The 118,447-nt window shown below is 53.4% G+C and overlaps 3 protein-coding genes across 4 annotated transcripts; 2 read left to right on the top strand and 1 right to left on the bottom strand.

The window, feature by feature from the left end:
* Positions 1–5,166: 5,166 nt before the first annotated feature.
* Positions 5,167–31,550, bottom strand: LOC122390433 (carbohydrate sulfotransferase 11-like). The gene is made up of 5 exons (XM_043383378.1): positions 31,117–31,550; positions 10,881–11,275; positions 7,117–7,238; positions 6,695–6,839; positions 5,167–6,416 (listed from the first exon to the last, which is right to left on the bottom strand). Coding segments are annotated over exons 1-5 (1,302 nt in total). The 5' UTR covers positions 31,118–31,550; the 3' UTR covers positions 5,167–5,777.
* A 7,695-nt stretch (positions 31,551–39,245) lies between these two features.
* Positions 39,246–107,741, top strand: LOC122390427 (ETS domain-containing protein Elk-4-like). Of its 2 annotated transcripts, none has more exons than XM_043383369.1 (6): positions 39,246–39,408; positions 44,089–44,300; positions 69,498–69,587; positions 102,394–102,646; positions 104,021–104,271; positions 105,288–107,741. In XM_043383369.1, exons 2-6 carry the CDS (start codon positions 44,294–44,296, stop codon positions 106,412–106,414), a joined length of 1,728 nt encoding a protein of 575 aa, XP_043239304.1. In that variant the 5' UTR covers positions 39,246–39,408; positions 44,089–44,293; the 3' UTR covers positions 106,415–107,741. The 2 variants fall into 2 exon arrangements, with proteins under 2 accessions (XP_043239304.1, XP_043239305.1); XM_043383370.1 differs by having other exon boundaries at positions 39,249–39,404.
* Positions 107,742–108,522: 781 nt separating this feature from the next.
* On the top strand, positions 108,523–115,486 carry LOC122390409. Its single transcript, XM_043383316.1, has 6 exons — positions 108,523–108,571; positions 108,866–108,953; positions 111,456–111,609; positions 112,155–112,299; positions 112,602–112,726; positions 114,173–115,486. Exons 1-6 carry the CDS (start codon positions 108,523–108,525, stop codon positions 114,275–114,277), a joined length of 666 nt encoding a protein of 221 aa, XP_043239251.1. The 3' UTR covers positions 114,278–115,486.
* The last annotated feature ends 2,961 nt before the right edge of the window (positions 115,487–118,447 follow it).

Below are 118,447 nucleotides of genomic sequence, written 5' to 3'. Positions count from 1 at the left end.
GGATCTATGATCTCACTGAATCTCAAGCAAAAAATGAGACTCGGATCTGTGATCCCTTCGGATCTCTCGATAAATTACAGAGCTGGATCTATGATCCCGTCGGATCCGAGATTAGGATCCGTGGGATCAGATCTCAGATCCATTTTCTCGGATCTATGCACATGTCTGATGCAAAGCATTGTGCCAAGCAATGCGCCAAGCATTGTGCCTAGCCAATCTTGATTAGACCATCTCTCCTCCCGCCGGTAGCTAAGATAAATCTCGTCCAGTGTCAGTCTCATCCAAGGCCTTTCGTTTAATTCATAACCGACAATTCAATCACGTCTGTGAAGACAGTAGCAAGGCCCTGTATACCGGCAGTAGTAGTGCGCGATTGTTACCGCTGTCTGACTAATGTCTCGCATCCTCTCAGCTGTTACACTTATGGCTGGCCTAACAGCATCACTCGGGTCTCGTGTGACCGATGATACCTAGAAGGCTAGAACTTCGTTAGGCTTACATAGCCACTCGATGCCATACAATCTAACTGCTAAGGAGTTCCGCGTAGTCGGCAGCCTCCTTTCCGGTTATTATGAGGCTGTTATTGTTCGCCCAAGATAAGTTTTGGTAGTTTCTCACTTTGTTCACCATATTTTGGTAGTTTTTCACTTAAAGCTGTAGGCTCATGGGACTTCATCATATGTGCTGTACTTTATAGGTTTCGAGGCATTCCTATTCGCACCATTTTCGTGTTGAATATGTTTTTATCCAATATGGCACGACTACCCGCACCATGGGTGTAGTTTTCCAAAAATCATTGGGGGTGCTCAATAGCTTTCAGAAAGGCATTCCATAGTTTTGTAGTTTTTTTTTAGCTGTTCTTTTTTACTGTAGCCATCAGGCATCATGCAAGAAATGATGTTAAATCGGTTCGAGAGCTTGTTTTAATAGCGCCACTGTAAAACAATTTTGGCTCACCCAATGCATTAACCCGCGCGGGGCTGGGGTCTCCACTCTCCAGCCGAACGCGCGGGGCTGGGGGGGATAAATTTTACCCCCCTGTTATCTCCCGAACTATTGGTCCGATTTGGAAAATTCAAACGCCAATCGAAAGATCTCATCACGAATAACTAAAAACATGCACTTAATTTAAAGTTTGAGGTCAAGGTCAAGGTCAGGTCAAGGGTACAAATTGCAAGTTTCTACAGTATCGGCCTTGCACCGTAGTTGCCGAAGAATGGAGTCATGGACTGAGACTGATTGCCCAAAACGTGTTTGGGCCTGACCTTGGCGATAAGTTTGGCACGCCAGATTTTGTACTGGACCATTTTGAGTCAACTTTGAGAAATACATAACGTACAACGGTGGTAAAATCGTTGCTATAGGTACGAGGTGCTATCAAAAAGTTCCGGGACTCTGCTGTTTTCGTTCGAACGGGGTGACGGGTGGCTACCTGCACATAGGGATATGGACTAGCATTCATTGGGACGTATTGGTGCAAGTTTCGAAGCGCTACGATGATTCAGTCCTGTGCAACGCGTGTTTGAGTGACACCCTCCGGACGTCGTCCTGCGATGGAGACGATGGACCTGAAAATCGAGCAGAGATCGAACATCAAATTTTGTGTGAAGCTTGGAAAAAACAGCGGCTGAGACACTTATTTTGTGAAGACAGATGTACGGTGACGATGCCCTAAGCAAAACAAGGTGCTATGAGTGGCATGCAAGGTTTAGAAATGGAAGAACCTCACTGGAGGACGATGACAGACAAGGACGACCCTCAACATCTGTAACGTCTGAAAATGTTGAAGAAATCGGACGAATTGTGCGCCAGAATCGTCGGATACCTATCGAAGAAGTGGCTGACATCGCCAAAATCTTATTTGGATCCGCTCAGATCATCTTGACCTCTTATCTGAACATGCGATGCATCGCCGCCAAATTCGTCCGAAGGCTTTTGACTGCGGATCAGAGGCAGGAACGTGTTGAGGTTTGTGAAGATCTGCTTCAACGTGTTCAGGAAGATCCACATGATGTCAAGGCTAATCACAGGTGACGAAAGTTGGATTTTTGTCTCAGCCGCTGTTTTTCCAAGCTTCATACAAAATTTGATGTTCGATCTCTGCTCGATTTTCAGGTCCATCGTCTCCATCGCAGGACGGCGTCCGGAGGGTGTCACTCAAACACGCGTTGCACAGGACTGAATAATCGTAGCGTTTCGAAAGTTGCACCGACACGTCCCAATGAATGCTAGTCCATATCCCTATGTGCAGGTAGCCACCCGTCACCCCGTTCGAACGAAAACAGCAGAGTCCCGGAACTTTTTGATAGCACCTCGTATAACACAGTTTACCCGCTCCGGGTGTGAGGGAGGGGTGTGGGGCAATGAGTGCACTGACGTGGCGCCCTCGGAGGGCCGGTATGGGATTAAAGCTCAGCTACACTAAGGGCTTGTGTGGTGCCTTCAGTTATCGGTGGCACCCTCAGAATCACCGGCGTAGGGCCCTCAGAGCCGCCGGTAAGGGAGGCACCGGTGTGGGGCCGCCATGCAGGTGCCGGTGTGGGCGATCAGAGGTGCTAGTGTGATTCTCTCAGAGGCGCCGATGAGGGTCCTTACAGGCGTTGCTCCGGGCCCTCATAGACGCTGGTGTATAGCCGTTACAGACGGGTGTGGGGCCTTTAGAGCTGCTGACGCGAACTCTCTACAAGCCGGCAGGGGGTCTCAGTGACCGGCAAGGGGTCCTTATTAGGCCGGCAGAAGAAGTCCTGCGGGGTCCTAAGAGACCGGCATGGTACTGTCAGACGCCGGTGGGGCCCTCAGGGTCACCGTTGTGGGGCCCTCAAGTCAGTCCCAAGCCTTTAGATGCGCAGGTGTTGGGTGGGTCCTCAGAGCCGCCGATATAGGGCTTTAATAGGCACTGGTGTAGGCACTCGGAGTTGGGGGTGTGAAACCCTCAGAGACACCGGTGTGGGCCCTCATAGGCGCCGACGAGGGCTCCACAGTTGCCGTTATGGGGCCCTCAGAAAAATAAGTGTGGGACCATCACAGGTGGGAAATGCCCCTAGAACTTTCCCTCATTGGCCGGTAAGACCTCTCAGAGGCCAGTAAAGGCTGAAGCAGTCTCTTTCCGCGTTCAGGAAATCGCATGCGAGAGCCTATTCAAAAACATCGTAATTCCTCTCGCATCAATCGCTCGCGGGAGGTGCGTGCGATTGATGCGAGCGTGCTTCCATGTATTTGAATAGGCTCTCGCATGCGATTTCCTGACTGCGGAAAGAGTCTGTTTCAGGCTTAACCCGCGCCCTGATGGGGGGGGGGCATTTTGCCCCCCCCCCCCCCTGTGGTTTTTCTTAAATAGCGAGAAAACGGCGGCGCGCAGCGCCGCCAAATTTTGGGTACCTTACCGGACATCAATTTGACACCTTCACACAAAATTTCAAGTCACAGGTCACCTCAGGTCAGGAGTTATTGAGGTCAAACTGAGGTCATGTTCGAGTAAAAATGAGCAAAAAACATGACATCTTGAAACGCTCACCAATTCTACAGTTAACTAGCAATTTTAAAGTTCTTTATGTGGTTGTGTAGAGAAAAGACGGTGCTACAAAACTGCTATCTCGGATTTTCGAAATTTTGGGATTTTGACCCCCAAAAATTAAAAAAATTGATTTTTTTAGAAAAACTCAAAAAATTTCCTATTTTTTTCGAATTTCGAAAAAACCGGAATATATGTGATAGTCCCTGCGCTCTTCGATATACATACCAAATTTTAGATCGATACCTCTTTTTTTGGCCAAGTTATAGCGAAAAAACTGTTAAAAATTGATGACTTCAAATTTTTGAACTCAATTTTTAGCAATTCTAGACCTTGTAGCGCAAAACGGAGACCACCATTGAACTCCCCGTGACGAGCTGCATCGAATCGATACCCATTTTATGCAAAAATATCAACTTTGAAATTTGACCTAATTTGACCTGACCTTGACCTGACCTTGACCTGACCTTGACCAAAACGTGACCTAAGCTGGCCCTTAAGTCTGTCTGACCCACATAATCGCATTTGTCATGTAAAATGGACCATAAAACATGTATCACACGACACTTTTATAGTGTGACCCCCCAGTGACCTGACCTCTGTGACCTGACCTGGTATCAGTGACCTCAAATAGCAAAATATGTGTTTGAAGAACATTTCCCCATCGATGATTTTCAATGAAATGCATTTTACACGATTTTACAACGCTTTTCTTGAAATGCCTGTAAACGGTGAAAATTCGACCTTTGACCTGACCTGTGACGTCATCGGTTTGACCGAGGTCAATGAAATTGGGTCACAAGGTAGTTCCCCGTTGGGGCTATCCAACACCGTTTACCGCTTGTCGCTATGTTGCGTGGTTCTCGAGATCTGAGGGGGGGGGGCAAAATGGCCCCCCCCCCCCATCAGACCGCGTTGCTCGGCAGACCCCATCTGGGCGCGGGTTAAAGGGCCTTTGGAGACCACCGAGGTGTCCTTAAAAGCCGCAAGAGGCCCTCAGAAGTCGGCGTGGGGCCCTTATGGAGACCTTAGTGTAGCTATTTAGGGCCCATGAGGTGCTCTAAAGAGCCCCACGGGGCCCTTCTGAGTAGAAATATGGCCATCGTTAACCCTCAGCGGTCAAATGGCGCCGCAGGGCCTCTCGGACCCAAGGGTCCCTTTGAACCCGATGGGGGGAGGGGAAACGTGTCCCCTTACACCCCTAGCTATGCCACTGTTTTATATGCATCATGTCAGGTATTTTAGGCTCGCCCCCCCCCCCCCCAACTTGAAAATCGTTCCCGGGCCCCTGATAATATCAGATGTAATGTTAACACAAATATCATGCATCTTAATTTGTGGTGATTTATTCAATATATATTCTCTTAGTCACTGAATTCAGTAAGCATAGTATTTGCATGATTCACTGGGCCCATTACAGTACTAGGAGATGGACATTCTGATTATTGAGGGCCTTGAGTCAGCTGGGAATGTTTTGAGGAGGCTGGGGGTGCTTTAAGAAGGCAGGGGGTGCTGAGCTCAGGATTGGGGGTGCTTGAGCACCCACAAAGAGATATAAAGTTACGCTTATGACCCGCACCTTGGACTGCGGGGTGCTGAACGTAGGTCAGTCATACTTGTTTTAGTCTATCTTTTGTAAAGTACACCGGCATATGATATCATTCATGCACATGTATTTTCACTGTGATGTTACATGGCGATTCACAAGGTGAAAGGGTTTTTGACAAAGGTAAATTGCTGCTGCAACACCCAGTGATGGTTTGCAAACCACATTGCAAAAAGCAAGGACAGCTGTAATGAATTCATCATGAATCAACGCTTGATAACATTCATCGGCTGCAATACCAATGTTAGAAAAATATTTGCATTGCTAAAATGACCACTGTAACGACCCCTTGTTGCGGTCTTGTCATAGGCATACCTATGTAGTATAAGCCGTCTTGCATCTCTCAGCTCACCAACATATCTTTTTAACCTTTGAAACTCATCACTTGACTATTCGGACTCGGCGACAGTGCCACGTCTGTAATCAATCATCATCCATATTAACATATTATACCTAAATGGTCAAAAACAAATGAAATTTGATGGGTTCAATGCATATTCAAGACCAACGAAAACACACCAAAATGTGTGCAAAATATTAAAATGCTTGTTCAAATGCAACAAAAACACGACAATATGTGCACGTGCCCCGTGTTGCTCACGCTAGCATGATTGCAGCGTGATGCACAATCACAAGTCTCGCGCTTCTTGAACACCATAATCACAGCATGTTTTCCGCCACAGCTTTGTTCTCGCTTTCGTCATCATCTGGCCTCACGTACTCCAAGTACTGATCCACCGTATAGTTAAACATGAGGAAGTCCATGTAGAACATTTTATAGACCTTCATCAGTTCGCTCCGGGTCACCTGCGAAAAGTACTCCCTGGTTGTGTTGCTGGTGGGGCCGCGTTTATTCCTGTTTCCCAACTGCGGTAGCAGCAGCTCTGTGTAATCTTTAATCCCAATCTGGTCGGCGATGTAGCGATTATCCTCCTCCAGGGTCTCAAACTTACCGATCAGGTCGTAGTCGACGTTGCAGGGTGTGCAGTGGGCGAAGTAGGGTTTCCAGTGTTCGTCTCCGACGTCCTGCGCGGCCACGCTGCGCATGAACTCCGGGAAGGTCAGCGGTGCCGGCTGACGCGGCGGGGGCGGTGGCGGAGGTCCGTTGAGCTCGGCCGCCGACACCGGCTGGGGTACCACGTCCTTCCGCCGGTGTAGCCGGACCATCTTCACCGCCTTGACCCAGTACGCCTGGCCCTGCCGGCGACCGTTGTTCTCGATCTTGTCACGGAAGGCGCTGAGCAGACGCTCGAACGGGTGGCGTACGACCAGGAAACGGTGTCGCACCGTCTTCGGCATCTGAAACACAAGCACAGACATTTGAGCAGGCTGCTGGACAAGCGCTAGGAATTTGCACACCATGACTGATGTCGAATCCAGACGTGCACTTTCGGGGGATAGGGTACAATTGAATGATCTTGTTTTTGTTTGTTTGTTTGTTTGTTTGTTTGTTTGTTTGTTTGTTTGTTTGTTTGTTTGTTTGTTTGTTTTTGGGCAGAGCGTCAGTCGAGTCCTTTATATTTGGGGAAAGCATTGTCCTAATACCCACCTCCCCTGAATTTCACAGCGTAACTTACGGTCCAGAAGCGAGGTATGTTACCCAGATGTCGGCGCAAAACCTCGATGGGACATTTCTTCTTGAGCTTGTGTACGGCGCATAGCAGGTGCAGCCAGTTGCTGCTACCGGCTTTAAATACTGGACACCAGACCACTGCATTAGCACTGTGGGCATAGGATGCGTCAGGCCATTCTGCCTATATTCTGCCTATCATTGCTCATGACTGCCTATCACTCAGCAGTCTGAGGCAGCCTAGAAGGGTTCTGGAGCTAATAGCAGTGTCTGTTTATCGAAACATTCAATTTATCATTCGATTTCTGCTTGGCTGTTCCTCGTGAAAGGATTCCTGACTCTAAATGAAAATATCTAAAAGCAAAACTTAAATTGATTATCATTTTGTATGTAAGATATGACGCTAAAGAAAGAAAAACGTTGGCTTACTTGTCGTGGAAGACGTTGGTGGTAATGGCTGGTGCCAGATATTTGGGATTTTGTTTGCAGACCTGTTGTATCCTCTCTCTCCTACGCTGCATTCGCTTTGCCATCCGCTCTGCCACGTCGTTCTGAAAAGAGAGACAAAGCGGCTGTTCAAATGTTGTTCTATATACCCTGGTCCCTGGTTCTAATGGAAGATAGAGCATAAGTCGTTTTGTTATCGTCCTGTTTTTTTTTTTCGCTTATCGGTCCTTTTCTGCGCTTGTTTGGTCATTAGATAGAAAGCTTGACACTCGTCTATCGTCTTTGAACTTTCGGGAACTGGGGCTTATAATGTTACCCACATATTAATATAAGTTATCGTACATATTTCTAAAAGATGAAAGCAATCGGAAGTTGGATGATTTGCCTGCAGATGCGCTCAATGCCCTTCGCATGGTCGTGCTCTGCTTTGCGCTTGTCAGGATAACATGTGCTATGCTCCAAAGGTCGTCTATTTCGGCCATTCCCAAATTACTCTGTCTTTAGATCAAAGTTCATCATCAAAGAACATGTCACGGGTCAGTCGATCCATTCTGAACATACAAGGCTAGCTAATCAGACCGCCACATCACCAATCACCATAGATCAGCTTAGAGGGACTCTAATCATCCAAAACCAATGTCCCCAGTGGCGCTCATGTCCTGAGCGTCAGAAAAACAAAAACAAAAAATAACACTCCCGGTGTTTATGTCTGCTGAAAAAAGGTCCGGGATAATCTGGCATTTCATAGCCGGGTAATGCGATATGGAAGACTCATTGAACAAGCTGTTTGTAGGCATAAAAATACCGCTTATATTAAACAAAAAAAAAAAGGTGGCAGGAAAATTATCGAAGGTTGTAGGAGACATGCAAAATTAAACTAACCTTTCTTGTTTCTGGGCAAGTAATCAACCTTGTCGCTCCTATCTTATATTTTTTTTTTCTTCAGAAAATAGAGCTCGAAATCATGCTTGGACTGCCGAGGTCCGTGGAAGCTGCAACAGTTGCAACTTGAAATTGATACTGTTGTAGCTGCAACTGCAAGAGCTGCTACTGCAGCGTTTGATTTCATCTGTCTCAGTCACATGTGTTGCATCGTCGGTAAGTCATTGGCGTCTCTCGCTAACTTGGTTACCGTGCTGGCGAAAGCCTAATTTAAACATATTGCGCCGCGTGGCGTGATGGGGACTGGGCTGGCGGGGACTGGGAATGATTTATACAGCACAGATGTTGCATTGATACAAATAAGGATACATGGCTTATGGCAATGATTGGTCTTTTGTCGGCGAATCTTGCTTTGCACCTGAGCTCAAGGCATCGGGGGCCGTTAACGGCTCAACTCATCATCGTCCGTTGCAAAACCTGCATTGTGACTCAGTTCAGGCTGACATACAGACACCCATTTCCATATAAGGACGGATACCATTGTTTGGGTCCGCTGACTCCTTTTTTGGAAGGTTCGCAGTACTCATTGAGTAAACCTTCAGTTCCAATTATGTAGTCACGGCTACTGGTACATACTAAGAACTGCAACACTAAATACCAAGCTGCTCGTGCCGCTTGTACCCCGTACCGAACCCTTCACCACGTACCAGTTTGGTAACGCGGTCTGCACCCCGAGCCTTTACCGCGTTCTCAGCTGCTCGCGCGATCGGCACGCGGGTGCTCGGCGCCTCGGGGGTAGTTGGCCAAGCGACCATCATCTCCGGTCCGTGCAGAGAACCGGGTGCACAGAGGGCGCTGGGACGGGTCCGGTCCGTTGCCGCACGGAGACTGCGAGTCCCGGGATCTCCGCTTAGATATTCGCCCGGCAACATGGAGATGGGGCCAACAGGTGGTCACGGAACCACCCGGCGACTACGAGGATGCATTGCTAATCACACATTTGTTAACCGCCCTGAAAAACGGCGTCTAGTTTTTAGAGCGGCCGAGGCGAGCGGTTTTGTGATCGTGCTGTCAGTTGTGGGCAAAGTTTTCACCTCTGGCCATTTCGCAGCCATTGACCCGGGCAGGGGCGCAACGGTCAGCTGTGGTATGCAAGAACTCTGGGCGCGTGATGCGGCGGCAGGACGTGTGTGAAGGTATACCCGTATATTCCGAGACACCTACTGAGCTGGCGGTGGTGGGTCATGGGATGATCTCAGATCTGGCTGGATGGAGGGGGCGGCGTGATTTATCTTACCGGAGGTTTGCCTTTCACAACAGTGCCTTATTAACGTTTCGTTTCGGCCAATTTTTTCCATGCTATTTTTATTATGACAAATACTGCGGTATTTAGTGGACACATTGCCATAGTGATTAGTGCTTTATATTACTTCATTTATAAATACATGATAAATTTACTTATGTTCAATGTAATGACCTGTGATAGTGCTTTCCTTATGATGGACTCTCTGTGATTGTTCCAATGTACTTAATGAATTGATGTGTTTTAACACTATGAAACGCACCGTGAATATGGTTAATTGCACGAAGATTGATTTACCTTCCGCATGTACCGCCAAGGAAATTACACTGTGGAAGTTGGCGCATTATGCATAACGCATTCGAGTATAATTTGCCAGGGCGTTTTATTGCATGAAGATTGAAGTCAAGCATAGTTATTGCATGAGTGTCGATTGTGATGCTGTGACATTATTGTTGTCATTACACACTGAGCCACTGAACACATAAAACCTGCAATGAAGGCTGATGCATGAATGTGACACTTGCCGCTGGCCACTTACTTGGGTGATGCGTGTTACCCTTCCCCGTCGTCCAACAGGATATTTGTGATTGGCAATTATGGCCGTATGTCCATAAGGTAATTATTTACATGGAGGTTGCTACATATGCAACCTCATATAGGTAGGTACATATACATATAGTGTACAACATATGTAGCTAAAATCGACAAATTACTGCTATTGCCAAGTTATAAATAAAGTCATTCTCATTCCTTGATTTTGTGATTACACATTTAAAATTCACCGACAAATGATACTGAATGGGGAGAAGACGGCGCTGGAATGTATGCAGCGTCAGGAATCATTGTTCTTCGTTTGTTTAGTTTGTTTATAGACGCGAAGAGTGGCTCGTTACTTCTAACATCATGGCACATTGCCGACACTCAGTGAACAATGCGCCCTCCTAAGTGCGTTTTTGACGTCTGAAGATGGCAAGTCACTGCTCTGCATGACATGATGCTATTGGCATGGTTCGTGACGACGCTGCGAAAGTGGGCTGACGTTCTACCACTGCTGATGTGTGTCTGGCCGATTACTCGAGGCAGAAGCGGAACCACGCGGTTAGCAAGGCGCCGTCTCAGCGCCGCCGCTGTCTCGCTCAACTGACCGAACCGCGTCGTGATGATTCGCTTTGTGCGTTGAAGCGGAATAACTGGAGAAAGTACGAACGGTCGGAAAGAACATGACTTGAAATTCGCGTTTTAATTAGTTTTATTTGTATAGTAAAAACTACCTAAGAGCTGGTAAATGAACTCGTATTGGCTTTTTATCTCCGGATTAGCTGCACGATAAAATCGAGCTCATTTCCCTCTGGATTGTCAAAATACGCTGATGAAGATGGTACCGGCTGAAAATACGAAGAGGTTACCACTTACCACTATTTTCTCCATCAAGATATTGACTCACTCCACTCAGCTATCGCCCACGTACCACCCATTCGGGAAAATACATGATCGATATCCTGCACTTTTGGGAGGCATAAAGCTCTGCCAGCGCAAAGAAAAGACATTCCTTGGCTCTCACCTGAGCCGATGACGCTCCTTCTGTCGTCGCTGACGTCTCCTTCAGCTCTTGTCGCTCTCCGTCAGCAGCGACGGAGCGAACCGTCGTCGCCGTTTTCGGCGGAGCTGGCGGCGGAGGTGGCGGCTCCTGGGTCGTCTGGTCTTCGACCCTCGCCCCCGGTCCAACGGGTACTTCCTGCTCCCGACCAGCGGTGCCGCTCTCTTCTACCGCAGAAGCCTGGTGAGCATACCTAGCGGTCACCGTAGCCGTCCACTGGGAGGCCTGCCACGAGCCCTGCAGGGCGGTGGTGAAGAGCGCCATGACGGCCAGCAACGTGAGCAGCATCAGCAGCTGCAGCTGCGGCTTCCGGAGAGAGCGACGCGCCACTGATGATAATGCCAGGGCATAGCACTTCACTGAGGGCGGAACGGGGAAGGAGCGGACTATCAGCACGCACCAGAACAGGGGCGGGGCGGAAATTAGTGAACGCCATGGCGAGGTATTGCACGCACTGCAGGGGTGGAAAGGGAGAGCGGACAGTCATCAGCTATGATAGGGGGGGGGGGCGCTGAAATTAGCGCACAATGGGCTGTGTGGCGGGTACAATAGTTCACTGAGGACGGAAAAGGACGGGCACTAACAGTTAGTGGAAGGCAGAACGCGGTATTTACGCACCTGATTGGTGGGAGCGGGACATAACGGGACAGTGCGTCATTGGGAGGGGATGGTCTGCCATCCCCTCCCTGCCATCCCATGGGAAGAGGCGGCGGACAATGGCGAAGGCAACAAGCGTGTCACATTGCAGCCAAGTTGCGTAATTCCAGCGTGATCCTGATGTTTTTTATCGTAAACTGTGAGTCAAGATAAAGAAACCACAAATTGCTCTACCACATTTGAATTACCGACAGCATTAGGTACAGGTCTCGCGGGTTTTAGCGGTAGGTCGCTCGGCGAGCGGGAGGGCAACCAGTTCCGCCTCTGTATCGGTGACCATTTGCTCCGCCCAGTTACTCGCGAGCGCGTACTACGGCACATAGTAAAGTGGGGAGGGAGGGGTTAGAGTGGCAGCCTGCGTAGAGGCTAAAACCGGTTTTTATCGTCTGGGCCGGCGACACGGCATGCGGTCAGGGGACGGGGAAAGGTCAGAGGTCACTCACATGTGCAGTACCGTGTCCCGTCCTCTCTGCGTGCTGAACAGCGCACGACCTCGGCCGTTGGCCAATCGGCATTGAACGGTCAAGGCCACCCGTAGCCAGCGGGCGGGGTGAGCCGGCAGCGCGGCGTGCCGATTCATAGGTAGTCGTCTTAAAGGTAGTGTGCCACCTTTGAAAGATTTCCCATTTTATTTTTCCTAGGATAAGAAGCTTCTGTTTTTACCTAATATCGCAACAAAAATCAAAAATGGGCCTGGAATAGTGCCTTTTTCGCCTAAAAGTTTTTCGGTTTTTAGATATGTATAACAACTGTAGTGGGCTCACCTGCAAACAGGCGTCGGGCAACAATCGCGAATGCGGCGCACTTGTGACAATAAGCAAAGGTCATTATAGTGTTACGACCATACGACGTACGGGAATGAGTTATCAGCTGTCTAATCGTAGACAACACAATGTCGAGCCTTAAACTGTAAGCCCGTATTGGTATTGTTTCTTTTATTTGGCTGTCGAACATTATTTATGGTTTGAAATATGATTTTATGTAAAATAATTGATATGAAAAAGCCGTCTTATAAGTTATGACCCCATTTCACCACACGCAAGTGGCAGAAATGACAATGATCAGCTGACGCATTTTTCTTGGCCGAAGTCAGAGCGCGCGGCCCGACGCACCACGCGTATTTGGAAATTCCGACCTCGACGAGCATCAGAAGCCACCTAACAGGCGTGTTCGAAACCGCAGGAGATGATGATGAACGGGTTTATCGAAACTTGATTGGATGAGCATATCGGTAATAGCGATTTCAGTGTGTGCATTTATTGTTCATAGTGGTGTGAAATGTGGTTGGGGTACGACCGACAACCCGTCGGGGCGAATTTCGCACTGGGGTACTCAAAATTTGAAGAATTTAAGACGTTTCCATGAGTTTTGAAGGTATGGATAAGTTCTAAAAATCCGGTTCTCCTTATCTGGGCCATTAACTCCATACGGTCCAAGAAAGCTGGCACACTACCTTTAAGTTTTAGCCGAGGCCGGGAGACGGCTGTAATGTTATTTCTTGGGAACAGTTCTGTCATTTAACCCGCGCCTCGTTAGGGTCTCCCGAGCATCGGTCCCATGGGGGGAGCATTTTGCCCCCCCCCCATAATATCTCGAGATCACGCAAAATAACGACAAGCAGCAAACGGTGTTGGATGGCCCCAACTAGGAAATACCTTTTGGCTCAATTTCATTGACCTCGGTCAAACCGTTGACGTTACAGTTCAGGTTAAATGTCGAATGTTCACCGTTTACAGGCATTTCAAGAAATGTGTTGTAAAATCGAGTAAAATGCATGTCATTCATCGATAAGGAATCAATGAATGACAATTTTCGATGGGGAATTGTTCGTCAAACACATATTTTGCTATTTGGGGTCACTGATACCAGGTCAGGTAACAGAGGTCAGGTCACTGAGGGTCACAATATGAAGATAACTATTATGTGATGCATGTTTTATGGTCCATTTTACATGACAAATTCGATTATGTGGGTCAGGCAACCCTTGGGGCCAATTTGGGTTATGTTCTGGTGAAGGTCAGGAAAAGGTCAGGTCAAATTAGGTCAAATTTCTAAGTTGATTTTTTGCATAAAATGGGTATCGATTCGATGCAGCTCGTCACGGGGAGTCTAATGATGGTCTTTGTTTTGCGCTACATGGTCTAGAATTGTTAAAAATTAAGTTAAAAAATTGACGTCATCAGTTTTGAACAGCTTTTTTCGCTATAACTTGGCCAAAAAAAGGAGGCATCGATCTACAATTTGTTATATAGATCGCAGAGAGCAGGGACTATCATATATAGTCCGTTTTTTTTACTCGAAAAAGAACTTTTTTGTTATTTTATAACAGACCAATTTTTCAATTTGGGGGGTCAAAACCTCAAAATTTTGAAAATCCCGGATTGCAGTTTTGTAGCGCCGTCTTTTCTCTAGCGACGAGATAGAGAGATTTGAAATTGCTTGTTAACTGAAGCTTTTGGGGCATTCCACGATAGATCGACCAAAAAAAAATTAAATTGACACCCTCATATTTTATTTTTCGCTCAAAATTGGTGTATAGGGTAGAAATGGGCGGGAAAGCCAGCTGTGGCAAGGAAAATTTTTTTTGACCTACAGTTTTCGAGATATAGCCTCGGGCAATTCCTGGAGGTCACGCAGCAACCCTATGTTTGGCGGCTCATAACTCAGAAACTATTGATTTTTGTATAAGGATAACTTTATGTCTTCCAACTCAAAATTAACCAAGGAAACTTTTGGCTATCTCGGATTTTCGATTTTTGAAAATTTTGGTCACGTGACCTCTTGACCTATTTTTTGAAGAGTGACCTTGACACTTTCCCACCTGAAAATTAAAATTTGGTCTGATGACGATTCAAGCCTTATCAATGGTCGTTCATATGCGACAATAAAAAACATGGCTATCGGCCTGCATTGACCTCAGGTCAGGTCATCTTTGTGACCTGCCCATTATAAGTCAATGGCAAAAGTACCGGCTAGGCCACTAAAACGCATCGGACTGGTACAGTTACTTCATAATCATACCATATTAGGTTATTATTGATCACTCTGGTGCAATTTTGCATCAGTGACCCGCGGAAAGGTCATCCGAGGTCACATTATGACTCACGACATTCATATGCCTTTTATGTCTATATCTTTTGATAGAATAGGTATAGGGATTTGGGAAACACATCAATTAGTTCACTTTGGCCAGGCGCATCATGCCACACGCAGCCTTATATGTTAAGGTCATTTCGTGACCTTGACCTAGGGTCAAATTTTGGTCAAATTTCATATTTGACCTTTCGAAATAAAAACTTATACAATTCGATCCGACTGGAAAAAGCAAACACGATGGCGCTATTTTATACATCTGACTTCATAAACATAATAAGATATTGGCGAAAAACGTTTTTGTTCCGTGAAAAATGTTTATTTTCAGCCAGATTAAATAACAATATTTTGGCGTGGTAAAGGCATTCGAGGTGCATAGACACGTTGGCGTAAGTACTTGTCGATAGGCGTTATCACAAGTGTATTCGCGGCCATTGGGGCGACGTAAGAAAAGAAGAAACCAACTGGCTCCAAGAACTTTAAATTATCAGTTAGCATGCACCTTTTCCTTGATGTGTAGAGAATTTACCATTATTTGTTACAGAAAATTGCATTTAAAATCTTCCATTTATGCTTTTTTCATCTTTTGCACAATATGTTCTTTTACTAAGCTAGAAACACTAATTAGAAATAGTTCCCGCATCATCAAGAACAATAGGGAAGGCTTGAAGTGAATAAAATAATTTAAACGGTTTTGTAATCTATGTGAGGGCACTTCTAAAATTGCCTGTAGAAATATTGAAGGCAAAAGTTCAACTTTTTCACAAGACGGATGTCTATAAACCTATTTAACTTGTGACAACTCAGCCGGTATTTCGTCGCCTACAGCCCAGCTTTCCCTAGTGACCGATAGAGGCGCTGCTATCGATGTCCGCCCGTGCCGCCTAACGTACCTAAGCAATTCACGCTCATATGACTCGGTGTTGCGGTCATTTCTACAGGTACCAATCTAAAAAAAAAAATAGCATAGGTAGATATGTGATGATCAGCAGTTTCGTACATTTGGCATGAATAATAATCACTCACATAAATCACTCACAAGCTCGCTTCGCCAGGGCCAAAACTGTGAAGGGGACGAGACAGTACCACAGATTCTGTCCAGTTGACCTGACCACAGTCCGCGTCCACGAGCTTTCAGAAGATCGGGAGGGCAAGGAAGTCAAAGTGTCTTAGATAAGCACATACAAAGTAGACGAGCTTGGAAAGTTGCACTGTTGGATCGGACCAATGTTGTGTTGTGTTGTTGTGAATATGTTGTCGGTTTGCTGTGTGCCGTGCGTGCCGATTAGGGTGTACATAGGAAAATGTTTTATGTGAGTGATTATTATTCATGCCAAATGTACGAAACTGCTGATCATCACATATCTACCTATGCTATTTTTTTTTTTAGATTGGTACCTGTAGAAATGACCGCAACACCGAGTCATATGAGCGTGAATTGCTTAGGTACACTCGGGGGCAGATTGATGTTCCACAACTCTTTATCCACCGGGTTCCTATGGCTCAGCATTGGCAGCAGCCGCCTGGTACCGGTAGACTGTGCCGCTTCACTTACTTGTCAAGCGGCACAGCCTACCCACACCGTATGACACCGGTCTGGGTCGGTGGCTAGAAGGCGATGTGGGCCGCCTGTGACGTCAGCGCAGCGCGGCGGTGAGGGCCGAGCCCGGGGGCATGGCTCGGGTCGGCGCGGCGCGGCGGCCGGCGAGGGCTGGGGAGTGAGGCGGGGTGGGAGGGTGGGAGCATGGACCATCGCGCCGCGCGGCTGAGCGAGTGTAGTTGACTCTCGCGTCTCAAGGCGGCAATTATTCTACCTAAAAATTGCGCTAAAGCAGTTGTTGAAATATCCTATGCCCAAGACAGCGCCTATCATCATACTTGCCATGAGCATTACGGCATATTTTAACGTGGCATTGGGACAGCCGATAGAATTTATATCACACGTGCATCGAGTTGCGGAGCTACATTGTTTATAACAGACAAGTATTTATTAAAGCCTTGATTGAGCTCATTGGTGTCTATTATTTCGCACAGCAATCGTCCAGGGACGTGGGAACTGCGGTTTTTGGATAGCGCGGCAGCCAACGCCCCAACTTTAAGCAAATTTTACTGTTCCTCTAATGTGTGATCGCCGCGACCAATAGCAAACCGTTCCAACTAGGAGCAAATAAGTTGCGCACCTGGGACGGTTCGAACCGGGCTTCTCCAACCGGTCACCCTACGACGCTATAGCGTGCATCCACTGAGCTACCGAGACCACCGACTACCCGCCGCGGTCAAACGCGATAATATGTCACAAAACTGTCATTGGCGGTCAGCGGGTGAATGTCAATTTGTTTTGTGCTGACGGGGACCATTCCCGGTAGCTCAGTGGATGAACGCTCGTATCGTGAGCTGACCGGTGGGGGAAGCCCGGTTCGAAGTTCGAACCCTCCTGAGTGTCCGACTTTTTGGCTCCTGGTTGGAACGGTTTGCTATTGGTGGCTGCGACCTCATATTAGAGGAACAGTAATAATCGCTTTAAATTGGGGCGTTAGCTGCCGCACTATACCCATACCCCTAGTTCCCACGTCTCTAGACGATTGCCGTGCGAAACAATAGACACCAATCTGCTCAATCAAGGCCTCAATACTAACATGTTATGCAAAATATAGCTCCGCACCTCGATGCACGGGTGACAAGTTCTATCGGCTGTCCCATTGCCACGCTTAAGTGCTTCGTAATACGCATGGCAAGTAAATGATAGGCGCTGTCTTGGGCATAGGGCATTTTAACAAATGCTTTAGCGCAATTGATGGGTAGAATAATTGGCAAATGGAGACGCGAAAGTTAACTACGCTCGCCCAGCCGCGCGATGGTCCATGCTTCCACCCCGCCTCACTCCCCAGCCCTCGCCAGCCGCCGCGCCGCGCCGACCCGAGCCATGCCCCCGGGCTCGGCCCTCACCGCTGCGCTGACGTCACAGGCGGCCCACATCGCCTTCCAGCCACCGACCCAGACCGGTGTCATACGGTGTGGGTAGGCTGTGCCGCTTGACAAGTAAGTGAAGCGGCACAGTCTACCGTTACCAGGCGGCTGCTGCCAATGCTGAGCCATAGGAGCCCGGTGGATAAAGAGTTGTGGAACATCAATCTGCCCCCGAGTGTACAAGTACTTACGCCAACGTGTCTATGCACCTCGAATGCCTTTACCACGCCAAAATATTGTTATTTAATCTGGCTGAAAATAAACATTTTTCACGGAATAAAAACGTTTTTCGCCAATATCTTATTATGTTTATGAAGTCAGATGTATAAAATAGCGCCATCGTGTTTGCTTTTTTCCAGTCGGATCGAATTGTATAAGTTTTTATTTCGAAAGGTCAAATATGAAATTTGACCAAAATTTGACCCTAGGTCAAGGTCACGAAATGACCTTAACATATAAGGCTGCGTATGGCATGATGCGCCTGGCCAAAGTGAACTAATTGATGTGTTTCCCAAATCCCTATACCTATTCTATCAAAAGATATAGACATAAAAGGCATATGAATGTCGTGAGTCATAATGTGACCTCGGATGACCTTTCCGCGGGTCACTGATGCAAAATTGCACCAGAGTGATCAATAATAACCTAATATGGTATGTTTATGAAGTAACTGTACCAGTCCGATGCGTTTTAGTGGCCTAGCCGGTACTTTTGCCATTGACTTATAATGGGCAGGTCACAAAGATGACCTGACCTGAGGTCAATGCAGGCCGATAGCCATGTTTTTTATTGTCGCATATGAACGACCATTGATAAGGCTTGAATCGTCATCAGACCAAATTTTAACTTTCAGGTGGGAAAGTGTCAAGGTCACTCTTCAAAAAATAGGTCAAGAGGTCACGTGACCAAAATTTTCGAAAATCGAAAATCCGAGATAGCCAAAAGTTTCCTTGGTTGATTTAGAGTTGGAAGACATAAAGTTATCCTTATACAAAAGTCAATAGTTTTTGAGTTATGAGCCGCCAAACATAGGGTTGAAGCGTGACCTCCAGAAATTGCCCGAGGCTATATCTCGTTAACCGTTCGTCGAAAAAAAAAATCATCGCCACAGCTGGCTTTCCGGCCCAAAACAACCCCCTAGACGAATTTTGAGCGAAAAATAAAATATGAGGGTGCACAGCTTTGGTCGATCTATCGTGGAATGCCCCTTTTGTAAGCGTTTCAAGATTTATTTTGCTCATTTTTGCTCGAACATGACCTCAGTTTGACCTCAATAACTCCTGACATAAGTTAACCTAAGATTTGAAGTTTTGTGTGAAGGTGTCAAATTGGTGCCCGGGAAGCTATTGAAAATTTGGCGGGGCTGCGCGCTGCCGTTTTCTTGCTATTCAGGAAAATACTGAGGGGGCTATATTGCCCACCCCCAACGGGGCGAGGGTTAACCGTGACCTGCTGAGGCTGGAGGCCGTTTCACAACAATGTTTTGCTTTCTGCCGCACTATATTTCCAACAATTTGTCACAAAACTGACCAAGAAATATGTTGTATGAATGAAATTGCAGTATTATTAAAAAGGAAACTAAGCGTAAAAGTTTAAGTAACATCACTGTATGCTGATTTTTTGCGTTATTTTTAGAACAAAATCGATGTAAGCCACTAAAAAGCAAAACATAACATTGTTTATATAGGAATATGCCATAACTCGCAGTTACTCGCACTCATATCGGCGTTTTCGCAGGCGCTAACGTTTGGGCGGGGATGGATCAGGCCCCACAGTTGATCGGCTTTTGATCAAACTAGAGCTTCTTGAAAAGAAGGAGCATGTTGCACGTGACGAGAGGAAGCCGATGATACCCAATTCATAGAGCATAGGCCACTCGTTGATCATAGATCATATGTTGACCTTCCAAGTCAGTTTAATGACCCAATAGGCGGAAGGGTCTAGACCTGCCTAGAATGTTTATATGAATTGGACAAATTAATTCGTATATGATGTAAGATATAAACACCAAAACCACCGAACGTTTCGTGTTATTCAGTATTCACTTTTTCAAGGGTGATAAAGTGAATCATCATCATCATCATCATCACCCTTGAAAAAGTGAATAACACGAAACGTTGGGTGGTTTTGGTGTTTTTATCTTACATCATATACGAATTAACCTGCCTAGAAGTTTTGTCGTGAGCTTTTATGGAGCATTCGGTATGAGAGAGAGAGAGAGAGAGAGAGAGAGAGAGAGAGAGAGAGAGAGAGAGAGAGAGAGAGAGAGAGAGAGAGAGAGAGAGAGAGAGAGAGAGGGAGAGAGAGACAGAGAGACAGAGAGACAGACAGAGAGACAGACAGAGAGACAGACAGAGAGACAGAGAGACAGAGAGACAGAGAGACAGAGAGACAGAGAGACAGAGAGACAGAGAGACCGAGACCGAGAGACCGAGACTGAGAGACCGAGACCGAGAGACCGAGACCGAGAGACCGAGACCGAGAGACCGAGAGACCGAGAGACCGAGACCGAGACCGAGACCGAGACCGAGTCCGAGACAGAAACCGAGACAGAAATTAGCCTTTTTAGAAAACGGTCGGTATAGATATTAAGCGACAATGCACGGATTTAAAATGAACGTTAATCCTTCTCACAGCTAGCCTGTTCAGTGTTTCCATTTCCATCGCTGGGGCTGGTGACCTCGCCTTTAGGCCATGTGACCGGAAACCGGCAGCCTAACAGCACATATTCTAGGGGCGCAGAAACCTTGAAGATTGGCTGTGCCGCAATGTCATTCCTAGTGGTTTTGAACCTGGCTATAGATTGGCTCCATCCGCTCCGCAGATCGGCAAATTTGTAGTTAAGCAGCCCTGAAGGCACCAGCCAAGTTCCTCCGCTGGTCCCGGCCAAATAAGACACAAGGAACCAAACACAATTTCACTTGTTGGGACGTTTCTAATCTTAAGTCTAGAAACGAACGGTTAATGAGACCTGACACGCCGAATTCTGGCCTATAATGGGCTCTAGAAACTGGTCACAGATCAAAGGTCATTTTGGTCAGGGTCATGAAATTTTCAGGGTAGGTGTAAACTTTCAAGTGCAGATGGCCTGAACTTATCCTGATTCCTGGCTGCATAGGTATTTATTTACTTATGGTGAGAAAAATAACTTACGGTACTGAAAGCTTCGCTAATCGCTGCTATCCGCAACTATTTACGCGAGTTATTCAGGAAGAACCAAGGAGAGGGGTTCATTTTATCACCCCTAATAAGAAGTAGGGTTTCCATTAAAAGTAAACGGTAACATCGATAAATAACATCTCCTGTTTATTTCTCAATTTAATATGATGAGTTCTTTCGTAATGTTAATAAATGCTTATTAGGTAAACAACATTGTAAGTTGGCCATGGCACGACATTTCCATTCTATTTTATCCTGTTCGTTCTGGCCCCCCTCGCCTGCCGCCCCCTCCCCCTTCCCCCCACACCACCACCACTACCACCAAACCGGCTGAGTTGGCTGAGGCGAGGCTGGTTGAGGCGAGCGCCTCCCCTCCCTTCATGCCAAACAGCGCCTGGCTGTCGTGACCTCTAGCCTCACCGCCCGAAGGCTCGCCCACTGTCCAAGGACGCCCTGCGCGGGCCGCAGTGATAGCCTCTGCCGAGTCCCGCCTCTATCCATCGTTCACCACGCGCTGGATTCATTCATGCCTCTGTGTTTCAGCGCCCTACCCGTTGGGTGGCACCACTGTAGTCATAGGCGACTGCAGGGAAGCCGCGGTCAGAATGCCCCAAACAGCGAATTTTGAGGTTTTCTTTTAATTTCTCCGAAACTAGCCGGCATACGACCAAACCTTTTTCCATGATCATGAAAGAGAGCTATACGAATAAATCGGTCACATCTTCAAGCCTACAAAGCTGAAGACGAAAAAGATAGGTATAGCCGGAAAGGCAAAACCTACGCTTAAAACTCGCGGGACCTGTACATGGGGATGACGGTAGTCTGACGCGTGCCATATTGTTTCTCGTGACAGTCGGTCATCATCCAAACGGCAGACCTTGTAACCGAAGGACCCACTCAATCCCTGGCTGTTTTATTGCGCTGGGTGCGCTATTCACCCTCCACTGTCCCCTGCCGTGCGACCTGCCGGGCTGGCGGTTCAAGGGTTACGGCGCCGGGGCATCCGGCCGGCGCACAGTGTGGCCAAACGCCAGATTAGCGCGAATTTAATCAAAAAACGAATTTTGGAATTTTGACTTTTTATACCCATCAGTTGATAGGAAATTGCCCAAAGTATGTCAATATCACAATACTTTGGTTCAATGTCTTCCTTTCGGTGTCCAAAAAGCTAGCTAAAGTGGACATACGCAATGCCGGTCCCGGCTGTGCTGAAATCGTCGAAAATCCGCGTCACGTTTACAACACATTTTGGCGTAATTGTCGGAGAGGTTTGGAAATAAATGGAGTGGCATATGGCTACTGAGCCTATATTTGATAGTATACCCGAATTCTATAGGTATCCTTGGACTAACCGATGAGTTATGCTCATTTTAAAATTACCATTTTCAGACATCCCCTGAAAACACTGTCCATCGTAAAAACGTAGAGATATAAGAAAATGGCCAAAAAACTCCACGCCAAATCTACCACGAGAAGATTTGCCACACTTTTCTGGACATGATCCATTCAAGAAACCCTGCCCCAACCTGCCCCCCGGCCTTTGGCTCAGCTTTGAACGTATCGGGTTGGCCCGCCCGGGGAGGTCCGGCTACAGGGTGGGCGCGGCGGCGGCTCCGTAACGTTACGTGGATGGTTCAACCGCTGTATTTCTGACTTGTAATATTGCAGAATACGGTCGCCAATGAATAAATCTTGGCAATTTTTCAACCCTCGCCAATATAGAGGGTGAGGGTGGGGGTCGAACGGACCCCTCTCGGTTTTTCGCAAAAAGCTCGCGTAAAAAGCGGCCGATCGCGACGAAACTATCAGTATCCCCGAGTTTATCAACTTTACACCTACCCTTTCAATTTCACGACCCTGACCCCAATGACCTTTGACCTGTGACCTATTTCTCGAGACCATGTTTGGCCGGAATCCCGATTCGGCGTATGTTTGCTTGCATTAGCCGCGCGTTTGCAGTCTTTTCGTGGTTTAAAGCGTCTAAACATGTGATATTATGATGTTGGTCCCATGCATTATGGTCGGTGTCAAGATCACTTGAAGGTCAAGTCAGTTCAATGACCTTTGATGACCTCGGTTCACCTTTTTTAGTTTTACATGCTTCCAGACTAGTTTTTGGAGTTGATTTCGAATTTAGTAACCATTTGAACATTTAGGAAGAAGTTTTGGTGCCTTCGTAGCATGCAACGCAGCTGTCAGTGGCGGTTGACACTCCTATCAATTATGAATACCCGGCAGGACGCCTACTGGTTGGCCTGACCTGACCTGACCCACCTACGTTCGCGGCTAGCAAAACACGAATACGGGCGAGGGTTAATCACATGAAGGTCAGTTCTGACCCCAGTCAGAGTCGGAATCGGAATCGATTTTGGAATCCGGACCAAGACTCGTAGTCTAAGTCACCGAAAATCCATCGACTGCGTGGACTTGCCATGGCTGTGGAGTCAGAGTCCGAGGCGATCGTAGTCGACAGTTTTGCCCGGAGTCAGAGTTGAAATTGACTTTTGAAAGCCGTAGTCGGAGTCGGAGTAACTCCATCGACTTCACAGCCCTGGGAAGCACATCATCCGTCGTAAGCTAGTTCTCCTTACTTTTAGAGGCGAAACTATGCCATAATATGTGAGCAAGCATTTATAATGCATCGTAGAAGGTGTCACGTAGGTTTAAGTGTCAATTTTGAAACCAGGGAACCATTTTCGACGGATCCGAGCAGCGCTGGGATTAAATTCGCGCTAAACTGGTGTTTGGCCACACTGTGCGGCGGGCGGGTCCGTACCGTTCCACCGACCTCACGGCGTGCCGGCACGCTGCAGGATAGGTCACGGCAAACGGGTCCCCCTGCCGACAGTGTGGTGTTCTGTACTAGCCGACCCGCCCGCGCTGGGTTGCAACACGCAGATTGAGCTCTATCATCGTTCTCTACTGAACCTATATGCATTATTCACCCTGGAAATCGGTCCATCGCTCCCGCACACCCGCGGATGTGTACTGGATGTGCACTGTGCACTGTGCACACGTGCGCTCACTGCTCTTTGCACGCAGCGGTGCAGCGTCTCGGCTCGTCCGGTCGTCCGTCTTGGGTCGTCCACAGCCCGGGGGGATCATTCTGCGTCCGCCGGCCAGCTGAGCGGCCGGCCCGGGCGGCTGCCCGGCTGCCGGCCGCTCCCAGGCTGGCGCTCAAGCACCGCCGGCCTGCCTGGGACCTTGCCGCGGCGCCGGCCGGGCCAGCGCAGCCGGTACCGAGGCGCCGCACGGAGGTGTGATGACCGCTCTCCTTTCAAGCTTGGCACGAGTAACGGCGCGTCCAGCCGTCACCCGGGGAAGGTGTCCCAGAACTGAGGATGTGTCAGCACTTTTGGCAGAGTGGGCCAGTTGGTCCCAGTGCGTGTCCGAAGTGTGCTGATCAACGGAACGATAATACGTTTCTTAAATAAATACCTTTGCTAACATTTGCTCATGGGTGAGATTGACCGGGTGAGGTTCGCGTTTCAGCGCCCGTTTGCATTTTTCTGCAAATCCCTATCTAACAGCGTTATCAAACATTAACCCACGACCGCCTGGGGGGGGGGGGGGTCGGATCCGACCCCCCCCCTCCGTTCTTCTTGAGTAACTCATGAACCACTTTCGCTATCTACTTGAAACTTGGCATACCTTCTCCCCCATCAATTTGACGTCTCCTGTGCAATTTTTAAGAAAAAATTTCAAATTTTTTTTGAGATATGTCGATTTTAGTGATGTAACTACATGGCGTTTTTAGTCAAAAAGTGGTAAATGTTTAAAAAATCGCCAAAAATCAAGGTTTGAAGCAAATTGCAAATTAGGGACATCAAAAGACGCAGCTCAACGAGTTCTTTAAAATGGCTATCTCGGATTTTCCATAAAATGCGTTTTTCACCCCTAAAAATTCAAAAAACTATATTTTTTGGAAAACAGCTAATAAAATCCAAAATTTTGGGAATTTCCAAAAAACCGGAATATATGTTGTAGAGCTCTATTAGAACATTAGATGCCCCAAATTTCAACTTTCTATCTTGATTTTTGACCCCCAAATTGTAAAAAATAGCTCCAACATGCATAGGGTATGGTGACGTCATAAGCATTTTCGTGAATTAGAGGCACTTCTGAACATCGCATGTGAAAACAAATGGCACCACTAGATTCCTGGGACAAAGCTCGTCTAGAAAAGTGCATTTTTATGTCAAAAATAAAAAGTTGAAAAATTGATCTTTTTTTCTTAGCCCTCGTTTAGTTATGTATAGTAAAAACGTTTTTTATGCTTTCAATGCACACTTATCACCAGCACAGTGACTTGGGGTCACATATAACCATTACCATCGGATTCGGCGTGAAAAATAAGCCATAAAACATGTGTCGCACGCCCATGTAGCAGAAAGTGAAAACCGTGACCTTTCGTGACCTGATCTGACCTTGACCTGTACCTAGTATGACCCCTATACGTACATGGCACCTTCACTAGGCCTTTGAGGTCATTTTTGGTGAGTTTCGAGCAGCAGCTATCGATTCCGCTGTCCGTAAGCCGATTCATGCAAAACCCCTGAATTTGACCTTTGACCTGACCTTGACCCGAAAGTTGACCTCAATCTTAAAATCTTAAAAGTACTTTGGGAAGGTCTCGTAGAGAACTTTCGAACGCCGCCTCGCGGGGCTCGATACGACCATTGGTTCTCGAGATAACAGGGGGGGGGGGTCGGATCCGACCCCCCCCCCTCCCCCAGGCTGTCGTGGGTACGGAAATAGCCCAGGCGGTGCCGGGTTAAAATTCTAAATCTAGACCCGTCTTTCAAAGTCAGGTCACCTCGTCACGTCAAGTGACCTGATATCAGGACACTTGACGTGACGTGGTGACCGATCTTGAAAAAAGACAGGTCTAGAATTTTAATGTGTGATAGGTAATATGTATAAGGACAGGCTGCTCGCCATAGCAACAGCGACTGAACGATTGCTTTGAAACTTCAAGCGATTAATAAGGCTCACAGTACGTACAAAGCTTTTATCTCGGAATATCGATATACCTATATATATATGACTTAACCCGGCACCGCCTGGGCTATTTCCGTACCCACATCAGCCTGGGGGGGGGGGTCGGATCCGACCCCCTCTGTTATCTCGAGAACCAATGGTCGTATCGAGCCCCGCGAGGCGGCGTTCGAAAGGTCTCTACGAGAACTTCCCAAAGCACTCTTAAGATTTTAAGATTGAGGTCAACTTTCGGGTCAAGGTCAGGTCAAAGGTCAAATTCAGGGGTTTTGCATGATTAGGCTTACGGACAGCGGAATCGATAGCTGCTGCTCGAAACTCACCACAAATGACCTCAAAGACCTAGTGAAGGTACCATGTGCGTATAGGGGTCATACTAAGTACGGGTCAAGGTCAGGTCAGGTCACGAAAGGTCACGGTTTTCACTTTCTGCTATATGGGCGTGCGACACATGTTTTATGGCTTATTTTTCACGCCAAATCCGATGGTAATGGTTATATGTGACCCCAAGTCACTGTGCTGGTGATAAGTGTGCATTGAAAGCATAAAAAATCGTTTATACCATACATAACTAAACGAGGGCTAAGAAAAAAAGTCAATTTTTCAACTTTTTATTTTTGACATGAAAATGCACTTTTCTAGACGAGCTTTGTCCCAGGAATCTAGTGGTGCCATTTGTTTTCACATGCAATGTTCAGAAGTGCCTCTAATTCGCGAAAATGCTTATGACGTCACCATGCCCTATGCATGTTGGAGCTATTTTTTACAATTTGGGGGTCAAAAATCAAGATAGAAAGTTAAAATTTGGGACATCTAATGTTCTAATAGAGCTCTATAACATTTATTCCGGTTTTTTGGAAATTCTCAAAATTTTGGATTTTATTAGCTGTTTTCCAAAAAATATAGTTTTTTGAATGTTTAGGGGTAAAAAACGCATTTTATGGAAAATCCGAGATAGCCATTTTAAAGAACTCGTTGAGCTGCGTCTTTTCATGTTCTTAATTTGCAATTTGCTTAAAACCTCGATTTTTGGCGATTTTTTAAACATTTACCATTTTTTGACTGAAAACGCCATGTAGTTACATCACTAAAATCGATATATTTCAAAAAATTTTGAAATTTTTTTCTTAAAAATTGCACAGGAGACGTCAAATTGATGGGGGAGAAGGTATGCGAAGTTTCAAGTTGATAGCGCAAGCGGTTCATGAGTTATTCAAGAAAAACGGAGGGGGGGTCGGATCCGACCCCCCCCCAGGCGGTCGCGGGTTAAGGTCAGGTCAGTTTTTCAACCTCCCCATTTTAACCCCAGCGCTGCTGGTGGCAGGGGTATTTGAACTTCGGCAGGCTTTTTCTGCACATGTGAAATTTTCAGACCTGAGACCCAGAGGCCAGAACTTTAAAAGGTCACCACGACCCACGTCAACAGAGCTCACGTCAGGAAAAGTTGCAAATTGTAGGTACTGCTCGTCATTGATGCACCTACTGGATGATCGCTTTGAAAGTTTCAACGATTGACAAGGGTACCTATAAGTCATGTTTAAAACGTTTTTCTCTGAATTTCGACATTATTGGTGACCTAAAGGCAGGTCAAGTCGCGACCTTTCCATTATAATTTATTGGGGGACTTAAACTGCGCTTCTTTTGGACGAAGGTCATTATAATTCCTAACACTAACAAACATCGGTTTACAGATAAACGTAAATAACAAATTTAATAATTGCACCCGTGACCTCTCTTTATGGTTCTGAGGTTATTGCAGGCCGCAAGAGATTTCAAACAGTTGAGTTTTTCGACGATAGGTACATTTTGATAGACATGGTAGCGGTATGATACAAATAGCACATTGGATGTGATCACTGTTCACTGATCAGCCCCACGATACGGATCGACTGATATGCAACATGTCATTTTCCGGACAGGTCATGACCTTGACGTTAGGTCATGACCTTGACGTTAGGTCTTCGTAGGCTAAGTTACAGCTTATTTAACGCGTGTTGACGAGAGGTACAGAATGTTTGTAGCATAAATGCCGTGCTAGTTTTGAGTTAATAATTATTGCAGAAAAAGGTTTACTGGGAAAACGTTAATTTTGACAGTCTGTGCCCTCTGGAGACTTCACCGTTTACTTAATGTAAAAATGTGAGAAAAACATTATAAGCGTTTTAAGATCTACCGAATGTTTTCGTTTCCGAGATATGCACTGTTTGTTCAAAATAGTATATATAAGTGATGTTTTACCTTCGATGACCTCTAGCGGCCTGACCTTTGACTTGACCCAAAAATATCTGAAGCTATTTCTTCATGATTTTAACATTCTTTCGAACGTTGCTTAGCGCGTGCCGCTACGGTGACCAGGGCCTCGTTTCATAAAACTCTGCCGTAACTTACACCTTTCCGTATTTCACACCCTTTCAAACTACGGAGCGTAAATTAAAGGGACTCTCCCACCTTCAAAAAAGTTAATGAATTGGCATGAAAGTGATGTCGCTAGGTTCAGGAAGAGCGAAAACGAATATCTACCAAATTTCATCGAAAAATATTCACCGGTTTTCAAGATATTAGACTATTACTATTGTTTACTTTCTGGGATCTCCGCTGTTCCTAGCGACTTTATTTGAAAGTGCGGCATTTGTTGCGCGCAAAGCAGCATATACCACCGCGTGCTACCAAACGTTTTAGTAAAAGATTTAAAAATCGTTAGACCTCCGCTGACGTCACAAATTCTAAGGGGGCATACCAATGCATTAGCCCCTTAGAATCCGAAAACTGCAAGTTTGAAATTCCATATCTCCGAATTAAAGCATTTTTCGATGTTGTGAGTGCCCAAACCGGTATTTTCAGGCCATGGCCACCAATTTGGCTATCTCAACTCAAAACTAATGTTAAGGTGGGAGGGTCCCTTTAAGCCGTTTCACAAAGCCAAAACTGGAATTGTTTACACCTCCGTAACTAAGCACATTTGCGTAGTTACCGTAATTTATCAAGTGTCCTACAAATTACAATTTCATGTCAACACTTATTTTTTTAACGATAAATTATAAAACAATTATGTTGAATTTAAATCTTAAAAATTATTTATGAAAAAAACAAAATTTATATTGATGACCATCCTTTATTAATTCAATATATTGAAAACAGCAGAAAGCCAGCTAAGCAGAAGTGCCTAACTACGAAAGTGGCGCGGCGCGGCGAATAAACAAAATTCCGATAGTGGCCACAAAAAGCGACTGGTACAGAAGATTTGCAGTTTCTTTTTCTCATTTTGGCTGTTCTTTCTTCCTCACCGGGCTCAACATTATAAAATATATCAAAAATTAGCTTCGAATCTTCACATTAAATCAAATTCACGCAACATTTTTGTGCGTAGTTTACACCACTGATATCAAGAGCTTGATAAAATATTTGGCGTTAATTACGTCGTTTTATGAAACCCAAATGGCATCAATTGGTCCGGAATGGAGCATTTGCCGTAAATGAAGCTCCGTACTTTCGATGGCGTGAATTACTCCGGTCTCCGGCTTTATGAAACCGAATTGGCATCAAATACGCCAAATCTGGCATAATTGACGGAACGCCGTAAGTAATTCCTTTTATGAAACGAGGCCCAGGGCCTCGTTTCATAAAAGGAATTACTTACGGCGTTCCGTCAATTATGCCAGATTTGGCGTATTTGATGCCAATTCGGTTTCATAAAGCCGGAGACCGGAGTAATTCACGCCATCGAAAGTACGGAGCTTCATTTACGGCAAATGCTCGATTCCGGACCAATTGATGCCATTTGGGTTTCATAAAACGACGTAATTAACGCCAAATATTTTAACAAGCTCTTGATATCAGCGGTGTAAACTACGCACAAAAATGTTGCGTGATTTTGAATTAATGTGAAGATTCGAAGCTAATTTTTAATATATTTTATAATGTTGAGCCCGGTGAGGAAGAAAGAACAGCCAAAATGAGAAAAAGAAACTGCAAATCTTGGCCTCGTTTCATAAAACTCTGCCGTAACTTACACCTTTCCGTAATTCACACCCTTTCAAACTACGGAGCGCAAATAAATCCGTTTCACAAAGCCACAACTGGAATTGTTTACACCTCCGTAACTAAGCACATTTGCGTAGTTACCGTAATTTATCAAGCGTCCTACAAATTACAATTTCATGTCAACACTTATTTTTTTACAAAAATTTATAAAACAATTATGTTGAATTTAAATCTTAAAAACTATTTATGAAAAAACAAAATTGATATTGATGACCATCCTTTATTAAAACAATATATTAAAAAACAGCAGAAAGCTTGCTAAGCAGAAGTGCCTAACTACGAAAGTGGCGCGGCGCGGCGAATAAACAAAATTCCGATGATTCCGATAGTGGCCACAAAAAGCGACTGGTACAGAAGATTTGCAGTTTCTTTTTCTCATTTTGGCTGTTCTTTCTTCCTCACTGGGCTCAACATTATAAAATATATTAAAAATTAGCTTCGAATCTTCACATTAATTCAAAATCACGCAACATTTTTGTGCGTAGTTTACACCACTGATATCAAGAGCTTGATAAAATATTTGGCGTTAGTTACGTCGTTTTATGAAACCCAAATGGCATCAAGTGGTCCGGAATGGAGCATTTGCCGTAAATGAAGCTCCGTACTTTCGATGGCGTGAATTACTCCGGTCTCCGGCTTTATGAAACCGAATTGGCATCAAATACGCCAAATCTGGCATAATTGACGGAACGCCGTAAGTAATTCCTTTTATGAAACGAGGCCCTTCTGTACCAGTCGCTTTTTGTGGCCACTATCGGAATTTTGTTTATTCGCCGCGCCGCGCCACTTTCGTAGTTAGGCACTTTTGCTTAGCCGGCTTTCTGCTGTTTTTAATATTTTGTTTTAATAAAGGATGGTCATCAATATCAATTTTGTTTTTTCATACATAATTTTTAAGATTTAAATTCAATTTAATTGTTTTATAAATTCTCGTAAAAAAATAAGTGTTGACATGAAATTGTAATTTGTAGGACGCTTGATAAATTACGGTAACTTCGGAAATGTGCTTAGTTACGGAGGTGTAAACAATTCCAGTTGTGGCTTTGTGAAACGGATTTGTTTGCGCTCCGTAGTTTGAAAGGGTGTGAATTACGGAAAGGTGTAAGTTACGGCAGAGTTTTATGAAACGAGGCCCAGGAGCCGAATTAGAGGGGAGCGTTGTCGATGCCCCACCCTCACCAAGGCGTGGAATTCCAGGAGCCCCGGCGGCGCGACTCGGGTTTGGGGTGCGTTTTCCCGTGTTACCCTTGTCCATAGGTAAGTACGTGCGATGTGCGTAACTTACTTTTGATTGCGTTGCTTTGGCTGAGGTGCACGAGGAGAATCCAATGGTGAATGCTAACAAACGCTGCGATGGCTGAAAGAATCACTTCACGTTTATGTATGCTGTCACGGTCTGCAAGCTCGTGAGAAGTGATAACGAGCTTCAGCTCACACTGGACAATGAATGCCCCGTTCTCTGGATATCACTCTCTTGAACCTTGTTTTAACGAATACGCAGGCATATCAAAACACAAGTCTTTGGTTTCTGTTACATAGTTTTCTCATCATAGCCCAATGGATAACTTCTAAATTATTTCAGGCTATGAAGACTTCGCTTCCTCTCCACTCATAACACCACTATCGTCCCAAGTTTCCAGCACTTCTACCAGCCACCAAGCAGCGATGATGGTCTCAGCCTATATCACCGCACGGACGGACCCTCCCGTGCTTTCGAGCGCGCGTCTGCCGGCAAACTGACTACCCGTCTGCGTCCACCGGCCTAGTGCGGTGCTCCCACCGACACGCCCGCCTGAGTGCCCGACGCCCGCTGGGCGCCGACGCCCCGGCAGCTCGGCAGGTCACATAGTACCCCATTGCCGAGGTAGCTAGCAGGTAATGAGGCGGTAATGAATGCGCAAAGGCGTGAGCTAATCCCTGCTTGAGGAGACTTCAGCGTTGTACTGTAAGCAAAAGGTTGCGTCAAAGCTGACAGAAGCCAAAACTTCCAGTGTCAATAACCGTTTTCACGACGGCCATCTGGTTCTGGTACACATTGGTGCACTTTTGGTGCAGATTATGTGCAGATTTGGTCAAATTAGGTCCAGTGTAGGTATTTCGAAGCTATCAGCTAGGGTTGCACTAATTGCTTATATGCCACCTTTGTCATATTATCAGAGACTATCAAAACACTGAAATAAATTCTGAAGATATTTGTCTTAAAAGAGATTACCTATTTAGGTGCAGATTTGGTCAAATTAGGTGCATTCGCCGGATAGCCCGTCATGAAAACGGCTAATATCAATTACGTGTTTAGTTAGGTAGGTACTAGGTAGTGTACGAGCCGGCATTTTCTGAGTCATCACAAGCTCGTTTCTCTGTCTAAATTATTTGTCTCTAAATCATAGGTAAATAATTTTATGTTCACACAGAGGAATACAGTAGCGGTAGAATACGGTAGGTACTGGGAAGCAGGAAGCATTGAAGGGCAAGGACAAGCATTGGAATAAAAAGCGAACATCAATTTTGCAAAGCATGGAATACGAAATATTAAAACATACCTACCTGATTTAAGTGCCGATCTGACTTCTGAGATAAGTTCGACTGGTCTTTCTTTTTGGCAGCCAGTGACCTGTGTATCCGTCAGCTATTTCAAATATTTTTCATTTAGTCTTGCTTATTATAGGTATAAGAAGAAATAATTGTTCTTTGGCTCGTTGCTCGCTTGGTTTGCGGGCCTCTCGACTCTTACGTTGTTTGGCTCACTCAAATGATTTATCTGTCAAATAAGAAAAGACGTTTTTTTTTTTCGCAGACGACTCCGGACATACGAGTATTTATCGTCCTTCCAACATATCCCTTTACCAGGCAAATGCCCCAAAATGGCTAAAAGCACTGTAGTGCCGAAAACAGTACGTTCAACAGACATCAATGCCAACATTCAAGACAACGGAGACTTACGGTCGTCACGTCACAGGACATATATCTTACCATATTGCGACATTTTGTAAATTGTCATTAGTTATCGTGGGCTGAGGCTTCAAAAACGGCTTTTATCTTTTGTGGTCATATTACCAGTATAACGCCTTTTATGGCGACTAACGGAGCGAGCGAGAGGGTGGGCCTTGCACGTGCGAAATTGCGAGGGGGTACCTCCAACTGACTTGTGCACGGCACCTTACTAACCGGTCTCTAGCGATGTGCCAAATTTGAGCACAATCGGCCCAGCCGTTCTCGAGATCTGGAAGCGGCACCCTGCACGTGCGCACGTGCAAAATGGGTCCCAACTGACTTGTGCACGGCACCCTACTAACTGCTCCGTAACCGTGTACCAAATTTGAGCGCAATCGGTCCAGCCGTTCTCGAGATCTGGAAACGACCCCTGCACGTGCGCACGTGCAGCAGCACCCCAACTCTGGCACATGGATATGCATTGTCTGCCAACATTGTGGGTGCCTACCTACATGCCAACTCTCAGCGCAATCGGCCCAGTAGTTACAGAGATATTGTAACAATTACAAAAGTGACACCTCTTCGTTTTGCACGTGGCACGTGCATAAGGGGTCACCCACATGCATTGGGAATAGTGCAATACTTGGTAGAAGGAATGAAGCTACCCTACAAAAATTACCGCATGTAAATCGGTCAAGTGGTTGCTGAGATATAAGCCTCGCAAAAGCGTGACCACGGCCGGCCGGCCGGCCGGCCGGCCGCTCATACTCAGAAATTTCCGTTAATCTAAGGAAAGACTCCGCTCGCTTCGCTCGCTCCGTAATCACCAGTATAACGCCTTTTGGGGCGACTAACGGAGCGAGCGAGAGGGTGGGCCTTGCACGTGCGAAATTGCGAGGGGGTACCTCCAACTGACTTGTGCACGGCACCCTACTAACCGGTCTCTAGCGCAATGCCAAATTTGGGCACAATCGGCCCAGCCGTTCTCGAGATCTGGAAGCGGCACCCTGCACGTGCGCACGTGCAAAATGGGTCCCAACTGACTTGTGCACGGCACGCTACTAACCGGTCCCTAACTGTGTACCAAATTTGAGCGCAATCGGTCGAGCCGTTCTCGAGATCTGGAAACGACCCCTGCACGTGCGCACGTGCAGCAGCGCCCCAACTCTGACACATGGATATGCAGTGCCTAGTGGGTGCCTACCTACATGCCAACTTTCAGCGCAATCGGCCAAGTAGTTACCGAGATATTGCAACAATTACAAAACTGACACCTCTTCGTTTTGCACGTGGCACGTGCATAAGGGGTCACCCACATGCAGCGGGAATAGTCCAATACTTGGTAGAAGGAATGAAGCTACCCTACAAAAATTACCGCGTGTAAATCGGTCAAGTGGTTGCTGAGATATAAGCCTCGCAAAAGCGTGACCACGGCCGGCCGGCCGGCCGGCCGGCCGGCCGCTCATACTCAGAAATTTCCGTTAATCTAAGGAAAGACTACGCTCGCTTCGCTCGCTCCGTAACCAGTACGATTAATTCCTGCATTGGGCCAGTCTAACCAGCAACAATTTCATTACCAAGCGTTTACTAAGTGTAAAAAGTGTAAACGTAATATAATGCTTTCCGTCCTAGCGTTCGTTGTGAAGGCATAGATTCAGTCACCATTCGTGCATGAATTGTTGACTTTGAAATCCCAAATATGACTGAATGCCCCCTGGTGATCAGGGTGTCCAGGTTTGCACCCGCAGTGTCTCACCGGTTTCGTCTTGACTGGCCGAGCTTCGTCGTGACGCCTGTTCTGCTCTGGAGTGACGAACGACGGCTCAGTCGACTCTCGAGTGACCATCAACTGTTGTTATTTATGCCCGTCTTCGCGGTATGCACGCTAAAAGTGACGTATCGTATTAAACCAGTTTCATTTGTTATCGCTATGGAATGAAGATTAGAGATATGGGTATGCGCTACGCCTATAAGTGTATAACATACATAAGGTATACCCAAGGAATACCTACACCTATGTACATGTATAAATTTATGAAAATACACCTAGGCATGCCACCTACGTCTCCACCGTTGATGTTTGTTAGAAGGTGACTACTGACTAGCAGAGGTGACTGGTAAGCACCAAACTGGATCTTCTCCAGTTCTTTCGGTATATCATAGGACAGAGGGCCTTGGTTTCCGCGTGTTGGGTCTTCTTCAGTCAGGTGGTCCAGGTGGAAGGAATGTGCAGCAGCGACACCTATAGCAATATGTAAAAGGCCGCTCTCACCAGTGAACATGCTTTGGCTAGAGGGCGCTGTACTCTCCACTCGACGTTCTTCGAAGGAAACTCGTGCTAGTGGTGCTAGTAGTTTGTCGTCAGTGATCAGGGCATGATGCTGTTGTTCTTAGATTTGCATCTTTTTGGACAAATGATTAACATTTTAAGGATTTCACAGTCTCCCTAATGCAGTTTAGAAAGATACCATCTTGCTGCAAAGCCAGAGGTGATTGGTGTGTAACGGTGCTACGCTACAGCACTGGAAAATGCATGCGATCCTATAGAAGGTAAGGCACTTCAAACAAATCCCAGAAATTCGATCTGTTACTTTTCACCGTAAATAAAATACGTAATAGTAATAGCTTTCTCATGAATTAGGCCATAATCAAAAATAATTTTTAATTTAGTAGCAGCGTTCTTTTTATTCTAGGCAAATATGGCGCAGCAAAATATTTGAGTACATTTGAAGCGCATTGTTGCGTATTTGGGACATGCCTAAGAGCTGGACTTTTTGCACGCGTTCCCCGCCAGGGGGCGCCACTGAGGAAGCACCCTCTGACGTCACGATAAAACTGCGCGCACTGTGCGCACGGTTCTGTAAGCAAGTAATATAGTGGTGGTTTCATGGTGGAAATTGGAATAAGTATTTTGACGTTGTAAAATTTCAAGCCGTTTTTGTGAAATGAATTAGTAAATGCATTTTAAAAGTATTTATTAAAAGCGTGGAAGGAGAATAATTAGAAGAAGATGCATATTTTTGTTCCAATAGCTTATTATGTGAGACATGATCGGTAATAACGGGTACTTCTAAGAAATAGTGAACAAGTACCAAACAGCCTACTCGGCTACGATCGTCAGCTGTCCTTTGGAGCTGGACTTCAACGCTGTAAAAAAAATGTGTGCTGAATTAATTTTTAGTTTCACCAAAATATAAGCAATTTATCATCTCCTTTTCACTTTTGTAATTATTGTTGAGTGAAGAGACATGTTGCTAGTTCTGACAATACAAATTATTAAATAAATAAAAAAACGAAATGCGACGGTAAGTATCTGCTACTAAATTATCACTTAAACTAAATACATGGAGAATCTTGCTACCATTGCTTATAAAACGTGCTTATCAATACACAAATGTTTTATTTCAGACAAGAAGGATTTATTTGCCTGAAGTCTTGCGTCATGTGCTACTGCTTTGATTCCAAAGACGCTCTCCGGGTCGGGGTAATTTAGTTCTTCATCGATCGATAAGAGATTTTGATTCCATTGATATCCAAATTGATAAGCTCGGCACCATGGAGTAAGGGCGTCCCCACAGGGGTGACGCAGGAAATATGAATGGCGTTTACACCGACAGTAGTTTCCCACAGCCGGCAATGGGAATCTCCTGTCGGTGTAAACGCTACTAGGTATAGTCCCATCCAACTCAAACACTGGGGAATATCCCCGCACTTTTGAGGACGGAAATATATGGACCTGCTCGAAAAATAGTGGACAAAATACGGCGAGCTTTCAGTTTTATGGTTAGGTCTCCCTTCCGAGGCACATATTTACGAGGGTCATATTCCCCCGGCGTCCTGATGATCGGCGCCCAGCTCAACGTCGAAGGCGCCCTGATACGCGGCACTGCATCTGTGAAGGTGCCCAGGCTGCTGCTGGTCGAATTTTGGTCGCCTACTTAACAAAACCTCCGTTGGTGCCATCTCAGTTTCCTCGAGGTCAGGCAACCTTCCCACGCCGTTGGCTACCTTGGCTGGCCGGCGACTCGTTCCCCTCGTGGCGACGCTCTTGACATCCAGTCAAAAGTTGGAGTGGCTGGCGCCCCCAGTGGGGGCCGGGGAAGGGGCAGTGGGCCTCCACGTTGCTCTCTTCCCGAGCCTATGGTGACTTGGCTCAACTCTCCTCAATAGAATCTGGATTCTGCACGCTGTATGAACATGGGCGTATTGTATTTTATTGTATTGAACAATCATGAGCGATCCACATTCTGAAAGTGCGTGGCGATTACTGCTCAGACACCACTACGGACAATACGGACAGTGGCCGGGTGTGACAATCAGTAGTGCCATTCATATAGAGGGTGTCATATATGAGCGGAGAGGCAACAGCACAGCTGAGCGGAGAGACAACATTAAAACAACAGTACAGCTGGCGTTGCATGGAGCTGCAGGCAACCGGACAGCGGAAGCTTGCGAAAAATAAACAATTTGTCACTTCAACGTATAAACAATAGTAAAAGCAACATAAACACATATTCTCATGGTCGAACCCATGCACTAGCGGCTCACGGCGGGCACAGGCGCGCAGAGCGGTAGCGGCACCGGATCACACGTCATGGGCGTTGTCTCAGCATAGGTTGTTATGAGCGGAGAGGCAACAGCACAGCTGAGCGGAGAGACAACATTAAAACAACAGTACAGCTGGCGTTGCAATGGAGCTGCAGGCAACTGGACAGCGGAGGCTTGCGAAAAATAAACAATTCGTCACTTCAACGTATAAACAATAGTAAAAGCAACATAAACACATATTCTGATGGTCGAACCCATGCACTAGCGGCTCACGGCGGGCACAGGCACGCAGTGCGGTAGCGGTACCGGATCACACGTCATGGGCGTTGTCTCAGCATAGGTTGTTCGCAATCTAGTTGAAGCCTAAGAAGACGGCCAGTGGGGTCTCACTGCTGCTGAGGCGACCTCGGAGACGATGCGTCGCCCCTCCTGTCGGCGACCTGCGGTGAGCAGGACTCCAGATAGCTGTCTGGCACGTTGCCGACACTGCCAGACGCTGTCAGCAGGCCTCACTGCTGCAAGTGATGTGCAGATGGACGCCAGGTGACTTCGTCTGCAGGCGATTCCGGAGACCGCGGCCTCACCAGGCAGCGCCACCTGCATCGCCATGTCGGTGTTTCTAGAAATGGAAAAATAACAGTATCGGTGAAGGACAAGCAATACAATGTATTCTGTTTTCCTCTCTTGCAGGTATACGTAATCTACAATTATCATTGTTCCTATTTCATTCAACTGAACCTGAAAATTCCATATTGGCACATTGTTTGACTAAATTTGTGTAGTTGGGAACAGGGGCGACGCCACGGTGCGACGACTGGAGGGGACATTGACCATTTTGGAGGGGACGAGGACCATTTCAAGTCGATTCTTTCCATGCAACGCCATAGGCGAAATGTTAAAATTTTAAAAAGTGGAGGGGACGAGATCCCCTCCGTCCCCCCCCCCCTGTGGCGACGCCCTCGGTTGGGAAGCAGATTGTTTGAAATACATGTTTGGCTGAACAATGCGGAAAATATTTCATTGATCACTATAGCTGCAACAAAAATACTGAGACAGAAAACATTTGCGCTTACCTGGCTCCTTAGTCAGTCCCGCACAACGGAAGTGGTACCATTTATCGCAGCCGTCGCATCCGACCATCGGTGCTGCACTGATGCTGCTGCACTCCCCACATTCCCAGTACCTTAGGAGCGTCTTGGCTGTGAAAAGATTACATGAGTCATGGCGCATACATGAATAGTATGATGTTTTATATGTTTAACATCGCATAGCAAAGACACAACAGCTGGGAGTCAAGTGTAAGCCAAAGTGTAAGCCCTGCCATGTTTTGCAGACTGGATTTTAAGCAAGAAAAGCGTTGCTAAAAATGACGCTTGACGAAGCCTCATCCTACTGGGCTGTCTGACATGTCTCCCTGTAAAAAGCATGTGGCCCTTATATTGTATATATGATGAATATGTTAATAATGCAGAGAAAACACAGTATAAATTATACCCAACATTTCATCTTAATCGACTTTGTCAAGGGTGTTTGAACAGCTTGAGATGAGTGAAGTGTAAGGGTACCTAGGTACATCTGAAAATAAACTGAATCTGCGTTCAATAAACATTGATTTTGATAATACATTTCACAAAACAACTGCTAATAACAATCATACTAAAATAGCACGACAGATAACTAACAATCGCATGAAGAACTTCTTGATTCGCCTTGACATCAACATTTGTCGTCCGAACGAATGTTGTGAAGTTACACATTTGTCTTTTCTGCGCAGCATTTGTGTTTGCCATTTACCGCACCAATGTTCGCCAGCGGTGGTGACTTTTCCTTACCTGCTCACGAAACGTCACACACGACATGACGTCACCTGAAGACGTCATCAAAAAGTCCAGCTCTTAGGCGTGTCCCGTATTTGGCGCGCGTATCTCGTGGATTATTGTTTACAAAGTTCAAGAAGTTGTGACTATTTTTTAATATGAAGCATTTTCTGGGCTAAACTTTCATTGAAGCAATGATTCATTTGTTCAGATGAAGAGTTAAGAATATGTGTGCATACTTATTCTAAAACTGTGCCCACCGAAGTGCCTGAGGCTGGTAGGTAGGTACAAACAATTTTGATATTTATTTTCCATTTTCATTTCTGTTCATTTAATGAATTGAATATGTTGCTTCTTTGGTGTTTCTAGCATCTTATAATGGTTGACAACCAGTTAGAAGAGCTCAAAGAGCTACATTGACATGAATTTTGGGTCCATCAGTTAGTTAAAATACAGTGTTTTTGTTAAATTTAATAGCCTGGTTTATTCTATTCTTCAACTTATTGTTCTCAAATGGCTGCATTGATCTATTAAAGGAACGGTGACTGTCTCTCATTCCTCCAAGTTTTGTTATATTGAGTCCCGACACTTCCGTGATATTGGAATGTTGATTACGAGCGAGCGAGCGCAGCGAGCGAAGTGAGTCTTTTCAATATAACGGAAAAATCTCAGTATGAGCGGCCCGGCCCGGCCCGGCCCGGCCTGTAACGCTTTTGAGAGGCTTATATCTCAGCAACCGCTGGACCGATTGGCCTGCGGTCTTTTTTGTTGGGTAGCCCAATCCCTTCTACCCCGTAATTGACTACTTTTGATACATCTCAGTGACCGTCGTGGCACGTGCCACGTGAAAAGTCAAGGGTGTTCAAGCTGTTTTGCAAAAGTAGTGATTTTGAGAGGCTCATATCTCAGCAGCCGCTTGGGCGATTGACTTCCGGTAATTTTTGTAGGGTAGCAGCATCCCTTCTACCCAAAATAGGATACTCTCGAAGCATGTGGGTCACCCCCAGTGCACGTGCAAAATACAACAATAAGAGGTGCCAAAGTTGTTCCCATTTCAGTAACTCGAAAATTACTGGGGCGATTTCGCTGAAACTTGGCATACAGGTAGGCACCCACCAGGCAATGCATTCCCATGTGTTGCGGTTAGGGTGCTAGTGCACGTGCGCACGTGCAGGGGGCGTTTCCAGATCTCGAGAACGGCTGGGCCGATTGCGCTCAAATTTGGTACACGGTTGGGGGCCAGTTAGTAGGGTGCCGTGCAAAAGTCATTTTGGACCCCGTTTGCACGTGCGCACGTGCAGAATGCCGCTTCCAGATCTCAGGAACGGCTGGGCCGATTGCGTTCAAATTTGGCACACCGCTAGCGACCGGTTAGAAGGGTGCTTTGCGCAAGCCCGTTGGAAGCACCCTCTCGCCCTTCCGCACGTGCAGGGCCCACTATCTCGCTCGCTCGTTCTTCGCCCAAAAGGCGTTTTACTGGTTACGGAGCGAGCGAAGCGAGCGTAGTCTTTCCTTAGATTAACGGAAATTTCTGAGTATGAGCGGCCGGCCGGCCGGCCGTGGTCACGCTTTTGCGAGGCTTATATCTCAGCAACCACTTGACCGATTTACACGCGGTAATTTTTGTAGGGTAGCTTCATTCCTTCTACCAAGTATTGGACTATTCCCGATGCATGTGGGTGACCCCTTATGCACGTGCCACGTGCAAAACGAAGAGGTGTCACTTTTGTAATTGTTGCAATATCTCGGTAACTATTTGGCCGATTGCGCTGAAAGTTGGCATGTAGGTAGGCACCCACTAGGCACTGCATATACATGTGCCAGAGTTGGGGTGCTGCTGCACGTGCGCACGTGCAGGGGTCGATTCCAGATCTCGAGAACGGCTGGAGCGATGGCGCTCAAATTTGGTACATGGTTAGGGACCGGTTAGTAGGGTGCCGTGCACAAGTCAGTTGGGACCCATTTTGCACGTGCGCACGTGCAGGGTGCCGCTTCCAGATCTCGAGAACGGCTGGGCCGATTGTGCTCAAATTTGGCACATCGCTAGAGACCGGTTAGTAGGGTGCCGTGCACAAGTCAGTTGGAGGTACCCCCTCGCAATTTCGCACGTGCAAGGCCCACCCTCTCGCTCGCTCCGTTAGTCGCCCCAAAAGGCGCTATACTGGTAAGTATTACGGCTGTGGCTGCTGGAAGCCAGGCTTGGTCTGGACTGGAGAAGGAATGTTTGGGCATTTCCAGGAGCCTCTTTATCTGGTCTCACCTCTGTTGAACCAAACATAACTGGGTGAAGTCCTTCCATCAGTGAGCAGAAAGGCTAGGCGTCAATCCTGATACAGATCAGTTATCAATTATCATAGGTTTTTGAGTAGGTAGTAGCCTACTACCTGCTCAAAAACCTACCTACTACTAGTAGGTACCCACTACCCACGTAGGGTCCTACCTTAGGGCTTGACTGGAAAAGAGCTTAGAAGGAAAAGAAAAGAGCTTAGTGATATCTAAGTGTGGCTGACTTTCAGCAATTGGCTCTTCCACATTCCACATTATTTAAGATCATGTTTTGATATTACTGAAAACTGGTTATAAATGCATGTTAAATATGAGAAAAAAGATCAAAATGGATCTGATGGTTAGTGTGGTTGAAGAATTGCTTCTGAAATCAGGCATTAACAGTTCATATTGTTGTAGCAGTTTTCACTGGACTACATATGGTATTGATAGGGTGTTGTGATTTCATAGAATGTATCCTAGTGCTATATTTCATTTTAATGTTTAAACTCAGCTTTCATATGACAGAGCTACCCAATGCTGAAGTGTATGTCTGTTATTTCAAATTGATTGCATTTAATGAAAACAATTATGCTATCATCGATATACCAATTACTAGCAGCTCTGCTAGATTCACAATCACAACAGGTTTGCCAGTCAATACATAAGTGGTCCTAGTTGCATGACAGGAAGGTCAGCAAATTTTTGGATCAGCAGGATATGATAAATGCTATTCTTAGAGCTGAATATGTCCCATAACAATACCTACCTGTCTATCATATGTTGACATTTATTTGTATGATAGGTATTTCATTTGCTGCTAGTGGAGACCTTTCCAATGCATATCGCCGCAAAAATGTGTTCAGCTCACCTTAACAATCAAAGGAATTCTGGCTATCTCGCTGCATTGCTCTTTATTGGCGGTAGGAGGAATTATGGCGACACCACAGACATTTATTTCCCTTTGAATCGGACAGGGGCTCTCCGATGCGATGTTACAAACCCCAACCCCGCCGGATTTTATAGCATCCGGCTGACATCATTATTACTCGGCCATGGGGCGTTTTTGTTCTCCCGCTCGGGATCGCTGGGATTGCCGGCGCGTGTCTGGTCACTGGTTAGCACGCGGCCCGGCTCTCCCCATCGAGTATGCTATTCGCTCTGACCGTGTGATGGGTGTTTGCTCAGGCCGTCGTCTGACCCGCCGGGCCCGTCGTCTGACCCACCGGGACCGTCGTCTGACCCGCCGGGACCGTCGTCTTACCCGCCCGCCGGGACCGTCGTCTGACCCGCCGGGACCGTCGTCTGACCCGCCGGGACCGTCGTCTTACCCGCCCGCCGGGACCGTCGTCTGATCCTCTGGGTCCGTCGTCTGACCCGCCGGGACCGTCGTCTGACCCGCCGGGCCCGTCGTCTGACCCTCTGGGCCTGTCTGACCTCCCCGTCTACTGACCCGTCCGCCATCCTCCGGCGATCATACCTTCGACTGCCCACGGCGTCAGCGGCGTAATTAGGGGATGCCGGCCGACCAGCGCGCCCCAGAACCGGTTGGCAGGGCGGAGGGGCGGCACCGACTGGCGGCAGCACCCCCGGCGGCGGCCGCCCGGGCCTGGGACCCGCCCGAGAGGTATGGAGTCGCGCACGGCATCCGGCGCCCTGCATTCATGACACGGGTCGCCGATGATCGGACCGTTTTCGGCTTCAGTGAAGCGCTGATTGGAAGAATGGGCGGTGGTGGGCGGCTACAGAGAGGAAATTAGGATATCGTGGTTTGGTGGAGTTATATCACATGGGCGCGGAAAGGCTACTTTTGTGGTGTATCGATCTCTGGTATCGTAACATTTCAACATCGGAAGGAAATCCGGCGGCGAACGCTGAAAAGTTGTAACGACTCGGGCTCATTTTCTCAAATTCCGGTCGCTGATGGCCCATGGTCGCAGCCCGCGTTATTGCGCTGGTAGTTAACGGTCGCTGCAAAATACCATAAATCTTGCCCGAGAGGCCTGCGCTGGTGGGTTCCAAGAACTGGGTGTGCTGCGGTCGACTGATCCCGCGGGACGTGGCGTCTCTCGACCTCATCAGACCAGCGCGGCTCAGCCGCAGCCGGACACAATCTGACCAGATAACGCGGCGCAGCTGGAGATGATGCTGTCTCTCTACCTGCCTAGGGGTCTCAGCTGTTGCTTGTCGAGGTTTTAGTACCCAGGAATCCGCTGATCCTCTAGGTTCCTTTGATGAAGAGCATGTCCTGGGAAAACGCCTCCCAAAACCTTGGGTTGACCTATCGACACTCAATTGGCTTCCCGCAGGCGAAGGTGATTCTCAGGACTTTTCGAGCACTCGCGGCCAGCGCTCGATGGCAAAAACAATGGATGATAAATGGAGTGTTCGGCCTTCCGGCAATTTTGCCATTGGTGGTCGGAGTGAGCCCACAGTTTGGTCAGCTCTGTCGGAAACGGTGGCCTGCTCCCAGGCCCCCGTCCCACCGTTGATGTTCGTAATTAGCTGGCGTCAGCTGACCGCCGGCGAAGGTCACGGTCACCTGCGCTGGGCTGCGTCAGGTGCACTGCCCCCCCCCCCCCCCTCAGTCAGCCGCCGGGCAGGTGCCATCGAGCCGCCGCCGCTCGCTCGCCGCCCGGCGACGGCCGCTGTGACGTCACGGCTCATGGAGTGACGTTATTTCTCGTCTCGAACAGGTGGCGCCCCTGGCGGCGGACGGCGCAGTGAGCGGGGCCACCAGCGGCCGCCGCTCAGTCCGTGAGGGAGCGGGGCCGCGCGCGCGCGTCGATCGCTACGCTGTGCTGCAGTGGGTCGACAGAAGCGTCACGGAGCGCCAGGCGGACACCACGCCGATCTCAGCGGCCCAGGCAGCGCCGCCGACCACGCACCCGCCCATCACGGATGAGAGGTGAGTGCCGTACGGCTGGACTACGCCGCTGACGGCTAGGGTCATGAGTGGGCGCGGGTTGGACGCTGGGCAGCGCCGTACCGCGCTGTCATCGTCAGGGTCACATGTCTTCGCCAGATGTCGCTGTGAGGAGCGTTGAGACGGGGTTTGTGCGGCTACATCCCGATTTTTTTTAGCCTTGTATACCCGCCAGACTTATGACTGATGGGTCTGTCCGTGATGTGTGTGTCTTAGGAGCGTGACCGGCCGAGACGGGCTGTTTAGGTGACGTCAGTCGGTTTTTTTTTCGCCCCGCGCCTGGCGTCCGTCCATCCGTCCGTGGGTGGCGCCGCGCGGACGCAGCCGATAGCCAAACACACTCGAGTCCGAACCACGTCCGGCGGTGCGCAGACCTCTTCCGTCCGTCCGCGACTTCTGGCCGCGACCGAGCGCTATCCTGTGGACCCTGCCGCCACTGCCCAGCGGCCGGGCCGGCCGGCCGTGCTGCGCCATGAGAAACATGAGCTGGTGTTGAAACGTGCTGTGTATATCGGAGTGAACCCAACTGGTGAGGCGACTTCCTGGCCTGACGGGAGATTAACTTCCTGGCTTGGTAGCTATGGGGGATTCTAGCTCCCTAATCGATGACAGACTACACTGTCTGGGTAAGCGATGCAGCGTTGGTCGGGCGGCTCGGCCGTGCCGGGGTGCAGCCCGCTGACCGGTCACGTTTCATGCCCCCCGGTCCCCCAACCCCTCGATGTGGGGTAGTACTCTCAGCACGTGTACGACGTCGGTGCGAGCGACTTTAGCGAGTGTCATTTGAGCGAACGTCATTTGAGCGAACCATTTTCAGCGACTGGCGACTTAGCGAATATCAAATTGAGCGATTATCAAATATAGCGATTATCAATTTAAGCGAAAGCTATGTTTCAGCGACATCTTTTTCGTCGACTACAGTTTGAGCGACTGTCATTTCAGCGAAACACTTCATCGTCCCGTAACGGTGTATTTTTCTTTTTCTTTTTTTCTTTTGCGAGCGTACGTACAACGAATGTTTCCGTAACTTTTCATGGTTATCCGGAACTGGATGGCGGATGTCACGTTCAAAGTTCAGACATTAAGCTCCAAATTTAATGCCGCATTTCTCAAAAATTCCAGCGGTTCGATTTCACCCCCCCCCCCCTGCTGTTTGCCAATACTGATGACCAAGCGTTTGTTCAGAGATTCATATTGCTTGTGCTGTTTTTCGCGAAATTCCCCCGCTTGAATTTGGATCAGTCCACCATGTTGTAAAGTTTGTTCTTGCCCCAAGCAACGTACGAATTTCCAGATATTTGGGTGAGGTCCCTGAAACATAGACTGGATCCCCCTGTGCCATCCCTCAAGTTTATTATCGGTCCTTGGTATTCCTTCCATCGTCCTATATCTCATGTTCCACATTTCCAGATCAAGGTTGCAGAATGAGGCCAGATATTTTTGTGGTTTCCAAGCTTAAAAGCAAATTCTTAATTTGCCGCGCGCAGCTTGAAGCATGACACATACCAAGCGGGTATTCCAAGGGCAAGAATTCCCGAAAAGTAGCAAATGATTGACTTCCGTCGCGTTCGGTTTCGCTGTAACTGTGTTCGCTCAATTGGTCCCCCATTGACCTCCATATATTCGCTCAATCTGGTTTCGCTGATTCTGGTCCTCGCTTAAGTTGATAATCGCTGTGATTGAATTCGCCGACCTGACAATCGCTGAAAAAGTCAATCGCTTAAATTGATAATCGCTGAAAAGGCTTCGCTCAAATGTCGTTCGCTGAAATGACGCTCGCTCAGGTGTCGCAGAACCGTACGACGTGCCTGGATCGGACGGGAATGCCCCCTCCCCTCCTCCGCCGCCACTACTCTCCATCTGACAGCTGTCCTGGCAATGGAGTGGACCGTCCCTCCGAACAGTGTCAAGATCAGCTCTAAAATCTCAGGATGTATTTCGGGTAAAGTCTAAATACTTTTCCTTCCCGGGCCATGAGGCAAATCGTGTTTGCCAGCTCGACTCGGCCGCCGATTCCTGGTCCGCCAGGCAGGAGTTTAGCGAGTTTAACAAGAGTTGTTGACATTTCCCGTGTGTCGGACAAGTCACGGCCTCTGCGGGTGAGTTGTTCGGGCTGTCGCTGACCCCAACTGCCCTCGCCTGGCCTGAACAGCTCGCCAGCTTCCTTGTCGAGTGGCTGGGGGCTGCGGTGGCTGGGCCGTAACCCACAGCTATGTCCGGTGTACTCTCCTAGCCGTCAGGAGCGGACGGAGTTGAGAGCAGCGTGACCGACCCGGTGGTCGCTCGGGACGTGACATGGAGCCCATCACGGTGCGGCCCAGCGACTGGTATGTTTATGGGCGCGTCACCAGCGCGGGTGGCGGCGCGGACGAGTCATACGGGCCGCCACAAACATGGCTGGCTGGGGAGAGGGCGGAGACGGCGGCCGGAGAGCCGTGTTTATACAGAGTGGACACTGGAGGGTCGCCAGGGCTGACCGGTCGCAGACCGAGTGACTACACCTCTGTGGTATGGGGGAGGCAGACTGCACCGCGCCGTGACCATATCCTGCTGCTGAGGGGCTGGGCCGAACAGGACACTCGGCGACAGATAGCGGGCTGTTCAATAGAAGGGTCATCATATTTGATAGGTGCTCGGACCAGATCAGTACTGATGCAATTGAGCTCGTGTTGGGTCTGAAGGGTGCACTTTGTTTCAGTTGCTGGGTAGACGAGATACTGTCAGCGGTGTAGGATCGTTGGTGGTGTCAGTTCGCTGCGCGTTACCGATTAAAGGTTGCCAGCTCTGGGTTCATGCCATGTGGCTGCATCTCAGGACAGGCGTAGTATGCACCTCAGGACAGGCATCATCTGTCTTTAGGATGTCTGTTCTTACCTGATCCCAGTTTTTGCCCGGTGCATCTCCCCCGGATCCATCGTGGCCACCAACCCGTATCCGCCGCCATTGCCGTCCCATCATCGCCAACCGGTCGCCCGGGATCTCTTCGTATGTAACAGCACACCGTGCGACAATCCTTTCACTCGCGCCGGCCCATGGGAGCAAAGGATGCCGCCCGTGTGCGTGTTTTCACTGCATTAGCGGTCATTAAGGGATCAATTACCCCGGCTGGGTGGGTCCCCTTCCGGCGGCGGCGGCTGTGTTTCAGGGTCGCGCAGACCGGCTCTGTCACTCTCCAGTCGCCGCTGTGCCCCTCCGCCGGTGATCGCAGTTAAGCCGGGCCGCGTTACCCCCGATTCGGCGGCTTTACCCTCTCACGGCGTCCTGGGGTTGGGAGGATTAGGCGCTCCGTAAAGCTGGCGTTAAGTTTTCCTAGAGTGGAGTGTTTTGCATCGTGAGGCGCTGAATTCTAGGTATTTTAGTGGAAAAGGAAAGGCAGGATTATTGCAGAGTCACCTTTTAAGCACACATGGATAAGAGCTGCTTTGCATCAGTGTTTGTGGAATGCATTTTAAAGTTCAAAATTGTTAAACAGAGGCCCAGTCGTCAATTAGGCTGCAAAGCAATCGACAGTTCCCTTCTACGGTTTAATCAACAATTAGATCAGAATTCGACCTGTATGGCCATTGTGTTTTCCATAATTATAAACCGCAGGAAAGGCGACACTGTTGATCTTCATAGAACAATATGTCATTCTTTTGTATTTTTAGCAATTAACCCTCGCCCGTAAACGGCGATCTGCCACCTTCGCCCATGCAGGGGGGGGGTTGGTGCGACCCCCCCCTTGGCGTTTGAAAACGGAGCGTCGTAGAGCTTAGCGGAAAAGACCAACGGATTGCTCTCTCCGAGATCTCGCGATTGGTGGTATATTTTTTGGTCCTAGGTCAACATTTGACCTACTTTTGACCGGTCAAAGGTCAAATTTTCGGAAAAATAGACTTTTTTCAATTTTCGGCGGCGATTGCGGCAAAACGGTGGGAGATATCGACTTGAAACCTTCACTATCGTGTTCCTTGATCAATTCTCTATCGTTTGGTATGTATTTCGTTTCCCTAGCTCTACAAATGGCGCGTTGGGAGCGCCGGAAGTCGGCAAGGTCACAGTCGGCGGCAGAAATTCGAAAAATCAAAATTTAAATTTTTGAAATCTGATTGTATTTTTGGATTTGGGAGGTCCATTTGCTCCCTATAGAAGCTAATATTGCTGCATATTCCCATTGAGGTGACAAGAATTAGCAAAATAGTGGTTCGGGCACTTTTCAAAAATAGTACCGGACGCTGTTCCTCTTGTGACGTCATAGCTCCGTGACCTGACCTGACCCGGTCAAGTTTCTTATACCATATGATAGCCAATACTTGCCCCAACATGCATGGGAAGTTTCATCACGATCCATCAACCGATCTCCGTACCACCGGCAGGAAACCTCGGGCGTTGGCACTCAGTTTGTGAAAATCCGGCCGGAGGCTGTTCCCTTTGTGACGTCATAACTCCGTGACCTGACATGACCCGGTCAAATTTTTTTTTATCAAAAGATGCGCAAGGTTTGCCCCATAAGGTACCCAAAATTTGGCGGCGCTGCGCGCCGCCGTTTTTGCACTATTTCCGAAAAACCTCAGGGGGGGGGGGTTGCACCAACCCCCCCCTACATGGGCGAGGGTTAACCTACCCTACAGTCCAAGCAACGTGTTGCATGTCTCTGCACTCTGAAACTTGAAGCGATACCTCGAACCGTTGTTTTCATGCCACTGCAAGTTGAATACGGAACATGCAAAATTAACCGCACAAGAGTTATGTGATCTTCAGATAACGTGGTTACCAGCAGTTTAGGGAATAGTCGCCGCTCGCATAACTTTTACCATGCCGGAAGCGGCTCATGGTCTGTCAGGACTACCGACCAGCGTCGGTGCTCCCACTGGCCGCGCCCGTTCCTTACCGAGACAAACTCGGGGCCATGAGATCCGCCTCCACTCGGCATTTGTCTGGCCAAGATGAGTGTCCCTCAGTGTCCCTCCATCGCCGGACGTCGGGCAGTCCACGGCCGATTCACGATCCGCGGACTGCCGTCTCGTAACTCGGTCGGCACGGCGACGAATGGCGGGCGGGGTCCGACAGGAGCTACTGGAGTTGGTCCGCGCTGACTGGGTCCACCCTTCGCCGTGGATCACCGCCCCCGCCCCCGCCATCGCCCCGCCATCGCCCCCGCCATCGCCATCGCCGTCGCCGCCGCCGCCGCTGCGGCGGCGCTGCTGGCCACCTCTCGGAGGCGATCAGTCGGTGCTTAAAAGTTATTCGGCCATCCGTCTTTTAGCCACGGCCGGAGGCTATCTTAGGGGTCAGCCCGGCGACCTCCCACGGCGAAACGAGCGCCGCGCCGCACCCGGCGGCTATAGCCGTCCGCTGGGTAGTTCATTAGAAGCCGACATGCTCCGTGCCTCACCTGAGGTATAAGTGGTGTGTCAGAAATCAGTGGAATCACTCGAGCCTTCTCTGTGATGTCACTCATGACAGCGATCAAATACATAGACCAGCCCGCTATCTAATCTTCTCTAGCGTGTTTGCGTTTACCCAACAAGCGAACACAACCGATGCGTTCAGCGGCCATCTTATGTCTGAAACATGTGACCACACCACGCTCTTCCCTCCCCCCCCCCCCGTCCACCCATGGTCCTCACTCCTCGCCACCCCATCCCTCCGGCAGCCACTTTGCCTGAGCGGGGGAGCGCTCCTGCCAGCGTCGAGTGGCTCATGCCTGGCCGTACCGCCAGCATCGATCGACTACGGCCAGTGACGTCAGACGCGACCGGCCGTGGCGGCCGTGGCCTGCTGCCCGTGACCGAGCGGTGAGCGCTCGCCGTGACGTGCCGTGACGTGACAGACGTGGCGGACGTGCCGTGATGATGTTTGAACCGTGCGGTGTGTCGTGACGATGAGGCTTGAGCTGGCCACTGAAATAGATCAAGCTGTCCGGCTGTCTACCCAATCCGATCTGAGCCAATCTAGAGTCTGTCCGAGTCCGGTCACAGTTCTGTCAGAGCCGCACAGAGTCGCTCAGTGCCTCTGAGTCACGCTGAGTCGCTCAGCAACCGACCAACGTCTGTCTGCTCTACGGAGCCGTCTTCGCGGAGCACCTGACAGGCTGCGACAGCGCCAGGGGCAGACATCACAGCGACGGCACTCAGATCACGGCGACACTGCTCGACATCGTCTGACATTGCGCCGCCCCCGGGGCAGAGCCCAGTTCGCCGAACGCCAGATCCGGGACGCGGCGACCGCGGCGCGGCTATTCGGAGCCCCAGCCATAATTCAATAGAGCCGGGTCGACCTGCCGGCGAGGAGAGAGACGCCCGGCCTGGCCTGGCCAGGTGTGAGACGGAGCGGCCTCGAACCGCGACTGACACGACCTGACATGGGCATGACATGGTGTCGAGGTGACGCCAATGCGGCACGGATGGTAATGGGTGAGCCCTGGGCGGCCTGTGGTTTCGGAGAAACAGTAGGAGGTCTATCTAGGTTAAATTGCTAAATAAACACACTGATGATGATAGATTCAGACGTCGGGCAAATGTTGGCACAAGCGCGTCTTCATCACAAAACCAATTCAGTGCTATCGCGGCGTTGGCGTATTGAAAATGTTTCCTAGTACGTAGTGGGGTGTCAGTTTGCCTGACTTCTAAGACGGTACTATCATGGCACCAATAGCGGGTACCAAACACCATGGCTGTTTCCCAATCTTCACGCTTGTCACGCCCGCTTTCGACCACACATCCCGCTCGGTCCTCGTCCCGAATTTCCATCTTTGCCGGGCTCACCTCCGTCCGCCAGCGACCGGGGCAATTACGAGCGTGTCGCGCGCTGCCCGGCCCGTCGACCGGTGCCGGAGTGGGGCCACAATGGGCCTGTTGGAGCGTATATCACGGCCGCCCCCTGCGGCGGGTCGGCGCGCACTGCGCCCGGCGGCCCGCTCTGACGCGATTCATTATCGGCCGCGAGGACGGACGGCCGGCGTCCCGGTCGACTCGGTCATTGTCACCTGGCCGGCGAGCCGGCGTCGCATTCCTCCGGCGTCGGCGGACACCTCAAGACGCGCGAGACGCAGGTGGACCAGCAAGACGCCGCTGAATGCCGCCGAGCGCGAGAAAGTGGGGATAGTGGCTGACTGGTGTGACGCCGTCGTGGAGTCGCAGATCGCGCGGCGTTAGCGCACTTCGGCGCAAGTGTTGACATTGGAGGAGGGAAAACCGCGGGTCGGGCTGCTAATTAAATGATAATTACCTTGCCGGCTCGGCGCCGCGGTGTGTCATTACACACATTCCGGTGCCGCCGTTTGGTGAGCCGATAATACCTTCCTCTGTGCGCCGGCCGGGCTCATTGTCTTAGCCGCTGGCTCGTGATGGTGCCTGCCGCGGCCACTCTGAGGCGTCTGTGGCGGCGCAGTGGAGGCAAAACCGGTCTGCGCCCGTGGCCGGCGGCCACCTGCGCGCCGGCCGAGAGTGCGGCGCGGTCGGCGCGGCGGCGGCATTTCCGGCGCGCGGCGCTCTCCGTGGGAGGCGCCGCCGGCACGGGCCCAACTGACGTGCCGGGGAGCCGCGGTCGGACCCCGAGCTAACCACTTATTGGCGGCCGGTCGCCGCGCAACCGCCGCAGGGCGAACATTCAGGGACACCTCTGTGTGTGCTCACCGCACTGCGCACCTTTACCACCTGTGCCGCACAATCTGACAGAGCCGCCCGCTGTGCTCTCATCTCACAGTTCTGCTCACCTCACATCTCTGCTCTGCTCACAGCAGCGCTCACCATACTCGCATCTCACAGCTCTGCTCACCTCACAGCTCTGCTCACCTCACAGCTCTGCTCACCTCACACTTGCTCTTACCCTCCTATCTCGTTTGCTCGCCATCTGAGCACCGCACCGCCCGAGGCCGGGCCAGTCCCGCAGCCCACGCTCGGATGCAGCGACCGGCGCCGATGAGGCCAGTCGTGGCTCTCCCCGACTCGGATCGGCCGTTTGCCTCTCTGCAAGCACCCTCTGCACGGGCGAGCGAGCGAGCTCCTCTGGAAGCCTCCATGACGCGTGCGCAGTGCACGGCGCCGGGCGGAGAGCCGTTCAGACAAGTGGTCGCTCGTCAGCAGACGGTGCTGGTTCTCGGTATATGCCGTGCTGTTGGGGCTATGCATGAGCTGCCGGCCGCACGCGGCGTAGGCGGCATATAGATGGAAAGTGGAGATGCACAGGGAAGGGGGACGGACAATTGATGGTGTTTGGGTACGTCGTTGCATGATGGTCTGGTGGGGTGTGGGTGGAATGCAGTGTTTGTGGAAGTGTACGAGTGCTGTGTGGGTTTGTGATGATGCTACGTGGTGATCAGGTCATCTGGTTCACTGGGTTCGATGTGTCTGATGTAAAACAGTGACACTTTTCGCGCTGAACCCCAAACCCGTCCGTTTATTGTGACCGCCCGCTGCTGGGGAGATTGGTGCGCCTCAGTACTGAGGCTTTGGCCGGGCTTTGGGACGGGTTAGGCGGCGGACCGACCAGTTCTTATGAGCCGGTGCACTTTTCCTTTCTGTCCTGCCGGTAAGCCGCGGACGGCGGTACCGGGCCTGGCAGGTGGTCAGGCGGTCCCGAGGAGCCTGCGTAGCGGTCGCCGAGCCCAAAACGGGTGCCGCCGCGCCGTGACGGCGGCTCCCTGTGGTCGGCGCCGCGCCGCGGCTACCTGCGGCGGTTGCGCATGATGTGCTGCAAATGTGACGGTTTCGACACGGCCGATTGTTGCAGCCGACTAGAGGAAAGAGTGGCGGATGTCATGCATCTTGCATAACAGATGACTTGTTGCAGCCGGACAGGCGAGGTCCGTCGCGACAATGACGTCCAGCTACGTGACTGTAAGCTTAATTTTGGTGACGAGCTCACAGCCTAACCAGCACCTGTGCAGCGTATCGTCACAGCATCGAACGGGAAATTTTGACAGCATCGGTGATACGAGACGACAACAAATACCGCTGCTCTCAGCTACCGTTTCCATTGGTATTCACTCCAGCGCCGATCTGCGGCAAAGTGATAAAATCCCGCGAGGGTTGGTCTTAGAGCACCGGTTATTCTGAGGCCCATGGACGGTCGGTCTATAAACTGGACCATGAACGTCTGGGCCAGCCTTGACGCCGAGTATTTATGACAGTAGGCCGTTCTGTCATCCGCTCTCCAGGACTCCAGTGTGCCATCCACCGTCTCGGGGCGCTGGCAGCGGTCGCCTGGCGGGGGAGCTGTTTTTACCGACCGTCTCCCTCCCTCCCTCCCTCCTTCCCTCGTTCGCCGCCGCGGGCCGGTTCAGCCACCGGGTGATTGCACCTGACTAGCTCGGCGGCCCCTCCCGTGGGACCGGCGCCGGCCCGGCAGCCGGGCACCTGTTGGCAGGGGAGGAGGCAACCGGAGACGAGCGGCTGCCGCCGGGACGAGACGCCCCTCGCGCGCAGACGTCCCCGGCGACAGCCATTAGCGCGGCCCGCGACGAGCGCCGCTCCGGCGACGGCAGCCAGGCGCGCCGGCTCTGTTTGTTTGTGGTGCGCGCGCCGCGCCTCGCCGCAGATGCGCCGCGTCTGCCGATTGTGTCACCGCCGCGCGGCGGCCCCTCGCCGTGCAGCGCGCCAGTATTGCGCAGCGAGATGGCAGCTGCGATAGCCCGCTTTGGCGCACGGCGTAACGAGCCGGGCGCCGACCGACATTGGAAAACCATCGACTCCGGCGGGCCGCTGTTTTAATAGCCGGTGTCGGCGGCGCCGCTTTTGATTGGTCTGGAGGCGGGCCAGAACTGGGCTCGTTGGCTCTCAGTTGTGACGCGCGCTTCGGAAGCGTGCCGGCCGCGAGTATTTCTGGCCGGTCGGCGGGTCGGCTGCTGTTCGGCAGCGCGGCGCGGACGGAGGTCAGCGGTCGCCGCCGGCTCGGTCTCTCCCATGAGTGTGGCGGCGCGTGCGCCGAACCGACGTCATGAGCCGTTCGGGGAAGGCCGGTCGTCGGCGTCGTCTTCCAGGGGCGCCCACGCGCCGGCCGACCGACCGGCTGCGGCGGCCCGGGCGGGCTAGGGAGCGAGCCGGACCGAGCGGACGGCCGGCCGGCCGGGGTGCTCTTTGTTCGGCCGGTGCGGTGGAGCGGGCGCGATGGTCCGCCGCGGCGGTGGTGCCGCTCGCCCGCCTCCTCCTCCTCCGGGCCCGTTACCCAACACCACCGGCGCACCGCTGTCACCAGATGTGTGTGTATGTCTGTCTGCGCGCGCGCCCGCACCCCCACCACCGTGCACGGCGCACCCCGTCGACGAGCAGCTGTTTTTACGCGCTGGGGGCCGCCGCGGCGCCCTCTCGACCCGTTCAGTCGGTCCCTCCTTCACGCCCCGTCTCGGCGGAGGAATTGGCCCCGGCTCGGGTTGGTGGGTTTTGCAGAGCACGTGTTGTCTGCTCGTGGGAGCGGCGCCGGTCGGCTGGTGAAGGGCGACGACTGGGGACCGCGACCGTGTCCGTCCCCGCTGACTGGCTGTCGTGCCAGCTCCGGCTCCGACCGTGGCCCGGTAAAAAGCGTCCGCCCTTCGTGTGTCACTGGTGGACGGTATCGGCGAGTCTATCTGCAAAGCGCCGTCCCAATCGCCTGGTCATGAACACGAACAACCGGTTGTAATTTCCTTGTATCTTGTCCGGCGGCTGTGTCGTGCGCAGCGTGCGGCGCACGGCAGCCCTCGCCGGCTTCTGTGGCCGCGGGGGCGGGCCGGCGCGCGCCACGCACCTCCGTGCCTCTCAACACTCAAGGATATGACACCAAGTAATTACTGCGTGTGATCACCACCTGTGTGCACCTGCCGCATCGAAACGCACACGCACGCGTCTACGCGCAGCGCACGCCACTGCCAACACCTCTCCGGCCTTCTCTTCCGCGGCGGCCGTCATTTGAGACTAATCTCCGGTAATTCTTCGGGATTGGGTGGGAGCCGGGAAGCGCCGGGCGGTCTTCCTGTGCCCTGCAGCTACAAAGCAAGGTCATGACGTGACCCCTGTCGTAGTTTTGACGTGGGATCAGGGACGGAGGACTGGGGCGGCCAACGTCTCAGGCCGGTGCTGACTGCTGAGTTTCCCTGAGTTTGCTGTGAGCTCGGCTGGGTGTCGGAGACCGGCGGCTGCTCGCCATGAGAGCCAGCAGTGGCCACAGGCTCGCAGTGAGAGTGTGCCGTGAGAGCCGTGAGACTGGAGGACGCCACGGCGATTACCTCGCCGGAAAGACGCGTGAGATATCAGCTGCCCACACTCCCGACGGCGCGACTTCAAGGCCAAACGATGATGGTGTTGAAATGAGCTCCGGGAATGCAACGGCGTCGAAATCACCCAATATTTTTCAGTGGTTATTAGCAAGTGAAGCTCGGATCCATTATAATTCCTCATCACTTATCCCCAAATTACATCTACCAGAGTCTCTAGAGTCTGTGCGGATGCATTTCTGAGTGTTGCATATGACGCACATATTGTAAATTCGCAAAATTTACAATATTTTGGCAAGGCTGGCATGTTTCTCAAGCGGTCAGTTACAGCGGAAACAGTGGCCACTGACCCTCTCCTGCACTTGTTTCCCGACGGAAGCAGGTGCTCGGCTGTGGGTGCCGTGGCCTCTGTCTGTTCGGCGCACGAACTCCCAGCTGGGTGCTGCCACGGACAGACGTGTGCCGTCGCTCTCACGGGCGGCGCCGAACCGTGACGGAGACACAGCGGCGGCGGCGGAACCGAGCCTCGGAACCACACCCGATCGATGATGGTTTGTTCCCACCGTCACGCGCTCAAGGCCAAACCCGACCGAGCCGGCCTAGCACGGGACTAGGCCGTGACGAGACGCGACGTCACGGGGCGTGGTGCGGCGTGACGTTACTTTACAGCTGCTTGAGATGCAGCGCAGATGTGCAGGTTGTGGACACAGCCTGACACAATCAGGCCATGGTAAGCCGGTTGTAAGGGTAGTGGATGGCTGGGAGGGACGGCACACAGAGAGGATGGTTGATTGCCCGGAGAGGTTAGTGGATGTCCTCCAGCTGCTCTGTCCATCGCCGTAACGACCGACTGTCGCCCGCGGCGCCGCCGCCGGGCCGTCGGCTGACTGGAGCAGCCCACAGCAGGGGGACAGCGAACATCACGCGGCGACAGCAGAGATGACGCGCCTCTCCCGAGTGCAGTTAGTGGCCAGGCACCTGTTGTGTGCACCCCGCGGGCGCCCGCCGCCGGCCGGTCACTAAACCGCCGGGCAAATTGATGTTTTTCGGCCGGCTCGACGAGGCAATTACGCCGGTCTTGTTTTCGCCTTGCCGTCGCGGTACGGCGACTGAGGGGCGCTCCAGTGCGGCGCCATTGCCACCCTTTAATGGGAACAATTTCACCTGGATTCGGCGGGGGTGTTTTTTCTCGAGGGCCGCCAGTCCTGGCTGTGATTAATCAGACGGTAATTGAGGTGCCGTGCGGCGCACAACCGGGCAGAAACCACCTGTTGGTACACACGGCCGGCGGCGCGGCCTCCGGCGGATGTCGGAGCCGCCACTCGAAGCCGGCGCCGGCGGCGGCGCCCCCGGCAGGGGTCGGTGGTCGGCCGTTGTCCCCGGGTATGACAGCAGCGATTAGGGCGGTTATTGGGCGGCTACGCGGTGGTTACGGCCACTGGGGCGCCGGCCGGAGCGGCGATGGCCCGCGGACTGCACCGGCAGGCGATCTATGAGGCGCGCTCGGTATCCGACCTTGATCCGACCGTGACCCGCCCCGGCTCGGGTCACCGGCGGCAGCCCGCTACCGCCGCCGGCGCCGAGTAATGATAGGGTCAGCCGGGACGCTGCACACCCGCCTCTCAGCCGCCGGCTGCCTCTGCTGCTGCTGCTGCTGCTGCTGCTGCTGCCGGCGGCGGCTGCCGCTGCCTCTCGGGCTGCTCTCCTGCTGCTGCTTAGCTGCGCAGGGGCTATCGTAGGCCGCGGCGCCGCAGCAGGTCGTTATGCAAAGTGGCGGCGGGCGCCACGCGGCCCGACCTCGACGCTCACCTCTGCGGAACCGCCGGGCCGCTGCGGAGCGTGCCTCGATTACATGGCCCCACACAGGGCGGACGGTACAGGAGGCCGGTCCGAGTTGGGCCACCGACAGCGCGCCCCGGACCAAAGTGGACCCAAATCCGGCCCGAGCTGGGCCACCGACCGCGCGCCCCGGACCAAAGTGGACCCAAATCCGGCTCGGACTCTGCCCGGTGAGAGCTGTAATTTGATCGGGCGGGTTTGATCGCGAGATGGACCCTGGGAAGTGACTGGACACTGAGCACCGAACAGACCCGGACGGCCTGGTCTGGACGGCGGACAGAATAGACGTTTATGCTATTGATCAGGTGATACCGTAGACGATAACTGAGCGACGTGCCTGAGCCTGCCCAGGTCTGCTCTGTGTTGCCATGCTGAGCTGATGCTGATCTCCGTCTGATCGCCGGGCTCAAGTCCCAGCCACTGTGTGCCGATCGGCTGCTCCCGCCGCTCCGACCAGCTATAACGGTTGCCGATCGCTATACTCTTGCGCCGGAACAGGAGCGCACAAGTGAAATACTTGGTTTGCACCGGTTATTTCCCCTGCGTTCTCGTTTTATTTTATATTTGGTACAGAATGATCGTATTGCTTTACTTTCAGGTAACTTGCCGTTTTCGACAGCGAACCTCATTCCCTGCATCGGCAGTATATTAATATTTAATTTATTGCTTATTTTAGGTCATCTGTATTTTTAATGCTCCCTTTGCGACGACGTATCTCAAAATTTGCCGGCCGTGCCGGCGCTCTGGTGCAGTTTCTCGCAGGTTTTCCACCCCGGCACCGCGGCCGGCCGCCGGTCAGTTTATGGCGGGTCGGTCGATTTGCATGCGGTGGGCGGCTGGCGCTCCGTGCAGCGTGCAGAGCGACACGGGCCGCCGCCGATGCTCATAGCACTCTCCCGTCTGCACTGTGGCCCATCGGCTGCGGGCCAGCGAACCGGTGGCGGGGGTGGCACCGCTCCCCTCCTCCGTAGTGTCTCTGACACCGCCTGGATGCCAAACAGACTGGCAGAATGTGCGCCTCAGTGCGTTTATTGCCCCCAGCCGGTGTGTTGTCTGGCACCCTCGTCTCGGCTTTCCCTGCCACCCCTTCCATTGGTGACGGTTGTTTTTCACGCCGCCCCTCTGTGCGCGCTCCCCACTGGAGGCGCCGCCTTTGTCGCGAGCAGCCCCGGGCGCCGGGGAGCGGGCAGCGGGAGCGTGGGAGACGGCTGAACCCTTTTCCCACCTGTCGTCCGGAGCGCGGCCTTGGGGATGGCCAGAGTCCGGACAACGGTGCTAACTGGGTCGGCGATGGGCTGTCATGTTTGGATACCGTGAACGTCTACCGTACCCTTCCATTCCGTGCTGGACCGGGCCGTGCTGTAGAGCGCCTTGCCATAATTTTGCCGTGCCTAGCCAGGCGCCGTGGCCTTGGCCAGCCAGCATGCACTGGGACGAGGCTCTGTGGAAAGACCGCGGCGTGGATTTCGGAGAAGCTCTCCCGGCATGTCGATGCGGTCGGTCCAATCGGGCAGCGGGGCGCGGGCATGGCGGAGGGAGGGGAGATACGACTGATGGGCGTCGACTCGTCGCTCGTCTTTGTCGTTATGTAACGTGACTTTCCGAGGAAAGACATTCTTGAGGTGGAATGCACCTGATAGCTTCGTTATTTGTAACCGAATTTGCGCTGTTTGTTCAAAGCGAATGGACGATTCTCTGTTAGGAATGACTTGATTTGATTGAATCTATTCAACTATCTTTATCTATTGCAGTTCTGACAGGGCGCTGCCTTACAGATGAGTTTGGCTAAGATAACCATTGGTGTGCAGTCTCTGCAACATTCCTTGCTCTCTGGCCGGGTGGTCCCGAGTGAAGCGTCGGAATGTTTTTGTTGACGCTGGTGGTGTGAGTGTCGTCGCCACCCGCTCGCCGCGCCGTCTGGCTCTATTTGTGTGTGTGTCTGCATCGTGCAGGTCGGCGCCGCGTGCGGAGCGCGGTGCCGACGCCGCGGTCGTTACGAGTCTATTTCAGTTGACGTGGCGTCCCGCAGCCGTCGGCGGCGGGCCCGGCGGCCAGGCAGATGATTAGACTTTGTTGCCGCTGCACCGCCGCCTCCGCAAACGCTCAGCAAACCTGGAATGCCCTGGTGGGCGACGTGATTATGGAAAGTCTCCTGTGGAATCTCGAGATTATCGTAGGATACTGCAAGTGGAGACAGATGGATTAATGTTCCCTGATTAGAAGACATAAATTCCCTCTGATTTGGTAACCGATCCGCTTCCGAAGAAGCGGTGGTACACGGAGTATAATCCTCACTGGTCGGACCTCTTTGAGGAAGAGACACTTCCTAGGCTTCGTGCCGCTTACCATTGCATAATTCGTTCATTGCGTCATCATCATCGCTCTGACGAAGATGTGGACTTTGCATGATGTCTGGCCACAGTGTTGGCGCGAGCCGAGTCAGGCCGCCCACGGCTGGTCCTAATGCAGCGGCGGCGGCGGCGGCGGCGGCGGCGGCGGCGGCGGCGGCGGCGGCGGCGGCGGCGGCGGCGGCGGCGGCGGGTGCTCGAAACGACTCCGAAGGTCAACCCCTTTCTGTGCCGGCCAGGACGGCGTGGACCGACCGCCGGGTGCGGGCCACTCCGCTCATGGCGCAGTCCGGGCGCAGTGGAAGACCGGTACTCGAACGACCTTCGGCTCCCTGCCGCGGAAGCGCCGCTGGAACTGGGCCTTGTTTCTTTGTGAAGTTTGAAAAAGTCTGATGGATGTTGTTGGATGCGCTTCTACCAGGAAGGCCGCAACCTGACAATATAGCGAACGCAGCGCGAAACTCACGCTGTGCTATATCTGAGCTTCTTGAAAGTGGGTACAAATTTGATAAATTCATTGGTGAATTCGTCTTATCAGCCGCGCATTGGGAATGGGGCTCTGTGCTGTGCGATAGGGCTTCTCAGGACGCCTGTTGCAGCTCGCTCACTGGCTGCTGATTAAGATTGATACAAGTCCCGTGACGTCACAGTGGCGGCGCCAGGGACGGATCATGCCGACACGCTGGCGCATTTAAAGAGGCTTTTGCTGCGATATAAAGAGCATTTCGCCGAGCAGCGAAGGCAATAGCTCTCCACTGCGAGGTAATAACCCCTGGCAGCGCTTAGATACCAGCATCCAATTTGGATACGAGACGATACCCTGCACTTTGTTCAACATTGTTCTGTGCTGAACTCGTCAATCCTCTTATCTTAGTTGGTTTGATATTGGAAGCCTGATGTTGACGTCAGAGCGGTACGATTGGAGAAGTTGCAAATTCCACCGCCCACTTTTCTGGTCGTTTCATTATACAACAGCGTCATCGCCTCCGAGACTCTGCCTCCAGGGTATTCACCTCCCTTCCGTGTGTGCATAGTTTCGCTCCGCTGCCTCTCTGGCCGCGCTGTCTGCCGCGGGCTCTGCTGGGGCCGGGTTCAGCCTCGGCTGACGCACCTGGCGCTGGGGGCGGCACCTCTGAGGGCCTTCTGACGGGGCCCGGCGGGCCGACGCACATCCGTCAGCCGCTGGCGGAGCGTGTGTACCTGTCCTCGCCGCTGGCGCGCCGCCATCACAGCGGATGACGCCATCCGTCAGCGCCCGGTGCTCGATGACGTCCAGTGACGGCCGGATGACGGTTCCGTGACGGCCGATGACGGCTTGGCGCCTGATGAGCGCCCGCACCTCGCGGTAGCCGGTTCTGCGTGCTGCGATCACCTGTTTCTCACGTCGGATTTGACGTCAGTTTGTAGTTGGAATCGCCGACAGCCCCGTGCCAGGTGCCGCCTTCCGCCCGGGTCCTGTCGCTTTGATCAGAGATTTGCTGAACTGTCGCACCACGCTGGCTTCCGTGGTTAGCGGCAGACCACAAAGGGCTTCCGAGCGACCGGTGAGCGCTTTCCGTCATTTCGTGTCGTCCCATCCGGTCATCCGGCCGTCTGCCGTCAATCGTCTTTCGTCTGTTGTCTGTCATCCCTGCAACATAATCCCATCCATGCCAGCCGCAGGTTTCGCTCCATGCAGCTTGCATTATGTGTGCACGTGCTTTGATGCACCCTAATCTGTGGTGGGCGTTATGGCTGCCCTGCGGCCACTCGGAGGCCTCAGCTCTGGTCTGTGTTGGCGGTCCGGTTGCCGGGCGGCAGACGCGGAAGCAGCGCTGGGTCGGGTCGGGTCGACGGGTGGGCTGCCGTCAGCCGCCACTCGGGCGCCGCCGCTCATGAATAGCCGGCTCACGGTGAGGTACTGCTGTCACGGCGTTGTCTGCCGGTGGAGGCTGCTGGTAGTGGGGTCAGGAAGGTGTCAGGGGCGTGTTAGTAGCGCTGCTGAGGTGTCAGAGGAGAGACGGTGGTGTATGATGATGTTGGTTGTGCCGAGGTGTCACCGACGAAATGTCATGAAGGTGTCAGTACTCAGTAGTGCTGCTGAGGTGTCATCGCCGTGTAAAGGTGTCACTGTAATGTTTGTACTCAGCGTGAGGAGACATTGTTCGAGCTCGAAGACAGGCCATTGTTTCTCAGCTCAGGGTGGCGGTTCCCACAGAAGCTCCGCCGGCCGCTGGGTGTCTGATAGCCTGTGAGCCGGCGCCTTGCTGGCTGCTGCTTGGTGGCTGCGCTCCTGCAGAGCTCCGTTGCCTCCCGATGCCCATTAGACACCTCTGCGTGACACAGACTGACTGCAATCGCCGCCGCGCAGCCTTGGCACAGCGACAAAAATCCCAACCACCGGATTGTCTCCGAGCACGCCGGGACACACGGCGAGCCGCCCTCGCCTCGTAGTCGACCGCTCGCACGCCGTATCTCGGCCAAATCTCACCGGACCCTGTGAGACGACGGGAAAGAAACGCGGGAAGGAAATCAACCCGTGTATCAGCTCGATCGGGCCGGTTCAGCAGCGCGCCGCTCCGTCTCACCACGCCCGACAGCGGCACCTGCTACCAGCGCCCCGACGCGTACGCAGACAAGCGGCACCGTGGGGCGAGGAGCGCGCTTTTTCTGGCCACCCGCCTCCGCTGCCGCCGCTGCTGCTCGTAGTGCGGTGGTGGCGGGGCTCACATCCGGGAGAAGTGAGAGGGATGAGTCAGTCGGCGAGCCCGCCCCGTCCGGCGGGTCCGCTGGTTGGACCGGTCTGACTCGGCCGGACGACGGGCGGCGGACGCCAGCTCATGTGACGCCGACCGATCGCGACCGCCCAGCGCACGGACTGCTGGTCGCGCTAACGTAATCTGCCGCCGCCTCCAGTAGGCTAGAGTGGCGATGGTGTAGGCGGCGGCGGCGGCGCGTGGCGGTGGCCGTGAGCTCGTGTCGGCCCCGGTGTGACCGACATCACTGTTACCGTGCGGCCCAGTGGCCCACCGGTGGAGTGGTCCATGCGGCCCTGAGCTGTCCCTGAGGTGTGCTCAGCGGGGCTGCCTTATTTACGCGGCCGATCTGATGCGCGAGCGACCCGGCCGGTACGCCGTGGCAGTGATCAGCCACTGCTGGAAAACGGCACCAGTGGCCATTTGTGGCCTGCGCCGCCGCTGTCGGGCCGACATTTTTGCCCAGTGGCGTGCAGTAATGCGGGCGACATCCTCGTTGGACGGATCGCGGTGGCCATTTTCCGCCGTCCAACTGAGGTGGCGTGCTCGGACCGGCCGCGCTGTCAGCTACGAGCCCATGTGTCATCAGAATGTCATCCGACATTGTTGCCGACCAGTCAGCCGGCGGCACGAGAGGACGGCGTGGCGGCGCCGTCTCGCGCTGCAGTGTGTCAATATTGCACCGTCGTACCGCCGCGCATGTACACAGCCCGCCCGGGAAGGGAAATCTCCTTGTGTGTGCAAACACACCGAGCGTCTCGATATTGCCAAGTGGCTGAGATTGAGGTCGCCCGGCACCACGGGCGAAAACCCGGCTGCGTTGGAGCAGTCTTCGATACTCTTTGTGATGACTATGCCCGGTAAAACGGCTGAGCCGCCGACCGGTCGGACGGCGAGCCCCGCATGTCCGGTCACTTTCCTTTATTGCGCGCTCGAGAAATCGCCGCGGCCCGGCCGGTGGGTAGGTCGGAGTGCGTCGGGCCCGCCCAGCGACCGGTCGGGAGCGTGGCGGTAGCCTTCCCCGATCTCTGCTCCGGGTTGGTCCACTTGGATGACCAGTGGCAGCTCTGGACAGACGGTCGGTCGGGCTGTGACAGGCCGTAACAGCCAGGACGGCCGGGCAGAGGTCTGATTAGTCGGAATGTGACGTACTATCGTTGCGACAGCACGCACCATCGGCTGCGTTCCGGGGGTTGGCTCACTGGGTGTGTGAGTGGCCGTCCGGTCCACTAAAGTTTCCCTGGATTGGTGACGTGGCCACTGCCATCCGGCTTTGATGGCTGTATGATACCGGTTTTGTACTTGCATAGATATCGCCGATTTAATGCCTTGCACCTGGGCCGGTTTTGGCACTCAGGTATTAAACGGGTGGGTTGCCTGCACGGGAAAGTGTCCTGCGATTCTGGGGCATTTTTGTAGACTTTCAAGGTTGGTAGCACTGTTATCCCGAACATCGGGTTTACATGTGTTTTTGCCTCTGACTTGGTGGGCGCTCAACCGATTTTACGAATTGAGGTTTCACATTTGTTCCGCGTTTCGTGGAGGTTGGATGTTGACAGAGATATATGGATTGTTATGTTTATCTGACTTAAAATCGCAGTGGCGTATGATTTATTATCTGTCGGTCAAGGCCATTTGGGCGCTGAAGTCATTTTCAAGATGGATCTAAATCGATGGGGTTCTAGACCGCATGATTCTGAAACTCATCTTATTCTAAAACAGACTGAAATGAGGGCATCGGGCTATGCGGAAATATCAGGCAGGAGGTATATTACATGGCATATTCCGATCGAAATGATATTGGCACTCACGGTAGGATTGTTTCCAATAAGGCCGAACGATACGCAGGGCTATGACCTCTCTGCGTCTTAACCCTGCCCCGGAGGACGCGTGGGCTCGTTTCGTAACCCAACATCGGCGACAGGACTGCGAGCATTCGCATTCATGCTATGTTAAGCTATACAGATGGTCCGTGTTTTACATGGCATGAATGCGAACATGCGTGGTCTGTTGTCGCGGCCTGATGGAGCTGGCTCCGGCCCGCGCCCGCGCCGCTCGTTCTGTCGCGCGTCGTCACCCACGTCCGATCAGCCACCTGAGGTCGACCCGACCCGGGACGGTTGGGTGATCTTCGATGGCGCTCGTCTGTCCCCATCGGTCCGGCCGATCGATGCGCACTGATCGTGACCTTTGCCTCGGGAGGCGGCACCGGCTCCTGCTCCTACTCCTGCTCCGGGCTCCACCCCGCCGAGTCTGCCGCGCGCCAATCATTATCGCCGGTAAATGAACGCCAAATGGCCGGCAATTGGGCAGAATGGGTGCCGCAGGGTGTCCCGGCCGGCCGCTCGCCACTTCTCAGCCACCACCTCCGGCGGCCGTGGCGCAATGGATGCCGGTGCTCAGAGGCGCGGATGCAGTATCGTGCAGGCATGATGCAGCCTCCGGCGGATCCCTGGCGACGCATAACGAGCGCCTCTCACGCGGCCCCCAAGTTTCCGCAGCGATGTCGTCTCTGTAGAGAACCCAAGCCGTGGAAGCTTCCCAGAAACGCACTGGAATGAAAAGTGAGTAGCTGTCGAGAGGCTTTGCGGTCTCCGGGAACGAACTAGACAAACTAGTGATGTAATGAGCTCTCTGTTTCCTCCGACGGCGACTTTGTGAACTGAGGTTGTTTGCAACTCAAACACGGGTAAAATCTGCGGTGATACTCTAGTCATATTATGACGTTTCGAGCAAAATACAGCACACTTCTCGGGCCTGGGAACCGCTTGCCGGAAAACAAGCACAACTCTAGCTGAGGTACATAGGTCGCCAACTCCGTTAAGTGGTCATATCGTCAGCAGTTTTAAGCTGTTTTAACCATGTCACATTCCATCTGAATTTTCATACGTTGTTTCCTCCGGCTAGCGTCGTGCTGCATTTTCCCTGGCAGCCCATCCTGCAGACAGACGGCCAAAGAGCGATCTCTCTCGTATGCCCTCCCATCACGTGACGCGCGGCTATCACATTAATGAACGGCCTCTGCAATGGCCAGTGACTGGCGCCCGTTACGGCGGCACCAGTGCATCAGGGTGCAGCGGTGGTGCGGCCGACCGGACCCGCCCAGGGGCCGCCCGTCCAGCAAAGGAACCGCCAAGACCGCCAGGTGAAGGCCAATAAATAGCTTAGTGAACAGAGAAGGTAGTCGCGCAAAAGCGTGACATCGTGTTCGGCGTGCTGGTGCGGCCCCACAAACCCTCTCCGCTCTGGGAGATCAGGCTTGGTGACGTCTGCAGGAGACTCCTGAGCCGAGGTCAGGACACACCCGATCGAGAGCAGGGCGTGTCCGCCGTGGCGCGGCGGGCGGCCTCCGATGGGCGCCGCCCCGTCCGGCGGCCCCGGCTCGGCGTGACTGGGCCGATCTCGGCCGGCACCTGCCCGGCCTCAGCGGTCGGCGCAGGGGAGGGAGAGAGACGTGCCACCGCCGCCGCCAGATGATACAGCCGCCACCGGGCCGCCGACGGGCTGCCAGGTGCAATGGGGTCGACGACCCGCCGTCGCTGCCTCCGGCGGACCGGCGGCGCACGTCTGCATCGGCTCGATATGCACGGCGCCAGAGTGGCTTCCTGGTGTGTGCCCGGAATGTTCGAAGGCGTTAGTGGATTTGACGCATGACTGGATGAGTATGAAATGTAGGCAGAGCTACTTTTGACACTCAACTTGCGATTCGAGCGATGTCCCCCAAATGGAACTATCACGCTGAATACCGTATTTCCATGTCCGCTGTCAAACCCTGACACCTCGGCAGTAAAGCTCCTGAAACTTTCGAGTCGTTCCACATGACGGGCAGTTGACGCCGAGACACGACGCCGCGGGGCGTGCGGGCGGTGGCAACCCCCTCCGCGCTGGACGTGCCTGGTGGGATATGAGGACGTGACGCCTGCCAGACACCCGCCGCACCGCCGCTCCGCCGCCGGACCAGCGTTGTGAAAGAGAGAAAGGTGGCGTCGTCCACTGCCGGGGGCGGGCGAACCGGCGCTGAATCACCGACCGAGCCCGCCGGAGCGAGTCTCTGGAGTCGGGCTCTTGCGCCGCAGCGTCCTAGTTCCGGAACGCCGCTCCGCGTGGATCTCTGATGTTCCGTCTGACTCGTATTGAGCATGCCTATTTAACTCTGCGTACTAGTGTGGGGTTTCGCATGTCCTTGTCCTACAAGTTACAACCCGTATTCTGCCTTTCGAGTGAAGCATAAAATGGCAAATACAAGATATTGTGTAAGAAATGCGTTTGTAAAAGCTTGTTTCTATGCATCTTCACCACCTGTACATCCTAATTATGCACTTACTTCCATGCTTCCATTATCCTTCCATGTTTGAGGCTAGCGTACCTCATCCATCACTAGCTGAACCTAATCCTGTCCGCATCTCTTGCTGACTACACTGCCCGCTGGGTTTCTGTCTAATCCTTGAGATGACCATGGCCAATTAGTGAGCTCTGCCCACCAAACAGGTCTCACATCTGCTACATGGGTGCCGCTCTGTACCTGACAGATGATCCATGACTTTTTGTGCGGCGGAATGCGCGCCAAGGTGCGACCGTGCGCGATAAGCCTCCTTGAAATGTCCGAGCACATGCGACTGCTATTTCTGCCCTAGTCCGGCTGTGTTCTTTGGCCATTGTTCGGCTGTGTCACACTAGGTGGACATCAAAGTGACGACCGGAAGGAGTATTGCAGAGAAAGCAGCCGAGCTGAGTCTGGTTTGTGTCACTGTCGTTCTGTGGTCAGACGAGGGTGGGTGGCTCGGGCCGGTTGGGCAGCCCATTGTCCGTGATGCGCCGCGCCAGTTGGCGGCCGGAAGCGCGTTATTGGCTTCGCAACGTGTGATGATAATAACCCCATACTGGCACATTACCAGCGTGGTCACCCGTGCGGGTAATGTCATTGTCCTCCGATCCTGCTGCCTCGACTGATGGGAGCTGCAGGACGCGAACGATTTCCAACCACCAATACAACCATCAAGGTCACGAGCAGAACCACAGAACCACAGTCTTGGGACCGCAAAAGTGTGTCGCAGCTCCGCTTATTAAGCCGTCCGCTCTTGGTCACGCGTCGCACCAAGCCACCGCCATGGCCACAGGCCGTGAAGGTCTCTGGATCCGCCTCGCGTACCACGAGTGGCTCACGCGGGCCGCAACGAGTCCCGTGCGAGTCACTCGGAATCACGCCCGAGTCGAGCGAGTCACGAGCGCATGGCGTGTGCGCTAGCAGCTTCCGGCACCGCTTTGTTGTCTGGTGAACACTGGAAGTGGCGCTGCCTCCGGACGACATGGTCCTGCACTGGCTTCCGTGCAGGCCCGGACCACCAACTCTTTGTCGGGGTGGTGGGGAGGTCAGTCTACCCAGAGACAAGCCAGACTGGCGAGTGATCGGTGGGGCGTGGCAGAGGGTTAGGGGCAGAACGAGCGGTGATCTGGTGGGGGTAATGGATATACAGAAGCCAGTCAGACGGACCAGACGCCGGTCCACTAATGGGAAGTCTCTGTCCTCACGCATGGCGACTGCCGACTGGCGCCAAGGTCATAGGGTCTGCCGGGCTGCACGCTCAGACGGGAAGCACGCAGCGGAGGTCCGTGACGGGCCGGAGCTGCGGACGTGCTGATGAGTGTCCCGGATGTGGTGTGGCAGACCCAGGGACCGGACGGACGGACGGCGCGGGCACTGCGCGGATGGTGATAAGAGCCACAGCCACAGCCCTCAGCGCTCCGTTTCTGCGCGTTTGGTGCTCACTGCTTAGGCTATAGACTTGATTCCCAGTGCTGAATATTTTCATCAAAATCCATTGGAGGGGTGAGATGCCAGGCTAAGTGCCAGGCCGAGGTCCCCACAGATGTTTATCAGACTGATTCCAGGCGCCTCGCAGACCCGTCCCCAGACCCTCTAATGTCTGCGGGGAACAGGTGCCGTCCCCCAAACCACAGCTGGTTGGCGCTGGGAGTCAGTCGCTCCGAGCGGGGCAGGGTCTCGGCTCCACAGGTACCCGCCGGACGGCTCTGTTTACATCCGGTCTATCCGGTGACAGAGGCCTGATCGGCTCATGAACGCCGGCTCCGGCCAACTGAGCCGGTGCCGCCGTTCCCTGAAGCAGTGTTTAGCTACGCCAACGAGCGGCCGAGTTCGTGATTTGTGATCGGATTAGCGCCGCGCTGTTATCGTGACCTGTACTGCGAGTCGTGTCGTGATTCGATTGATGGCAGCTCCGGGCAGCCGAGTCGGCTCGTGCCGTGCCACGCCCAGGTCGGCCCGGCCTGGACGGGTGATGGACGGTCTGTCGTCCCCCTCCCCTCGGCAGCTCCCCGGCACCCCTCACTGGGTCGCTGCGGCGCCACCACTGCCGTACGAGACTGACCGCGGCCTTGGAGGCGGATTTGCGGCGGTCTGGCGCCTGCTGATGGCCACAGCTGCAACGCTCAACAAGGCGTCGTCGCCTGCCGCTGAGTGTGCTGGGAGTGTGCTGGGTGACCGCTGAGTGGACGGTATTGCTGGAAGGTGGGACTGACTGACCTGGGCCAGGGCACTGAGCACGGGATAAGGTGTCCAGAGACCGGCGACGGCCACTAAGCGGATTTTTCTGACGTGACGTATTATAGTGACTCTGGACCGTAACGATCAACGGCTATAATTATCACAGCGTTCCCAGTAATGGTTTGCATTAACTTCAGCAAACACCATAACGCGTTTCTGTTCAAACAGTACCGCTACTCCGCTGGTTTCTTCTAGTCTGGTGGGCGGGCCTGCAAACAGCGTCATTCGATCGGAGCGGCCGGCCGCCGAGGTCGTGACCTCTGCCCATTAGCGGGGCCCCTGTAACGACCCAGTGACGACCCGCCCGACTATAATCCCTCCTCCCGAGCGTGCCGCCACTTTAGGAGCGCCCACTTCTGCGCTGTTGTCGTTGTTGCCACTTGACTGCCCCGACGGCTCGACGCTACAGTGCCGCTTCTAGGAGCGTTTGTGTGTTTCTGTGTGCTTTGTGAGTGTGGGCGTGGATCGAGTGTGCCTGTTGACGCGTCTCGGCTAACCGGTCTGTTGTCTGTCTGTGTGTTGCAGCCTCACTCTCTGAGATGCAGGGCTCTGGCACGCCGTCACCGCCGGATCTGGGAGGCAGTGAGGATGGAGACGACTTGAACCGGCCGAAATGTGAGTACCTGACTCCCTAGCATGCTCCTTCGATCCCATCCTCTTAGCCCCTGGCAAAGAAACGCGATTAGGCCCCCGTTGCCCGCGCCACTATCACCAAGCGTTCGCCTCAGTTGGCTGTCAGCGGCCGAAACCACTCGCGTCGGCTCGTTTGTAGGGTAGGACGGCCCCTAAAAAACGCACCGACGGAGTGATAACGACGAGGTATATGGTCGGGATTAAGGATATGCAGGTTTGACGAATCTCGAAGTCGCATCTATTAAATAGGTGAGGGTGGGTGGGAAACTTCTCGCCCACTCTCTGCTCCACTCGCCGTCCGTCGCAGTCGACGACTGCCGTTCGCGCCTCTCGGCTCTGCTGCCAGCGGCGCGCCCGTTCCTACACTCCCCTTCGCACCACCCCTAGTCAGGGTCTGCTCCGCGTCTGTCGGCGGGGTGATTTATCTGTCTCCGACCCCCGTCTCCCTTTGCTCCGGTCACGTTCAGTGGCGCCCGGGCAGGGTCCTAACCTTCCATAGCCGCGTCGCCGCTATGAGTTGATTAGGCCCCCGTTGCCCGCGCCACTATCACCAAGCGTTCGCCTCAGTTGGCTGTCAGCGGCCGAAACCACTCGCGTCGGCTCGTTTGTAGGGTAGGACGGCCCCTAAAAAACGCCAAATACACCCAATGGAATGAAAAAGTCTTAGGCTAAGCGTCCGCTGCCCAAACCTTTCTCGATCTCTGCTGAGCAGTTAATGGTTTGACCACGAATCCGGGCACATGCCGCATGCGGAAAGGTTCCCAGTGTGTTCCGCTGGCGATGCCCGGTCTGTTATTGCGGCATGGCTCTTGGTGGTGAGTTTGGGTCGAACCCTTAGTTAGTGTGAACCGGGGCGGCGAGGGACTCCCTCCACCCCAAGGTCGGCTCCCGTCCTGAGTCAGCTGTGACTGGACCCCATACTCCCCGCACAGTGCCGCCAGTGACTCACTGTCGACCCGCGTGGGGGCGCCGCGACCCACTAATGGAACGTGACCGTGTTCGGGGTGTTCGTTGGTCGTCTGCCTCTCGTGGCCGCCGGGGGACCAGCGGGGGAGCCGGGTCGTGCGGCGTCGGCTGGTATCAGGTTGCGGCGGGCGGCCCGTCCCGCCGCTGTCGCCTGGTTTGAGGACCGTGGCGGCCCCACTGTGGGCCTCTGTGGCCCCGCGGACGGTACCGGCAGGCGGGCCCGCGGCTGCCCCGGCGTTGACTGTCTCATCAGCCGGTCCGGTGTCGTGGCGGTGCCGGGGCTGTGCCAGCGGCCGGCGGCCGGCTCTGGCTCCGCCGATGGCTGTCTTTTCTGACTGGCGGTCGGCGCGGGCGGCCTTGGGGGGGGGGGGGGGGGGAGGGGCGACTGTGGTTCCCGGCGGCCCAGCCTATTTCGTTCGTTGCTATTCCGGTGTGTGTGAAGCCATGCCTGGACGCACTGCGGTCAGGGGGGGGGGGGGGGTCCGATCCGATGGTTTTGTCCCCGTGTCGGTCTTGGACCCCCGTGTTCACGGCCTCGGGGTTGCGAAGTTTAGCCCGGCACGCTTCCCGGCGCCTAAACCGACGTCATCGGTGCTGGCTAAAATGGAATGCCGCGAATCTGGGATCAGTGGCCTGGTTTCGCCTTTGATATCGTGCTGCAGATTATCTAGTCGTCGGCAGCGGTCCCGTAGACCTATGTTGCGCGCAACTTAGCCGCGGCGTCGGCGGCGGACCCGGTTTACGTGCTCATACGACCGCACATACATAAATGAGGTTTGTATGGCCATGTGGCCGTGAATGACTGGTAGAAAAGGTTGTGCATGGATTCCGGTGCTGTGATGGCACCGCACGCAAAGCACAGTGCCTCACGGAAAATAGGAACGGTGCATTGTTAGCGTACTTTAAACGCACCTACCCAGGTACCTAAGAATCACGTGCTGTTCATGAGGCCTGTGAGCACGGGCGCCGATGACTTTTCTGCCGCTCCGTTCTGGCCTGCGGGATGACGACTTGCATGCCAGCGCATGTGGGGACTCACATGGCAGCTGCTCGCACGGGTTACCGTGGGTGGGCAGGGTTCGCGAAAGTGTCGGCTGCCAGCTTGCCGCAGATTGCAGTGTCGCGACGCTTACTCGGAGTCTCGAGATTGGGGAGCCGGCAGGCAGCGGCGTAGTCGGTGTAGTTGTGTCCGGGCATGATCTTGCATGCATTTTGTCTGTGCTTGCTCGATTCCTGCACTCAGAATGCACTTTGAGAGCAGTTTGAATAAAGACTCAATTGAGCGCTGAGACCAGCCTCAAATGTGTCTGATTTTAAACGGTTTCAGTAAGGCTTCCTAAGGGCTCATGTACCCGAATACTGGATTCAAGCGATACCGAAACTGGGGTTCGGACTAGAAACTGGTTTCATAGTGAGACTAATTTTTTAAAAGCTTGACACCGAAAATAGGTACCGACTGAGCTCTGTTTCTGCGATCAATGGCGTTGCTCAGAAAATATTCTCAAAATGTGTGATCTGTTTTGAATCGGGGACATTAGCCCGAAACTGATCTCTGAGACCAAAAATGGAGAAACTGTTTTCTCAGTGTGTGCGGATTGTTCGTTCGGTCTCGTCTGCCACCGCTGAGCCCAGTGTTTCAGACATTGGACGAACGAAGTTCATAGTCTGTCGATAGCTAGATGCCTGTCGAGTTGCAGAGCAGCCGATGCATGACGCAGACCGGGTGTGTATGTGTGTGTGTGTGTGGGGGGGGGGGTGCGTGTGTGTGTGTGTGTGCGTGTGTGTTAAGCGCAAAGTGGCCGAGGCGTCGGCAGCGGACCAGGTGTGTAGTGAAGACAGAGTGGCCGAGGCGTCGGCAGCGGACCAGGTGTGTAGTGAAGACAGAGTAGCCGAGGCGTCGGCAGCGGACCAGGTGTGTAGTGTAAACAGAGTAGCCGAGGCGTCGGCGCCGGACCGGATGTATGCGTATGTCGATGCAGAAATACGGAGGCGGCCACTTAGAAAATACTTGAGACCTTTTTACAAAGAGACTCCTTGAGTGCTAAACCGAGCCTCCAAGGTGACTGGCTGAGATGTGTTTCTGCGGCAGCGTATGTCCATCAAGTTGCGTTCGGAAGCGCTTCTCGAAATGCGTGGTCTGTTTTGACAAGGGGCATTATCCTAAAGCTGGTCTCTGAGGCAAAAAAAAAGAGATGCTGTTTTCCAGTCCCGGCGAAGAAAAAAAAAAAGAATGTCGAGTTGCAGAGCAGCCGAGGCGTCGGCGGCGAACCTGTTGTATATGTATCTACGTATGTATGTATGTATGTATGTATGTATGTATGTATGTATGTATGTATGTATGTATTCACGTCATAGGGCACATCCCCGTAATTGAGGCTTTCCTGTACCCTGGAGTCGTTAATATAAAACAGACGATCAGTTGGGTCAGCATACACATACATACACATGCACACACGTGCACCCACATGCACACATCTAACCAACCCCCCACGTTGCCTCGTCAACGAGTGCTGCTTTATCTCGCTATTGAAGCGGCTCCCAGGCAGGTTTCGTGTCACGCTTAGCAAGATGTTATATGCGATGACAATAGCGTGTCTGAACTACGCCTGCCAGACTCCAATCGAATCGCCGGCGTGACTAAATGGTCTGCGTTCCGTGTTGTACGGTACGGCGGTGAACATCTCCACGAGTGACCAGGTCGCCGGCGATCGACTCAGGCTCTGATGTCACTAAAATGCGCTTTAGTAAGCTAAGTGCCTACCGTGTTGCAGAGGGCCGAGGTGACGGCGGCGCACCTGGCCCTGTAAATTGCAGAGTAGCCGAGGCGTCGGCGGCGGGCCTGATGCGTGTGCATGGGTTGCAGATTAGCCGAGGCGCCGGTGGCGGACCCGATGTGTGCAGGGGTTACAGTGCAGCCCAGGCGTCGGCGGCGGGCCCGATGTATGTGCATGAGTTGCAGAGTAGCTGAGGCGTCGGCGGCGGTCCTGATGTACTTACGTGCAAGGGTTGCAGCGTAGCCGAGGCGTCAGTGGCGGACCTGATGCGTGTGCGTGAGTTGCAGAGTAGCCGAGGCGTCGGCGGCGGGCCTGATGTATGTGCCGTTGCAGAGTAGCCGAGGCGTCGGCGGCGGACCTGATGCATGTGCAGTTGCAGAGAAGCCGAGGCGTCGGCGGCGGACCTGATGTATGTGCCGTTGCGGAGTAACCGAGGCGTCGGGGGCGGACCTCATGCATGTGTGTGAGTTGCAGAGTAGCCGAGGCGTCGGCGGCGGACCTCATGTACGTGCGAACATGGGTGGAGAATTGTTTTCAAAGTTGGTATGGCGCCAGTTGCTTGAAACAATACTATCGTGTTTTATTCTTATCAAACTGAAAACCTTAAATTTCGTAGCTTTTACCCTGAAAAAGTTGGTATGGCATTGCCATACCATCTTTTAAGTTGGTGTGGCGCGTGCCATGCCTGCCATACCATATTCTCGACCCATGCCGGTGCAGAGTTTATGGGGTGGCTGAGGCTATACGACGGCGAGCCTGATGTGTGTGCATGAGTAGCAGAGGAGCCGAGGCGTCGGCGGCGGACCTGATGCAAGTGCATGAGTTGCAGAGTAGCCGAGGCGTCGGCGGCGGACCTGATGTATGTGCGTGATTTGCAGAGTAGCCGAGGCGTCGGCGGCGGACCTGATGTATGTGCGTGATTTGCAGAGTGGCCGGGGCGTTGTCGGCGAACCTGATGTGTGTGCGTGGGTTGCAGAGTAGCCGAGGCGTCGGTGGCGGACCTGGTGTATGTGCAGTGCAGAGTAGTGATGTCAACTACGGAAAATCGGAATACCGATACCAAACCAAGTACCAACCTAGGGTGCATTATACCAACAAATTACCGAACACATTAGGAATCAAATACCAAGTACCGAGTTGGTATCAGTATGGTATCGGTATACCGAAAAGTTGTATCCGAGGACATCTCTACTGCAGAGTAGCCGAGGCGTCGGCGGCGGACCTGATGCATGTGGGTGCCGAGGCGTCGGCGGCGGACCTGATGTATGTGCGGTGCAGAGTAGGACGTCGACTACGGAAAAATCGGAATACCGATACCAAACCAAGTACCAACCTAGGGTGCATTATACCAACAAAATACCGAACACATTAGGAATCAAATAGCAAGTACCGAGTTGGTATCAGTATGGTATCGGTATACCGAAAAGTTGTATCCGAGGACATCTCTACTGCAGAGTAGCCGAGGCGTCGGCGGCGGACCTGATGCATGTGGGTGCCGAGGCGTCGGCGGCGGACCTGATGTATGTGCGGTGCAGAGTAGGACGTCGACTACGGAAAATCGGAATACCGATACAAAACCAAGTACCAACCTAGGGTGCATTATACCAACAAAATACCGAACACATTAGGAATCAAATAGCAAGTACCGAGTTGGTATCAGTATGGTATCGGTATACCGAAAAGTTGTATCCGAGGACATCTCTACTGCAGAGTAGCCGAGGCGTCGGCGGCGGACCTGATGCATGTGCGTGCCGAGGCGTCGGCGGCGGACCTGATGCATGTGCGTGCCGAGGCGTCGGCGGCGGACCTGATGCATGTGCGTGCCGAGGCGTCGGCGGCGGACCTGATGTATGTGCGTGCCGAGGCGTCGGCGGCGGACCTGATGCATGTGCATGAGTATTTATGTGCGTGAGTTGCAGAGTAGCCGAGGCGTCGGCAGCGGGCTTGATGTATGTGCAGTGCGGAGTAGCCGGGGCGTCGGACGCATTGCAGTTGCAGAGTAGCCGAGGGGTCGGCGGCGGACCTGATGTGTGTGCATGAGTTGTAGGGTGGCCGGAACCAGGTGTTTTGTGTGTATCGCGTCGCAGGTTGGGGTGCCGCGTTGCACGACCCTTCAAAGCGTGCCTACCAGGCTCCCCGGTTTCCTTTACGATTGTGTGTGCGCTTAGTATGCCTCTGAATAGATGCGCGTCAGTCGCCTGGGAACCATCCTCATGGTGGCGCCGCGTCAGTCGCCGGGCAACCATCCTCGTGGTGTCGCCGCCAAGGAACCGCACTCCGCTGTACGTACCCCCGAGCCGTGCTCGATACGCCTCACCTGCCGTGCCGGCGTTAGTGTGCCTGACCATAGAATCCTTGTAGCCGTTGGTACTCCCCACAGCTTCCCTGGCTCCCTTCTCGCTCGCTCTCCGCTCCACTCGCCGGCGGCCATGTCGGCGTTAAGGAGTGCGTGATCGGATAATCCTCGTAGCCGTTGGCACTCCACACGGATTCCTTAGCTCACTTCTCGCCCACTCTCTGCTCCACTCGCCGTCCGTCGCAGTCGACGACTGCCGTTCGCGCCTCTCGGCTCTGCTGCCAGCGGCGCGCCCGTTCCTACACTCCCCTTCGCACCACCCCTAGTCAGGGTCTGCTCCGCGTCTGTCGGCGGGGTGATTTATCTGTCTCCGACCCCCGTCTCCCTTTGCTCCGGTCACGTTCAGTGGCGCCCGGGCAGGGTCCTAACCTTCCATAGCCGCGTCGCCGCTATGAGTTGAATGCTGCCACTGCGTGATCGTGGTATCTCCGAAGGTTGTGTCCACTTCCAACGCTACGTTTGTTGATGATTCATCATCGTACCCTACACGAGTGCTGCCTGACAAATTCACGGTGCGCGCGCTACGTAATTCGGTCACGGCCCCGTCGGATTACGCATGCGAGAACAATGTGCACGACCCCGCGGTGGATGCGTCATTGTTGCACCTCCTGTCGCGTACCGCCGGGGCAGCTTCACCAGCCGGTGTGCAACGAACCGCACGGCGAACCGAACTGCTGTTTATGTGACCACATAGACAGCGGGAAAACATACGCGCCGCGGCCGGATAACTGTAGCCATGTTGATGACAACAGGCTGCCGCATGTATTTATGCATGGGTTCCTAGCAGACGAGGTGTCCTGCCGCGGTGCCGGGCCGATGCGGCGTACAATCAGGGCGGACTATTGTTTCGACACCGCCGGCGGCCCGAGAAAACCGATCACTTTTTGTGGGTACCAGCATATTGTCCTGCGGGATTGGAAGATGACTCAGCCCACCGGACGAGCGCCGGGCCTTTTATATCTGGGGTATTTCCTGCTGGCGTCTGGCGGCGGGCAGCGCCAGGCTTGGGCGACGGGATCTGGGAGAGGGGAGTGCAGTGCATCAGTGATGGTCGGGGCTGCAGAGAGGTCGCTGGGACGAACGTCGGCCTGTCACTCTACAGCACAGCTTAGTTCGATATAGGGCGGCACGGGGTACCGAGACGTCAGTTCGGGCTTTTGACGTCACCAAGGCCGTGCAGTGCGCTGCAGGGGCGATGGCCGGCGGCACGGGAGTGGTGGGGCGTGGCGGGGGTGTGGTGCGCCGCCTGACCCCGAGCTCAGCTAGGAGTCACTGAGGTCACGAGTCAGGGCAGTTGCGACTTCTGGCAGTGGCGACGGCCAACAGAATGGGCGCTAGGTATGCGAGCAGAAATGCCACATTAGCTGTGAACAGGGAAGCCCATCAGGACAGGCCGCTGTTCTTGGCGTAGGTGTTGCTGCGTCAGAGCGTACGCAGTGCGGGACCTTCCCATCAAACTTGATAGTTTTATGTGTTATTGCCGCATTGTCAGACTCCGCATGTGGATTTTTGCATTATTCTATATCATCATGCCTGTCCGCCCCCGGCCTCCACGTGTCTCCATGTCCACCTGTCTGTCCGATAAATCCATCAGCTCGTCCTCATCACTGGTGCCGCTGCCGTCACCACCACCACCATCACGATGCCATCACGTTCACCGCTCATCAGTATTCCCGATCTGATGCCGCGACGTCGGCTCAACTAATGCAATTTGCGCCCTAGTGCCATGCGGCCGTTCAGCGAAGAGACGTCCAGGGACGGTACGTCCCTGGACGTACCGTCCAGGCGGTACGCCTGGGGAGATTCTCCGACGGACCTCTCTCACTGGTGTCGCTCCAGAGAGCCGCTGACGACACGTGGAGCGTAGCAATTGGTGCCTGGAAAGAATTGTATTCAGTGCGGCCAGGTTGAGGAGCGCTCGTGCAAATTGGCAGGTGAATACGCCCAGGTAGTCCCGGCTTCTGAGAAGGATCCGGGTCAGTATTGATGTCGTGAGTCCGGAGAAGGGAATGAACTCTTATTGGCATCGATCAAGGATGTGGGTCCCCGTGTGTAAGAACCGGGAGAAGTTAGTGCATCAGAGGCTGGAGTGAACTTTTCATAGTTCGGAAGTTACCTACCCATTTGCATCCGTGGCTGTCATTTCAAAGTGTCCTAACTACTGTCCAGCCTCTCATCCACTTTGCATGGCTGGCGTTAAGAGTACCCACCACCGTCGGCTGCATGCTGATGACCCCAGCTGAGCCTCAGGCCCGGCCAGTGGCCTCGGGCGGTGACCGGCCCGGGCCGTCCGTCCCTCCCGGCCCAGCCGCCCAGCCGGCCTCGGCAATCGATACAAGACGGCCGCGGCGCTGAACTTGACATTGGCGCGCCGACGACCGACGCGCCGGGGTCGGGGGCCGCGTCGACGGCGACCCATGGGCGGCGGCACAGCCGCTCGGACGGAGATGGACGGCCTCAGCTGGTGGTGACGTCACTGTCGGCTTCATGACGTCACTGGCGGGGAGGACGGGCGACGCCTCGGCGGCTGGCAGAGATTCCGCCCCATTTACATTTTACCCTTCCCGACCAGACCGCGGTCAGCTTCCTCGTCTGATGAGCCCATCAGGGAGCCAATCAGAGCAACACGGATGGACACGTGCAAGCCGGTCACACGGAGACCTGACGGCGGCTCAGCAGTGTCCAGGCCTTCTTCAGTTACCAATCATGACGGGTCGATGCTGTTTTTACTCTACCGCACCGCGGGCTGTTGTCGGAATATGAGATATAGTGGAAGGATGAAGTTGGTCGCGGTATGTGGCAATATAACGCCGCAGGTCTTACCTTTGTGCCTATGTACGACTGGTAAGTCTTGCGAATTTTGGAAACTGCAACTGTTTGACAGAGCAAAATTATAGCCCTGGATGGCAATCAATCTGAGTCGTGCTAGGTTTGGGTCGATTCTAGTAATATCCTAATGCGAATTTTTCCAGTGTCAGCCCGTAATAAACTGGGAACAGTCCGAAACCTTTTTGATATTGTAATGTCATGCATGAACTAATACATCTTCGGGACGGTCTCTGGCAGGTCGGACAGGACTACTGTGTATGACATTTTATCAGATGGATGAACTGCACGACCGGCGTTTCGAAACTATTTGTAATTGCCTCAGGGTGAAATCCGGGTGACGCCAAGGCCATTGCTCGTATTGGAGCGGCCGATACGGCTTTAAAAAGCAAATTTCCTGTGTTTGAGCATCAACTTTGTATCTAATGGCTTCCCATAAATCAGGTGACGCGCATGACGAGGCCAAGTTCGGTAGTATCCCAAAAATACGAGATGCCTACCTTTCATACCTCGGTTGGGTGCATTGACTTTTAACTCAACTTTGGTCGTTCTGCTCATTGATAGCTCCTTTGACCTTTCTTGATGGCGATAGTTTGGGTTCTCTTCACTAAATTGGCCACCGAGAACGGGGGGAGGGGGAGGTGCCACTTATAAGTCCGACGGGCTTACGTCATTCGTATCACAGTTCACACAGTCTTAGATCAGCTCATTTGTTATGTTTAGTTTGGAAAAAAATTTACAGATATGATAGAAAATGTTGATTTTCATATGATGCACGTTCGTGATGTCTACGGGCATTGCCTAACACTATATTGTTCATTTGAAATGTACTTACTGTTTAAAGGAATAGAGGTACAGTGTCTGATCTGATATGCTCTGAGCTTATGTTGAGTGAAACCCACACTACCTTCATCTCAATGCGCCATCCCGCACATTGTTTCTCATCTCATAGTGTTGACCTTCGGTCGTCCTGACGACGGCCGCGGCGCGGCGCCAATCGTCTAGCTCTCCGACTGCGCTGGACGCTGCGGTCAATAAGTCACCCAGGTGTGCACATACATGTGTGGGCGACGTCTCGGCTTACCGTCTGATCCCTGGAACTTCCTGACGACCGCCGGGTCCGACCAGTACTCGGAGACAGGTGGGGGCTGCTCGGGGAGGGGGCTGTGGTCAGCAGGGGAGCGATTGGTCGCGTGTCCGAGCCTCCGAGGAACTTCGGTCTCCGGGCCGGGCCATGTCGTGTTCATTATTGGAGGCGCGCTGTGAGTCGCCACAAGGCCGTCACGAGCGGGCGAGCGTGGCCGCCGACACACTACCCTGCACGGTGTAACCGGCGCAACCCGTGCGGGTGACGGAGGGTGGCGCCGGGTCACCCGGCGTGTCGCCGGCGAGGTCACTGGGCTACTGGCTCCTGGCTACTGGCTACTAGCTCATGACTCTCAGATCCTCACGTCTCAGTCGCGACCTTTGGCCTTTAGCTCCTGGCTTTCAGATCCTGACTCCCAGCTCCTCATCCCCGGTCTTTGACTCCAGACTCTGACTTCCAAATCCCATGCGCTTAACTCCAAAATCTCGGACAAAAGTCTCGGGATTGTCAGCTAGCTACTCCCAGGGGACCAGCTCATACTCTGGACGATGACATCAGGGCTGCGATGCTGCATTTCCTCAATCGTTACAGCTGGCCGAGTAAGTCCTCACTGCCTGGCACTGAGTGAGCGATTCGGTTTGTCAGATCTCCCGAGTTGATCCCTCTGATGTAAGCCTCAATGTTTGTTGGGACATTTTTCAGCGGTCTGTTGCGGATATGAGATGGCCACCTCTCAGAGCTGAGGGCTTGCAATCCTCGCTTGATGGACTGTGTAGTTGAAACAACATCGGGCAGAAGCACCCAATAATGTCAAATCTGAGGGCTTGGTGGCAGATGCGCTATTGATTTATCCGAGGTCAGTCCGCTAGAGGTCATATTTCGAACCATTAGCCACGTGCTGGCTCTCTGCTGAGCGTAATTGGAAAATAACGAGGCTTCCGTTTCAGTGAGTACTGGGAGCGGCGCCCGGCAAACAGTGATTGAAGCTAGCCGGGCTTCAACGCTGGAAATATACCGCTATGTGGGCAGTCGTGGGGGGGGGGGGCTCAGGGAGTGGTGAAAACGAGAGGGACGTAGAAATGTCCGTGGGTTTTTGGCTTGTGGGCATGGATGCCACGTTAGTACTAGCAGACTGGCTTGTGTAATGTGTATCTTACTTTGAGGTATTGTTAGAGATGCATTATAGCAATTAAATCTCAGTGTGGTATGTATGATAGATGACAAGCCAAGCAAAATGTCAACCTAGTTATATCGCTTTAAATAAAATGCATTGATCATACCAATATCATTATGGGGTAAATAGAATAATCTGATTATACCGTGCCAGGTCAACAAACAAACATTTCGCTGTATTTGGCCATGACTAAGCCGTGCTATTTTGAAATGGTAAACTCACACTCACGCTGAGTCTGCTTTGCGTTTGTCACCGATTTTCTAGAATGCCCTGGGTGAGCAGCCCTCGTTGCCAGTAGAGATAGCCAGCGGAAGTGTGTTGGTAGCCCTCTTCCGCCAGAAAGCCCGGTCACGCTGGGTCGTCTGTCTTATCATCAGCTGTTGACCCTCGAGTGCGAGCTTCCAGTGGCGGTAGAAAGCTGGTAGGCTGTCTTCTCTCTAACTGGTCTACTAAAAGTCGTCTCCAGTTCTCTGCTCGTTGGAGACGTTGTTTACCGGTCTATTTTATCCGTGGGACGGTCTCGGTTATGAGTCAGCGCGGCATGTGACAATGCAGGTTCGCGTCGACATCTGGCTGTAATTTGGCGCAGCTGCGGCAGTTGGCTCGCCGTTCCAGGTCGTTTGCCCTGACCTGTGGCGTCATAACCAACCGATTATCATGTGACAAACGCCGGCAGCAAAAGTGTTGTAGTCGTGATGGCTAGTGTTGAAGGACTGCAGAGTTGTAGTCGACTATGCAGGACTGTTTGTGTTGTTTCTGCTCAGTTTTTGTCCTGTTTCGGCCGGCTCAGGTGCTCGCCCCCGCTTTCCACGTGCCGTGGTGGCTCATGTAAGCCGGATCTACTCAAAACGACCCCCGATCGCGACCAGATTTCCCGTAACGATCTCGACCACCTTTTCGGGCGGGCGCGATAGTGCTGAGGCGCTTTGCATGTAAGCAAACATCAAGTCGGCCGGTGGCATTTTTAGTGCGGTTTGATGGCGCTCCGGTCACTGCGACGATGGGACGCGCCCAAATAATCAAAGACTCCTGCACGCGGCCGCTGACGTCATCGGTTCTGTGCCGTGGGCGCGTCAGTCGACGCCGAACAGTGGACAGTCGGCAGGCCTAAATCAAATAGACCGACCCCACACACGGCTGCGGCACAAAGGGTCGTTGGGGATAGAGGTGGAGGGCGAATGTCCACGTTTGTGGTTAGTGGAAGGTTATGGTGGCGATGGCGATGGAGACGGCGTCTGTAGTGATATCGGCTTCTCAGCTCATATGCTTTCCATCAGCGCCTACCTGGAAGACAATAAAACTGACCCGATGCTTTCGAGGCCCGAGACGTTCTCGTTTTATACCACCGATCTAATGGACCCGGACCGAACGACTAGCGGACCCGAAATGAGAGAAAGACCACGAGACTCGGGACAATGATGGCCCGCGGCAGATAGACCTAACGGCACGGAACCGGTGTCAACGCTGAAGACCAAAGCGGCCGGGCTAACTGGACAACGTGTAGCGCCTATCGGCCTTGAGATGGCCAGGTATTCCTGCCTGGAATAGGCACTCCTGCAGCGGTTCGGCAGGGATTTGCGGCAGGTTTACCTGGGCTCAGCCAGCCGGTGTTTCTCTGTCCAGTAACGGGCTGGGTATTCTAACAGATTAGGATATAGATACTCGAGTTCTCGCCCTCGAATCCCCGCTGCGTGGTGGTTGAGGATTACTATTGTTCGCCCAAACTCCGCGCTGCGCCCGATATCAGCACGATCAGCTCGCCAATCCGCCGGTGTTGTATTGATCGCAGGTATAATTAGCAGCATTTGCGGGCTTTGTGGAGACGTCCCCGCCGCTGATGACGGCCGTGGCTCGACGCGCCCAGGCTGGCCGGCGACCTGTCAGACTGTCATCGTCGCTGTGACGACCACGGAGCGACGCGGACCCGGCGACCCCCGACCGACGACCTTTTATGAAGGCAGCGTCGAACGCGACCGAGCTGCGCGGTCGCCGGCCGCTGCCACCGCCCCGCAGCCCGCCCCGCTGCCTCGGCCGCCCCACCGGATAGTTTAATCTGGCCGCACGCTGTAGTCAATCGCCGCGATGGACGCTTCCTGCCTCCGCTGGCGGCTCAGCTCGGGAGCAGCCGCTCGCTCCAGTACGGCCGCGGCCGCCGGGACGGTGGGGCGCGATGGGTCGGCTCCAGCCGCCGGCGGCGCTCCTGGACGTCATCGCCCGCGCGCTGCCAGGTAAAGTTGACCGTCGCTGACGTCGGCCGACGACGCCGCTGACGTCAGCTCACGGAGCGGCGCTGGATTTAGTCGGCGGTCGATGGCGGCCGGGCACCGGTCGCTCTCTGATAGCACGGGTTGGGCTGGCCCGCCCCGACCGAGTCCGGTGCAAGGTCATGGGATGAACGCGTCATGGGCGTTGTGGGTGGGTGGGGGCTTGGTGTGGTTCGCGCTGCTTCCGTTTCCGATTTAAAGTGCGTTGTGGTGCATGCGTTGTCATTCCGATGACACATTGTACTCGTGGCGGTGGTCATGTGATGTTTTATGGAATGACAGCGGGCGTCCTGGCTCGCCGCTGTGGTTGGCACCGCTCATCGGGTCACCCAGTCGCACCGTGGTCAGTGGGCATTCTGGCCAGCCAACCTGACGGCCGGGTCAGCGCCGTGACATTTAGCCGGCCGGCGGCGTGCATTTCTGCCGCCGTGTTCGCGTCGCAGTCCGTCCCGGCCAGACGTCCCGCGGGCGCTGTTTCAGTCGGCAGCGTTCCCGGACCGCTCTGATCTTGATCCTGACGTCGGTGCTGTTGGCTGGCCCCCGCCAGTCTGCCGTGGGTGTAGTTAGTGGAACAGGGCGCGCCGTCGACGATGGTACACAACTACACATGGTCCGACGCTCGCGTGTTAGTTGGGCTCCCCTGTGATCTTCACCTCACTGCGGCGCTGTCGACATGATCATAGCGCCCCTGCTGGGAGCGGATCTTTCAGGCGAACCGAATAGACTGCGCATATTCCCTAATGTGGAGTGGACCTCGCCGGCCGAGTCTGCATGCGACTAATCAATATCGCAGTTCGAGCCGCCCCGTGCAAGGCACGCCTGCTCTGATATCTCCCACGAGCTCCATTTTAGCTCCCTTCCAGCGCACCATTTTTGCACCTTTCTACCCGCCCTTGTTCCACCCTAACCCACCCCGTCGCTGACGAGGCACCCCTGTCCGGAACCCATCAGTGTTTGCTGTTTACGTCTGGACAGCTGCTGGCAAACGAGCCGGACTTGTGCGCGGCGTCCACACGCAGCGACGCACACCGCGCCTAGGTAAATACACAGAGTGACGCGACGCGTACACACACGCACGCAAACAGAGTCGCACACGCACGGCTGCGCACAGGGTGTCCGTGTCCGAGGAGCCGGCCGGCGACGCGGATAAGGCGTCGAGGGAGTCGTTGGAGCCCTCTGCTTGCTGTCCTTCGGTGTTCGTTTGGTCCGGTTAAAATTCCCAGGTTTGAGTGTGAGGTAGTGTGACTGTCCAGGTGTGTAGTTTGGGGAGCTGCTCGCCGTGTCGCCTCCCCTGGACCGGGCCGGCTGAGGGCGGGGCGGGGCCGGGCCATTACCCAGGTATGCTGGGGAGACGCTGGGTCCTTTGTGTCGCTCGCCCGGCCGGTCCGGCCTGCCGGCCCTGCCGCGGGCGGCGGGTTCGCAGAGGCGGCGCCGGAGCGCGCAGCCGCCGCTAGTGGTGACGCCGCTGGTGACGGAGTAGCTGACCGTCACTGGTGATCTCAGATGGTGCCGATGACCACTGACCGACCACAGGTGGTCACTGAGCCCGGGTGACACCATTGTAACGCAGATGACCGGAGAATGCGGCGGCGGTGACTGTTCCGACCGGCTCGTGGCGTGAAATCACCACTGGCCGCTCATCCCTCCGCTTTCATGGCCTGAACACTTGGGATTACGAGACAGTACAAAGAGACGATATGTTACCATTGTCCGTTTGGGACGCGAGCTGAGGATAGTGTAGGAGACTGAACGGACACCGGGCCTGGTCGTTCAGGTGGACCGGTGGGTGGGGACGACCGGGTGGACCTCTGGGAGGAGTCCAGTGTCATGTTTTGGGCGCAGTGCTCTGATGGATCCGCGCGGCCCGAGGGTCCCGGCGGCCCGCCTCCCAAATTACACCGCCTCTGTACCGGTGGTGTCGATAGATGGAGTGTGCCGGACCCTGATGCAGATCGCTGTGACGCAGTGACCCGGCCGTCTCCTGCGGGGATTCGGCTCTGCTCGCATGCTAAAATGTATTCATGTTGTCTGATTGAAGCAGATTGGTCCCTAGAAGGCGGCGACGGAATCGTACAATCACTGGGAAAGGTAAATCGATGGTTTGATGTCCTATTATCATATGTCGTGTAGTACTGCCTATGCAAGTGTGTGCAAGTTTAACTCTGATTTGCATTTCAAGTTCTGACAATTTTCTTGGCGACGGCGCCGTTTTGCGAATTCGATTTAGGTGTTACCGCCTTTAAGTCGTGCATGATACGAGTATAGCTTTGAAACTACCGAACATGAAAATATCGGGATGATTTTTTAATGCCTAATTCTGTTGGTGCTGATCATGATCACACCCAGACAGATTGATCAATACGGGTGTGTAATTATGATAAATGGCTATGTTTCGTAGAATCCATCAGCTTTGTATCCTGTTTCGGTGAATGCTTTTGATGAACAATGGATAGGAAGTGTGCTAAATCATCCAAACCAAACCAAACCAAATCGATCCACTGGTGCCACGCCACAGCTTCTTATTATAGGATTGCTATCATGTTAACGTAGTATTCACTTCTAAATTTATTTTGTTCGTTATTTGTTTGGCAGCTAATAGAAAATAGTCACTGCATCTCCCAGAAATGGAGTACAAAATCGTCCTGGCTTCTTTGCTCCAATAGCGCAGACCCGGACTTGGTTGTTCGTAGTTTCGTCGCGTTATCGCTCATGACGCCGCCGTCGCCAAGCTCCGGGTCCCGATTTAGCTGTGACAGCCGCGTGCCGCGCGGTGGACACTTGGACAGTGACCGAGCTGCCGTCACCCCTCCCCTCCCCAGTCTCTGGTTCCCCTTCTGTGTCGGAACGTGGCACCGTGCGCTGGGGCCGGCGCGGCGGCCGTATCTGGGCGACTATCGGTACCACCCCCTGTCCCGCTGATCGGACCCACTATCGGTACGGCCCCAGGGCGATCGCCTAACCCCGACTATCGCAGCTACTTGTCAGACGCCTCCCGGATGACCGAATAAATAAATAATCGCTGACCGGTACCAGGTCCGGCGTCAGCCACGTGACAGAGAGTGGGGGCTGTGCCGCCATGCGTGGAAAGAAAAATATCGCCTTCTCTGCCGCATTTGGTTTTACCTATAAATTAGAATGTTTGCGATGGAGGTCGGTGTTATTTGGCTCCAGTTTGGGGCGGTAAATCAGGATTGAAGCTCGTCTCCCCCGAGTCACGGCCCTGTCGCCGCCTCTGCGCTTCTGACGCGATGTCTGGCGTTGTCGCTGTGTCATGTCAATCGGCGCATGGCGACGGATTGTCGGTGACAGACGAGGTAGTGCGGCGCACCCTGTCCTCCTTTCCTCTCGGACACTGTCCTCTGCCTCGCTCACTCTGACCTTCATGTCCTCTCGCGGGGCGGACTGGCTACTGCTACTGCTCTGCCCGGACCGCCGTCATCTCCGAGCTCTAAGACCCACCCTCCAGCCCCGCCCCGGCTGATGGCGCAAGTCGGCGCTCAATATCCTCGGCCCGACCGGCTTTGATAAGGCCACCTTTCATCTGAGGTCGGGACGGAGACACGATTCGGCAGGGCCTGTGTATGTGCTGTCCCCAGGTGGGGCCTTTGTGGCTATTTGAGGCGCCCGAGATGTCGGGCCGGGCCGGTATGTCGATAGTGGTTCCCAGAAGAGCGCTGACGTCCGTATTGAACGTCTGTGTGTACGTGAGGCCCTGGGCTAGGCTAATATTAGCAGGCTCGATTCACAGCTTAGAATAACGGCATCAACACTGACAAAGACGGGCTCGCCGAGAATTGGCTCTGATCTTATGGGTGTTCTATATTGGAAAGGTTTTCATCTCGCGAACCAACTTCAGACGATGTTCGGTCGCTTTGCCTGTGTCGTAAAGGGTCTGATCACCATCAATCCGTCATCTGTCATGCATCGTCCGTCATCCGTCATGCATCGGCCGTCCGTCACCAGTCCGTCGACCTTCCGTCATCGTCCCAATCTGTCCCTGAGTCACGCTCGGCGCGGTCCCGTAATCCGCCCTCCGACAGCCTGACCGATAACGAGCCTCACTGATCGCTTTGTCTCCCCTCGCAGACATGGGATCCCACTAGGCAAGCGCGTTTTTGCCCGCCAGTGATTAGCGCATGTGCGCTGCTGATGCCAAATGATAAAACGGCTCGCCACGCATGACCGGTCGCGACTGCGACGGCGTCAGTCGGGGTGTGCCAGCCTACCATGGGACCGTGCCGCTCCTCTGTGGGACTAAGCTTCACCGTGGACAGTATCAGTGACTACCCATCGGATACGGTGGCTCAAAAATGACCCACAAACTCCCAGTGGACCGGCGAGCGGCGCGGATTGGCCTCTGATGACGCAGTCTGGCGCCGGCGGCGGTGGTGGCGCCAGCGCGGCGCCGTGACTGCTCTCACCGGCCGACGCCGCACTGTGGTACGGCTCGCCCTGAGCGGGGTAATTAATCGGGACGATCGTCTGGCGCGTCGTCCGTCTGCCGGCGGCGACTGGTGCGGCTCGATGGCGGCCGATTGGTGCCCATTGGTGCGCCTCCCCACTGGCAGCGAACGGCAGGACCTGTCACCGGTGTGCTCGGACCCACCAAAGGTGCGGGTACGGTCAGAGGACCCATCAGAGCCCACCGCTCTGCCCATTATCGGGGTGGCCTCCTGCCGGTGCGCTGTGACAGGGTGGCAGACTGAGCACCTGTACGTCCGTCCGCGGCTACCTCACTGCGGCCGAACCGGACCTGAACCCGAGGGCCCTCTCGGCGGCTCGGCTGTGCTTACTCGGCTTCTAATGGCCGACATTATGGCGGTCGGCCGGCGCCGGCGGCCACTCTGCTCCTGTGCGCCGCCCTCAAACAGCCGGCGATACCATCGGAGAGGCTCGCCGCCGGCGCGGATGGGACGCCGCTCCTCCCGACCGGCCGGCCAAACCCGCGGCGGCTGTGCGGGTTGTGAAGTGGACGCGATGAGATAACACTGCGGTGGTACGGTGCGTCTGTCCAGACCGACCACCGATGACCCCTGACCGGGCTGTTGTTCTCCTGCCGCCACCGGGGGCAGCGCCTCGGGCGTCTCACGACTAGGGCTGATAATCCCGGGATCGGGATCCCGGGATCCCGGGATTGTATTAATCCCGAATCCCGGGATTAGAAGCATCGGGATTTCGGGATCCCGATATTTTCCGTACAGAAACATCGTTCATAAAGTGTAGCTGATAGTAGGTATGTAAAAAAAGGTAAGTGAGTAACAACGCATTACAGTGCAGTTTTATGTCCAAAGATCTTACTTACGCCGTGCAAAGTCGTTATGCACAAGTATTGGTTACATATATACCTAATTGACATTGTTTCACACCGTCTCAGCCTTCACAATGTGGCGAGAGACGAGCTCTCTCTCGGCTCATCTCTCGCTCCCCGCGACGTCCCTCGCGTACTCGGTTTAACAGATCATTTTGCACGATGACATACTATGCCGACTATCGAATTCGAGTCCATCGAGTGGGAGGAGGTCGGCCGTCTTCTCTGTGTGACTGTGGGAGCACGTCTGGTGGCTCAGTTACTGACACTGTCAGTGCCCCGTGGCTGGACGATCCATGAGGCTGGCCGGGCGCCCTGGGCATGGTTACCGTTAGTGAATAATTATTAATTACGTGCCTTTATGATAAGCTATAGCTAACTTTGCCAAAATGTCGGATTTTGCTGAATTTAAAGGCAGTGCGGTGTGGGAACATTATCTAAGAAGTCAAGATGGCCACACAGCAAAGTGTCGTCTTTGTAAAAAGGTACTGAAAATATCTGGAGGTTCCACCAAAGGACTTCACGTCCACCTCAGGAGCAAGCATGGTGGTATGAGTGTTGCTGGACCATCCCGATCCGGAGAGACGCCGCAAAACGTGTCCGGCGAAGGATTGCATGTAAACTGTCTGATGCGTTGAAACAGCGCATCCGACAGAGACGGTCACGTGCGGCTAAAAACCTACAATCGCTCCATAACAAAATGTCGGCAGACAGAGACTGGAAAGATATTTTTCCTAGTGCCTCTCGCAAGGAAGCACAGGACTTAGTTGTCCACATGATGGAAAGATTGGGAGAACAGATGCATGATACCGAAGTAGGTGTAGATACAGAAGTGATGGACGCTGATGATCCTGAATCAGCGCCGTCTCTTCAGTCGATGCTTCAACAAGCTCTAGATGAGGTTAGAGCTCCAGAGCAAGGCACCAGTTCATGCCCGTCTGGGATTAACTTTTCGCAATCTTCTCTGATGATGACGAAGGCCATAAGGAAAGAATTGGAAAATTTACCTATCTCAGGAAGGACAGGCATGGTAGCGCTGTCCTACAACTGGCTGAAGGGCATAGTTCCTACGAGCGTTGAATCGGAACGAGTGTTTTCCACTGTCGGGAATATCGTCACAAAAGTGCGGTCGAGTCTCGGCGACGAAGTCGTTGATGCACTTTGCTTCCTCAAGTGCTACTACCGTAACAAGTGAATGTGACCAGGACATGCTGCTGGTCAGACGACCACAATCCGTAGGCACGTCTACTGTATCCTGACTCGAAATATAAACAAGAAATACAATGATCAATGTCATTCATGCTCTTATATTTGTTCGGGGTGAAGGTGTATGCCTGGTATTGTGTTTATGATGGTAAGGATGCGCCATATACATACGATATTGCAAGAAAATTCTGCTTTGTAGACAGGTTAAAATAAAAACTGCTCAATCCCGGGATCCCGGGATATCCCGGGATTGCATTTCTAAAATCCCGGGATCCCGGGATTGCCAAAAAGTCCCGGGATTATCAGCCCTACTCACGACGCGCTGACGGTGCGGCCCGCCCCCGGCCGGCCATCAGTGCAGCGGTGCCGGCGGCGGGTATTTTTACTCGGCCCGGGTCGGAGGTGTGAATCAGCCGGCTGGAGTGTACGATACGTCCGGAGAGGAGCGGCAGCGCGGCACGTCCGCCCCGTGGATATCTGGCCGGGGCGGTCCGACCCGGCAGGGCGCCCACCGGGTCATGGCCGGTCAGCGGAGCGCCGCACAAACTGGTATACAAACCAGGGTAGTACGAGGGTGGTGTGAGGGTATAGTTACGGCAAAACAAATGCAAAATGGGAAAAGACCATGCGTGAGTCTAGTCCGGGTGTGTTACGAAGCGACTAGCGAGCACCTTTGTGATGTGAAGTTGAACGTAGTAGGTACGAACATGGTATGCGAGTAATGCGGATGTGATTTCAGTGGCGCGCGAGTGCTTTTAGCCTTGAACGATTATGTAATGGACCGTGCATGCAGTTGCACATGATGATAGTACAAGCGTGTTATGACAATACGACCCAGGCTCTACGACGAATCTCGGATTACTAATTGAAGGCCGGCAAAGTGACCGGGTTACTGAAGCTTCTGGGTTATTTCCACAATGGCAAATTATACTACCGGTATGTTCTGGTGATAACGTTACGAAACCGCGGCCGGTGTCGTCCCGGTAAGGCGATCCAGGATGTTACCTCCTGGAGACTAGTGCAGTAGTGGTTCCCCTATATCCATCACCTGCTGCCTGACAGCTGGGGATCCGATGTGTCAAACATGGCCTTGCTGTGTCAGACTGACTGACGTCTGAGCGTCAAACAAGTGCGCGGACGCGGCCGGCAGGTGCGCGTGTGATGCTTAGCATCGACGGCCGACCATCTTCAGAGTTCCGGGTCTGAGTTTTTTGAGTTCCCAGTCGATGCATCATGGTGGTTTACATTGATGCTCATATTAGGCTCTGCGGCTTAGAGCTATTTGATTTTTTATGTTTTGGCGTCTACAATTGACTTTTTTTGCGTTCTGGCCCGCATGCAACGCGCGCACTTGTCGGTACACTGCAAAGAATGCTTTTAATCAGGGATGCGGAGCCGTGGAAATTTCAGACGGCTCCGGCTCCGGCTCCGGCTCCGGAGAAAAAAATCGGCTCCGGCTCCGGCTCCGGCTCCGGGTGAAATGTTATGGCGGCTCCGGCTCCGGCTCCGGCTCCGAGTAAAATGGTCCGGCTCCGGCGGCTCCGGCTCCGGCGGCTCCGGCTCCGACTCAGTACATCCCCTACGCAATCAATTAAATACGGGTGGAAGAAAAATTGGATTGGTTATACGCGTTACTCTTTGCCATGACCGGCTCACCGCGTCCCCGCGCAAACGCACCTCGGAGAGAACTGGCAGAACAAAGGGCTAGGAACTAGGAAGCGATGGCATTGGAAACGCAGTCGCCGCGAATCGGAGTTCAGTGAACCATCGTAAGCTGACACCCGTCTCGGCTGCATTGGGGAGTGGGGGGTGGGTGGGATGAGACGGTGCTGGGAGTCGCAGTCCACTGCACTGGTTTGAAAACAATGGCCGTCACCTAATGACCGGTCCTCATGTTCTGGGGATGCAGTAGACGTGGGGGGGGGGGGGGAGGAGCAAACAGGAAGTTGATTGCGTACTGTGGGATACTGGGGATATTCGTTTTTTTTTTTCATTCACTTGATGGCCCATGACGTAAGTACCATATGTTTTACTGCCTTGTACTGTCAAACCGAACTAGGTCAATTATTTTTTTTTCCTCTTCAAAAAAGGAGCCGGAGTCGCCCCCTTTTTTGGCGGCTCCGGCTCCGGCTCCGGCTCCGGGCTATATTGTTTCACGGCTCCGCTCCGGCTCCGGCTCCGGGCAAAATATGCCGGCTCCGGCGGCTCCGGCTCCGACTCCGGCTCCGGCTCCGCATCCCTGCTTTTAATGAGTACCGCCAAAAAGAGCGCTACCGTGTTGTGTCAGGTGCACGAGTCGCCCTGTCTCATCAGGTGCACTGCACTGATGTCAACGTACTCTGGCTGGTGGCTGCGGCGCATATAGCGCAGTACGCCCTCCCCCGCCACCTGCCATCAAAGTTCGCCCGTCTGACCGGCCGTCTGACCGCTGTCCGCTGACCACTCGCCTCTGACCGGCCGCCGCTGACCGTGACCATTTCACCACTAATTGGAACCTGTTCTACTCGCGGTGCGTGCCGGCCCGCCCATGAGATCAGAGGTCGCCGGCACCGTCAGGAGATGAAGGCGGTGGCCTGACCGCCGCGTGCGACGCTGGGATAATGGGGCTTGATAGTGAGCGGTGGATAACGAACGAATTGTGTGAAGAATCAATCTTACATGGTTCTGGTTCGAATGTTGCAGTTCAGCACGGGTTTCGTTGTGTTCTTTCCCATCGGTGTCTGCTCACTACGCCAACCTTCGATCTGTTTAGATAGCTGTTGGTTACATTTTTGTCTGGACAGCCGACTCTCGTTCGGCTTCTTGCCGGCTCTAGCCCGGCTGCTTACCGCGGCCCACAGTGTGCTGGTGGCTGCAGCTCTGTTCGGCCAGCTCTCGCCTGGCTGCTGACCGGCCCTGTCGTCTTTCTTCTGACCGGCTCTGGTCTGACCGCTGACCGGCCCTGGTCCGACCGCGGCCCGTGCCGGCCGCCGCTGATTGACGTTAGTGGTCGCCGCGGGGTCTCTGGTAGCGGTGGGAGGGAGAGATGACGGCGCCAGATAGGAGCCGGTCCGGCTACTGGCAGTGGTGGACCACCGGTGGGACTCCTGGCCCACACCAGCGAGACAGCACGGGCCACTGACTCCCAGCTGATTGAAGGGACCGACCTGTCTGACCCCTGCTAGTGTGTGATGCGCTGACGCACGTTCAGCGTTTGTGTGGAGGGGCGCGGGTCAGAAATGGCCAGCAGTGACGTAGATGTGTGGGCGTCGCCGAGCGACGTAAGTCTGCCCAGCCCGATGGAATTCTGCTCCCGACGTCGATCTGAAGTCTGATTTCAAGCCTCACCGACCAGGAAGAGGTTGAAATTTCTCAGAGACTGTCTCGGATGGCGCTGCAAAGTCGTGCAGCTAACCTGACACCGCGCGCAATATTCATGAACTCGGCGCCGGACGGTGACGGCTGATGCACTCAGTATGCCCGTGACGTCATTGGCACTGCGGTCGTATGACGTCATTGGGGTCCCTGGGCGCCTCGGTCTGTTCCAATGGCTTTTGGAGCTGTAGATCATCCGTCACCTCCTGAGTAGTTCAGAGATAACGACATTCTGCCGAGCTCGCGGAGAATACGACGCTCATCTGATGAGATCTCAAGAAGTGAAGAGCTGTTACGTGGATGCCCGTTTTAACGTCGAGTTCTTTGTCTGTGTCAGATGCACATTTGAATGTAAATTGAACCAAATTATTCTCATATCGGTCGTTATTAAATTTATGGGGAGGATTCGCATCGGATTGCGCTATTTACGAACAAATGATAGACAGTTTCATATTTGCTGAAACAATCAAATCATCTCTTCTGCTTTGTTCTGGGACAGGTGTAACCAAAGTTGGACTGAGATGCGCGGCAGCTGCCTGACTTCATCAGATTGACGTCAGAGCTTCGCGCTTCATCGCCTCTCGAGGAGCGAACGCGCCTGTCTAGCTGCCACTGCCACCGCTATCAACGCTGTCGTTACCTCTGCTGTTGCCATTGCCGCCACCACTGCCGCCGTTGCCACCGTTGCCGCCGCCACCGCCGTCGCTACCCTGAAGTCGTGATTGGCGGCTTCCGGTAGTTGGGCGTGCAGTGACAGTGGGCCTGCCTCCGTGGCGGGCTGGTGGTGGGGACCGCCCGAGTTGGCGTCTCACGGGGCCGGCGGACTAGTCAAGGGCATGTGGCTGGTGACAAACCCCTGGGACTGGTGGCAGCGGCGGTATCTGCACTACCTTGGAAGGATGGAGAACGAGCTCCCGTGGTGGAACAGGGGCAAACTACGGGTCACTGCTCGCTTTTAAGTGTTTTCACATGGTTCTCTCTCAGAGTATGCTCTGTTGAGTGCTCTCTGTTCAGTTGAGTGTTATCTACTGAGTATTCTCTCATGAGTGTACAGTCATTTACCCGTTACTCTGGGAACTGGAGGGCGAGGAGGGGACTTCCAGCAGTGGCTCCCGTGGTTCGGATGTGACAGCGGCTGATGGGTTAGATTAGCTCTGACGTGGCGGAGAGGAAAGGATAGCCTGCGGTTAGCCCAGTTTCTGTCGCTGATTCGGTGGAGCACAGTAGGATGTCTGAAGCTCCAACTCCCTTCATAAACAACCGACTAGACCAGTGCTGTCCATGAGGGGACAAGCTTTGTGCGGGTGTGCGAGTCACCGCCAGTCCGGTGTGACCTTGTCCACTGTTGAGCGACCATTGGCCAGTGGGTGAGATCACCGCTCCGGTGACTCAGTATCAGGTGTCGGAGTTACGCCGGTGCCTCCCTCGCCTCGCTGCCGTGCCGCTGCCGCCCGTGGCGTGTGCTCCTGACCGCAGCGATGGCTATCGGCCGCCGTCGATCCGGGCCGCACCTTGCCGGTCCCGTGATCGCCCGATAGGCCGTGATTGCTCGCCGGCCGTGCGCGAGTGCTGTTGTCGAGCCGGCAGGGTGCCGCGGGCGGCCCACGCTATTAGTCCGGTTTGTGGGGAATCGAGCGGCATCGATTATTGTTTGCTAATGTGGGCTTGAGTTTTTAATTTGGTTTTTACATGCATTACTCAGTTGGGAATTAGGTACACATACGCATCGGTGCACGTTTTTGGAGTGATAATATCATTGCCAAGGCGTGCAAAACTTAGTTGATTTACAATGGTAAGTGTGATTCAAATCGCGTTTGGTGAAACACGCTGCATTCGGCATGTCATGGCACGTATCAGTGTCCTCACTCCCACGCCAAATTGATTTAGTGTGTCGGTGGCATGCAGGCGCCACTGTGTCGATCCCCTCGCTACGGGGCCGATTTTTAGATAGGTGGCAGCTTTTTGTGCATGACGGATCGTCTGCACTTGCAGCGCTAATTCTGCGATATGCGTCTGAGGCGGATATAGTCATGGGACAGTCGGCTGCGGATTTTTCACGGGGTGTGCCACCGCCGCCGCCGCCTCTGCGCCCGCTCGGCCGATACGGGGCCGATCGCGTCGTACGACCGTGACTTCATGGTTCCGAGTAGCGGCGCCGACTGTAAACATGTGCCCGCTCGCTGGTGACCGGTCGGTCGGGCCGCGGACAAGCCGGCCCACTTGGAGCCGCTGTGTTGACCTTGCTGGACACATTTGGAAGGCGATTGTGAACGGTGCCGCTTCCGCGAATTGCGCGCGCGGCGCGGGCCTCTGCAGGACCGCGCGACACTTTCCCGGACATGGCGCCGCGGAGAGGGGTGGGTGGGATTCCCGCCTGGACCGGGCCTCTCACGGCGGACCGCGCACCGGCCGCGTGCGTCGCATTGTGGCGCGACAGAGGCGCCGACCGGGCTGGATGAGAAAAGATTCGGCCGCAAATAACCCTGGACAACGGCGGACACAAACAGCGGCGGGGGGTGCCGATCGGTCGCCGCTCGGAGACATTTGTAATCCCGTCCGCCGTCTTGTTCGCTCGAGTAGAAGTCCCCCGCCGGGCGGGGCCTTTTCTTCCTCGGCCCGGCGGCCCCGACCCGCTGCTGTCATCTTTCGTCCCGCTGGTGTGACCCTTCAAGCGTCCCCGTTCGTGCTCAGAAGCGATTTCTGCCGCGACCGAGTGTGTCGGCCGTTTAAACACGACTTCATTATTCCAGCATTGTTCAGTTGCACCTGCCGCCACCGCCGCCGCCGCCGCCACCTCGCGAGGCCATCGGCCGTCGCCGGCGGCGCCGCGGCGAGTTTTCGGTTGCCGCGCCAACGGTCGCCGCCGCGGCGCCGCGTTTGAATCACGCACACCGGAAGCGGCACCTGCCGCGGGCCGTGGACTTTAAATGCTCGACTGGCACCGGACTCCTTGACGGCCGGCGGTCACGGTACTGGGGCGACGGTTAGCGACCGGTACCGGTGCCCGTTGGCTGTCCGTTGTTGGGTGTCCTGTGAGATGCGGGCGGGTTTTGGACCGGCCCCTGGCGGTGACGGCGGCGGTGGGGGCCGTGCCGGTCCCTGACCCAGATGCAGAGGGTACGGCGAGGTAGGGTGGAGGGGAGCGAAGGAGGGAGACTGGTCTGTGTTGACACACTACCGGGCAGGTGACAAAGTATCGGACAGCGGGAGGGACGGCTCCCGGGCCATGTTTCAGCGAATCCTCTCTGTCCCACTGGCGACTGCCGTTTGTTTGACTATCTGCGGCCCGGTGTCTGTCTGTCGGCGGTCGGTGGGGAGCAGCGCCCCAGCCCTCTGTCTCTGCCGCTCTCTTCTGTGCCCCGGGCGCTCCTTCCTCTGTCCTGCCGAGAGCCGGTGATAGTGATGTACGGCGGTCGTAATTCGCGGCGATGCGGGTCCGCCGGCGGCGGCGCCGCTGCTCGTCACCGCACATAAACCGTCGCCGGTCCTCTGGTGTGCTCAACCGGCCGTCCTGGCCACTCGCCGCCGGCCAAGAGGCACTTGGTTTCAACATGATGAGCGCTCGGCCCACCGGCTCCCTGGGGCGGTGGCTCCGCCCGCCGCTCCGCTGCCGAGTCCAAAGGGCTGCAAAGGTGCTCATTTGGCAGGAGCGTCGCTGTCGCTACCACTCCAACCGACTGGCTCAGGAGCCGGAGCCAGCCTGCGTCAAACAGCCTGGAAGTGTTTTGGCGTGGCTGTCTGTTTAAAGGGCATGTCATGCTAACTTTGGGCGGCCACCGATGCGTGCTTCCTGTGTGTCAGTGGCGGCTGTGGCCTCTGAAGTTCAGCGTTACTGACTGGTCGGCCACCAGCCGTCCGTAACCCGTCTGACAACAATTCGTCATGACTCATGACCCAGTGGCTTTGGACTGGTTCTGTGCTCGCCGCTCCCCCGCATGTCACCTCGTCTCTGTCAGTGCTAAGGGAATATCACCAGGCCATCCAGACATCCATTTCTCCAGGGACGTTCCTGTCGCCATTGGCCGGTGTAAGCCCGCGAAACCTTCACGGTGTGACTCTCTCCACCAGTTCAAATTCGAACTGGCGCCACTGGCCGGCCGGCCGGGATCGTGAGACATTCAGTGACCCCGTGGGATCTAGCCAGCCCCCATTAGTACCAGTCGCCACGCGTCTCCGTCGTCTGGCCGCCCTGAAGCGGCGCTGCACGGCGGCCGACCGACGTTCTCACGACTGCGAGGTCGGCATCGATCGGGCCGCCAATTTTAGCCGTGAGCGCCGCCCGGAGAGCCGTGCGTCAGCGCCGGTGCACGCCCCCCGCCGACGCCGACGACCCGGCCGGCCCGTCGGCAGCGGCGGCACGCGATCGGCCGCCGGGCCGGAGTTCGCGGAATGAGTCCGCGACGGTGGGCGGTGCGCCAGGCATCGAACTACCTCGCCGCCGCGGTCGCCCGCCCGCCTCGGCCGGTGCCGTGGTTAGAGATGTCCGCGGCGCGGATACCGATGCCAAATCTCGTCCGAATCTGCATCGGCGGCGGCGGTGGTGGCACCGTGCCGGCGACCGTGGCCTCGACGGCAACGGCGCACTCTCAGGGCCGCCGCTTCCTGCCAGTGCGCGCTTCCCACGAGTGGCGGTGGAGGGTGCGTCGCCCCCGCCCCCGCCCTGTCGCTGCTCTGCCCCGCCCAGCTGGCCGCCAGCCGGCGTCGTCTCAAATCGGGGAGGAGGTGGGGACGGGGCGGACTAGCCGAGGTCCCTCGAGACCAAGGCTATATAAACCAGGTAGAACGCTCCCGAAGAAAAAGTGGTGACAAGCAATATTTAGTTGCCGCGACCCTCACTTGTTCAAGACTATATCCGCAAGCAGCATTTACAAGCTAGCGGAAATCGACCAATCGGCGTTCGGCAATACTCAACGCTGATTGGCCCGATGCTCGTGACGAAATTGCGGGGGACTGCAGCTACTCCCCTATGGCGTTTCATTGACTTATGACTTTTGAAGGGGATTTGTATCAGTTTTTGTTGGGTTTGAGGCCATTTTTGAGCTTGGATATTCTTTCCATGACCTTTGACTATATAATAACGACATTTAATCATGACATTTCTATATACTACCGGTGTCACATCGGCCAAAAAGACCGAAGTACATGGGATAGACGGACCCCTGCTGATGGGGCCACACATGCCGGCGTGTGGTCATCGGAGGCCCATGAGGGCTCGACATTGGCCCTTTATGGGTCGGTATAGGCCCAGTGGGTCCAGTGCAGGCCTACCAGGGGCCGGTGGCATATAATGTAAGGCTGTCTCGGGACGAATTGAGGGCTCATGGGGGCCATATAGGACCATTAGGGACCACATAAGCCAATCAGGGGTCCATTTAGGCCAATAAAGGCGCTTCAGGGACTTGAAGAGGCCATTCAAGAGCCGTGGTGGGCCCATGAGGGGACGGCATTGGTCCATCAGGTGCAGTCAGGGGATGTTGTACGGGTTTCTCAGTGACCCATTTGGGCATATCAGTGACCAATTTAGACCCAGCAGGGGGCTTTGTAGACCTATCAGGGGCTGGTGATGGTTTATCGGAGGCCAGCGTTAGTCCATCGGGGCACGGCATGCCCATCAGAGGTAAGTGCGGGCCCACGCTGAACAATGATGGCCCTTCAACGGCCCCTAATGGATCTAGATTGACCCATGTTCCATGATGTGTCATGTAATGCCCCTATGGCAGGCCTACTCAGACCCCTGATGGACGTTCCCGGCCTCTGATGACCCTATACTGAATCCTCGTGGGGCTCTAAGAGTCTCCAATAACCCTTCTTCAGCCCATTATTACCATACGCTGACACTAGAGGCCCCACATCAGCCGCAGGGCAGTCCGTGCCAAGACAGCATGTCTTTTCGGCCGATATTACATCGGTAATATTAATTAAAATCATGATTTTATGGTGCCATTATATAGCTAACAGTCATAAGAAATATATTTCAACTCGAAAACAGCTCGAAACAGCATATAATCTTAAAGAAACCCCTCCGAAATCCAAAAGCCTATTCGGGTCCATAGAGAATAACTGCGGTCCCCCGCAATTTCGTCACGAGCGTCGGGCCAATCAGCGTCGAGCACTGCCGAGCGCTGATTGGTGGATTTTCCGCTAGCGCGTGAGTGCTGCTCGCGGAACAAGAGTTCGTCGACAATCCTCCACAAACGTCTGTCACCACTTTTCGTAATGCTAAACAGCCGGAGCGTACCCCCCTGCTCGAGACCCAGCAGTCCGGACGGGTCGGCTGCAGCGGCTGCCGCCCGGGGCAGACGATACCATCGGCATGGCGTCTGCGCCCATCGCGGCACCGCTGATAAGAGGCAAGGTGCAGCGGAGGAGAGCGCCGGGCCCTCTGGCCACGACCGACTACCGACAGGAGTCAATGTGTTCCCGGTAGGGAGTTACTGGGTTTGGTCTGCACGCCGGGGTCATGAGGTCGGCCAGAGGTCACCACCGGACGTGTCAGCTGACTGGGTGCCCGTCTAACCCAATTTACCCTCATCGAGCCGGCCATCACCGTGCCATAACTGAAGCCAGAGGCGGAAATACTGCGGATTGGCCATCGCTCGCGTTAGCCACAGCCTGGAGCCCATGGCGAAAGTGGCCTGTGGCGGCGGCGGTGGTCGAGCGAGGTGTGTGTGAACCTTCGCGGTCTCGGCCGGACGTGCCTCAGATGCATCATACTCCGGCTGATAACGTCTCGGCCCTGCTGTGGGTCTAGGTGCCGCTCAGGATTTCCAAAACACTGGTGCTGGGCCTCACACGGCTAGCATGTGAGGCAGACTGTGTGCCGATACGTCTGTTTGTGCTTAGATACTCCTTCGCCACTATTCTTGCTGCTATAGTACCCTCTTATCGCAGTGTAAACAAGATGGACTGTGATGGCTTTGTAAGTTGCATGCTTCTGCACAGCCCCGGCGGCTGGGTGTCGGTGACGCCTCGCCAGCCGATGGATATAGATGATGATGATGACCGCACGCCCCTCGGCCGAACATCTGCCTCGGACGGCGTGGACAGACGCCGGCTGGTTGGGACAAGTGCCGTGCTGATGGCTGGACGTCTGATCGGGATGGGGTGCCGATCGACACGTTCCAGGCGGTCACCGAGCGACGGCCAGCGGCGCTAGAACGGCCGACGGGCCGCCGCTCTCGACAGCGGCGCGGTACGGGTGCGGCTGGTGTGGAGTACCGCCGCCGCCTCCGGTGCCGCGGCGTAGTACTCGCTCGCCATCGCCGCCTCTGAGTCAGTGATCGCCGGTGGGTGCGGCGCCGTTATGGTAATGGCTGACGGTGGTCGGCTCGGGTCCCTGCTGGGAGCCAGAGTGGTCCGTCAGAGTCGCCGGTGACAGGGCAGTGACGCGTGACGCCACCACTGCGCTCGGTCGGTGTCAGACGGAGTGCTCGACCACCTCTGCCGCACCTCTGACAGGTGTGCGGGTGCTGTGGGAAAAGGAGTCTGCTCGGCCGCGGCGCCGGCCGGTGTCGGGTTCACGGAGCGGCCTTGCTTTCACTGGCAGGCGCCGGGCCGACGTGCGCAGCTCCCCGGCAGCGCCTCTGTGAGACGGCCGGCCCAGCACAATACACGGCCGTCACAGGGTCGGACGGGTCCGCGGCAGGTCGGCCGTCCTCTGAAGGAGCTCCAGTGGCGCGCGAGATGGACCGCCGGCGTCCCCAGCGGGGTCCCCGCCCCTTGGGTTCGAGCAGGGTGGACGGGCTGTCTAACCCAGCGAGCAGCTGTGGCAGAGGTGGCCGTACCCGGCGGGGTACGGGGCTGGCACAAGGTCTGTTGGCCTGACGTGCCCCTCTACAGCCGGTGATGTCAGGTGTGGCCAGATATATCGGCACGGAGATTTATCGCACCTGAAATGATGCCAGATGCCGTTTCCGCTTCGATAAGGTTGTTTACCGACAGCCTATCAGTCTGTCTTGAGCCGACGCCGCCATGATGGGACAATTATGGCGCGTCTTAGTCTGCTTTTGTGTGAGCTGAGTCTTTTTTGTGCATTTCAAACCCCAGGAAAGGTTGTGACTTGCTAACTAATCGGCACTAGGTGACATTGGTGACCAAGGACAGTTCGGGAGGCTGTTTCCTAATGAGATTCACCGGTAAGATTGCAGTTTCGTGAGGCGCTTCTAACGCGATGTTTTTCTCCACTAACGGTCGTGCTATGAGTCACGGCTGCGCAGTAAACGCGTGATGACTCGTTTCGCGGTATGCCAGTGGGTCTCTGCGTCAGATGCTCTTGAACGCGTCGTGTCGAGTGTGTCGGGCGCCGAATGATACCGGGTGCACCTGTTGGCTCAGCTGCACCTGTGGTCTCCCGGCCCACCGCGATACAAAGTACGCGGCCTGCTGACAGTGAGGGTACGGAGCGGGGCGGGGTGGTAAAGGCATCGAAATTGCCGTGTTCTATATCGTCACAATCTTGGGAACAGAGCATTAACGCGTATAGATTTATGTCTGCTGTCAACTCGTGGTTTCTGATGTCACCTCGATCTAACGCCTTAAAAACTCAAACACCTCAGCCCATGCCTAACCGGTGTTCCGGTAAACCAGCAATAAACCCTTTCCCAAGCTGTCAAGTCTCTCGCCAGAACTGTTGTAGACGATTGGTGCAGGCCGGGTGGCGGACGGCTCAGCAGACCCCAGCTGGTGCACGGGAGACGTACGGACCCCGTCTCACCACCAGCCAGCGGGTGGTGTGGTGTGTTGTGTTTGCCTCCCACTAGAACAGACTGTCTGCACTGCAGACCTCGACATCACGACGGTCACAGACCAGCTGCCGCGCCGGAGGGGCTGCTAGAGAGAGCTATGACTTAGTTATGACGCAGTAAAGAGCCGCATAAAAAGGCAGAGACGGGACATGTGTTCCTGACAGGTTGGCAAACGGGCACAGTGCTGATGATAAAAGGCTGTGACAGTAATGGAGAATACAGTAAGTCAGTTGTAGTTTGGGAGGACGACTTTGCGGTGTGGTCCACTGCTGAGCCGAGTTATCGGGGCATGCATCTGTGATCAGTGGTTTGGCGAGCGGGACTCGTCGTTGCTCAACCCTTGGCGATGGTGAAACGGGTGCCGCGCCACCGATCATCGATGGTTAGGGTCGGCCACAGTGTCATAACGACCGTGCTGAGTGACGTTTGCATACAGTGGGTGCGTTAGACGCAGTTCTCTAAACATATAATGGCCGTCAGTGTTAATACCACGATGTATTATCCGTGATAGCGTGGGCTGTGGTATATTCAACGTTCATGCACTGACGCAATGTTGCTCATTTGGAGTAATGGCTTTGTCTGGTGCCGTGACCCACGTGATGTTACATAAAAAGGTTATGTAAATATGTAAAAAGATGCACAGGTGTAGACCGGCTGTCATGCCACCATGATGTATTGGTCCGTTATATTGCTGCTCGTTCTGACCACAGTTCTCTCTCTGTTTTGCAGTCGGCATGGACAGCAACATCACGCTGTGGCAGTTCCTGCTGGAGCTGCTGCTGTCCGACCAGTACACCCCCATCATCCAGTGGACCAGTCAGGAGGGAGAGTTCAAACTGGTCAACGCCGAGGAGGTCGCCAAGCTCTGGGGCATCCGCAAGAACAAGCCGCAGATGAACTACGACAAGCTCAGTCGCGCCCTGCGCTACTACTACGATAAGAACATCATCAAGAAGGTCATGGGACAGAAGTTTGTATACAAGTGAGTCATTGGGCAGGGTGAGAGGGTTTAGTGCTAGAGAATCACTGATAGTGGGTAGGTGTGGCCGAAAGGTGCCGATGCGAGGCTGGCTGTTGACCCAAACCTGTCGTCGATAGGCTGATTTCTGTTTGCTCAGGAGATATCTACGGGAACTCCCTGGCGCTCGTCGCGCCGACTCTGATAGCGACGCCATGAATATCGCAGGCAATTCGAGGCCCATCTTGGGCGTCGCGAATAGCCAATTACTGGGCCCTAACGTCAGACGCGCGGTGCTCGTTACACGGAAAGTCCTCTAAATCCGGCTGCTGAACCTCCCACACGGCTGGGGCGGCTTTCTCGGCAATGTCGCCGGGCTGATTATCAATGCTCGACGCAGTACCGTATTTCGCTAATTCTGAGAAAACTTGCCCCGGGGATGTCCTGGTCAGAAATCGTTCGACATGGGGGAGATGGATTCCTTCTTGGAACGCTGTCATGCTGACCGGAGGTGCGGTTGGGGTGGCACATGAAGGTCAGCAGCGGGCGAGGTCACCGCCGAGGTCACATTGATCGGTATAGGGTCATCTTTGGGGTCTCACGGGTCATTGACCGGGTTAGATGGGGTGGACGGAGATATTGTGATCAATATTGTCAAGAGAGCAATGAATTCAACTTCAGGAGCGTTGGCTGGAGACACGGGCCTATGAGATTTGTCTCACCTGAGCCCCAAAGACACCTGTTGCTACTGTAAGAGGTGATGGGATTTCTATTATTGGCGCCGTGTCCGAACCGCGGGGGATTCATTTGGCCGAGACTAACTTCAATAGCTGTCCGGCCGGCCGGCGGGAGTGTTTTATTGTTATGGCGGCTGCGACCTCTGGGAATTCAGCGCGCAGGAGATTTCCAGGATTGCTAAGTTTCTAGCTGGTGGGCGAGTTAGACATGGTGGACATGACTTTGGCGACTTGTTACAAAGTCGCTGACCAAACCCAGAGACGATTTTCAAAGTGTCGCCATGAATTTGCAGTGAATTTCAACCGTGACCTATCGCGTATTGTTGCTGCCTTTTTATATGCTGGCGCGTTGTTGTTTCGTTTCATATTTTCATATCTTCTCCCTATTTTTATCTTATCACTGAATTTGAAAGTTGTCCAGCAAGTAAATAAATGATGGTCGGGTTAGACCTTTTAGAGTCTCATCCTTTATTTACTTCCTCTCGGTTTTGCAATTTATTAAGCTCCCTTACTCACAGACGAGTTAGCACTTCATTAAACCGAATGTGGTAATGCTAAATGTCTACGATGACTGTGCCCTGTTCTCGCTCTCTCCCATTTATGTCCGTCCCTGGCCGTTCACTCTGTGCTCTGACTGACATTTGTGTCACTCTGCCGTCAGGTTCGTCACCTTCCCGGAGCACATGAAGCTCGAGAAGTCGGTGCCATTCCACGTCAAAATGGAACAACTACAGAAGGTCGGCGGCCCGGGCGGCGGCGGCGGCGGGCCGGGCACTCCGCAGCCGCCCCCGCCCCCGCCCCAGCAGCCGCCGCCGCCTCAGCAGCCGCCGCAGCCGCAGCCGCCCTCGCTGCCCAAGATGCCCACCGGTTTCAGTCCCTACCAGAGTGCCATGCACAACAACCTCATGCGGAGTGAGTATGGGTGGCGTGCGTCAAACAGCCTGTGGCATGTGTCGCGTGTCGGTTCAGCGATGTTTCGACTGTTGACCGCGCTGTTAGGCCTTTCGTAAATGTATCTCTGTCGTGTTGTGGTGGTTTTGTAACAGAGTTTTCCTGCACCCTTTGTTGCTATTTTTGAGTCGTCTGGAGGTTCCTTTCCTTTGTGCCAAGTATATCGATGTGATGATGTAATACCGATCTGGGAAATGCAAGGCCGGAATGCTCCGAACCTTCGACACGATATGCAGTATGAAATATCAGATATTCGTACAAGAACCGGGGACCCCATTAAAAATCATCTAGTTAGTTGAAGTATCACGCGATCTTGGTCCGATCAAATATTCCGTCAAAATACTGGCTGGTTTCAGTACTATTCAGGGTGGATGTGCCATGTCACTCAAGAAATGGGCCATCTCTTATCATCACCCTAGCAACATTTGAATTTCCATGTTCAGTTCGTTTCACGAAAAATCAGGCGATTCACATGTGATAGCAAGACTGCTAAATGGCACTATTTCGGCTGGCGATTGCTTATCTCTGCCATGTCGACCGATGTTTCCTAAAAAATTAACACTGGAAAGACCCCATTCCCTCCTTTTGTTCTAAAACACTGGCAATGTTCCCACCACTTTTCATATCCCATATCTGGTTTTCGTACAAATTATTTTTAGATAACGTCCCGTCGAAGTGTGTAGATGCTGCGAAGAATGTGCGCCTTGGTGTCTCGGGCCGCTGTCCGGCTGTATATTGTACGAGTAAACCCACCTCTGTAAACTGAACTCGACTGTTGGCCGCGCAGACACAGTGTTTGGCTGGCGCGGCCAGACGCTCAGATTATTTATCAGAGGCGGTGCCTTGGCGCGGACACCGATCGTCCAGAACCGAACTGGGGTCGGTTCGGTGACGCATTAGAGTGTGTGTTAGTAGGGTGTTGAGAGGAGGACGTTTTTGTGTCGTTTGCTGACGAAGTGTCTTCTTTCTACCCACAGATCCGTCTATGGAGTCGATGTCGATGTACCACCAATTTCTGCGGCACCCGTACTCGATGGGCGCGCTGCCACCTCGCCCGGACGTGTACAGAGACCTGCGCGGCTACCAGGACCTGCCTCCGGTCTCCTCTGCGCTGCCGCGTCTGCCCGTGCCGCCCTCAGAGACCAGCGGCGCGCCTCAGCAGCCGCCGCCGCCGCCCGCGCCGGCCACCTCCGTCTCCTCCGCGGCGTCTCTGCCGCCCCCGTCCGCCGCCGACGACAGCACGACCGACAGCGGCGGCAGCCGGTCCCCGTGTCAGCAGCCGAGGCCGTCCCCGGCCGCGGCGGCGCCCTCAGCCTCGTCCTCCAGCTCCGCGCCGCCGCCGCCGCCGCCGCGCGAGACACGCGTGAAGATCGAACCGCCGGGCACGCCGGAGCGAGTGCGGCTGCCGCCCGTACCGCCCATCTGCATCAAACAGGAGATCGACCCGGACGAGCCGGCGCCGCCGCCGCCCGGAGAGCCGGCCGACGCGCTGGCGGCGCCTTACGAGCGCCGGCCGCTGGCGCTCGCCTCGCCCCGCTGCCGCTCGCCGCGCCGCTCGCCGATGCCGCTCAAGACGCCCAAGTCTCCGCTTTCACTGCTGACACCCAAGTCGCCTCTGCGCTCGCCAGCAGTCCCCAGCCGCAGCCCAGATTCGTGGCGCGCGCAGGACCAGCCGATGAACCTCGAGATGCCGAAGCGGGGTCAGAAGCCACGGCCGGCGCACAAGCCGAGCAAACCCAAGCCGAGTCCACTGTCAATCACCTCGATGGACTCGAGTTCTCCTCTGTCCAGCCCGCACCCGTACTCAGCCAACTCGTTGAATACGCCTGTGGTGAACCTGGCCTCGCCATCCTACCTGCCCGTCGTACCGACGCCTACGCCGTACGGGCCGTTCCACTTCTTCCCATCGTTCTCACCGATGGCGAACCTGAGCCCGCACTTCGGCGCCGGCCAGGGCTCCATCTTCCAGTTCCCTCCGGTGCTGACCTCCACCAGCCACCTTCTGGTGCCCCGCTCTCCGTCGCTGCCGCTGCTCACGCCGCCGGAGCAGGTGGCACCGCTCAGCCTCGTGTCCCCCAGCAAGACAATCTCCGTCAAGTTATGATATCCGGATTCGCCGCCGCCTCCGCCGCCGCCGGCGCCGGCTCGCAGCTCGTGACGCGATGCTGGCGCCCCTGGTGGCCGCTCCGCGAACTGGTGGGAGGAGCAGTAGGGGTGCCGCTGCCACCGGCGGCCGGGCGGCGGCGTCTCCGTGCCATTCAGCTGTGCTTGGTGTGTCGGTGTGTGCGACGCCGGCTCGGAGGCGGCGGGCCCGTCTCTGCCAGGGTGTGCTACCTCCGGCGCGCCGGCGCCGCGCTCCTTGTGGGACGGGCATTACGTGCGCGCGCGGCGCACGTATCTCAACTAGTTGTGGCCGGCAACGGCGCTCGTTCTCTGTGCGTCCGCGTCCGCGAGAGTGTGCATGTGTGCTGCGGCCCGAGTGGGCTGCGAGTGAGTTGAAGTGCGGCCGCCGCGGCCGGGGTATTTTGTAAACGGAGGTGGCTGCGCGCCGCGGTCGCTTCCCCGCTCATCTCGACATCAGTGCCTTGTAAATATTATATACACACACCAACGCAAAGTACCTGTGGGCGGCTCTTTCAGTTGCGGCGGCGCGAGCCTGCGGGCAGGACGGACGCGGGTTGTGGCGGACGTTGTGCGGGTTTCCACTGGGACGCTGCCTGCGGGGGCGCCCGGACGACAGTTGATGAGCTGTTTGGTAGGCGTAGACACACCGCCGAGGCAGGTCGGCTAGATGCTTTGTTTGATTCTGAAGCTGGTCTCAGCGTTTGACGTTTTGAAGCGTTTGACTGTCGGCGGCGCGACTGTTCGTTGTTGGTGAAAGCCGTCTTTCTCGTGCCGACCAGCGCCGGCCCGCAGAGGTCGGTCAGAGGCGCCGAGAGCGAGGTAGGCTGTTAACGCGCGCGCCATGCCATTAATGTTCGCATTTACCGTATGAGTGACGCGTGCGCCAGCGCGCTCTCTGGTTCTCCTTGTTCGGGCGCGCGCTCGATGGTCTTTTCAGTGTTGTCTACCCGGCTGCTTTAAGTGTTTGTATTTAAATGAGTTTTAATCGCTGTACTCGGCGTCCGTATCTGTAAGCTTCTTCCCGACATAATACTTCCCGGCTGGCGTCGCGTGCTGAGGTGGACGGTCGTCTCCGTCTCCGTCTCCGTCTGCCGGGGCCGTCCGGGCGCCTGGCTGCAGCCACCGAACTGTGTGCGGGCCGCGCGCGGGCCCGTCCCGCCGACCCACTGTATATAGACTGTACGAGGCGTCCCAAAACGCCCCATTATTTTGGTATTGATCACTTGTGATACAAGTATTGTGCTGTTTGCGTGAATACCATGTGCCAACCGTTCATCGTTAAAGGAGAATATACCGTTCGAACATAACGCGGTGTGTGAGAGGTGATGTCTGTCTTCCGTCGACAGGCTGCGGGGGTGTCTGAGAGTTAATGAGCGTCTGAGTTTCGCCCGCCACCCACGTGGAAATTTAGTGGAACACTTCATTATAAAACGCTCATGGGACCGTGTGGATTTGTGCGCCGTTTGAACTAAAGGTCAAACGTCTCACGTGCTAGCTTTACAGAGCAGTTGTTTTGCTAGTTATTAATCGCACATTTCAGACGAGCCAAAATTCTCAGCATACCGGAACTATTTATATTTCATCCCGTGCCTGAATTACACCTCTGTCTGGAACAAAGCCACGGGATCGCTGTCATGCCATGCCTGCCGTTCCCTGCCTCCCCCATCCCCACTCCGTCAGACCCTCATTTAGCACTCGGCAGCCAAATTACACACCAACTACCTGTTGTTGCATCATTCAGACGTCAGTTAGCCCTAGCAGTCGGCTCGCAAAACTCCAACGTCGACTGACAATCCCTGGCACAGGCGCCTCCCGCCGCCCGCCGCTGCCGCACCCAGCATCGCTCCATACTGGGCATAGTCAAGGACAGGGCATTCGCTGAATTCTGTCTGATTCAGGCAAGTGGGCTGATGATGCATGTGGTCGGGTGGACTGACGGGAGGGAGGGGAAGGGGCGCATTGGTAAACATTCGCAGGTGTAGCTATGGGGTATGATTTCAGGTGGTCGGGGGAGCGCTGATGATACCAGCGCAGGTGTAGATTGAACTGATAGTGCCAGTGGTGCTAGTGAAGTTGGTGACGGTTGCGATGGCGATGACGGTTGCGATGACGATGACGGTGACGATGGTGACTCGGAGTGCGTCGCCGTCCGATCCCTCCGGTCGCCCTCCGAGTCAGCCGACCATGGCATGTCGTGTCGGACCCTCAGCGCTGGCCGGCGGCCGACCGAGCGGTCCGCCAGGGGTCGGCACAGGACCGAATTTCTCATCAATCGCGCTGAGGGTGGACCAGAGACCACAGCGGAATCTTAGAGGTTTCCTCATGACACATAGAACGACTCGACGCTGTCTGTCACCTCAGCCACCCTCCCCGCCGCGCTAAGTTTTAGAGCAGTCCGTTCTCTGCGCCCTGGGCAGACCCCTGGCGGCAGACCGCGCAGTTACCTGGCACTCTGAGCTCGACTGCGACCCGGTGGCTGAGTGTGGCAGCGGCGGCGGCGGCGGACGACGATCGCTCAGGTGAGTTGCGAGCAAGATAATAGAGTGCCCGGGGCTGCGGATACCAGCGGGGCCCGTCCACTCCTGGCTGACTCATCCGACCTGCAGCAGGGCTAGCCGGAGTGACTGTGTTCCACAGGTGGCAGCGCATTGCCTCAATGGTTCACCAGGTGGTTCCGGGTCTAATTGTTGGTCTGTGGTAACTGCCCGCCCCTCAGCCAGCCCTCCCCCTCCCCGGCTGTCAGAGTCGAGTGCCCCGCCCCCTCGCCGGGCCGTCTACCGTCTCGGACAGTCACTTCTCCCGAAATTACGAGTGCCCTAGACTACATGGATGCCTGAATGTCAGCGTGCACACACGCTAATGGCTGGTTCAGCGAATTTAGCGGAGGGTTTTCAACATTTATGCTGGGTTGCATGTCTCCCTGTCTCGTTACAATGAGCTAATGTGTTCCGGGAAGTGTCATGCGCGTGCTGGACGGCTCTTATGAGCACCTGTCGGAGCTACTAGCGGGGACACTACTCCGAGCGCCACTGGCTGGGTGACGCCGTCATGAAACGTTCGGTGCCGGGACACGTAACGGTTCCTCGTCATTGTTTGGGAGTCGACCGTTACGCACAGACGATAGTTCTACTTTCGTTCCCATTTATTATATCAAGTGCTCTTCCTTTTACCCGACATCCGATCCGTACTGTTTACGACTTACTGGGCTACGCAATGGTGCTACTTGAATTAAACGTTTGCAAATTGCAATTTGCACACAGCAACAACCGTCGCTTCTGTGACCAAACCATCCGTCATTTTAGCACATGTTCGCTCCGGAATGGATGTGGATCCCCGGACACCCCATTACTCAAAGTGTTTGTGAGCCACTTACTGACATCAGGCTACTGCGAATTAATCCCTCGACCTGCCGCAGGCATTCTAGTTATTTGATGATGTCATCTGGTCTTGATAACCCTCGTAGACTTGAGGGCGATGTTTTCAACAACCATTCAAGTTTGTATGCTCGGCTGCGTTTCCGATGGACGGGCTGGTCAACTAAGTTACGATATCGCTGTTGGTCGTTTAGTCGTTGACATGCACTGTACTTCCGTTGGCCTATTTTCCGCATTTTTTATTATTTTGTTAGTGTAGTTACAGCAGTCAGCAGTTCGTCTCAGAAATGAGAAAGTAGTTGCATCCGAGTAAATTTAGACAAATATTATATTATGAACTTGTCTTATGGATAGACGTTACCGACCTGAACCCAGTATTATGTCCATCAGGCATATTTGGATGCTTCACTACACCAGCATCCAAATTACTACACTCCAAATTACGTCACTACTACCAATCAAGTGACCGCTTTTTTATTGTTTCTTTTTTGCTGGACGATCGGGACTCGGCGGTATTGTCATTAGGGGCAATTGTTGCGTGATAGCATGGCGATATGTGTCTAATAATCGCCCCGGGCTTACATTGTACCGTACACACCCTAATCTAGCTATTAGATCCGTCACTTCCCACGGGGAATAGCTTTGTTTGACATTCAACGGATAACATTTTGAAGATAATTTAGACCAGAGAGCGCGAAATGATGAGGTAATAACAAACCGGGATAGAAACGACAGAAAGTTATGTGCAGGACCTGAGGCGGTCGGTTGACTTGTAAAATGAACCTCATGTGATGTGCTGGGCTCATGTGATGTGCTGAGCCGGGGATTTCGCAAGAAGGCTGATTGATGGGTGAATGTGACTCGGGCGAACAATCCAAACTAGAGCAGTTTCCGTGGGAAGCCTATCGTTTCGACGGGGGAGGCAAGGCTCTGGGGGAGGTTGGCCCGTTTGCGGTTACCCCTTCACTGCCTCCCCGAGCGGGACGCATGCCGTGCCGGGGAGACGGGGATCAGGTGACAGCGACTTCCTGTCAGTGGGTGCCCCCAGCACGGAGATGGTCGCAAAAACGAGACGGTCGCGCCCCCGCCCCGGCCACTGGTAGCGTGAGAACAACTTCAGTAGAGGAGGGGAAATCAGTGCACCGTGCGCACGGCACGAGGGGAGCGAGGAGACGGCTGAGGGAGGGCCTGTGTCCTGTGAAAAATGGGGTTACGATAATGGGTTAGGGGATATGGAGGAGCACCCTGAGGTAATGGCGGAATAAGTGACTGAGCCTGCTCGTTTTCAATGGTTTTCTGTTATGGAACCGTTTATTTACGTTAGAACGATCCATAGACCTCCGTACACCAGAGGTCAGAGGTGTACAGAGGTATATGAACGATCCCATCTGGCTAGCGGAGAGGTATGAGGTATGTGTTTGAAAGAAAACTTCCTGTCGTTATCGGATACAAAGCTGTTTTACAGACATGTTGATGTATGACACTTCACTCAGTGCTGAACCAAACTTTCGAATAGGTCTTAACGTTCGTTTGTTTTACATATAAAACTCACGTAACGGCATGAACCCCTACAGTTTTTTATCGTAGGTATACGATGATTCAGTAAATGTTAACAGCTCATGTTCACTTGTGTACTCTTCATTACAGACGCTTGTCCTCTAATGCCGAGCCGTGCATGGTGTCGGTCAAAGGAAGTCATGTAAAATACGGCATTTCGAAGATCCTGCGCCGCCCAGCTGCCACCAACATGGACGTCACCCAATTGGCTGCGATCATTCTGCTCGTGCCGGTGGTCGTGCATGTAAGTACCATACCATAACCATCTTTTTCTGTGCATGATGCTGCTCCTGAGCAAAAAAAGTCATTCTTATTTTAATTTATTTAAGCGGACACAGTGATTTTCCATTTTGTTTTATGTTTGGTGCATAATTTGACAGCGGCCTTTTACATACGTTTTATTTCCTCGGGGCAAGCCCTTTTTTGGTCTATTGAGACCATTAGTTACCTACATGGCTGTGGGATGAAAGAGTGAGGTCAAATTGGGTGATTGAAGCTGAACTGACAGCCGACCGGTGGCTGGTGCGCCCCAGCGACAAAACCCATCGCACTGGGACGGGAGTCAAGTGCCCTGGTGGGACAGGCCTGTCAGTCGCTCAAACGGTCACCCAAAGGGTCAGATGTGTACGTTTAGTATCTTCTACTGGACCTGCCCTTTCTGGATGTATGTGGTCAAAGAAAAAGCAATGAGCACATAAAAGACGGATGTGCCCACTCTCAGGGTGCGTTGAGACAGGGGACCGCCTCCAACACCTGCACCAGCGCCACCTACGCGGTTCTGTCCGGCAGAGTTTCCTGTTCCCGCTGAAGGATGGCGCTGTATGCAAGGATAACGCCGACTGCGTGTCACCCTCGTTCCCCCGCGGCTGCTGCTTGATGACGGGTCTGCAGCACGGTAGGCCGGTCGGACGCTGCCAGCCCATCCCGAAAATCGGTGAGTTTTTATCACAGTTATGCTGTCTTTGCCCTTTGGTTTGATTATCGACAATCGCCCAAGTCGATAATCAAACCATTCTAATGGTCACACTTCGTACATTGAAGTCGATTTTATGACATCACCGACTGTTGACTAGCATAGCAGCTTTGATTTTATGTCACATCTGCCAGTATCACCGATCCCGATATCACGAATCATTCTAGACCTTAGTTCGTGGTTAGGCACAAGCTCATATGCATCATGTCGTCTGAGTTATGTGCATGTATGTTTATTTGAACAACTGCCTGCTCTCCTCTCAGGTGAATACTGCGCCCCGGGTGACCGCAGTCGCAGGATCCTCGGCTACTCGGTGTACACATTCTGGTGCCCCTGTGACGTCGGGCTGACCTGTCAGCCGATTAAACTCAGCCGGCTGCCCTCAGGGGTAAGAACGACAGACACGGTTAGACGGTTAGACTGTTAGATTGGTAGTGAATGTTGTGCTACAACGTAAACTTTTTTGCGTGATTTTAACCCGCGACCTGGTGGGGGGGGGGGGGGCTATTCCCCCCTCCAGACTTTTCGATATATCTCCAGAACCGCTGCGCCGATCGTCACCAAACTTTCAGTACCCTCCCGGACATCAATTTTACACATTGTGACTAAATTTTTTTCCAAAGGCTATGATAGGTTGGCCGCTAATGACGTCAGAGTGACGTCATGTTCTGCCGTTTTCGACCCAAAAAGGGGTTTCGCGGGAAGAGCTGTCAGGCCTATAGCTTTGCAAATACAGAAAAATGATAAGACATTAAAGCTGTAGAATTGACAGGGCTAGAAAATTGCTATCTCGGATTTTTGAAATTTTGGGATTTTGACCCCTAAAAATAAAAAATATATTTTTTGAATATAATAGCCGAAAAATCCAAAAAGTTTTTTGAATTTCGCAACAACCGGAATATATGTGATAGTCCTTACCGCCTTCCATCCACATACCAAATTTCAGATTGATACCTCTTTTTTTGGCGAAGTTATAGCGAAAAAACTGTTCAAAATTGATGACGTCAAATTTTCAAACTCAATTTTTAGCAATTCTAGACCCCGTAGCGCAAAACAAAGACCACCATTATGATTAGACTGCCCGTGACGAGCTGCATCAAATCAATAGCCATTTTATGCAAAACTATCAACTTAACAATTTGACCTTTTTTGACTTGACCTTGACCTGACCTTGTCCTGACCTTCACCAGAAAGTGACCTGATAGTCTTATAACCAATACCATTGAGTTGGAAATGAAAATTGGCCATAAAACATGCATCGCACAACCTTAGTAAAGATGGGTTCATGTGACCTGACCTGTGACCCTTGGTGACCAAAAAAATCTAGAGAGAATGTGTCACCATGAGGCCTGAACCATCATTGAGAATAGTTGCCAGTAGAAATCATGGCTGCAGGCCATGGCACCGAGATGGAAGTGGCCCGTTCACTCACATTTTTTAGTAAACATCTGAGCAAAAAAAGTAATTTTACATGGCATGCTAGAAACATGAACCGTTTAAAAAGCAATTGACCGAATAACATACAAATCGTACCATTTACTGAAAATATATGCCGCATTGACTATAGGAAGTTATAATGTTGTATCGTTATCACTTTCTGAGAAATATTGATTTAAAGTTGGGAACGTTTTTTTTTTTTTTCTGAGCCACCCGGTATGTAATCAACCGTGCCTTTATATGGTTTTACAAGTAGTTAACCAGCATTTTGCTCCTGAAGCTGAGCGAAAGTTTGAAGGAAAGCTGGCGATGTTAATTAGCAGTCACGATTTTTTCTTGAGAGCCCTCTCACTAAAGTTCGAGCTGACCTACCCGGGTGCTTCTCTGTTGATTGCAGATGGACGCCTACACAGATCCGCAGTGCGTTCCCGAAGCCTTCCCCGAGTACGTCACGGCTCGGCCAATTGGTGCAGAGCTCGAGCTGGGCGTCACGGCGGTGTAACACAACCAGAATGCCGTGAAACACAGGCGTGATGGTTGTAAAGCACAAATAAGACGTCTTGTAACTTTGTGGAATGGGGAGTGTTTCTCAGCTGCGAGGTTCGGAAAACTGCATAAAAATTGTATCGCACAGGCGATACAATTATAATATAGTCGTATAACCCAGGCGTAACGGTCGTATCACAACGGCAGGATAACACTCGTAGCGCCCTTGTAACACCAGCGTAACGTGAGGGTTATGTTTGTACAAAACAGGCGCGACATTCGTGAAGCCCAAATGTGACGGACCTATAGGCGCGCACAACGGAGTATTACGCAAGCGAAGGCCACCTTTGACATCACGATGGAACAAGCCGGCTGTCACTCTGCCGATCAGCCTATAGATGTAATGGTTGTGTGTTCTGGACGTTGATGGCATTTAAGTGCATCGATGGTATTATCCCGACACCGGGTGAAGCGTTCTTGTGATCTTTGTACCTGAAACTTGTAGTTATAGATGAATAAGACCAATGCTATCTCCTGTAGCTTTTCTCACATGGTAGTGCATATTGGTGGTAGACGTTTCATACTTTTCTACTGTTTTTTTTTTCTCGGCTAACAATCCTCATCTCTTATTTCTATAGAGGTCGTAGTGGTAAGCTATCAGCGTAATTTTATGTGACCGAACCAGAGCGACATTGCATTTATAAGAGTGTGATTGTTTAGGTTCGACTTTGAAAATGATTTGCTTGCATGTGCAGAAAGTGGGCAGAAATATTGTAGATATGGCATGCCCTTCATAAAAACGTAGAATAGAATGATTGCAGTAAAGCAGGACATCTGAGATGTATAATTTACACTCTATTTTTTCTGTTCGTGCAGTGTGTTATATTCATTAACAGAGATGTGAATTGTGCATAGCGTCTGCAAAGTCGATTGTAAAATCAGCAGAGTAATCAATGCATTCTTAAAAGTTGTGTCGCATGAATACTGAGAAGCATAGAGGAAATGTTGAGATTACTGCCGATAGATTTATTTTTAATTGAAAGAAACCGGGCTTCACAACGGCATTGTAGGTAATGGTTGTTTTATGGGATATAGGATACGGCTTGACCAGTCCATGTTTCTAGGAGTTATTACCCATCCAAGAGACGGTTGTTTGAGCAGAAAAATATGACTAAAGGCAAATACATGAATGAATTCCCTGATAAATACAGTAGTCTGAACAGCACTGTGTCGAGACGAACTAAAATCTACCGCGCTTTGATGGAATCTGCGGGCTCGCAACTTCCACTAATCGTCCCTAGATGGCAGTAGTAGTGAGCGCCTGAGATGATGCTGTGCCGCACGGCACGGCTCTGGCGGCCGCGGTTGTGGATTGTAGTTGTTCTCATGTTTCATTACCGTCGGTTTTCCTGACACTTGATCACTATGACTACGTAATGCGTTTACCTCGGACGAGACAAGGAGCGGGTAATATGCTCGATCTTCATTTTGCTTCTTATTGAGCTGGTCAGTGGTCCATGACAGCAAAGACGAGAGTTTACGATGGAATCTGACCACGAGCATTGGGCCCTACGAGGCGAAGCAAATGTGATTGGTACCAGATTATAATACTTTAGCCGACCATGACCATCAAATGGATTAAAGGGACTCTACTGCCTTCAACAAAGTTAATGAATTGGCATGAAAGTTATGTCGCTCTCGGTGCATAACAGACGTTTGCGGGTTTAAACGTCTCAACCTTGGGCGCTCGTTAGCATAGACGGAAAACCGGCGTCAGAAACCATGACAGAGACTGTCCTTGTTGGGCTTGAGAGCCCTCGATTATTAAAATAAAATAAAAAGTTATGTCGCTCGGTTAACCCGCGCCCCGCAGGGCTACCGGCGGACCCTACCACCCGTAGGGGGGGGGGGGGCGTTTCGGCCCCCCTAATATCTCGGAAAGTTACCGGCAGATTTTCAAAATTCAAACGGCGTTCGATAGCCCCACCCGGGAACTACCTTGTGACCAAATTTCATTGACCTAGGTCAAACCGATGACGTCACAGGTCAGGTCAAAGGTCAGATTTTCACCGTTCACAGGCATTTCAAGAAATGTGTTGTGAAATCGAGTAAATTGGTATTTATTGAAAACCATCGATGGTTCATTGTTCGTCAAACACATACTTTGCTATCTGAGGTCACTGACACCAGGTCAGGTCACAGCGAGGTCAGGTCACCGGGGGTCACAATATAAAAGTGTCGTGTGATACATGTTTTATGGTCCATTTTACATGACAAATGCGATTATGTGGGTTTGGCAGTCTTTGGGGCCAGCCAAGGTCACGTTTTGGTGAAGGTCAGGTCAAGGTCAGGTCAAATTAGGTCAAATTTCAAAGTTGATATTTTTGCATAAAATGGGTATCAATTCGATGCAGCTCGTCACGGGGAGTCTAATGGTGGTCTTTGTTGTGCTCTGCGAGGTCTAGAATTGCCAAAAATTGAGTTTGAAAATTTGACGTCATCATTTTTGAACAGTTTTTTCGCTATAACTTGGCCAAAAAACGAGGTATCGATCTGAAATTCGGTATGTAGATAGTAGACGGTAGGTACTATCACATATATTCCGGTTTTTACGAAACCCAAAAAACTTTTTGGATTTTTTGGCTAATGTATCAAAAAAATGCTTTTTTGATTTTTGGGGGTCAAAACTCAAAACTTTCAAAAATCCGAGATAACAGTTTTGTAGCCCTGTCAATTCTACACCTTTTATGTCTCGATCATTTCTCTGTATCTTCAAAGCTGTAGGCCTGACAGGTCTTCTCGCGAAGGTCTTTTTTCGGTCGGAAATGACAGAACATGACGTCATTCTGACGTCATTTGTGGCCAACCTATCATAGCCTCTGGAAATTTTTTTGGTCACAATGTGTAAAATTGATGCCCGGAGGGGTCCTGAAAGTTTGGTGGCAATATCTCCAGCCGTTTAGGAGATATCGACCGAAAAGGACAGGGGGGCCGTTTCGGCCCCCCCTACGGGGCGCGGGTCGAGAGCGAAAACGAATATCTACCAAATTTCACCGAGAAATATGCACCGGTTTTCAAGATATTATACTTTTACTTTTGTTTACCTTTTGAGATCTCAGCTGTTCCTAGCGACTTTATTTGGAAGCAATAGTTTGGCAGCTGAAAGTGCGACACTTGTTGCGCGCAAAGCAGCATATACCATTGCGTGCTACTAAACGTTTTAGTAAAAGATTTAAAATCGTGAGATCTGAACTGACGTCACACATTCAGAAGGGGCATTTAAATGCATAAGCCCCTCTGAGTCCAAAGTGCTGCAACTTTAAAATTAAATATTTTCGATTTGAGGCATATTTTCTGGATGTCGTGAGTGCTCAAACCGGTAAGTGCATGCCAGGGACTCCATTTTTACGGAGCGAGCGAAGCGAGCGGAGTCTTACGTAGAATAATGGGACCGTATTAGAGCCGGCGATAATCACGGAACATTAGTGTCGGGGCAGACTGCGGCGGGGCAGACTGCGGCGACCCCTAGGAAGAACAACTAGGGAGAACAACATTCGACAGATGGCAGCACTAGACGAGATAATCAGGCAATACTTTAATATTAATGGGAAAGAAATAATGCCAATGTTTGCCCTCACCAAGCATGTAACCACGACAATGGAAGAATGTAGTGTAGTACCCCTCCCCGGGTCCGCCGCGGGCTGGCGGCGGTGGCCGGAGCCAGTCCGACCTTTAGCCGGCCGGGTCAGGTAACCGGGACGGCCGCGCCGCGCCCGGGCCGGCCGGGAGACAGAGTCGGGTGCCCGCCGGCGAGCCGTCGCGTCGGCAAGGGCGCGGGGCACATTAGTCGAGTTGAATGTTCACTGTTCAGTCTTGAGTGCGAGTGATGTATGTGTGAATCGATATGTGAGCAGCAAAATCCAGCAAGAAAACAAAATCCGTGAAAGAAAGGCAACGCTGGCAAACATCACCACCATAGTCTTCCTACGCCGAACGGGTTCCACACCAACTAGCATCAGCGAGAGTAAAACTAGGATCCTACTGTGGTCGCGATGGCCCCTCGCCGGCGAAAAACTGCAGGTATGTTACTGGACATTCCCTGCTACCTAGCTAGGTCTGTCGACGGCTTTCACCGCGTGCATGGGGAGATTACCCCCCCCCCCCCCGGCGCCGGGCGCCATTTTGT

Source organism: Amphibalanus amphitrite, unplaced genomic scaffold (assembly GCF_019059575.1).
Source record: "Amphibalanus amphitrite isolate SeventyFive unplaced genomic scaffold, NRLGWU_Aamphi_draft 000395F_arrow, whole genome shotgun sequence".
Classification (NCBI taxonomy): domain Eukaryota; kingdom Metazoa; phylum Arthropoda; class Thecostraca; order Balanomorpha; family Balanidae; genus Amphibalanus; species Amphibalanus amphitrite.
This window is presented reverse-complemented; position numbering and strand designations above follow the sequence as displayed.

Coding starts and splice junctions, on each gene's coding strand:
- LOC122390409 (XM_043383316.1), top strand. CDS start 108,523: ATGGCGATGACGGTTGCGATGACGATGACGGTGACGATGGTGACTCGG. Junction 112,300..112,601: donor CCAGCCCATCCCGAAAATCG/GTGAGTTTTTAT, acceptor CTCTCCTCTCAG/GTGAATACTGCGCCCCGGGT. Junction 112,727..114,172: donor TCAGCCGGCTGCCCTCAGGG/GTAAGAACGACA, acceptor TGTTGATTGCAG/ATGGACGCCTACACAGATCC.
- LOC122390427 (XM_043383369.1), top strand. Junction 102,647..104,020: donor GGACAGAAGTTTGTATACAA/GTGAGTCATTGG, acceptor CTCTGCCGTCAG/GTTCGTCACCTTCCCGGAGC. Junction 104,272..105,287: donor GCACAACAACCTCATGCGGA/GTGAGTATGGGT, acceptor TTCTACCCACAG/ATCCGTCTATGGAGTCGATG.
- LOC122390433 (XM_043383378.1), bottom strand. Junction 7,239..10,880: donor AAGGAGCGTCATCGGCTCAG/GTGAGAGCCAAG, acceptor CTCTCTTTTCAG/AACGACGTGGCAGAGCGGAT. Junction 6,840..7,116: donor ACCAACGTCTTCCACGACAA/GTAAGCCAACGT, acceptor CTATGCCCACAG/TGCTAATGCAGTGGTCTGGT.